Consider the following 127,751-nt stretch of genomic DNA (forward strand, 5'->3'; position numbering starts at 1 on the left):
CCTATTAGAAAAATAGGGTAGTTTAGCTTCATGCTGCTGACATCGTAATTGTTCTAAATATTTTCTCTAGGCCTAATGGAGGCTGTTTATACGCAGTTTATACGTGGCACTGTAAAAAAAGTATTGTTGGTTTAACTTAAAAAATGAAGTAACTGCCTTAATTTTAAGTTCATTGAAATGGAAAAATTGAGTTAATACATGAAGGAGATTGATTTAATCATCAGAAACTCGAAATATAATGTTATCTGAACCACATAAATAATTTAATTTGATTTGACAAAAGAAAAAATGTTGTGATTACAAATCATAATATATATATTTGTTATCACAACATTTTTTCTTTTGTCAAATCAACTTAAATAATTTATTTAGTTGAGAGTTTCTGATGATTAAATCAATCTCCTTCATTGTATCACTTTTTCCAGTTCAATCAACTTAAAATTTTAAGGCAACTAGGTTACTTTACTTACTTTAAGTTAAACCAATAATATTTTTTTACAGTGTTGTAATTAAGGCCACCATGGTGAAATTTTCCCAATTGATGTATTTATTAACAAACTGTTCATCTTTAAACGACATCTGACACCCTCTTCAGCAAACTGGAAACACTTTTTATGGTTAAAATGAACATGAGAAATACGACCCCAGTTAAGTTGGGGGGTTGTATAAAACGTAAATAAAACCAGACCTATAAATAAATAAAAATATACATGCATTAAAAATGTGTGCGCATTATGAAGCGCAAAATACAACAACGGAGACCTTCAATCAATTAGTACTTGGAATGGTTCTAGTTGAATTGGTTATTGGTTAAATTTGGTTCTATATATACAACTGCTCAGTATATTTGAAAGACATAGCCCAAGTCTACAGTTTTACATTTTAGTTATAAATTCGACGTAGTCGAATTTACAACTAAAATGCAAGACAATACATATTTTTTAGTTGCCATAAAGGCATACGATTCTGGATATATTATAGGCCTACCTATATTTGGGGTGAAATATACTGTAATCACCTGGATGTTGTAACACACTTAGATGAACAGCAGATGGCGCTCAAAGATCATTTTTGAACGAGACTCCAACTATCCAAATAGCACAAAGAATCATAAAATATTACGTTTAATCATAGGTTTTCTTTTATTTTCTTAATGTATTGGTAGCCTATTTTTTCCTCTTATTTCTTTATAATTAGTTTGAAATATTATTTAAAGTGAATTATTTAAAGTCTCCATATATTATCAAGCTTGGTTTCAAAAGGAAGAAAGAACCTTTCAGAGTTCCTAGCTTAACTAACCACTAATCCTGACTTAATCTAAGCCCTGTCTGTGAAAACACCAAGAAGACATGTTTTTTATTTTTATTTATTTATTTATTTTTTTTTTAGGAACCTAAACTGGTTCTTTTATGGCATCACTGCAAAAGCCTCCTTTTGAAACCTTTATTTTGAAGAGTGCGCGCGCCCGTGAGTCTAGTCTTTACATTCTGGTGTCTTTTGTTAATGTGATCTCATCCTTTTCAGTCCTCCTGTTATGTATTCTCCGGAGATATATGAAAGGCCAATGTCACTTTCTCTCTCATTCTGCCCTTTCGTCTCTCTCTTTTCTTACTAAAGTATTCAACGGAGACGGACAGGGGTTTTTGCAAGGTTACCGTGAGCGAGTTTAAATGGAGCTTGTGGTGAAAGTAATGGCACTCTCGCGCCCCGTGGACAATAAGCCGGCGGATGAAACGGGGCTTAAGGGCTCGTGTAATGCATGTTAATGTGACGGGCACCGTGAAATGCGCCGGGGATTATTTATCCAAAAACATTTGTATTCTTCTGTTGAAGAACGGCTGATCCCGGATAGCCGAGCACTAATCCGTCTCTCCGTTAATTAAAAAGAAGTCGAGAGCTGAGGAACTCCTGTTTTTTCAAATGTAATCATTTCTGCTGGAGCTTTACCATCTGCTGGAGGTTAAGTCTGACAGCAGATTGTATTTCTGCGGTTATTTAAACCTGGGTGGAGGATTTCACCTCCCTGCAGAGACGAGAGGGGTCAGAGGAGGCAGAAATGTCGTAAAACTTAAGAATAGACTTGATCATTTAACCTAAATAACAGGTTTACGTTTGGCATTCACCTGACCCAATCTAGCTGACCGTGATCAGCCATTCTGGAAATCTGACAAGGGTCCCAACCCCACTAAAACTTCAAATCAGGCTTGACCAGCTTGTTAAGAACATTAAACCACCTTAAAACTGGTTTAATTCCCCCTTCTGTTTTCCCCAAAGTACATCCCTCACCCCTCAATGTGCCTACAATGAACTATAAACTCAAATATTGTGTGTGTGTGTGCTAGGAGGGAGAGATGGACAGTGTGTCTGACAGAGAGTCGTGCGCGTTCTTAATTAGAACATTCCTCTGAGGATGCTCGTGGGGAGCGCGCATAATCGACTGGTGCATAAAATGGTTTCAGAGTCATGAGGATTATCCATGAAAATGAAAGATTAGATTTGGGTGAACATGTGTCACTCTTTCGGAAGACACGATTCGGATTTGCCTCATCAAAACAATAACTTCCACAATCCATAATCTTATAAGTCACCCGTCTGTTTTGTTGCGCAGGATCATACGCGAAAATATGTCAGTAATAATATAGCTTGCGCTTACAAGAATTTACAGGACTAGCCAACCCGATCTCACGACCAAGTCGTACGAATTCGACGAATGATTAAAAAGTGGCTAATTCGTAACAATTCATACGACCTCACTCGTACGAATTAATACGATTTTGCTAAATCGTACATATTTTACGAATTGGCCAAGTCGTATGAATTCGTACGAATGACCTACCCCTTACCCCGCCCCTAAACTTAACCATCACGTGGGTTTAGACAAATCGTACGAATTAGTACGAGTGAGGTCGTACGAATTAGTACGAATTAGCCACTTTTTAATCATGCGTCGAATTCGTACGAATTGGTCGTGAGATAGTGTTGGACTAGCGGGTCATGTATAGCCTCCCTAACCACGTTCTTGAAGGAATGGAAATTAAGGGGAGGGGAGGGTTTTTTTCTTTAACAATAATCTGTTAATTTATTAACAATGACTTTTTAATTGCGTTCGAAATCCACATGTCTCAAATTAAATTAATGAATGGATCTATATTTCATCTTATCACCCCACTGAACAAGGTCACTACTAGCGTAGGACTTCTAGAATTACAGACGGCTGATGATTTTTTCAGAAATGGAAAGTTGCAATGCCCTATAAAATGTATGTATTCGTAGATTACTGTCTCACTTATTTCATGGTGATTACGCGCACTCGGTAACTGTCGAGTTAAATGTGTCGGTACTGTGATTATGCTCCGTGCTCTCATGTCGCCGTCCGCCAATACGAATCCTCCTCAGCACCACACATACACACACACACCACCTCCTCTCTCGTCTCACACACTCCTCAAAGCGTCTAACACGCTGGAAAATCAAAGCGCTCGCCTCTCCTACTCACACACTGCCTGCGCTGCGCGCAAAGCGCACAAGCCAAGAGACTCCAAGTTTACTGCGCATTTCCTTTCTCTTTTACATCGACTTTTTACATTTTTATTTATTTTTATTCCACTTTAGAAAATAAAGTGCGTATTGTGTACAGAAAATGCTTTTTAAAACAGTTTGAGTCTTTCACAGCTGAACATGAATCCTCTCTGTGAACGCAGCTGAGATTATCTGATATTAGGAAGATGGACCGGAGGCTTCCGAGGAGGCGATGGACGTTGGCAGGGCAGGTTGTTTGTCTGTTCTTGTGTGCGTGCGCACTGGACCGGGTTTTGGCGCAGATTCGCTATTCAATTCCCGAGGAGTTGGAGCACGGGGCTTTCGTTGGAAATATAGCAGAGGACTTGGGTTTGGACGTGGCCAAATTATCCTCCCGGAGATTCCGGATTGTTTCTGGGGCAAGAAAACAATTTTTAGAGGTGAATTTGGAGAACGGGATTTTGTTTGTGAATGAGAAGATTGACCGAGAGGAGCTCTGTGAACAAAGTCCCGTTTGTTTCTTGCACTTGCAGGTGGTTATTGAGAACCCACTGGAACTGTACAGGGTAGAGGTGGAGATCTTGGACGTGAATGATAACGCTCCCAGTTTTCCGTGGAGCGAGTTTAATCTGGAGATCACGGAGTCTGCTGCGCATGGCTCCCGGTTCCCGCTGGAGAGCGCGCAGGATCTTGACGTGGGCTCAAACTCTCTCCGCTCGTACTTACTGAGCGCCAATCAACACTTTCTGCTGGACATTCAGACCCGTAACGATGGCAGCAAGTTCGCCGAACTCGTTCTGCAGTCCCCATTGGACCGGGAGCAGCAGAAGACGCACGAGATGGTGCTCACGGCCGTAGACGGTGGCTCCCCGTTGCGATCTGGCACGGCTCAGATCACGGTCACTGTGCTGGACGCGAATGACAACGTACCCGTGTTCGACCGCTCCGTATACCGGGTCAGCTTGGTGGAGAACGCACCGAGAGGGACGCTTGTGCTCAAACTGAACGCCACGGACCTGGACGAAGGCGCAAACGGCGAGATCACCTATTCGTTCAGCGGGCACGCGCCTCTGAAGGTGCGGGAGTTGTTTAGCGTGGACTCTCACTCGGGTGAGATTCGGGTGAAGGGGATCGTGGACTACGAGAGGGCCAGCGTGTACGAGCTCTACGTGCAGGCGAAAGACAAGGGTCCCTCCGCCGTGGCCGTGCACTGTAAAGTGCTGGTTGACATTCTGGACGTGAACGACAATGCGCCCGAGGTCATATTAACCTCGGTGTCAACACCTGTTCAGGAGGACGCGCCGCCGGGCACGGTGATAGCTGTGATCAGCGTAATGGACCGCGACTCCGGAGAGAACGGAGCCGTGGATTGCCAGATCCCCGGAAATGTGCCGTTCCAGCTGCACTCCTCTTTTAAAAACTATTACACACTTGTGACCAGCGAGTTTCTCGACAGAGAGTCTGTCTCGGAGTATAACATCACCCTCACGGCTCGCGATCTGGGCTCGCCGCCGCTGTCCACCAGAAAGACGATTCTGGTTCAAGTGTCTGACATCAACGACAACCCGCCGCGCTTCGTTCAGCCCTCATACACTGTGTATGTGACCGAAAATAACCCCCCGGGCGCTTCCATTTGCTCGGTGACCGCATTCGATCCGGACTCTAATCAGAACGCGTATTTGTCCTACTCCATCCTGGAGAGTCAAATTCAGGGCATGCCCGTGTCAACTTATGTCTCCATCAATTCCGATAACGGGAACATCTACGCGCTGCGCTCTTTCGATTACGAGCAGCTCCGCAACTTTCAGATCCGCGTGCAGGCGCAGGACGCCGGTTTCCCGCCGCTCAGCAGCAACGTGACCGTCAATGTTTTTGTTTTGGATCAGAACGACAACGCACCGGTCATCCTGTCACCACTACCGAGAAACGGCACCGTGGCCACTGAGATGGTGCCCAGATCGGTGGACGCGGGATACCTTGTGGCTAAAATCACGGCACTCGACGCGGACGCGGGGCAAAACTCTCGCCTGTCATATCAGGTGCTGCAGGCGACGGATCCCGGGCTGTTCAGCGTGGCTCTGTACACCGGGGAGATCAGGACGATCCGCCGCCTCGTAGACAAAGATGCCGTTAGGCAAAGACTCGTCATACTCGTCAAGGACAACGGGCAGCCGCCGCTCTCGGCCACCGTGACCATCATTCTCTCGGTGGTGGACAGCGTGCCGGAGTCGCTGTCAGATTTCGGTGACCTCTCGCTCAGCCCTCAGCCCCCGTCCAACCTCGCGCTCTATTTAATCGTGTCACTGAGCACCGTCTCGCTCATCTTCCTCGTGGCCATCATCGTTTTGGCGGCCGTGAAATGCTACAAGGACCACGACTCCCTCGGCGGCTACGCGCTGTCCTCGCTCGGTGCCGCGTGCTGCAGCTTCGAACCGGAGCCGCCCACCGAGGTGTTTAAAAAGTCCAATCTCAACCTGCAGATCTCCACCGGCGCCAAAGTGCCCACGAACTGCGTGGAGGTAAACAGCAATCCTGGAAATCTCTCTCAAGCGTACTGTTACAAAGTGTGTTTAACGCCCGAATCTGCAAAGAGCGACTTTATGTTTCTCAAGCCTTGCAGTCCCGGCACACCGAGGAATAACGCGGCGAGAGGAGCGGATAACCTGGCGCTGAGCTCACAGAGCCGCTGCTCGTCCGTGAACAACGGAGCGACTACACCGAACGAGGTAGAAAACTCTCTTTAACATCCACATGTTCATTGAGCTGTCAGCTGTTGAGTCACTTTCGTGAAGGGCATCATTTGTGCACAGAAGTGTAAATTATGTATTTGTGAACGAGATGAATTGGCTATCGATTATCTATGAGTACACAGAAGACAAACTGGAGGGCGCTAATTGTTTGATAATAAATATTTAATACCTCAATGACCTTGATTGACAGTGAACGAGCGTTTCTAGACAGCAGGATCTTCAAGTGAAATCGAGGACAATGCACGTCTTTCAGCACTCTCTCCAGTTCTTCCTTTGTTTGTGATCTCTCTCTCTCTCTCTCTCTCTCTCTCCCTCTCTCTAATATATATAGGATATATACATTTCTAAAAGAGAGAGGCCTATATACAAATCTTTTAAAAATGTTGTGTAACCACTTTTAGAAATGTACACAAAAAGAGCATCATTCTTTTTATTCTTTATTCGAATGCGCGCAGGCAGCTACTTGTTCTAAATCTTGTCTAGGCTATATGTCAAGGGCGCGCGCACACACACACACACACACACACACACACACACACACACACACACACACACACACACACACACACACACACACACACACACACACACACACACACACACACACACTACAAGCTAATTATCCAGTACACAATGGCACACGGACGCGGACTGGTTTCTTCCATAATGGGGCTGGGAAATGAAAGCATTAGGGAGCGAGCAGGAGCCGATGGAGACGTGTCGCGCCTGTAGATTCTGCCACTTTGCCCTCATAGAATGAGTACCAAAAAGTGTGTTCTGTTATCATCCACTAGGTGGAATCGTCAGGCTGTAAAACGTAAACGTGCTCACTTCAGTGATTATTCAATTGTCAGGGTGACCTGTTGGAGAGACAGGTGCCACCGACCTTGCCTTGGGTCAGAGAAGTTCATATTGTGAAGAACAAAACTCGTCCTTTGAGAGAATTGCACTGTACAATCTGTGGACTTAAGGTCTCAAATAGAATAGGCTATTCATGAAAGCATCTTTTATACCGTAATTACTTGGCAGGTCACTGGCCAACACATTTAGGACAAATTCTGCCCTTGAGGGTATACAAAGAAAAGCTCAAACAGATTGTGTTCACTCGGAGCTACTGTGCAGATCTTAAACAGGATTTCATCTGGGAATATATTAAAGCTGAAAAATCCTTATAAATTCACCAGAGCTGCAGCGGAAAATGCGAACGTTTCTAAAATAAAACAAGAAATTAAATTAAATCGAATTCGTCGGACAGTTAAATGCGTTTTCGAAATTAATTTCCTGCCCGCTGCGGTTTCCTTTGAAGATTAAAATCGTATGTCGGTGCTCTAATTATCTACGGAAGGTATTTTGAAGAACCGTTCTAATAATAAGCTTACATGCGCTCTCCTTATGAAAGTCTCTAAGCGAATTAATAGAGCGTGGAATCCATACTCTCTCTCTCTTTCTCTCTCTCTCCCTCTCCCTCTCTCTCTCTCTGTCTTTGACATGGAATAAATAACACCCCCATTCTCCTCCTCCTCTTCCTCTTCCTCCACCCCCGCCGCGTCTCTGAGGATGAAAGAAGACCGATACACTAGAGTCATTGCTCAAGGCACCACATTTCTGAAAGAAATGACGTGCAATTAACACTTTTGGCCACAAGGAGGCATTAAAAATCCCTTAAAAATAGCCTACGCTGAACAAAAAAAAAAATAGGTGTAGAATCTTTTTTTTTTTCATTCAGAAAGAAAGACTGAAATAGTATTTTCTTGTAAAACATCAATAATCTTTGTGTTATTTACATGGAACTATTGTGGTTCATCATAGTTTTATTGTGTAATAATTCATTATTCTATTTCTCACATATGATTGTTCTGTGTGTTGCAGCTGAAACAAGCAAACACTGACTGGGCCCTCACCAAAAATCAAACCTCCTCTCTGAAAAGGTAAAACACACGTTTACTTGTTTCTAAATGGGGATACACCATAGACTTACCCTAACTGTTCCTATAGCTCAAGCAAATTAGCATGATGAGCAATGTAAACAAGCAGCCAAACCCTCAAAAACCCTTTTTTTTTTCTTTTTGAAGACATAATTCAGGTTTTTTTTCATTCAGAGTTCAAGAAGACAAATATATAATTTATTTAATTTGTTTACTGTCTCATTTCATCTCTGGTTGGCCTGATTTCTCTTCATGTGTTTGCAGTTGTAACTCTGTGAACATGGATGGCACTCTGATGCGTAAAGCCATGCAGGCCGAACCAGAGAATTATGTGGGTCAGATGGCTGCCGGACAGTATTGGACCTGGGGAACCCGCTCCAAAGGTACAGCTATACCGTATACGTCACATTATTTAGTCATTTATGCATTTAGTAGTCAATATGAAACAGTTAGTGAGTCAAAACCACAGGATGTGATCCATGAATCAGATTCAAGCTCCAAATCTGTTTTATTTCTGTACATTATTGAGGAATATATTACTCGGGGCCTTTTTGATTTGTGTGTAAGCTCTGTGGTTAACTTTACTTTAAAACACTTGCATGTTTTGTTTTTTTTTTGAAACAGGAATGTAATGATCTGACATTAAAAATAGGATATTCAATGTGTAAATTTTGCTTTCATTAAAGCCAGTGAATTAGGTAAAACAGCACTTTGCATTGTGTCATTGGGCTCTGGTGCAGATGTTTAGGAATCTCTAGTTTTTAAATCTCTAATAAGGTCAGTAAAAACAGCAAGTTTGTAAAATATTATTACAATGTATAATAGCTAGTTTTTCATTATTTAAATCCATTTTAAATGTAAATTATTCCTGTGATGCGAAGCTTTTTAGCATCATTACTTCAGTCTTGAGTGTCACATGATTAGAAATCATTCCAATATGATGATTTGCTTCTTAATTATCAATTAGGTGCTCAATTATTAATTATTAATAGTTCTTATTATCAACGTTTTTTTGTCTGCTTAATGATTTTGTGGAATTTTAGTTGCTGAATAAAAGTGTTCATTTCTTACCCCCAAACTTTTGAATGGTTGTGTATCGCATTTTTCACAAAAATATCAAGCCATGTTTATAATAACAAATGTTTCTTGAGCAGCAAATCATCATATTATAATGCATTCTCATCCTAGCGAGTCATATAGTGACGCTTTTGACATTTCCCTTTATATTAGCGTTAATATAACACGCACAGAGCTTTGTTCGGTTCATTGGTAGATTTAGGTCTAGGGTTAGAGTTAGACCACTAGGAGGCGCCGTCTGGCTCACATATATCTGCGTCTCATATTGACGCTAAAGGCTGCCATGTGCTTTGATGTAGACGAAATTTCAAAAGCAAAAAGTATCATGTGACACTGAAGTAATGGCGCTGAAAGTTCAGCTTTGATCCCAGAAATAAATTACATTTGACAATATACTACGATAAAAAAACAGTTATTTTAAATTATAATAATATTTCACAATATTCCCGTTTTATTGTATTTTTTAATCAAATACACTCTAAAAAATGCTAGGTTGTTTTAACCCAATTTTGGGTAAAACATGGACATACCCAGCCATTGGGTTAAAAAATGTAATTTAAAAATGTAACCCAATGGCTGGGTTTGTCCATATTTTACCCAAAATTGGGTTAAATCAACCCAGCATTTTTTAGAGTGTATATGCAGCCTTGGTGAGCAGAAGAGACATCTTTCAAAAACAGTAATTACTCCAAACGTTTGACCGGCAATGTAAGTACTGTTTCTTTTTTAACCATCCAGAGTACCGGATGCATTCTCCAGCGGGTGGGGTTTCTCAGAGGGCATGGACGCCTCACTACACCCCCCCACACAACCCCCCCCATCACCAGCAGTCCGCGGCACAGACCCACACGCACCCGCACCCGCCGCCGGACTACCAGCACAACGTCTACATCCCCGGGACACCCTCCGGCTTCTGCACCCTGAGGCCCGTCTACCGCAGCGAGCTCGACCTCCACAACTCGTTCTCCACCTTCGGCAAGAAGCGTAGGTTCATCTCTCCCAGCAGCTATGACCCGTGTGACGACACAGGGGCGGATGTCATCAACAACGACTTATACAACGAATAAAACAAGACAAAAGGAGTGACTTATTATTACCAAAGCATAGCACTCATCATGTAGTCTCCGCCTCCGCCCCATCTGATGCACACTGCACATGCAATGCAAACCCCATCCATCGGGGGGTACAGGTTTGCATTATCCGACCTGGGAACAAAATTGTTTTTAAATGACACCAGGTGGATATTACGATCTCTGGATTTTCACATCTGGGATAGCCGGTATTCAGAAGTGGAACTGTATAGTTCACTTTGTTTTCTGTTTATGAAGCTTTTAAAAAAACTCTCTCTTGGTTTCTTCTGGTTTCCATTTGCAGAGATGTATAGTGCAACAGTGCTGCCCACTTTTTCAGTGGCGTGGGTTCCAGAAGTATTTTTCCCATATGAAATCGTAAAGAAAAAGAGTTTTGTTAAAGAGTTGGAAGCCATGACCCAAACCAACCAGCCACAAGGTGAATCACAACAACATTTAGGGCTGGGCAACGATTAATCGCGATTAATCGCATCCAAAATAAAAGTTTGTGTTTACGTAATATATGTGTGTATAGTGTCTATAATTATTTTGTATATGAAGAGTTCAGATGCAAAAGCCTCTAAATGCCGTTTGAAATTTTCTTCTAAAATGACCATTTTTATCAAGCTTGTATATTTAAGTTCAGTAATTTCACTTAAATGACATTGCCATTTAAGTGAAATTACTGAACTTAAATATACAAGCTTGATAAAAATGATCATTTTAGAAGAAAATTTCAAACGGCACTTAGAGGCTTTTGCATCTGAACTTTTCATATATAAATACACACACACGCATGTATATATTTAAGAAAAATGTGTTCTTAATATATCAAATATTTATATTTTGGATGGATTAATCGTGATCCAATCGCGATTAATCGTTGCCCAACCCTAATATATATATATATATATATATATATATAGTAGTTTGAGAGCATATGGAGATTGACTTTGTTTTGCAATTTGCTATATGCTTAATGGGATGAGGTAGTTTGCTTGTTGTGATTTTCTGATTGGTGGAGATTTATGGGTAATGTAGTTTTTCACCAGGACTTCTGCTGTTGATGTTATGATGGCTACACAAAAACATACCATTGATTTACAACCTAGTAGTTCACAGTAGGTCTGTCTTTAAAGGTTTATAAGTTATCATTAAAAATAAGTTCCCTCATAGTGAAAATGAAAGGTAATTTTTCCTTCCAGAACCCGACGGTTACACTCTATTTCAGATGAACTCACCCCTAAATGAAACAAAACAGAGGTCAAAACAGAGTTGCTGTTGATGTTGGCCAGTTTCTTCCTGTCTGAGTCAGACTGCTTGTCATGTGACAGGCAGGGAACCTAATATCTATGATATAACAGTGAGGCTATGTTGGTTCTCTGTACTCACACTCCCTATAAGGTGCACTTTTCACTCACATCGTGTGTGTTAGTTGTACATCATATTACTGGAAGAACAGTTCTGAGAACGTTCTCTGTTCGCTGGATAGGGCCTATGTCCTGTCATACGGGCCCATTTTACTCGACTACAGAGGCTCTGTTCCTCGGGATAGGATGGTGACAATAAACTGGAACTTGAATATGACTGTACACTCTTAGAAGAAATGGTTCTATTTAGAACCAGAAATGGTTCCATCCCCCGCTTCATATATGGAACTCCAAAATGGTTCTATATAGAACCATTTTTTTTTTTTTGGTAAAAGGTTCTTTGGCCATGTATGGAGCCCCAGTCTTCTATATAGAACCCAGAGGAACCCCTTTTTTAAGAGTGTATAGAACCTTTTAGGGGTTCCAAATACGTAGCGCTGATAGAACCTTTTAAGGTTCTATATAGAACCTTTTCTTCTAAGAGTGTACATCTCATAGATGGACGAGCAGCAGGCTCTTATGATCCCACTGAAGCTAAGAAACTTGCTTGTCCTGTAATATGAGGGACAGAATACAACTTAATTTTATTATTATTACTTTTACTTGCATCTGCTTGGTTAGCTCAGTCACACCAGGCCTAGAGGTCAATGGTCAATACCATTGAGAGGCCTGGCCTGATATTTAATGCAAGACTGAGTATCATTATTATTTTTATATTGTCCTATTGTTATTACTTTGACAATCATTTCAGCCAAAATGTGATTATTATACACCTTTTGCACACGATCAACACAGTGGTCATGATGTGGCTGAATTGTGGGCTGGGAGATTGATCAATTCAATGTGAATGACTGGATCTGCATTTAGACACATTACTGCTTCATACAAGAGAACAGTGTGTGAAACTCCATTCATTCCAAATATGTACATACAAATATGAGAATTAAATATTTTTTTTTCTGAAATAAATCTGCTGTGTTGTAATTCATATTTTATAAGAAATATGTAGTATGTTGGAAATTGAACACTACTAACTTAATACTGCACAATATATACTACTCATACAACAGTGAGGACCGTATGCAATATGTATCAATAAAAAGGTAAGTTGACCTTCACATGACCATACCACTTTGCATGGAAGTGGCATCCAGTTTCATATTAGAAATGTGTCTGTTTACATTTTTTTGTCAAGTTTTTACAGCCTGTTATAGATGATTAAGAGGACCTATTATGCAAAATGGATGTCAGATTGCACAGGCCCCGCCCACGACTGCTGACTGACTCTGCCCTGTTAGCATAGCCCCGCCCCTGAGTGAGCTGTTAAACAGCAGCATTCAAGTAAGAAATTATACTTTTTAAAGTTATTCAATCAAGAGTAGTGAGTGATTTTCTGTTTTTCTGTTGTTAGTGTTGTTAGTTTTTGGCAAAGTATCCTAGGCACGAGCTGTAATGGCTCCGCCCTCTTTTGGAAAGTGGGCAGCTCATTTGCATTTAAAGACACATGCACGGAAACTTTTCCAACATTGTTATAATACATGATCTGTGGGGTATTTTGAGCTGAAACTTCACAGACACATTTTGGGGACATCTGAGACTTATTTTACATCTTAAAAAGGGGCATTATGATTCCCTTTTAAAAACCACAAATTTGGGTAAAATATGGACAAACACAAATGTTGGGTTAAAAATGTAATTTCAAATTTTAACCCAACTTTAACTTACACTTTCAATTGTACATTTTTTAATTGCTTTTTTTAACCCAACATTTGGGTTTGTCCATATTTTACCCAAATTTGGGTTGAAACAACTCAGCATTGCTACAGATATTTTCAGTGTTCAGATTTATGTTCTAAACTTTAATGAGGAATATATTTATATTATATAGGTTTTTTGTTTCTCACACAAACCGCTTATTTCGTGTCTTAGGCCATCAATGTGTACTTACATTTACGAGTCATTAAATCATGTTTAATTTGCACTTCTCTGTGCATGCTCTTTGAGGTGGTGACCATAGATCTCCATTATATGACTGACAGACAAGAACAGTTTGACCTAAAAATATAAAAATTGAACTGTGGAAACAAAGACACCTACATCTTGGATGCCCTTGAGGTAAGCTAAACATATCAAACATTTATTTCAAAGTGAACATTACTTTGAAAATGTGCTTTAAAAAGTGTTAACATTAAAGCACTGTGTACACTGTGTGATTTTTACCCCCATCTAGTGATGAAAAGATATATGACCATCCAGTGAATATTAGTTTCTGTTCCTCTCAATTCCGATTTTGTTTAAAACTCCTACGGTGGCCAATGTAGTCCAAGATTAACATGGCTTCCAGTTCGGCCTCGTCCATGAGTGTTAACTCAAACGTGAACGCGAAAGGCGAAGCTTGAATTAACGGGTATGTCCCTCTTTGGCTAATGTACTTTCAAGATGGAGGAGCAACATGGCGACCGACATTAGAACCCCTTACCCGTATGTATTTTCAATGGCATATTATACACTCATGAGAATACTTTATTACTTGAACGAAGTAAATATACATTAGCACATATATTTTTGAAAGAACTAAGTATATTTTTAGCTAAGAATAAACTAAAATAGTTACACTGTGTAGCTTTAAAGAAGAAAATGTGCGATGTGTAGACCATGTGTTTATTTTGTTGGTCAAAACATGAAAGTAAAAAGAAAAACTGAAGTAACTTTCAGAAGGAACCCAGTTGTCAATTCTCGTCCAGATTTTATGGTTACAAACCGAACAGCTCTATTGTTTTAATTAATTCTTAACACTTGCATGAAAAGACATTTCTCAGCACAAAGAAGAAGGAATAAATGACCCAGGCCACTCTCATGCACCGAGTAAACACAGCAAATGCTAACATATTCTAATGAGCTTTCTTATATTCTCTTTTTCCTCCCACAGAGAATAGACTTGGTTCATTAGCCGAACAAACACAAAACTCTCTCGTCTAAATATCATTTTAATTAAAGACGGGGAAGCAGACGGGGGAATATGTCTTCCCCTGAAAATGCCACACCTGGACGCAATCTCTCCCGCGCCCTTTCCATTTTAATTTCCCGGGGAAATGAGTTCAGAATGTCAATAGATGAGTATCGCCCAGTTGAGAGGGGTAATTAGGTTTGCCGTGTGTCCTTTCAGATTACAAACGTTAATGAAGAAACGGTCTCTATGGCGCTAAAACACTTCTCTAAATCGAAGTTCATCTCTCGGAGGGCCCGTGAACCGGAGGTGAGGAGATGAGCAATTTAGACATGTCCCTCTCTAGACTGCAGATCACGAATTAGAGGAGCTCAGCTTTACAGAGTCAAATTCAAACAATGACATCCTTTTGAGAAGTAGGAAATATCTAGGGAGAGAAACTTGAAAACTTAGCTCATGAATATTAATTAGGTGCTATGTAATCTTTAGGTGGTATGTTCATAATTAGGTGGACAGTCACCCGGTAGTTCTTGCTGATTGGCTAAAACTCAGACTGACCTTGTTATTCTTATTAAATTTAAAGATGAAGTGTGTAACTTTCTTATATTTTGGAGCTGAAGCCGGGCATGCAATTAAATCTAGAATGTTTAAGGATCTATTTTAGTATAGTGCTGCTGAATAGTAAATTCAGTGACGGGTCATGTGTCTGCTTTGTTGTACAAACTGAACTATTAAGATAATATTTATTAAGTGTGTCTGCGATTCACCCTTCACCTTTGACCTCCAGCATATAGTGCATCCACAGTTTGACCACGTCCCTGTCTTAGACCGAATGTTTTAGCTCTAGCTGTTACTATGACAACTCTCTCCCTTTGTTACATCTTGTTTGGAAACCAGTATAGCAGAGCTGCTCTAGACATTATGACATCATAGCCACAGTTTAATGAACAGTGATGTGTTTTATCTCTTTAATGTTTTCTAGATTATTTACAATGACATTTACACTGATTGTTTACACTGACTGCCATTAGAGTCAACAGCTGTGTGTGTGTGTGTGTGTGTGTGTGTGTGTGTGTGTGTGTGTGGCCTGGTAAATCCTATGGTTACAAACTGTCCCCTCAAAGATGGAAATATCTAAAAATCATTGTCCTTGTGGGACTGTTTTTGGTCCTCATAAATCATATAAGTGATTTTTTGAAAATGTAATAATGCAGAAAGTTTTGTGTGATAGGAAGGTTTAGGGGTAGGGTTAGTGTAAGTGGAGAGAATATACAGTTTGTACAGTATAAAAAAATCATTATGTCTATAAAAAATGCACAAACAACATGAAAACACATGAGAGAGAGAGAGAGCTCATTATTGCCACATTTTCACCGATAGACTCTTGGAGTTTGAATTTTATTTAATGCTTTGACTCTAGACTTTTGGAGTTTGAATTTTATTTAATGCTACTTTAAACATTTAATTTTCAAGAAAGTTATCTAAACCGAGAATATAATTATGACATGACATGAATGTGCAGCTGACAAGTGGGAAATCAGTCTCACAAAACACCACTAGAGGTCGCCTGCATTACATGCCATTAAGCACAAGGAGCACAACATACAAGTATTATCAACTTTTGTGTCACATTATAATATTTATATCCATAAATGTACTCCATTAACAAAAAGAAAATCATAATGATTCATACCTAAGATTTTTTATTTTTGAATCCATGCCCCAATCATGTTTTCTCAAGTTCACTTTGAAATAAAGATTACATACTGATACTGTATACCTATTTCTAAATTAGCAATTTTGAGTATTAGCTCATTCACTTATTCTCTTTGACATAAAATACAATTAATTGTGATACATATTTTTATGTGTAAAACCATTGAATAAGTTTGTCTCTCAAATTGCAGTCCCACTTGCTGTTGAAAGTCTTCAGCATGCCATCAATCTCATGGCTTGCAAGAAGTGACATCATTTTCTTGGAGGGAAAGAAAAAAAGTAAGTGGCCATAAACTTTTCTCTCTTTATTTTTAGAAGACTTAAAAATGAATAACACTCTATACTCCATTGCAAATATTAGGCTATTCTTGAGTTTGGGGCCTGAGTTTGACCAGTGGATTTTCTCCCTCTGATAAGACTAATATAAAGAATAATTGAATTTATTCAATTTTTCTCAGCAAACCTGCTCAGGCCAAAATACACCATGACCAAGATGCAACATTGCAGAAATTACAGTTGCTTGAATATTTAATTGACATTTCAAATAATTCAAAGAATCATTTCAAATAATCAATTCAAATTATCATTTGTTTTGTCCCTTCCGGATTAAATATTTCATATTGTTGACAAACATCAAGACCCTAAAATGTATTTATGAATCTCAAAATTCAAGATATGGGGGTTAGAAAATGTATATATTTATATAATTTTATGTAATCAATATCAAGAGTGCCATTTCAGTTTTTCTCCTCCAAAAATCACCATGATTATTCTGCAACATTTTGTAGTTTTAATTAAATTGTTTTTTAAACTGTTGTAGTAACTTAATATCACATTTTAATCATGCTGATTTTTGGAGGTGAAAAACTGAAAAGACACTCTTCGTGTGATATTGATTAACTACATAAAATGATATATATACATTTTCTAACCCCCATATCTTGAATTTTGAGATTCATAAATACATTTTAGGGTCTTGATGTTTGTCAACAATATGAAATATTTAATCCGGAAGGGACAAAACAAATGATAATGAATGAACCCAAAAGGTTCCACATAACTTTCTTCCTGGTTTCATAGAACCCTTAAAAAGGCTTCTGTATAGAACCTTTTAGGGGTTCCAAACACGTAGCGCTGATAGAACCATTTAAGGTTCTGTATAGAACCTTTTCTTCTAAGAGTGTATTTTCGAGTAGGCCTAAAGTGGACTTTGAATTTCAAGTCACACTGACATTTTACTGCCATTTGATTTTATTATTATAATTATTATTTACTGCTTTAAGACAAAATAAGAAATGGACTATATGCACACAAAAACTAAAGTGACAAAGAAAAAACTATAAGTTTATAAAGATTAAAATCATTATATCTCTTTTTGAGATTTGAAAATGAGAGAGAGAGAGAATGTGTTATTTTTAAAACAGCCAAAGTTCACAGAAAGATAGGTAAGTCAAAAAAATGTTGTAAAGAAGTGATATGGACATGAGCAGCGGCTCTCTTTTGCCAAAGTGTATTATATTACAGTCTAAATTATTTGTTTACTGCAAGTGTGACTATCTCAGTCTTTGTCTATTTGTTTATTTGACAGGAATGATACAGAATAATATAATTTCATCAGATTTCAGGCAACACATGCTTGTTTACAGTGATGTTATATATATATTTTTAATCCAACAATACAATTTAATATTCACATGTAATGGATTTGATAGCTGACTGAAAAGCCAATTCATCTAACTTAGAATAGCTGGATAGCATCTTATGTAATAATGGTATTCGGTATCATTCTTGACAAATAAATACATATATAATACATATAATAGATATATAGGCCTTTAACAAGTAGCTCTGTAAAGCATCTTATATAAATGTATTCTGCAATGAAATACACACACACACACACACACACACACAGAGAGAGAGAGAGAGAGAGAGAGAGAGAGAGAGAGCGAGAGAGAGAAAATATTGTGATGGGTTAAATATAGACTTAGGCATAGATCATTTCCACTCATTAACGATATAAAACTATCAAAAGATGTCTCTTATGTATTACTTTCATCCAGTATATATACAGTTCCTATCTCTGTCTCCGCGTGTCGCTGTTGGTCAGCAAATCACACACACACTTCATTTAAAGGGATGTTGCCATATTCCAGAATCCTGGTACTGAGAAGAACAGCATCCTTTTCAGTGGGACCGTTTTTAAAAGATTACAGGGATAAAAAAGAAAGAAAAAAGCAGACTGAACACGAGAGGCATTTTAAGGAGCAGCACGACTAGTAACTCCATCTAACTGATCTTATCTGAGTGATGCAGTGTGTTTTGCTGGGATTGATGAAGCCTGCTGGACGATGGGTTCTGCTTCTTTTTGTACTTTGGGCGACATGGGAAACGGCTTTGTCTGTGACGCGCTATTCTATACCGGAGGAGATGGAGCGCGGGTCTGTCGTTGCAAATCTGGCTGCTGATTTGGGGCTGGATGTTAGTGAACTGGCACAGCGAGAGGTAAAACTTGACATTTTCCATAACAAAAAATATCTTGATGTTAATAAAAGGACTGGCGAGCTATTTATTGTTGAGAAAATGGACAGGGAAACTCTGTGTCCTACGAAAACAACGACGACTTGTTTTCTGAAATTAGACCTAATAATTGAAAGCCCATTGCGTATTTTCAATATTGAATTGGGCATCACAGACATTAACGATAACGCTCCTCATTTCCGAAGAGACAGGATTGAATTAGATGTCTCGGAGTCCGCGTCACCGGGAGAAAGATTCTCCTTGACCAATGCGTTTGACCCAGACGTTGGTGCCAATACAGTCAAGACCTATAAATTAAGTGAAAGTGAACATTTCACTGTTGATATACATTCTGGAAGCGATGGTACAAAATATGTCGATTTGGTCCTAAAGAAGGCTTTAGACAGAGAAGAGAAGGCTGTTCATAATCTGATTCTCACTGCAATTGATGGCGGAGTCCCTGCGCGCTCTGGCACGGCTAATATCATTGTGCGCGTGCAAGATACAAATGACAACGCCCCTCAGTTTGATCAGGCAGTTTACTCTCTGAATATGAGCGAAAATTCTCCAGCTGGCACTGTTGTTATTAAATTAAACGCTTCTGATGCTGACGAAGGCCCAAACGCTGACCTTACATACTCATTTACGCTTTATACATCTGAAAAAACGCAGGAGATGTTCTCGTTGAATCCAAATACTGGCGAAATAGCAGTTAAGAGCACAATTGATTATGAAGATATGAAAATATTTGAAATGTTCATTGAGGCTAAAGACAATGGGCCCGTTCCGCTCTCCGGTCAATGTAGAGTGACTGTGTACGTTAAAGATATGAACGATAACTACCCCGAGATAACAATAAAATCGCTTAAGAACACCGTGGACGAAAACATCCCAGTCGGCTCTGTTATTGCTCTGGTGGGTGTTAGTGACAGAGACACTGAAGATAACGGTAAGGTACATCTTACAATGAACAAGTCCTTACCGTTTATTTTAAACAAGTCCTCTGACTACCTGTACGAGTTATTGGTGTCAGAAACGTTAGATCGTGAAAAGGTCCCAGAATATGAGATCATGCTGGTTGTGACCGATGAAGGGAATCCTCCGTTATCTGATAATGAAACTATAACGGTGCATTTACTAGATGTCAACGATAACGCACCGCAATTCCCGCAGACATTCTACACGATCCCTGTTATGGAGAATAACGCGCCTGGAGCTTCACTGAGCTCTTTAACTGCTATAGACCCAGATCTCCATGAAAACCAGTATCTAGTTTATTTTATAATAGAGAAGGAAATAGTGAACACCTCCATGTCCATGCTGTTCTCCATTAACCCAGAGAACGGCAATCTTTACGCGCTAAAGACCTTTGACTATGAGATGGAGAAGGAGTTTCTTTTCCACATCGAGGCCAGAGACTCTGGTGTTCCTCCGCTCAGCAGTAACGTGACCGTTCACATTATTATCATGGATCAGAACGACAACACGCCGCTTATAGTGTCTCCATGGCGCGCGCACGGCTCGGAAGTGAAGGAAAAGATCCCGAGATCCACAGATAAAGGAACTCTGATAGCCAAAGTCATCGCCATAGACTCTGACTCAGTGCACAACTCTCGGATCACGTACCAGTTCCTCCAGAACACCGACGCCACGTTATTCAGCTTGGATCAGTACAACGGAGAGATCCGGACCATGAGAATGTTCAGTTACAGAGACTCGCGAGACCAGCGGCTGGTGGTGATCGCCAAAGACAACGGAGAGCCCGCGCTCTCTGCTACAGTCACCATCAAACTGTCCACGGTGGAGACCGCCCTCAAAACCTATACTGAGGTGCCTTTGGAGTATGACATCTTCTCAGATCTAAACCTGTATCTGGTGATCGGCCTGGGCTCTGTCTCGTTTCTTTTACTCATCACTATACTGGTGACCATCGTGCTGAAGTGTCAGAAAGCGAAGCCCAGCAAAGCGGCTCCTCCGTGCAGGAACAGTGTGATCAGCGAGAGGAACTCGACCATCGCGGACTCCACTCTGGTCTCCAACGATGCCTACTGGTACAGTTTATTTCTAGCAGAGACGAGGAAAGGAAAGCTGGTGGTCAGACAGCCTGCGCCAAAGGGAGCGAGATACATCGTGTCCAGTTTACCGAGGAGCACAGGAGTGACCGAGACCAGCGACTCAGCCGCGTCTACTCTACAGGTAAGACAATAAATATTAAAATATTGTAACTGAAAATATAACCATGCGTATGAATGCTATTTAATTCTAAATGACAAAACAAATATTGTATGACTGAACTATTTAATGTCCACCAACAATATTCCATATACATTATTGTAAAATAAATCAGCTGAGTTGGCTTTATATTAAACGTGCTGTTTTTACATCGAGCACAAAGTGTCGCTGTTGTCCTAGCAATAGACAAGATGGGAATGACTTTCTAGTCGCCATAATGTAACGTCACAGTCTACAGCTTTAGTGGGTGATCATCTCTCCTTCCTCTCTTTGTACGCCTCTTTGTTCCTCTGCGTCCTTCATTTACGATTTCGTTTACGTGGTTGGATTATACTGGACTTGTATATTGAATAAAAATGGCACCATGTATGGACACACAAAAATGGCAAAGGTACGTTTTGTTACTCCAGATCATCTTTTCCGTATTGAACTCGGGATTTGCTGTTACTCACTACTCTATTCCCGAGGAAATGGAGGTAGGATCTGTTGTTGCAAATTTAGCCGCCGATCTTCATTTGGATGTACAGAGTCTGACCAAACGCAAGATGCGCTTAGATGTGATAGCAAATAAAAAATATCTGGATATAAATAAAGAAACAGGGGAGCTGTTTATCGTCGAAAGAATAGACCGAGAATATCTCTGCCCATCCAAAACAAATTCTTGTTTTCTGAAGCTCGATGCGACAATCGAAAACCCAGTTAGAATGTTTAACATTGAATTGGAAATATTAGATATCAACGACAATGCACCCCACTTTCGACGAGATGTCATGGATTTAGACATTTCAGAATCGACACCAGCCGGAGAGCGTTTCTCCCTCAACAATGCAGTGGACGCCGACATTGGGTCTAATTCAATTAAGACTTACTATCTTAGTGAGAGCGAGCATTTTACTATAGAAATACAGTCTGGTCGAGATGGATCTAAACTTGCTGATTTGGTGCTGAAAAAGGCATTAGATCGCGAAGAGAAAGCAGTTCATAATCTGATCCTCACTGCTGTGGATGGAGGAGTCCCCGCGCGCTCCGGCACGGCTAACATTATTGTGCGCGTTCTGGACACTAATGACAACGCCCCTCAGTTCGATAAAGACAGTTATACTGTGCATTTAAGTGAAAATTTGCCAATAGAAAGTCTTGTTGTTAAGCTTAACGCAACAGATTTAGATGAAGGGCAAAATTCTGAAATAATATACACATTTAGTTTATATACATCTGAGAAAACACAAGATACGTTTAAATTGAATTCAGAAACGGGTGAAATTCGAGTTAAAGAGATTATTAATTATGAAGATTTCAAAATCTATGATATGGAGATAATAGCAACAGATAAAGCAGCTAATAGTCTCTCTGGGAAGTGTAAAGTAAAGATATTAATTACAGATATGAATGATAATCATCCTGAAATTTCTATAAAGTCATTCACAAGTCCAGTTAAAGAGGATGTACCTGTAAATACAGTAATTGCAGTTGTTAGTGTGAGTGATAAAGACTCTGGAGAAAATGGACAGGTAGATATTCATATTTCTGATGATTTACCTTTTGCGCTTAAAGAATCGTCTGATAATTATTATGAATTATTAATTTCAGAACCGTTAGACCGTGAAAAGGTTGCAGAATATGACATCACTATAACCGTCACTGACAGGGGCAACCCGCCGTTATCTGATAATGAAACTATAACTTTAGAGCTACTGGACGTTAATGACAATGTTCCTCAGTTCCCGCAGACATTCTACACGATCCCTGTTATGGAGAATAACGCGCCTGGAGCTTCACTGAGCTCTTTAACTGCTATAGACCCAGATCTCCATGAAAACCAGTATCTAGTTTATTTTATAATAGAGAAGGAAATAGTGAACACCTCCATGTCCATGCTGTTCTCCATTAACCCAGAGAACGGCAATCTTTACGCGCTAAAGACCTTTGACTATGAGATGGAGAAGGAGTTTCTTTTCCACATCGAGGCCAGAGACTCTGGTGTTCCTCCGCTCAGCAGTAACGTGACCGTTCACATTATTATCATGGACCAGAACGACAACACACCGCTTATAGTGTCTCCATGGCGCGCGCACGGCTCGGAAGTGAAGGAAAGGATCCCGAGATCCACAGATAAAGGAACTCTGATAGCCAAAGTCATCGCCATAGACTCTGACTCAGTGCACAACTCTCGGATCACGTACCAGTTCCTCCAGAACACCGACGCCACGTTATTCAGCTTGGATCAATACAACGGAGAGATCCGGACCATGAGAATGTTCAGTTACAGAGACTCGCGAGACCAGCGGCTGGTGGTGATCGCCAAAGACAACGGAGAGCCCGCGCTCTCTGCCACAGTCACCATCAAACTGTCCACGGTAGAGACCGCCCTCAAAACCTATACTGAGGTGCCTTTGGAGTATGACATCTTCTCAGATCTAAACCTGTATCTGGTGATCGGCCTGGGCTCTGTCTCGTTTCTTTTACTCATCACTATACTGGTGACCATCGTGCTGAAGTGTCAGAAAGCGAAGCCCAGCAAAGCGGCTCCTCCGTGCAGGAACAGTGTGATCAGCGAGAGGAACTCGACCATCGCGGACTCCACTCTGGTCTCCAACGATGCCTACTGGTACAGTTTATTTCTAGCAGAGACGAGGAAAGGAAAGCTGGTGGTCAGACAGCCTGCGCCAAAGGGAGCGAGATACATCGTGTCCAGTTTACCGAGGAGCACAGGAGTGACCGAGACCAGCGACTCAGCCGCTTCTACTCTACAGGTAAGACAATCTACTTGAATGATCAAAGAGAGATTTACATGACGTTTCACGCTCAATTTTCTCTCCGTTTTTTTTTTTAGAGAAGAGGTGGTGTGTTATCCCCTGTACAGTATTATTCTTAGGCTATTTTTCTCTTTCATATTTTAATTAATTTAATTTCTTCTCATTTATCTTTTTTTTTTTATTTTTTTTTTTTACAAAGTCTGTTTTGTATTTTTATGTGCTATTTTGAGGCTTATTATCACACATTTTCGCGGGAATCTAAAACAGAAACATCATAATAAAATAGAAATAACGCGTAAAATAAAAGAATACTTAATGTAAAAAAGCTGTTCTGTTCTTGTTGTGCATGTTCAACCCAAACTCACTGAGCGTCGCTGTTCTCTAAGAAAACGCTTTTGGTCATATTTTTCACAATCGCCATGACAGATTTCCCACACAAAGGAGCGCGCCATGACAAGAGCTTCGTAGCGTGTCCTGTTCGTTTCTCGATCATTTCATTATCACGAGGAATACAAATATTTCAAAAGCTGCAGAATGGAGGGATTGGTAAAGTCACAGTTGTGGAGGTATGTAACGGTCCTTCTGTTTTTCTCCGCTATTTTGGACACCGCGTCCTCTGTTACGCACTATTCTATCCCAGAAGAAATGGAGGAAGGCTCTGTTGTGGCTAATTTAGCCTCAGATTTGGATCTGGATGTGCAAACACTGAGCAAACGAAAAATGCGGCTTGACATTATATCAAACAAAAAATATCTCGATGTCAATAAAGAAACAGGAGAGCTCTACATTTTAGAAAAGATGGATAGAGAATATCTCTGTACATCAAAAACAGCAACAACATGTTTTATCAAAATGGAAGTGATACTCGAGAATCCTGTGCGCATATTTAACATTGAAATTGAAATTGTGGATATAAATGATAATGCCCCCCAGTTTCGCAGAGACACAATCCATCTGGATATTTCAGAATCTACAGGAGCCGGAGAGAGATTCTCGCTCAGTAATGCGGTGGATCCTGATATCGGCTCGAATTCGATAAAAACGTATTATTTGAGTGAGAGCGAACATTTTGACATTGAAATACAAACAGGGAGGGACGGGTCAAAATTTGCTGATTTGATCCTAAAAAAGCCTTTAGACAGAGAAGAACAAGCTTCACATAATCTGATCCTCACTGCTGTGGATGGAGGAGTCCCCGCGCGCTCCGGCACGGCTAGCATTATTGTGCGCGTTCTGGACACTAATGACAACGCCCCTCAGTTCGATAAAGACAGTTATACTATAAATCTAACAGAAAACTCGCCCACTGGAAGCCTTGTAGTGAAACTAAACGCCACAGATAAAGACGAGGGCTCAAATTCAGATTTACTTTACTCTTTTAGTTTGTATACTTCAGAGAAAACGCAGCAAACATTCAGTCTGAATCCTAACAATGGGGAAATCAGAGTGAAAGAAATGATTAATTATGAGGATTTCAGGATCTATGATATGGAAATTATAGCAACAGATAAAGCAGCTAATAGTCTCTCTGGAAAGTGTAAAGTAAAGATTTTAGTGACAGATATGAATGACAATCATCCTGAAATTTCTATAAAGTCATTTACAAGTCCAGTTAAAGAAGATGTACCTGTAAATACAGTAATTGCAGTTGTTAGTGTGAGTGATAAAGACTCTGGAGAAAATGGACAGGTAGATATTCATATTTCTGATGATTTACCTTTTGCGCTTAAAGAATCATCTGATAATTATTATGAATTATTAATTTCAGAACCGTTAGACCGTGAAAAGGTTGCAGAATATGACATCACTATAACCGTCACTGACAGGGGCAACCCGCCGTTATCTGATAATGAAACTATAACTTTAGAGCTACTGGACGTTAATGACAATGTTCCTCAGTTCCCGCAGACATTCTACACGATCCCTGTTATGGAGAATAACGCGCCTGGAGCTTCACTGAGCTCTTTAACTGCTATAGACCCAGATCTCCATGAAAACCAGTATCTAGTTTATTTTATAATAGAGAAGGAAATAGTGAACACCTCCATGTCCATGCTGTTCTCCATTAACCCAGAGAACGGCAATCTTTACGCGCTAAAGACCTTTGACTATGAGATGGAGAAGGAGTTTCTTTTCCACATCGAGGCCAGAGACTCTGGTGTTCCTCCGCTCAGCAGTAACGTGACCGTTCACATTATTATCATGGACCAGAACGACAACACGCCGCTTATAGTGTCTCCATGGCGCGCGCACGGCTCGGAAGTGAAGGAAAAGATCCCGAGATCCACAGATAAAGGAACTCTGATAGCCAAAGTCATCGCCATAGACTCTGACTCAGTGCACAACTCTCGGATCACGTACCAGTTCCTCCAGAACACCGACGCCACGTTATTCAGCTTGGATCAGTACAACGGAGAGATCCGGACCATGAGAATGTTCAGTTACAGAGACTCGCGAGACCAGCGGCTGGTGGTGATCGCCAAAGACAACGGAGAGCCCGCGCTCTCTGCTACAGTCACCATCAAACTGTCCACGGTGGAGACCGCCCTCAAAACCTATACTGAGGTGCCTTTGGAGTATGACATCTTCTCAGATCTAAACCTGTATCTGGTGATCGGCCTGGGCTCTGTCTCGTTTCTTTTACTCATCACTATACTGGTGACCATCGTGCTGAAGTGTCAGAAAGCGAAGCCCAGCAAAGCGGCTCCTCCGTGCAGGAACAGTGTGATCAGCGAGAGGAACTCGACCATCGCGGACTCCACTCTGGTCTCCAACGATGCCTACTGGTACAGTTTATTTCTAGCAGAGACGAGGAAAGGAAAGCTGGTGGTCAGACAGCCTGCGCCAAAGGGAGCGAGATACATCGTGTCCAGTTTACCGAGGAGCACAGGAGTGACCGAGACCAGCGACTCAGCCGCGTCTACTTTACAGGTAGGCCTATATATACATTTCCTCTGTATTTAGTTGTAATTTTTCGCGTTGTTACTGGCATGGTAAGAAGGTAAAAAGTTTTTTTTTTCAACTGTTTTTATTTATTTATTTATTTTAACATTTGCAATTACGATTTTATTTTATACAATGGACTCTGGATGTTTTGCATTTACAGACAACCGTCTAAATAGTTTTAGAGTTATTTAATATGCATTTTATGTTTAAAGTGCTTCTCTACAACGTAATATACATTTTTAAAGTCGATTATTCCTTCATAGATTCGAGTCGTTCCGGTTTGCATCAATGTGTACTTCGCTCCTTTGTGCGCAGAGAGTCGCTGTTCACCATTAAAACATATCTCTGGCTATGTAACATTTGTCGCCATGACAGTTTATTGTGCAGAGAACACTGCAGCGAATGCTCAGTATACAATCTGTCGTTCCATTTAAGGCTGGACATTTCATTCATCATTTTTGTCCATTTCACAGCGCTAAGGCTGTTTTAAAGAAAGGTTGCGTTTTGAACTGATATTTGGCATCTAAGATAATACTGCACCGAGCTCACAAACTATGGATTCTATTGCGAGAGCCCCGAGACGGATTTCAAGGTACGTTTGGGTGTTTATTCTTTTCTTCGCATTCTTTAAGACCGTGTCTACAGTAACTCACTATTCTATCCCCGAGGAGATGGAGGAAGGATCCGTTGTTGCAAATCTGGCAGCTGATCTTGGGCTGGATGTTAAAACGTTAAATAGGCGAAAGATGCGTTTGGACACGATTGTATCCAAAAAATATCTTGACATTAACAAAGAAACCGGAGAGCTCTATGTCGTACAGAAGATAGACAGAGAACATCTCTGCAATTCCAAATCAATCTGCTTTCTAAAGCTAGATGCTACGATAGAAAATCCAATTCGAATGTTTAACATCGAAATAGAAATAACGGATATCAATGATAATGCTCCATATTTTAGGAGAGACACAATGCACTTGGATATATCAGAGTCTACTTCAACTGGGGAGAGGTTTTCTTTGAACAATGCTTTCGATGCAGATATCGGAAGCAATTCCGTGAATTCATATTACTTAAGTGAGAGTGCTCATTTCAACATCGAAATACAGACAGGAAGGGATGGATCGAAATTTGCTGATTTAATTTTGAAGAAAGCTTTGGACCGTGAAGAGCAAACAGTTCATAATCTGATCCTCACTGCTGTGGATGGAGGAGTCCCCGCGCGCTCCGGCACGGCTAGCATTATTGTGCGCGTTCTGGACACTAATGACAACGCCCCTCAGTTCGATAAAGACAGTTATACTATAAATCTAACAGAAAACTCGCCCACTGGAAGCCTTGTAGTGAAATTAAACGCCACAGATAAAGATGAGGGCTCAAATTCAGATTTACTTTACTCTTTTAGTTTGTATACATCAGAGAAAACGCAGCAAACATTCAGTCTGAATCCTAACAATGGGGAAATCAGAGTGAAAGAAATGATAAATTATGAGGATTTCAGGATCTATGATATGGAAATTATAGCAACAGATAAAGCAGCTAATAGTCTCTCTGGAAAGTGTAAAGTAAAGATTTTAGTGACAGATATGAATGACAATCATCCTGAAATTTCTATAAAGTCATTCACAAGTCCAGTTAAAGAGGATGTACCTGTAAATACAGTAATTGCAGTTGTTAGTGTGAGTGATAAAGACTCTGGAGAAAATGGACAGGTAGATATTCATATTTCTGATGATTTACCTTTTGCGCTTAAAGAATCATCTGATAATTATTATGAATTATTAATTTCAGAACCGTTAGACCGTGAAAAGGTTGCAGAATATGACATCACTATAACCGTCACTGACAGGGGCAACCCGCCGTTATCTGATAATGAAACTATAACTTTAGAGCTACTGGACGTTAATGACAATGTTCCTCAGTTCCCGCAGACATTCTACACGATCCCTGTTATGGAGAATAACGCGCCTGGAGCTTCACTGAGCTCTTTAACTGCTATAGACCCAGATCTGCATGAAAACCAGTATCTAGTTTATTTTATAATAGAGAAGGAAATAGTGAACACCTCCATGTCCATGCTGTTCTCCATTAACCCAGAGAACGGCAATCTTTACGCGCTAAAGACCTTTGACTATGAGATGGAGAAGGAGTTTCTTTTCCACATCGAGGCCAGAGACTCTGGTGTTCCTCCGCTCAGCAGTAACGTGACCGTTCACATTATTATCATGGACCAGAACGACAACACGCCGCTTATAGTGTCTCCATGGCGCGCGCACGGCTCGGAAGTGAAGGAAAGGATCCCGAGATCCACAGATAAAGGAACTCTGATAGCCAAAGTCATCGCCATAGACTCTGACTCAGTGCACAACTCTCGGATCACGTACCAGTTCCTCCAGAACACCGACGCCACGTTATTCAGCTTGGATCAATACAACGGAGAGATCCGGACCATGAGGATGTTCAGTTACAGAGACTCGCGAGACCAGCGGCTGGTGGTGATCGCCAAAGACAACGGAGAGCCCGCGCTCTCTGCTACAGTCACCATCAAACTGTCCACGGTGGAGACCGCCCTCAAAACCTATACTGAGGTGCCTTTGGAGTATGACATCTTCTCAGATCTAAACCTGTATCTGGTGATCGGCCTGGGCTCTGTCTCGTTTCTTTTACTCATCACTATACTGGTGACCATCGTGCTGAAGTGTCAGAAAGCGAAGCCCAGCAAAGCGGCTCCTCCGTGCAGGAACAGTGTGATCAGCGAGAGGAACTCGACCATCGCGGACTCCACTCTGGTCTCCAACGATGCCTACTGGTACAGTTTATTTCTAGCAGAGACGAGGAAAGGAAAGCTGGTGGTCAGACAGCCTGCGCCAAAGGGAGCGAGATACATCGTATCCAGTTTACCGAGGAGCACAGGAGTGACCGAGACCAGCGACTCAGCCGCCTCTACTCTACAGGTATAATCACGTATTATTGCTTATTTTTTTTAAATACTTTATTCACATGCATTATTACTGATGAAGCGCAAATTCTAAGGTAAGAATATTTAAATAATTGAAGAGTTCAGATGCAAAAGCCTCTAAGTGCCATTTGAAATTTTCTTCTAGAATGATCATTTTTATCAAGCTTGTATATTTAAGTTCAGTAATTTCATTTAAATGGCAATGATAATTACCTATTAATTGTTATTTAAGTGAAATTACTGAACTTAAATATACAAGTTTTATAAAAATCATCATTAAAGAAGAAAATTTCAAATGGCATTTAGAGGCTTTTGCATCTGAACTCTTCAATTGTACTTTTATTTTTTAAACTATTTAAATAATAGATTATAAAAATATAGATATATTAATAGATTGTCTGTCAGTATTGGGTTATATTTTATTAACTTGTGCACATTGTCTGAGGCACCTCACTGTGTGTGCGCAAAGTGGCGCTGTGGTTTCACAAATTATATCTCACAAAGTATAGGCTATCATTGCGAGCGTAATTTCAACGTCACTATCACAGTTGGCCATTTTGCGACGAACCCTTGTTTTGTGCGTCTCTGGTTTTAGACTAAATATTGCGGTGTATATCGAGGAAACTTTTCGTCTTTTAATTATTTTTAACACTTCTTTCAGCATCTATTTTGTTTTGTAGTCAAATCCAATGCTTTGTTGCTAGATGAACTGTCCTTGCATCATAATCACTTGATCAGACAATGGATTCTGCTTTGAACGCCTGGTCATGGAGGAGGTATGTCTCGCTGGTTTTTCTTCTATCAGCGGTTTTTCATTTGGCTCTGGCTGTTACTCATTATTCTGTTCCAGAGGAGATGGAAGTAGGATCTGTCGTGGCAAATTTAGCCACTGATTTGGGGCTTGACCTGCAGACTTTGATTAAACGAAACGTCCGTTTAGATGTGATCGCTAATAAGAAATACCTCGCCATAAACAAAGAAAGAGGTGAACTGTACATACAAGAGAAGATTGATCGTGAATATCTGTGTCCTGCAAAAACGACTTGTTTTTTAAAAATGGAAGTTATTGTCGAGAACCCCGAGCGAATATTTTACATAGAGCTAGAAATCACTGACATAAATGATAATAACCCTAATTTTAGACGAGACACAATCAATTTAGACATCACTGAATCTACGCCAGCAGGTGAGCGATTTTCTGTCAGTAATGCGGTGGATTCTGATGTCGGATCCAACTCGGTTAAAACCTATTATCTAAGTAAAAATGAGCACTTTGACATTGAAATTCAGTCGGGGAGGGACGGTTCCAAATTTGCAGATTTAATTTTAAAAAAGGCTCTAGATCGTGAAACCCAAGCTGTCCATAATCTGGTACTGACCGCAGTGGATGGAGGAGTCCCTCCGCGTTCAGGCACGGCCAGTATCATCGTTCGGGTGTTGGATGCAAACGACAACGCCCCTAAATTTGATCAAGAGAGCTATATCATTAATTTAACTGAAAACGCACCCATAGGGAGCCTGGTCGTTAAATTAAACGCAACAGATCTAGATGAGGGTTCTAACGCCGAGCTTGTGTATTCATTTAGTCTGTATACATCTGAGAAGACACAGAAAGCATTCAGTTTAAATCCTGAGAGTGGTGAAATTCGAGTGAAAGAGATGGTTAATTATGAAGACTTTCGAATTTACGATATGGAAGTTATAGCATCAGATAAAGGAACTCATCCATTATCCGGCCAATGTAAATTATCTATTATAATCACAGATATGAATGATAATCATCCTGAAATTTCCATAAAGTCATTTACAAGTCCAGTTAAAGAGGATGTACCTGTAAATACAGTAATTGCAGTTGTTAGTGTGAGTGATAAAGACTCTGGAGAAAATGGACAGGTAGATATTCATATTTCTGATGATTTACCTTTTGCGCTTAAAGAATCGTCTGATAATTATTATGAATTATTAATTTCAGAACCGTTAGACCGTGAAAAGGTTGCAGAATATGACATCACTATAACCGTCACTGACAGGGGCAACCCGCCGTTATCTGATAATGAAACTATAACTTTAGAGCTACTGGACGTTAATGACAATGTTCCTCAGTTCCCGCAGACATTCTACACGATCCCTGTTATGGAGAATAACGCGCCTGGAGCTTCACTGAGCTCTTTAACTGCGATAGACCCAGATCTCCATGAAAACCAGTATCTAGTTTATTTTATAATAGAGAAGGAAATAGTGAACACCTCCATGTCCATGCTGTTCTCCATTAACCCAGAGAACGGCAATCTTTACGCGCTAAAGACCTTTGACTATGAGATGGAGAAGGAGTTTCTTTTCCACATCGAGGCCAGAGACTCTGGTGTTCCTCCGCTCAGCAGTAACGTGACCGTTCACATTATTATCATGGACCAGAACGACAACACGCCGCTTATAGTGTCCCCATGGCGCGCGCACGGCTCGGAAGTGAAGGAAAGGATCCCGAGATCCACAGATAAAGGAACTCTGATAGCCAAAGTCATCGCCATAGACTCTGACTCAGTGCACAACTCTCGGATCACGTACCAGTTCCTCCAGAACACCGACGCCACGTTATTCAGCTTGGATCAATACAACGGAGAGATCCGGACCATGAGAATGTTCAGTTACAGAGACTCGCGAGACCAGCGGCTGGTGGTGATCGCCAAAGACAACGGAGAGCCCGCGCTCTCTGCTACAGTCACCATCAAACTGTCCACGGTGGAGACCGCCCTCAAAACCTATACTGAGGTGCCTTTGGAGTATGACATCTTCTCAGATCTAAACCTGTATCTGGTGATCGGCCTGGGCTCTGTCTCGTTTCTTTTACTCATCACTATACTGGTGACCATCGTGCTGAAGTGTCAGAAAGCGAAGCCCAGCAAAGCGGCTCCTCCGTGCAGGAACAGTGTGATCAGCGAGAGGAACTCGACCATCGCGGACTCCACTCTGGTCTCCAACGATGCCTACTGGTACAGTTTATTTCTAGCAGAGACGAGGAAAGGAAAGCTGGTGGTCAGACAGCCTGCGCCAAAGGGAGCGAGATACATCGTGTCCAGTTTACCGAGGAGCACAGGAGTGACCGAGACCAGCGACTCAGCCGCGTCTACTCTACAGGTAAGAATAAAAAGTACCCCATCTTTCTTTCTTTTTTGCTTCTGTTTGGACTTTTAGACAAAATGTATAATTTCCATTCTTGGTTTATTTTATCTCATTTAAATGCCAATGAATAGTGTACTTTGACAGTGTTGTGACTTGATTTACAATAATATCTAGTGAAACCGTTTTTTTTTGCGTTTTTCAGAGTATTTAATTGTTGTATTTTAACTCTAAAATTGATCTTTAATTGTGCCACACAAACCAATGCGCACAGCGTCGCTGTTCTCCATCAAAACATCTCCTCTGCGTTTATCTTTCATTACTGCCAGTGCTGATGACGTATCTGCTTTGTTGGCAGAAAGCTGTGTATGCTCTCTTCTTCCATGAACCGCGAAACGCCTTTTCTGCTTTCTGATCATCAAAATGTTACATTCGTAACTGCATGCTATTTGTTTTAAATCTCATGATCACTGGATTATAACTCGAAGAAAAAAAATGGAATCTCGAATGAAAAGCAAAGCATTGAAAAGGTACGTGTTAGTCATCATTTTAATGTCTCTGCTTAATGCAGCATCTTCTGTTACTCATTATTCTATACCTGAAGAATGGGACGAGGGATCTATAGTGGCAAATTTGGCAACGGATCTGGGATTGGATGTTAAAACATTGAGCATACGCAAGATTCGTCTCGACACTGTAGCAAATAAAAAATATCTGGATATTAACAAAGAAACGGGAGAGCTGTTCATTGTGGAGAGAATCGATCGTGAACACATTTGCACAACCAAGTCTGGAACAACGTGTGTTCTTAAACTGGATGCCACAATCGAAAAACCTGTACGAATGTTTAACATTGAGCTAGAAATTGTTGATATTAACGACAATGCTCCTCATTTTAGAAGGGACACGATGCATTTGGACATTTCAGAATCAACGCCTGTGGGAGAACGATTCTCTTTAAACAATGCTGTGGATCCTGATATCGGCGTTAATTCAATTAAAACATACTTTCTCAGTGAAAGCGATCATTTTTCTATCGAGATTCAGACCGGACGGGATGGATCGAAGTTCACTGATTTGATTCTTAAAAAAGCTTTGGATAGAGAACAACAGGCAATCCATAATCTGATCCTCACTGCTGTGGATGGAGGAGTCCCCGCGCGCTCTGGCACGGCTAGCATTATTGTGCGCGTTCTGGACACTAATGACAACGCCCCTCAGTTCGATAAAGACAGTTATACTATAAATCTAACAGAAAACTCGCCCACTGGAAGCCTTGTAGTGAAATTAAACGCCACAGATAAAGACGAGGGCTCAAATTCAGATTTACTTTACTCTTTTAGTTTGTATACATCAGAGAAAACGCAGCAAACATTCAGTCTGAATCCTAACAATGGGGAAATCAGAGTGAAAGAAATGATTAATTATGAGGATTTCAGGATCTATGATATGGAAATTATAGCAACAGATAAAGCAGCTAATAGTCTCTCTGGAAAGTGTAAAGTAAAGATATTAATCACAGATATGAATGACAATCATCCTGAAATTTCCATAAAGTCATTCACAAGTCCAGTTAAAGAGGATGTACCTGTAAATACAGTAATCGCAGTTGTTAGTGTGAGTGATAAAGACTCTGGAGAAAATGGACAGGTAGATATTCATATTTCTGATGATTTACCTTTTGCGCTTAAAGAATCATCTGATAAGTATTATGAATTATTAATTTCAGAACCGTTAGACCGTGAAAAGGTTGCAGAATATGACATCACTATAACCGTCACTGACAGGGGCAACCCGCCGTTATCTGATAATGAAACTATAACTTTAGAGCTACTGGACGTTAATGACAATGTTCCTCAGTTCCCGCAGACATTCTACACGATCCCTGTTATGGAGAATAACGCGCCTGGAGCTTCACTGAGCTCTTTAACTGCTATAGACCCAGATCTCCATGAAAACCAGTATCTAGTTTATTTTATAATAGAGAAGGAAATAGTGAACACCTCCATGTCCATGCTGTTCTCCATTAACCCAGAGAACGGCAATCTTTACGCGCTAAAGACCTTTGACTATGAGATGGAGAAGGAGTTTCTTTTCCACATCGAGGCCAGAGACTCTGGTGTTCCTCCGCTCAGCAGTAACGTGACCGTTCACATTATTATCATGGATCAGAACGACAACACGCCGCTTATAGTGTCTCCATGGCGCGCGCACGGCTCGGAAGTGAAGGAAAAGATCCCGAGATCCACAGATAAAGGAACTCTGATAGCCAAAGTCATCGCCATAGACTCTGACTCAGTGCACAACTCTCGGATCACGTACCAGTTCCTCCAGAACACCGACGCCACGTTATTCAGCTTGGATCAATACAACGGAGAGATCCGGACCATGAGAATGTTCAGTTACAGAGACTCGCGAGACCAGCGGCTGGTGGTGATCGCCAAAGACAACGGAGAGCCCGCGCTCTCTGCTACAGTCACCATCAAACTGTCCACGGTGGAGACCGCCCTCAAAACCTATACTGAGGTGCCTTTGGAGTATGACATCTTCTCAGATCTAAACCTGTATCTGGTGATCGGCCTGGGCTCTGTCTCGTTTCTTTTACTCATCACTATACTGGTGACCATCGTGCTGAAGTGCCAGAAAGCGAAGCCCAGCAAAGCGGCTCCTCCGTGCAGGAACAGTGTGATCAGCGAGAGGAACTCGACCATCGCGGACTCCACTCTGGTCTCCAACGATGCCTACTGGTATAGTTTATTTCTAGCGGAGACGAGGAAAGGAAAGCTGGTGGTCAGACAGCCTGCGCCAAAGGGAGCGAGATACATCGTGTCCAGTTTACCGAGGAGCACAGGAGTGACCGAGACCAGCGACTCAGCCGCTTCTACTCTACAGGTAAGACAATCCACTTGTATAATCAAAGAGAGGATTACATAACGTTTCACGCTCAGTTTCCTCTCATATTTTTAGCGAAGATGTAGTGTATGAGCCCCTGTACAGTATTCTTCTGGTTTCTCAGGCTGCGGAAATTTTCCCCTTTTATATTTTAATTAATTTCTGCTCAATATTTTTGTCCTGCGAATTTTTTTATTTTGAGAATTATTTCACAGATTTTCTCGGGCATTTTTTATTTTTAAAACAGCAAAAAGCATCCTGAAGTAAAAACAATGCGTAAAACAGAATATATATATATATATATATATATATATATATATATATATATATATATATATATATATATATATATATATATATATATATATATATTTGCACACAAGGCTCTCTTCCTATTGTGTATGTTCAAGCCAAACTCACTGAGCGTCGCTGTTCTCTAAGAAAACGTTTTGGTCATATTTTTCACAATCGCCATGACAGATTTCCATAGGTGGAAATCGCACAAAGGAGCGCGCCATGACACGAGCTTCGTAGTGTGTCCTGTTCGTTTCCGATCATTTCATTATCACGAGGAATACAAATATTTCAAAAGCTGCAGAATGGAGGGATTAGTAAAGCCACAGTTGTGGAGGTATGTAACGGTCCTTCTGTTTTTCTCCGCTATTTTGGACACCGCGTCCTCTGTTACGCACTATTCTATCCCAGAAGAAATGGAGGAAGGCTCTGTTGTGGCTAATTTAGCCTCAGATTTGGATCTGGATGTGCAAACACTGAGCAAACGAAAAATGCGACTCGATATTAGGTCTAACAAAAAATATCTCGATGTCAACAAAGAAACAGGAGAGCTCTATATTTTAGAAAAGATGGATAGAGAATATCTCTGTATATCAAAAACAACATGTTTTATCAAAGTGGAAGTCACACTCGAGAATCCTGTGCGAATGTTTAACATTGAAATTGAAATTGTGGATATAAATGATAATGCCCCCCAGTTTTGGAGAGATACGATCCGTCTGGATATTTCAGAATCTACAAGAGCCGGAGAGAGATTCTCGCTCAGTAATGCGGTGGATCCTGATATCGGCTCGAATTCCATAAAAACGTATTATTTGAGTGAGAGCGAACATTTTGACATTGAAATACAAACAGGGAGGGACGGGTCAAAATTTGCTGATTTGATCCTAAAAAAGCCTTTAGACAGAGAAGAACAAGCTTCACATAATCTGATCCTCACTGCTGTGGATGGAGGAGTCCCCGCGCGCTCTGGCACGGCTAGCATTATTGTGCGCGTTCTGGACACTAATGACAACGCCCCTCAGTTCGATAAAGACAGTTATACTATAAATCTAACAGAAAACTCGCCCACTGGAAGCCTTGTAGTGAAATTAAACGCCACAGATAAAGACGAGGGCTCAAATTCAGATTTACTTTACTCTTTTAGTTTGTATACATCAGAGAAAACGCAGCAAACATTCAGTCTAAATCCTAACAATGGGGAAATCAGAGTGAAAGAAATGATTAATTATGAGGATTTCAGGATCTATGATATGGAAATTATAGCAACAGATAAAGCAGCTAATAGTCTCTCTGGGAAGTGTAAAGTAAAGATTTTAGTGACAGATATGAATGACAATCATCCTGAAATTTCTATAAAATCATTCACAAGTCCAGTTAAAGAAGATGTACCTGTAAATACAGTAATTGCAGTTGTTAGTGTGAGTGATAAAGACTCTGGAGAAAATGGACAGGTAGATATTCATATTTCTGATGATTTACCTTTTGCGCTTAAAGAATCGTCTGATAATTATTATGAATTATTAATTTCAGAACCGTTAGACCGCGAAAAGGTTGCAGAATATGACATCACTATAACCGTCACTGACAGGGGCAACCCGCCGTTATCTGATAATGAAACTATAACTTTAGAGCTACTGGACGTTAATGACAATGTTCCTCAGTTCCCGCAGACATTCTACACGATCCCTGTTATGGAGAATAACGCGCCTGGAGCTTCACTGAGCTCTTTAACTGCTATAGACCCAGATCTCCATGAAAACCAGTATCTAGTTTATTTTATAATAGAGAAGGAAATAGTGAACACCTCCATGTCCATGCTGTTCTCCATTAACCCAGAGAACGGCAATCTTTACGCGCTAAAGACCTTTGACTATGAGATGGAGAAGGAGTTTCTTTTCCACATCGAGGCCCGAGACTCTGGTGTTCCTCCGCTCAGCAGTAACGTGACCGTTCACATTATTATCATGGATCAGAACGACAACACGCCGCTTATAGTGTCTCCATGGCGCGCGCACGGCTCGGAAGTGAAGGAAAAGATCCCGAGATCCACAGATAAAGGAACTCTGATAGCCAAAGTCATCGCCATAGACTCTGACTCAGTGCACAACTCTCGGATCACGTACCAGTTCCTCCAGAACACCGACGCCACGTTATTCAGCTTGGATCAATACAACGGAGAGATCCGGACCATGAGGATGTTCAGTTACAGAGACTCGCGAGACCAGCGGCTGGTGGTGATCGCCAAAGACAACGGAGAGCCCGCGCTCTCTGCTACAGTCACCATCAAACTGTCCACGGTGGAGACCGCCCTCAAAACCTATACTGAGGTGCCTTTGGAGTATGACATCTTCTCAGATCTAAACCTGTATCTGGTGATCGGCCTGGGCTCTGTCTCGTTTCTTTTACTCATCACTATACTGGTGACCATCGTGCTGAAGTGTCAGAAAGCGAAGCCCAGCAAAGCGGCTCCTCCGTGCAGGAACAGTGTGATCAGCGAGAGGAACTCGACCATCGCGGACTCCACTCTGGTCTCCAACGATGCCTACTGGTACAGTTTATTTCTAGCAGAGACGAGGAAAGGAAAGCTGGTGGTCAGACAGCCTGCGCCAAAGGGAGCGAGATACATCGTGTCCAGTTTACCGAGGAGCACAGGAGTGACCGAGACCAGCGACTCAGCCGCGTCTACTCTACAGGTAAGCAATGAAACATACTGACAAATTCCAATTAAAATTATGGATTTTCCCCCCCGGTAAAGTAAGTTTGACTTTGCGCATGAGTATTTGCCTTTATTTTGCTTGTACTTGCCAATTCACACTCAGCAGGTAGATACAAAATATTTGGAATCACTTTTACGCACTGTAATGCAGTAATATATTGTTCAAAATACAGCTGCATTAATTCTCTAAAAGTTTCGTTGCAGTCACTGAGAAATATTTATTGCGATAAACATCTGCATTTTCGGCTCACTATTTTAAACGTAACCTGACTTGCATTTTACATTTGCTTTTGTTTTCATACGAAAAACTTTTTTATTTTTATTCTGATTTTTTTTTTATTCCAACCCTTTTTAAAATGTATATCCTTAATGAGTGTTATAGGATTTTCATACTCGTTTCTAATTTTATTCTTTACGTTGCACTCCTCGCTCCTGTGCGCATAGAGTCGCTGTCCACCAAGAAAATGCATTTCTGTTTGTACTGCCTTCGTCGCCATTGCTGATTCTGTAGGACAACATTGCAGTCTCTCTTTCAGGCAGGACTATTCATCCTCTGATATTTTATTCCAGTTGTCTTTTTCTTTTTACGTATTTATGCCTGGATTAATTTCGCTAATACCGAGTTTTTGAATCACTTTGGAACTCTCTCCTTGTGTGCATTTTCACGAGAATCAAAAACAATGGAACCGAAAGCACTGCTTTTGTTAAGGTACGTCTCGATCTTCGTATTCCTTTCGCCTGTTTTTCAGACAGCATCTGCTGTTACGCACTACACAATTCCCGAGGAAATGGACGAAGGGTCTGTGGTTGCAAATCTGGCGTCTGATTTAGGATTGGATTTGATAAGTCTTAGTACACGTAAAATGCGACTGGATGTCGTCGCTAGTAAAAAATATCTTGACGTTAACAAAGACACCGGGGAGCTGTACATTTTAGAAAGGATTGACAGAGAGAATCTGTGCCCATCGAAATCAGTCACAACATGCGTCCTTAAAGTGGATGCCACATTAGAGAATCCTATTCGAATGTTTAATATTGAACTTGAAATAATGGACATAAATGATAATGCGCCTCGTTTCCGACGAGACACGATGCATCTAGACATTTCAGAGGCAACACCAAAAGGGGAGAGGTTTTCCCTCACTAATGCAGTAGATCCTGATACAGGTTCAAATTCTGTAAAGACATACTATCTCAGTGAAAGCGACCATTTTGATATTGCCATTCAGATTGGACGTGACGGATCTAAGTTTGCCGACTTGATCCTAAAAAAGCCTTTAGACAGAGAAGAACAAGCTTCACATAATCTGATCCTCACTGCTGTGGATGGAGGAGTCCCCGCGCGCTCTGGCACGGCTAGCATTATTGTGCGCGTTCTGGACACTAATGACAACGCCCCTCAGTTCGATAAAGACAGTTATACTATAAATCTAACAGAAAACTCGCCCACTGGAAGCCTTGTAGTGAAATTAAACGCCACAGATAAAGACGAGGGCTCAAATTCAGATTTACTTTACTCTTTTAGTTTGTATACATCAGAGAAAACGCAGCAAACCTTCAGTCTGAATCCTAACAATGGTGAAATCAGAGTGAAAGAAATGATTAATTATGAGGATTTCAGGATCTATGATATGGAAATTATAGCAACAGATAAAGCAGCTAATAGTCTCTCTGGAAAGTGTAAAGTAAAGATTTTAGTGACAGATATGAATGATAATCATCCTGAAATTTCCATAAAGTCATTCACAAGTCCAGTTAAAGAAGATATACCTGTAAATACAGTAATTGCAGTTGTTAGTGTGAGTGATAAAGACTCTGGAGAAAATGGACAGGTAGATATTCATATTTCTGATAATTTACCTTTTGCGCTTAAAGAATCATCTGATAATTATTATGAATTATTAATTTCAGAACCGTTAGACCGTGAAAAGGTTGCAGAATATGACATCACTATAACCGTCACTGACAGGGGCAACCCGCCGTTATCTGATAATGAAACTATAACTTTAGAGCTACTGGACGTTAATGACAATGTTCCTCAGTTCCCGCAGACATTCTACACGATCCCTGTTATGGAGAATAACGCGCCTGGAGCTTCACTGAGCTCTTTAACTGCGATAGACCCAGATCTCCATGAAAACCAGTATCTAGTTTATTTTATAATAGAGAAGGAAATAGTGAACACCTCCATGTCCATGTTGTTCTCCATTAACCCAGAGAACGGCAATCTTTACGCGCTAAAGACCTTTGACTATGAGATGGAGAAGGAGTTTCTTTTCCACATCGAGGCCAGAGACTCTGGTGTTCCTCCGCTCAGCAGTAACGTGACCGTTCACATTATTATCATGGATCAGAACGACAACACGCCGCTTATAGTGTCTCCATGGCGCGCGCACGGCTCGGAAGTGAAGGAAAGGATCCCGAGATCCACAGATAAAGGAACTCTGATAGCCAAAGTCATCGCCATAGACTCTGACTCAGTGCACAACTCTCGGATCACGTACCAGTTCCTCCAGAACACCGACGCCACGTTATTCAGCTTGGATCAATACAACGGAGAGATCCGGACCATGAGAATGTTCAGTTACAGAGACTCGCGAGACCAGCGGCTGGTGGTGATCGCCAAAGACAACGGAGAGCCCGCGCTCTCTGCTACAGTCACCATCAAACTGTCCACGGTGGAGACCGCCCTCAAAACCTATACTGAGGTGCCTTTGGAGTATGACATCTTCTCAGATCTAAACCTGTATCTGGTGATCGGCCTGGGCTCTGTCTCGTTTCTTTTACTCATCACTATACTGGTGACCATCGTGCTGAAGTGTCAGAAAGCGAAGCCCAGCAAAGCGGCTCCTCCGTGCAGGAACAGTGTGATCAGCGAGAGGAACTCGACCATCGCGGACTCCACTCTGGTCTCCAACGATGCCTACTGGTACAGTTTATTTCTAGCAGAGACGAGGAAAGGAAAGCTGGTGGTCAGACAGCCTGCGCCAAAGGGAGCGAGATACATCGTGTCCAGTTTACCGAGGAGCACAGGAGTGACCGAGACCAGCGACTCAGCCGCGTCTACTCTACAGGTAACTTGAACTGCATTTAAAAATCATACTTGCATTTGAAGTTCAATATTTTTTTTTTAAATAACGTAGGGCTTTTATTTTATTCTATTCACATTATTTTATATTTTTTGTTTACATTTCTGCTCTCATCATGAACATTGGTTTAGTTACCAAAGCATTCTTGACGTTATATAATATTTTTGTCGTAATTCTTCAAAACATACTCGATGTGTCGCTGTGCCCCAACAAAACGGACGATTTTTCATTTATTTATTTATTTTGGAGACGCCATGACAGTTCCTGCTCAACGGCGAAGCGGAGAGTCTTTACAAAAAGCGTGCGGGGATGCAAGTTCTTCTCTTGGCTTTCTGCAACGAATGATTTTCCGCATAACGCTGGAGAAAACTAAATCAATATTTGAATACACCGAATATCTTCCATTTGCGATCATCATTGTTAAGGACAGCTGTGTTTTGTGCCCACAAAGACAACACGCTTCACAGCAGAATGAAGTACGCATCATTACTGCTGTTTTCGGCACTCGTTTACACCGCGTCTTCTGTCACCCATTATTCCGTTCCGGAGGAGATGGAGGTAGGCTCTGTGGTTGCTAATCTGGCTGCAGATTTAGGAATCGACGTGCAAACGTTGGGAAGGCGAAACATCAGGTTAGATATCCTTGCAAATAAAAAATATCTGGATGTGAACAAAGACACCGGAGACCTGTTTATTTTGGAGCGCATCGACAGGGAGTATCTTTGCATATCGAAAACAGTATGTTACTTAAAAATGGAAGTCATATTGGAAAACCCAGTTCGTATATTTAACATTGAATTGGAAATAATGGATATTAACGACAATGCGCCTTACTTTCGTAGGGATACGATTAATTTGGACGTCTCTGAATCTACAGCTTCTGGCGAGAGGTTTTCTCTAAGTAATGCGGTTGACCCTGATATAGGTTCAAATTCCATTAAAAGTTATCATTTGAGTGAGAGTGGAAACTTTGATATTGAAATACAGACAGGGAGGGATGGTTCAAAATTTGCTGATTTAATACTGAAGAAAGCGTTAGATCGCGAGGAGCAGGCAATACATAATCTGATCCTCACTGCTGTGGATGGAGGAGTCCCCGCGCGCTCCGGCACGGCTAGCATTATTGTGCGCGTTCTGGACACTAATGACAACGCCCCTCAGTTCGATAAAGACAGTTATACTATAAATCTAACAGAAAACTCGCCCACTGGAAGCCTTGTAGTGAAATTAAACGCCACAGATAAAGACGAGGGCTCAAATTCAGATTTACTTTACTCTTTTAGTTTGTATACATCAGAGAAAACGCAGCAAACATTCAGTCTGAATCCTAACAATGGGGAAATCAGAGTGAAAGAAATGATTAATTATGAGGATTTCAGGATCTATGATATGGAAATTATTGCAACAGATAAAGCAGCTAATAGTCTCTCTGGAAAGTGTAAAGTAAAGATTTTAGTGACAGATATGAATGACAATCATCCTGAAATTTCTATAAAGTCATTCACAAGTCCAGTTAAAGAGGATGTACCTGTAAATACAGTAATTGCAGTTGTTAGTGTGAGTGATAAAGACTCTGGAGAAAATGGACAGGTAGATATTCATATTTCTGATGATTTACCTTTTGCGCTTAAAGAATCGTCTGATAATTATTATGAATTATTAATTTCAGAACCGTTAGACCGTGAAAAGGTTGCAGAATATGACATCACTATAACCGTCACTGACAGGGGCAACCCGCCGTTATCTGATAATGAAACTATAACTTTAGAGCTACTGGACGTTAATGACAATGTTCCTCAGTTCCCGCAGACATTCTACACGATCCCTGTTATGGAGAATAACGCGCCTGGAGCTTCACTGAGCTCTTTAACTGCTATAGACCCAGATCTCCATGAAAACCAGTATCTAGTTTATTTTATAATAGAGAAGGAAATAGTGAACACCTCCATGTCCATGCTGTTCTCCATTAACCCAGAGAACGGCAATCTTTACGCGCTAAAGACCTTTGACTATGAGATGGAGAAGGAGTTTCTTTTCCACATCGAGGCCAGAGACTCTGGTGTTCCTCCGCTCAGCAGTAACGTGACCGTTCACATTATTATCATGGACCAGAACGACAACACGCCGCTTATAGTGTCTCCATGGCGCGCGCACGGCTCGGAAGTGAAGGAAAAGATCCCGAGATCCACAGATAAAGGAACTCTGATAGCCAAAGTCATCGCCATAGACTCTGACTCAGTGCACAACTCTCGGATCACGTACCAGTTCCTCCAGAACACCGACGCCACGTTATTCAGCTTGGATCAATACAACGGAGAGATCCGGACCATGAGAATGTTCAGTTACAGAGACTCGCGAGACCAGCGGCTGGTGGTGATCGCCAAAGACAACGGAGAGCCCGCGCTCTCTGCTACAGTCACCATCAAACTGTCCACGGTGGAGACCGCCCTCAAAACCTATACTGAGGTGCCTTTGGAGTATGACATCTTCTCAGATCTAAACCTGTATCTGGTGATCGGCCTGGGCTCTGTCTCGTTTCTTTTACTCATCACTATACTGGTGACCATCGTGCTGAAGTGTCAGAAAGCGAAGCCCAGCAAAGCGGCTCCTCCGTGCAGGAACAGTGTGATCAGCGAGAGGAACTCGACCATCGCGGACTCCACTCTGGTCTCCAACGATGCCTACTGGTACAGTTTATTTCTAGCAGAGACGAGGAAAGGAAAGCTGGTGGTCAGACAGCCTGCGCCAAAGGGAGCGAGATACATCGTGTCCAGTTTACCGAGGAGCACAGGAGTGACCGAGACCAGCGACTCAGCCGCTTCTACTCTACAGGTAGGCCTATATAATGTTAACACGTAAAAAGTCCTTCAAAGAAGCCAGACAACAGAGAATACAACTTGACCTTTCAACCGTTGGCCAAACACCTTTTAATGACTCAACACACTTTTTTCAGCTTTTTCCATTCACAAATTTTCCAGCTTCCCATCTTGTATGGGGTCAGTGAGACTTGGCATACATAAATTTCATAAATTTGCCCTCTGTGCATCACCTTCGAAACTTGAGTTTCAGTCGTTCTTAGCAGATATTCGCTTTACACTAGAGTTTTTGTACGTGTGTAATGTTTTCTTTCTGTCTTTGGTACATATCTAATACCTGTTCTTTTAATTTTAAGTCAGTTTTTTTTTAGTAATTAAAGTTCATCCTGACTTTTTAAAGTTAACAATCTATGCTTTTATCTGTTCAGAGTCAGACTGATAGCGATTTGTGAATTTCTGCTGTTTGTTCTGATTCCACAGCCCCATTTTTTGTCTCTTTTACCTGTTGTATATATTCCTAGCTTCCCTCTGGCTGAGCCAGCTGTGAAAGAGATTGTGTGTGTGTGTGTGTAACATGTAAAAACTTGTGCAAGCATGTAGCGTGACGTGTTGCTTCTCTATCAGAGCAGATTGACCTACTTTCTGTGCTGCTGTTTCACCTGCACTTCTGATGCTCACAAACCTTCATACTTTTATGCTTAAATCTCTTAATATTCTGATTTAATGTTGGACTCCAAAGATTTATGCGCTTATTTAGACAAAAAATGCTATCACATTTGCCTCAAAAAGTATTTGGACTTGCATCAAGCTTTGTTTACATGCACTCTAAACAATTCTGGGTTGTTTCAACCCAATGGACAAACCCAAATGTTTGGTTAAAAATGTTAGGACTGTCAAACATTCAAAATAAAAGTTTGTGTTTACATAATATATGTTGGTGCACTGTGTATAATTATTTTATTTATATAAATACACACACATGTTGCATATTTTTAAGAAATATTTTCATATACTTTATATACACTCACCGGCCACTTTATTAGGTACACCTGTCCAACTGCGCGTTAACACTTAATTTCTAAGCAGCCAATCACATGGCGGCTACTCAGTGCATTTAGGCATGTAGACATGGTCAAGACAATCTCCTGCAGTTCAAACCGAGCATCAGTATGGGGAAGAAAGGTGATTTGAGTGACTTTGAACGTGGCATGATTGTTGGTGCCAGAAGGGCTGGTCTGAGTATTTCAGAAACTGCTAATCTACTGGGATTTTCACGCACAACCATCTCTAGGGTTTACAGAGAATGGTCCGAAAAAGAAAAAACATCCAGTGAGCGGCAGTTCTGTGGGCGGAAATGCCTTGTTGATGCCAGAGGTCAGAGGAGAATGGCCAGACTGGTTCGAGCTGATAAAAGGGCAACAGTGACTCAAATAACCACCCGTTACAACCAAGGTGGGCAGAAGAGCATCTCTGAACGCACAGTACATCGAACTTTGAGGCAGATGGGCTACAGCAGCAGAAGACCACACCGGGTGCCACTACTTTCAGCTAAGAACAGGAAACTGAGGCTACAATTTGCACAAGCTCATCGAAATTGGACAATAGAAGATTGGAAAAACGTTGCCTGGTCTGATGAGTCTCGATTTCTGCTGCGACATTCGGATGGTAGGGTCAGAATTTGGCGTCTACAACATGAAAGCATGGATCCATCCTGCCTTGTATCAACGGTTCAGGCTGGTGGTGGTGGTGTCATGGTGTGGGGAATATTTTCTTGGCACTCTTTGGGCCCCTTGGTACCAATTGAGCATCGTTGCAACGCCACAGCCTACCTGAGTATTGTTGCTGACCATGTCCGTCCCTTTATGACCACAATGTACCCAACTTCTGATGGCTACTTTCAGCAGGATAATGCGCCATGTCATAAAGCTGGAATCATCTCAGACTGGTTTCTTGAACATGACAATGAGTTCGCTGTACTCAAATGACCTCCACAGTCACCAGATCTCAATCCAATAGAGCATCTTTGGGATGTGGTGGAACGGGAGATTCGCATCATGGATGTGCAGCCGACAAATCTGCGGCAACTGTGTGATGCCATCATGTCAATATGGACCAAACTCCCTGAGGAATGCTTCCAGCACCTTGTTGAATCTATGCCACGAAGAATTGAGGCAGTTCTGAAGGCAAAAGGGGGTCCAACCCGTTACTAGCATGGGGTACCTAATAAAGTGGCCGGTGAGTGTAGATTTATATATAATGTATATTATATGTAAAATAAATATTTTATATATAAACATTTTTTTTTTCTTAAATATACAAGCATGTGTGTGTATTTATATATTTGCAAAATAATTATACACATTGCACCCACATATATTATATAAACACAAACTTTTATTTTGGATGCGATTAATCGTTTGACAGCCCTAAAAAATGTAATTAAAAAAATAAGATTGAAGTTGAAATGACATTTTTAACCCAACATTTGGGTTTGTTCATATTTTACCCAGTTTTAACTGCAGCATTTTTTAGAGGGTGCGTGATAGTTGTTCATTAAGTTGTTCTCATTTGTTAGAGTATCACCTGAAGGACAGGTAAGTGATTGAAAGACAGAGTAAGAGTCTTTAACGTAACTTTAACTTTTCTGTTCTTTTTTTTCGTCTCTTAATCTGACTCATCTCTTATCCTTCTACTTCTTAGTGAATTGCATAATTTGTTTGCTCGAGTTGTTTTGCAACACATTCTTTTTGCATAATGTGTTATGCTTTTACATTATTCACAGGTTACCTGGAGTCCCTGATTATTCCAACAGCACTGACGGAGGAGAGGAAGTCTTTTCCTGATTTAACGCACTGAAACGAGCTTAGACTATAGGACTGATGTAGAAACAGATTTTTTTTGTTATCTACTCTGTTCAGTGAAATTCATCAAAAATGTTTCTGCCATAAGCTCAAATATTGAAATGTGTGTCTCTTTTTTTGTTTCCGCTTTAAAGTACTCAAAATGAACGAGGTCCCTTCTCCCGCTGGAGGTATGCAGCCCTGACTTCAACATTTTCTCGATTTCTGGAGCACCTGATCCCAGACCTTTACTGAAATATGTGTGACTGTGTTTCTCTTTGTGGTTGGTGTTTTTTGTCAGTGGAGTTTGCCTTGTCCTGTTGTAGGAGGAGCCAAGGAACCAATTCATACAACTGAATTCAAATCAGTTTTTTTTCTTGTTCACAATCACAGTTTAGATGCAGGTCAACATTAGCACTCAGTTTGGCATCTCACTTGGTCTTCTGAGCCTTTTCAGGCTGCTAGATTTAAACTTTGCAGTCTTTTTTATTGTGAAACTCAATATTTAGACTGAAATCCTTAAAGCTGGTGTTTTCTTTACTACAACTGATGTTATGCAGCCTCACAAACCCCTCCTTTTATAGACACCTTTGACCAGCAGAAGCGCTAATGATACTGACTCTGTGTGGTTTGATTGACAGTGGCTGAGGGTGCAAAAGTTGCTCAGATAAACACGTATTACTGAATCGGTTAAAGAAAGTTCACCCAGAAGTACAAACTGATCATTTACGTTTATTAATTATAAAAATTATTTCCTTTCTTTTGTGGAAGAATGTTTCCGCTGCTCTTTTCTCTACAATGAAAGTGACAGGGAATGGATGCTGTCAAGTCAAATAGCCTTTATATATAGCACTTTATACAGATTGTTTCAAAGCAGCTTCACTGTAATAACAGAATCAGGGATTCAAAAGTCACTAATTATGAGACAAATTTTGCTGCAATGCAGTTCTAAGAAGAAAATATTGCCAATATTCATTTTACTGATAGTATCTGATAGTGTCAATATAGTCAAATCCATGTTACTTAAAGGGATACTTCACCTTTTTTTGGAAATAGGCTCATTTTAAAACTTTAGAATTTGGGTTTTACCGTTTTCGAATCCATTTAGTTGATTTTTGGATATTTAGAAGAATATCAGTAACCAGACAATTTCTGGTCCCATTGACTTCCATAGTATATATATTTTTTCCTACAATGCAAGTCAGTGGGACTAGAAATGACTTTCTAGTCCCATTGACTTGCATTGTAGGAAAATATATATACTATGGAAGTCAATGGGACCAGAAATGGTCTGGTTACTGATCCCATTGACTTGCGAGAATACCTGAGAATATCAGTAACCAGACAATTTCTGGTCCCATTGACTTCCATAGTATATATATTTTCCTACAATGCAAGTCAATGGGACTAGAAACTGTCTGGTTACTGATATTCTTCTAAATAACAGAAAATTGTCTAAATGGATTCGAAAACGGTAAAACCAAACTGTTTAACTCTGGGGGAGTGGTAAAATGAGCCTATTTCCAAAAAAAAAAAAAGAGATTAAAGAGCATTTTATATTTCATGTCTTTCAATATCAGTCTTTAAGATTGTGGAGGGGAAGTTTATTTGACAGCATCTGTTCTTATCCGCTTTCATGGTCTGAAAAATTGCGTTTTGAGTTCCACAGACAAAAAAAAAAATGGGTTAGAACAAGTATGGCAGAATCACATTCATTTAAACAAGTATTAATCAAATATGGCTCTAGTGCATGATGTGGGTTTTAACAATAAATGTACTGACTGTTCATCTACTAAACATCATTATGAGCTCCTCAGCCTGTTTGTTGGATGGTTTGTCTACTTGTGTGTTTGAATGGTTGGAGAATTGACTGGTGGATTCCAAGTTCACATACTGGTTCTTTTCACAAATAAATCAGAGTGATGGGAAACAACCACCCAGTTTTCAGCTCGCTGCCCTTCCATCACCCCAACCACCCTCACCTGATATCTGAGCATGGTTCTCATTGATCAACCCCCCCCCACCCCCGTCACCTGTCAATCAAACCAAGGTTCCACCTTCTGCCTGAAGCCTTTTATTTGAGTGACAGGCCTTGGTTGCATGAGACGTGTTCAGATTCTGGCCTATCACGATGTGAGTAACATCTGAAGTCTTTTTCTTTCTTTTTGACAGGCATCCACCACCACCAGCAGCAGTTCCACCTGAGGGCCTCATTGCTGTGTGAAAAATCGTTCCATCAACCTGCATGTCTGTTCATCCATTACATCTACCTGCACCATCCAACAGAGATGAAACCAACCCTCTTCACATCAATGTTCTGAGAGCTTTGCCCTCGCTTTTCCCAACAAGCCCATGGACGATCTGACCAGAGGATTGACAAAGACGAGATACTCTTACAGGACTGGACTTGGACTGGGTCTGTGAACACACACACAAACACACAAACAGCACAGATCATGTCTTTGTCAAAGAAACTTTTCTGCAAAACTTGTATGCTTGTGTTTGCATGGTTAAAGCTCCATGTTAGATCTTCATTATATATATAGTGACTGGTGAACACATTGGAGAGAGAAATTATGAACAAAATATTCTCAGATGACCAGTGAATTGCACAAAAAAATCCCATTTGTAATCTGTAGCTTTGTATTTTTTTTTCTAGTAGAAATATCTAAACACCCTTGAAATAAGATTAAGATGCCTATAAGCAAGTGTTTATAAAAAAACCCTGAAAATTACAGTACAAAATATTTATATTGGACATACATTGTCTAAAGTGCTGTTAATCTCGTGTGAATACACGTTTAGATATTTTTACTGAAAAAAAGATTAATGGGATTTGTTTTGCAATGTGTGTGTGTGAACAAGCACAACGAGGATTCACGTGATGCAGACCTGTGGAGAGATGGCGTGCTAGAAAGCTTCTCTTTCCCTGTAACATATGTATAAAGCATTTATTATGTGTTTTCTCGGATCTCATTTAGACTTCTATCAGAATAATGCAAGTGTATTCAGAATAGGTCACAGCAAATTTGATTTGTTGTCCCTATTATTCTATTCTCTTCATTGTAGTGTTGCTGTTTGTGTCAGTATTTTGAGTTTCAGTTTATAAAGAATCGAGTTGAATCGAAGCACTGATCGGACCCAGAAAGTGAACACTTACCGTTGTTATGATCTCTCCTGAATATGATATTATTTTTTATGAGTGTAGTCACAATGATTGCTTCCTCTGTGGTGAAGGATCTATATGTGTGTGTATCTTCAATTCATTTAGTTTTATTATCATTTATGATCAATAACAAATGGTATAAACAATCAAATGACACATTAAATGAATGGCTGAAATACATAATTTGCCATTTATAACCATTATCAAATATGAATACCATTTATCATTGCAATTTGCAATCATTTTCCTTGCTCTTGCAATGCTTTTCTATTAGGTTTTAATCCTATAATAGAGGGGTTTCATGGAACATTTGTCTTCACGAATAACCGATAAGAGGGATTATTGCGATTTCTTGGTTTTATGGGATGTTGTTGTCAGGAAGAAGTTTGGTATAGAAAAACCTGTTTAATTTTAATTAATTCAATAAACCCTGTTGATTTCTGCTAATTCATGGCCTTCTCTGTCAACCTCTAAGGCTGATAGAAGTCTTGGGTACCAGACGAAATACTGGTTTTGCATACTAGACAAAAAGAGACTGGATCCAGTTGTCCTGGTGTGGGGATCTGATGTAATCTGGTGTCTGGTGACATTCATAAATGCACAAACGCAGACACAGCATAGTGATGTCATAGTGCAGAGGCATTTGAAGGACACACTCATTTCTAAAGTGATGAGGAGAGTCGTCTGATGCCCAAGATCTTACATCAGTTGTTTATCAGTGAGTTACTCCTTTTTTTCATGTATAAAACACACAATTTAATAGATGGAGACATGTTACATCAGCCTTTTTGAATCTTTCAAAAAAGGCCTCAAGCTGGTGGATGACTTGCTTGCTTATAAACAATGACAATGTTTACTTTGCTTATTTATAGGCTATATTATCTAACATTATGGAATGTGTTTGTTTAATACTCACGGAAATGCTTTGAAAAAAGAGTACATACATTGTAGAAGTTTCTTTTATTAATTTTGTAATTTTTTTATTTTATGTTTTAATAAAAACTTTCATATTGCTGCTTTTTATTGTTGATATTTTCTATTTGCTATCTATGGTGCAATATATAGACATACGTATTTTATTTCAGTGAACAATATGGTCTTTTTGTTGCCTTTCTGAAATGTCATGTACGATAATATCATGGTATAATCATAACCTTCGGAGGGTCTGGCAGCTTCTCCAGGCAGGTCAAGAGGTCAGGGTGTCTTGGGGTGTATTCAGTGACAGGCTTAATTAGATGTGCTAATTCTCAGACATGAGCGGTGCTGTAGAGTAACATCACGTTTGTATTAAAGAAAGGTGTTTTATGAAATATAAAAGTGTTTTTATGTAATTTCATGTCTGTCAGTGTGAGCATCTATAAGTAGGTCACTTATCTCTCACTACCCAGAAAAGTGACTACAATTCATTTACCCAATAGCCTCATTTTGTTATATAAAAATGGGCTGTCTGTATAAAGCACATGATAGCCCCTTCATCTCTTTTTCATCCTTATCAAAATGATCATTTTCTACAAGCATTTGTGCTCTAAAGCCAACCTGAAAGCTGAATGCATCTGTGATTTGCCTTGGAGAAACTCACAAGACCCTCTTTGCTCAAAAGTATCTGCTGATATATTGTACAAAAAACATGGGAAATGGTGTGTTATTTCTGTCATTCACATTGTAAATCCGAACCGTGATAGGACTTTGCATTTGTAATGTTTTTAGGTTTGAAATGACTTCTAAAACTAGCCAAATTCAGATGCACTGGAGAATAAAAATCAAAACACATTGTTTTTACAGTGCCATTATGATTGTCTTTTAAATGGGGAAGAGAAAGATAGACCATGTATGTGATTATGATCAATAAAATCAAAGTGACTTTTGTGAATTATTCATCTTAGTTTGCATGATTTTCAGTTGTTTGGGGACAGTAGGTGAGTGTGTTTGGGTGGGTGACTGGATAAAAATGAGGTCATCTCTGCAAATGATGTAATGCGTAAGGATAAAAAAAGCTTCATGTCATATCCGCTTTTTTATTTAGATGTAAAACACTAGAAAACCACATTCAGATTGTCATCACCCATTCTGATAAATATTTATATATATTTTTTCTTCTGCTAATTTCGTCAGAATTTAATGCTGTCCTCGCTGGCTTACTGTCTGGTTCTGGTTCTGTGATGTGGGTCAGAAGAACAAAGTTGGAAAATACATGCAACTGCTTTTTGCTTCTCTTTTCCTCCTGACCCAGATCTCTCTCCGCCTGCCTTACAGCACAGAGTGAGACTGCAGCATCCTTAAAAGCTGCTGCGGCGGACACACACACACACACACACACCATGCTTTCCTGAGACACTGCAGAAAAAAGGCCTCACTCAGAGAAATCAGGCTGTCTGCTGGTTGCTAGGCAACGGGAGCCTGTGTCTTAGCGACCGGATAAAAGGTGGGTTAATAGAAAAGAGGAATGTAAATAATTATTAAAAAAATAAATTGTTGTTACTAGCTTGTTAAATTACTGGTGAATTTATTTGGTGTTCCTCATGTCTTCCCAAACACCTCCCTTCACTCACGCTTTTCCCTCGAGACTGCAATGTTCAGCACCACAGACAGTGACCCGCCTATCCAAAGGCCCGTTGCCATGGTAACGGGATGGGAGGGGGTGCATGATGCTGCGTCCTGTAATTTGATGCACCGACAAGAAAGAGGCCAAATCTGGGGAGCTCGTGTATCTGTGCAGTCTATCTGAAATAAATAGCATTATACAACACGGTATAACACAGACATTTATAACAATATGATATGAAATACTAGTGCATGTAAATGTGATTGATATGTATGCTATATTTGATGTCCATTCGTCCATGAGAGACGACCTTGAGATGTGAAATCACTTCACTCTGCCCTCTGGTGTCATGTGTCTGGTACATGGTTTGGTTTTCACAGACCCTCATACGTAATCCGCTGTGGTGGGAGGGAGCGCAGAACAAAAGGGACGGGCGGGGCCGAGTTTGTCACGTGATCTGTGTAACTGAACCACAAGATGTCACTGCACACCATGCAGTCAGACTCTAAAACATAGGCGTGGTCAACATATTAATACTGGCTCATTTATTCTCTTAAAATGTATAAAACGTGTTTTAAATGCTGATTCCAATAAAAGAAAAATAACAAAAAAGTTTTTTTCCCCCAAAAATTTATTAGATGTTTATTTTTTAGATATATACTCAAGGGTTCATTGGGGTTCTGGTTCTTTACTCAACTCCAAAGAACCTTTTATGCTAAAAAAAAGGTTCTATGATGACAAGAAAGAACCCTTTTGGCACAAATAGGCTGTTATTCATTCATATATTACATTATTCTGCAACATTTTGTAGTTGTAATTAAATTATTGTTTATTAAACTGTTGCAGTAACTTAATATCACATTTTAATCATGCTGATTTTTGGAGGAGAAAAACTGAAATGGCACTCTTCGTGTGATATTGATTAACTACATTAAAATGATATAAATGTATCCCGGGTTAAAAATGCATAAAGTAACAGTGATGTTAGTTGTAGGTCTATCATCTAGTAATTAGAGCATATAAATAGTGTGATTTAAAAAGGCTGAAAACATTCAAAAAGAAAAGTTATAATAAAAATGTTAAAAGCAGTTTTAAAATTATGTTTATTGTTTTAGTCAAGAGATAGCCTAATGTATTTCTGAACCAGCATTTATGGGGTTAAGAGCAGGTGTGTGGAGTGAGTGAGCGCGAATTTGAAAAAAAGTAGGAAAGAGGAAGCACACGAGTGAGCGTGACACAGAGATTAGTAGCCTTGTGTAACTTGTTTCTTATGATTGTTTGCACAACAACCAGTGAGAAGAGTGAATAGCAGTAATATATGGAGAAAGCGGGATGAATTTCTACACGCAGAGACTGTTTACTTTTGTGCTACTGCTAGAGCTAACGTAAAGTTTGAAGTCCGTTCATTACAAGTGAAGGACATTTTCTAGTTGAAGTTCGAGTCCCTCCGTTGGACATTTCGAGGGGTTTATCTGCTGTGTTCTGTGACTGGGAAGATACTCAGACGGAGTTTGGAGCAACTGGGATTTCTCTCGTGAGTTTGCTGGAGACGTGGAAGAGAAAAGAGAAACCAACGGAGTTCGTGTGGAAATGCTGATCGGATGCTGAGCCCGTTCGAGTGATGATACTGGGGTAAAGACGGGACAGAAACATTAACTCGAGGTATGTTTCTTTTATTTTGTTTGCTCGCTGACGAGTGAAGCGGCCATTGAGCACCGCATCAGGCCTGCTACGGTATTTTAGTTCATAATCATTTTGGTTGCGTAGATTGCATTAAGGTGTGTGTGGGCCCACAAAATATATTGATTTAAGTGACTTTGATGTTGTATTTGAGTTTTGCTGAATTGATGCATTTGCAGGTTATTAGGGTTTAACTTGTGACTGTGCATTTATAAAATATAGTACTGACTATATTTCCGGGACATTTTGTGTTGAAGGTTTTAAAAAGGACAATCACATTTTATTTAGTTTCTTATTTTGTTTGGATATAATTGTTTCTTTGAGTAAATAATTGAGATATATTTTTATAAAACCTTGTGGTGTGTTATTTTAGTTCCTGCAAAGAGGTTATCTTTTTATTCTGAGAGAGACATAGGCTACTTTTGGTTAAAAATCTTTATTAAAAACTATAATTTAAAAAGGGTAAATTCATAGATGGGTTGAAATAGTTCAATTGAGTAGTTTAACAGAGAGATCCAAGATAACATCTAAAACTAACAGATTAACTGACTGGTTACAAAGGGTTCTTATTATTGAACCCTTAAAAAGAATTCTGTATAGAACCTTTTAGGGGTTCCAAATACGTAGCGCTGATAGAACCTTTTAAAGTTCTATAGAACCTTTTCTTCTAAGACTTAATATTAACAATAATCATAATAATAATCATTTGACCTTCTCCGAACATTTGATCTACTAGTAGCCTATAGCTGGTCCTATTTGTAATATTTTATGCGATATTCCAACACGTTAAATTCCCAACTTTGGATGGAAACAGCATCATTAGAAGCTGTATTGTAAAGGAGATGATGCAGTTCTGCAAAATCGCTCTGAGTGGCGCTGCAATACCATACACTGCTAACTACAGCATTTAACAACAGATTTCGTGGCTTGGCGTGTGTCAGACATCACTTTGGCTTTGAACAATGAACAACCACGACGATTTTAAATCGGTCCGTTATTTGTGCTTTGGAGCAGCATAAATGAGTTGAGCGCATCTGCTATTTTTAGAGGAAACTATGGCGAGTGAAAACACAAGAACGCGGATGAGCACGATTCTTTATGTGATGTGTTTGCTGTTTAATTCCGGAGGAAATGCTGCTCAGATAAACTACTCCCTCCAAGAAGAATCCAAAACTGGAGTCACTGTAGGGAACATTGCAAAAGACTTGGGGATTGATCCGAATTTTTTGGAGAACCGGAATTTACGCATTGTCGCGGGGACAAAGCAAGAGCTCTTTCGGGTAAATCATGAAGACGGCGCTTTGTTTGTGAACCAGAGGATAGACAGAGAAGAGCTGTGTGCTAAAACCAACCCGTGTCTCATTCATCTTAAAGCAGTGATAGAAAATCCACTCGAAATGCACCAGATATCAGTTGACATCATCGATGTCAATGATAACCTGCCTAGTTTTTTGGAGGAAAACTACACATTGGAAATACTTGAATCTGGAATGACAGGAGCACGATTTCAGTTAGAGACTGCTCACGATCCAGATATAGGCTCAAACGACTTGCAGGCATATAAACTGAGCCAAAATCATTATTTTCGTTTAGAAACGGAAGACATGGGAGACGAAGGTAAGATCCCAGTCCTCATTCTACAAAAACCTCTTGATAGAGAAAAAAGCGCAAGGCATAAGCTAATATTAACTGCGACGGACGGCGGAAAGCCGCAGAAATCAACCACTGTAAATATTACTATTGTTGTCTCAGATGTTAATGATAATACTCCCGTTTGTGATAAACAAAAATACACAGTGAAGGTGAAAGAAAACGCCCCTGAAGGAACATTTCTGCTCCGCGTAAATGCTTCGGATGCAGATGATGGCAGAAATGGGGAAATTGAATATTCTTTAAGGAACAAGTTCAGGAACGGAGCATCTGAGGTTTTTGATTTAGATAGTTTAACGGGGGAGTTAAAGATAAAAGGCGGGTTAAATTATGAGGAAAGGCAAGTTTATGAGCTAAAGATAGTGGCTGCGGATAAGGGGGCCGTGTCATTATCCACACTATGTAATGTGCTTGTCAATGTTGAGGATGTCAACGACAACAGGCCTGAGATTGACGTCACCTCCGTATCTAGCCACATACCCGAGGATGCTCCTCCTGGGACTGTCGTGGCTCTGATGGGAGTTACTGACCTGGACTCGGGTATGAATGGAAAGATTGTTTGCGCACTGCCCACAAATATTCCCTTTGATCTAAAGCCATCGCCTGATGGGAACTTTTATTCTTTGGTAACTAAAGAACACATTGACAAAGAATCTAAATCATCTTATGACATTACCATAACAGCAAAAGATTTAGGAACACCGTCGTTATCATCAACGAGATCGATTCACGTCGAGGTCACGGATGTTAACGACAACAGCCCCGCATTTACTCAAAGCCCATATACATTCTACGTGGTTGAAAACAACAAACCAGGAATTGCTGTTTTCTCTTTAAGTGCTGCTGATATAGACGAAGGTGAAAACGCACGTGTCTCCTATTCAATTGATCGAGTGAATTCAGATCAACGCATTATATCATTTCTGAGTATTAATGAGGCGAATGGTACCGTTTACTCATTGAAGAGCTTTGACTTTGAGTCTTTAAAAACTTTTCAACTCTTTGTTCTCGCCAAAGACTCTGGAAGTCCGTCTCTGAGCAGTAACGTGACAGTGAACGTGTTTATTCTGGATCAGAACGACAACGTTCCGGTGATCTTATATCCAGTCAGCGCTAACGGTTCTGCTGAGGGTGTGGAAGAGATTCCCCGGAATGTGAACGCTGGTCATTTGGTGACTAAAGTCAGAGCCTATGACGCAGATATAGGATACAACGGCTGGTTATTGTTTTCACTGCAGGAAGTGAGTGAGCACAGTCTCTTTAGTTTGGACCGCTATACAGGACAGATAAGAACCCTTCGCTCATTCACAGAAACAGACGAGGCCCAGCATAAACTGCTCATACTGGTCAAAGACAATGGGAACGTTTCACTCTCAGCAACAGCGACTGTGATTGTCAAAGTTGTGGAGCCCAAAGAGGCTTTTGCAGCTTCTGATGTTAAAAACGCAGTAAAAGACGAGGAGGAAAACGACGTGACATTTTATCTGATCATCACTTTGGGCTCGGTTTCAGTGCTTTTTGTCATCAGCATCATCGTGTTGATTGTGATGCAGTGCTCGAAATCTACAGACTATTCGTCCAAGTATTTACAGGACACAAATTACGACGGGACTCTGTGTCACAGCATCCAGTACAGATCTGGAGACAAACGGTACATGTTAGTTGGACCCAGAATGAGTATCGGCTCTACAATAGCGCCAGGCAGTAATAGGAATACTCTAGTGATACCAGATCGCAGGAGGAGGGATTCTGGAGAGGTAAGATACATATTTTACAATTATTCTTATTTTAAAGTTTGCACGTTTGTGTAGTTGTTTCAAAGAGAACTGTCCATGGTGCTGAAATCCAAAACCACACATTCTCATGAAAATTTTCAACCCAGTGATGCCATTTAATAAAAGTGCAAATAATCAGTGTTCCAAATAAACCACAACATCTCAACAGTGGTGGGATTTTTTTCATATATATAGCTAAACTACATTAATCTTACTATTTATTTAAAAAAATACTCCGTTTGGCTCTCACCATTAAAATACATGAAATACAGAAAAACACATTTTTAGCTGAAACCTAAAACACTTAGTGAGTCGGTCACACTTATTAATGGCTGTAGGTTGAAATTTGTATGTTAAAATATAGTCTATAAATTATAAATATCTATTGACTCGAGCAAAATGATTACGCTTCCATTTTTAGCGCATTCTAAATAAAATCAACAGGAACCGAAATCTTTTTTTTATATATTGCAGCACACCTCTACCATCTCCATTATGTTGTGATATAATCATTTCACGGTGTCACTATATCAGTGCATTTTGTGATCTGTGACATTAAAAGGAAAACAATCTTTATTATGTAGTTTGTAGGTTTGCTTACAATCGAGTGAAGCAGGCTTCTGCATTGTCAGTTCTATAATCTAATGTTTCCTAGAACTGAAATTCTCCATTACCCGCTATATTATCAGTTAGCCTCACGGTGTCGGTATTATACAAGGAAACCTTTTTAATGCAGTCCCTCCTCTTTAAGACATTGACGTCACACAATTGTTCCTCTCCACCAAAAGCGCAATTCTGTGTTGTTGAAAAACACCCGCTAGTCGGCGTGGATTGCGGTGATTTGTTTGAAGAAATTGCACATTTCTGAGACATCTTGGTGAATTTGCTAATTAGGAAATCAAGGGCAACATTGATTTGTTTCGTGATCTAAAGCAGTTGCTTCATGATGGAAACCGATGGACAAAAGCGCAGATGGGAGTGCTGGTGGATCTCTTTGTGTTTTTCTTTTCTATTGTGCTTCGGACAGCATGTTTCAGCTCAGATAAGGTACTCTATTCCAGAGGAAGTGAAAGAAGGAACTATCGTTGGAAATATTGCAAAGGATTTGGGGCTTGAAGTCAGTGCTTTGGCGGACAGGCGGTTCCGTATTGTATCTGGATCCAATGAGGATTTTTTTCAGGTAAATCAGAACGGCGTCTTGCATGTTCATAAAAAAATAGACCGAGAATCGCTGTGTGATAGTCATAATGCATGCATGATCAATCTGAAGATTGTCGTCGAAAATCCCCTTGAAATACATTACATTGGAGTAGAGGTGATTGATGTAAATGACAATCCGCCTACTTTTAGTGAACATGAGAAACGATTAGAGATTTTGGAATCGACTGCTCGAGGGACGCGTTTTCAGCTTAAGGCAGCGCGTGACCCGGATGCAGGGGGCAATTCTATTCGTACATACAAATTAACCCAAAATGAACACTTTGATCTTGAAGTTAGAGATCAGGGAGAAGATAAACTGCCATTTTTAGTTTTACAAAAAACTCTTGACCGCGAGATTAATGACGAATATAATTTAGTTTTAACAGCAATAGATGGTGGAAATCCACAAAAATCCGGAACTCTGAATATTACAATTAACGTTCTTGACCTAAATGACAATAGACCGTTTTTTAGCCAAGAAATGTATTCTACAACTCTAAAAGAAAATATACAAGTTGGAACGCTAGTCATTCAGGTTCAAGCAAGTGATGCAGATTATGGTTCAAACGGAGAGGTCACATACGCATTTGGCAGCGATCAGAACCCAAAGGTGTATGAGATATTTAGTTTGGATAAACTGACAGGTGACATTCGTGTGAAAGGAGATATAGATTTTGAGGATAAATCTATTTACAAACTTGAAGTTCAAGCGTCTGATAATGGCCAGCCCCCTATGAAGACAGACTGTAGAGTTGTCGTAAAAATTTTAGACACAAACGATAATACGCCTGAGATCGATGTAACGTCACTGTCAAAGATGGTGCCTGAAGATTCCAGGCCTGGTACTGTAATCTCACTCATTAGTGTTACTGACAGAGACACTGGTGTAAACGGAAAAGTTGTGTGCACTCTTTCAGAAAATGTTCCATTTGAATTAAAACCATCAGTTCAGGACAACATGTTTTCGTTAGTCACTAAAAGGAACCTGGACCGTGAAATCATGTCAAATTATGACATTACAATAACAGCGACGGACTTGGGTCAGCCTCCACTGTCCTCCTTTAAAACTCTGAGCGTGCAGGTGTCTGATGTTAATGATAACCCACCTGAATTTAGCAAAAATCCTATTGAATTATATATGATTGAAAACAACGCTGCAGGCGCGCCCATTCTCACGCTGAGTGCTTTTGACAAAGACCTAAATGAAAATTCTGTGATTTCATTTCAGATTATTAAAGGGAGTGACGTGACATCGTTTCTAAATATTAATTCTGAAACAGGCGCAATTTATGCACTTAAAAGTTTTGATTTTGAAACTACCAAAACGTTCCAGTTCCATGTTCTCGCTAAAGATTCTGGAAGTCCGTCTCTGAGCAGTAACGTGACAGTGAACGTGTTTATTCTGGATCAGAACGACAACGTTCCGGTGATCTTATATCCAGTCAGCGCTAACGGTTCTGCTGAGGGTGTGGAAGAGATTCCCCGGAATGTGAACGCTGGTCATTTGGTGACTAAAGTCAGAGCCTATGACGCAGATATAGGATACAACGGCTGGTTATTGTTTTCACTGCAGGAAGTGAGTGAGCACAGTCTCTTTAGTTTGGACCGCTATACAGGACAGATAAGAACCCTTCGCTCATTCACAGAAACAGACGAGGCCCAGCATAAACTGCTCATACTGGTCAAAGACAATGGGAATGTTTCACTCTCAGCAACAGCGACTGTGATTGTCAAAGTTGTGGAGCCCAAAGAGGCTTTTGCAGCTTCTGATGTTAAAAACGCAGTAAAAGACGAGGAGGAAAACGACGTGACATTTTATCTGATCATCACTTTGGGCTCGGTTTCAGTGCTTTTTGTCATCAGCATCATCGTGTTGATTGTGATGCAGTGCTCGAAATCTACAGACTATTCGTCCAAGTATTTACAGGACACAAATTACGACGGGACTCTGTGTCACAGCATCCAGTACAGATCTGGAGACAAACGGTACATGTTAGTTGGACCCAGAATGAGTATCGGCTCTACAATAGCGCCAGGCAGTAATAGGAATACTCTAGTGATACCAGATCGCAGGAGGAGAGATTCTGGAGAGGTAAGGCTGGCGGATTTATTATTTTTTGCACTTTTTGAATTTAATGTATTATTTGCATATTCCGTTCTTTGGCGTGTCCTTCTCTTCTTGACTTTTCAGGTTTTGTTTTGGCATGGCTGTTTTAAATGTTTATAATTTATTGGGCTTTTTTATGTCAAGGTAGATTTGTACCAGATTTTGTTTTACCTGCACCCCTGTTCCCCACGGTTTTCATTGTCATTCTCGAAATCTTCCTCAGTCATGGAAACTGCATCAGTGTTATCAAGCTAAGTTACTTTGGATACTCTTATATAACAGTTGTATTCTTGAAGCTTCATCATTACATTTTTGTGTTGATTTTACTACTCATGAAAAGTGAAAACTCATTTTAGCGTTTAAATTGCACCATAAACACAATGCGTGCTATAGAAAAACATTTAGTGTGATCGGGTTGCATCATCAGTTGTGACAATATTAAGAATATTGCAATTATTTTATTGGACTCTGTCACTGCAAAAGGTAAATATAAGTTTGACCCGGAATCAGTTCTACTATAATCCCTGGCAGTAATGGAAACACTGTGGATTTTTTAATATAATTTTTATTTTTTAGTAAAAAAAATGACGCTTAATATCTAAACTCGGTGAGATCTGCACTACTTGCAATCTCTCTGCAACATTCGTTTGTGATATATGGGGCGGATTGAATGCCTTTGAATTAGCTGCGCTTTATACATCGCAGACGCAGTTATATATATTAGGCCTTTATGATCATAATTTGAATAATTTGTACTTAGACAAAAAGATTTACACAACTCCACTGTGTACTTGAACTTGTACATGAACAATGAGTTCAGAATACGGACATGTATTGTGTAAAAACAAAGTTTTTATTGGTAAATCTTACTTGTCATAGCTGATTCGTGCGGAACTGTCTTTGGAATTAGCTGTGTAACGTTGTGAATTTTAAGGTTTTATTTCATATGTATGTATAAAGGCATATAGAAAGAGATTTATATAAAAATTAAATATACACTGTATATGTATTTAAAATGAGAGTATATTTATATTGTATTTTTTTAGAGGTCAGGCATATGTACAATATATTAACTTAATGAAATTATATCTGCAAAAATGTATCAAACATTTGCTCTCTGTCTTAATCCTTTAGTTTAAGTGCATGGGATATTTAAAATACTGACATGTTGCAGTGGACCCCATGGTGTCAGTATTACACAAGGAAACGTTGTTTGTGTCAGGGATTTGTTTTGCGTCACACACTAGGTTTTCACCCAGGCTAGAGCGCACTGACTACTCTTCTAGTCTGGACATATTTGTCGATACTCGAGCAAAAGATGTTCTCAAATTCCTCCTCGAAGCATTTAAATAGATTTATACCTTAACGTTAATTGTAAGGATAATACATTTACTCGGGACGTGTTCCTCAGGCGACGGTTTTCATCATGGATGCTGGAGAACAAAGGCGACGATGGGAGTACTGGTGGATTTCTCTGTGTTTCTATTTGCTATTATGTCTCGGACAGCAGGTTTCAGCTCAGATAAGATACACTGTTCCAGAGGAGGTCAAAGAGGGAGCGATTGTTGGTAATATTGCAAAGGATTTGAGTCTCGATGTCAGTGCTTTGATGGACAGACGGTTTCGTATTGTTTCTGGCTCAAATGACGCCCTTTTTCAGGTAAATCAGAACAATGGCATCTTGTATGTGGATAAGCAAATCGACAGAGAGGCGCTGTGTGATGGAACTGATGCTTGCTTGATAAGTCTAAAAACAGTTGTTGAAAATCCACTTGAAATTCATTATGTAGAAGTTGAAATTACCGATGTAAATGATCATGCACCAAATTTTGCTTATAAAGACGTGCTTTTAGAAATAGCAGAATCAACCCTACCAGGTGAGGATTTTCAATTGCAGGAAGCACAGGACCCTGATGCCGGCGTGAATTCTGTTCGTTTTTATAAACTGAGCCAAACCGACTTTTTTGAACTTGAGTTTCGCGAAAATGGGGGAGAGAAAAAAGTCCCTGTCTTGAAATTGCGTAAATTACTTGACAGGGAGCGTCAGGTAACGCACAGTCTTATACTGACCGCTGTTGACGGTGGGAATCCGCCACGATCAGGGAGCATCGCTATTAATGTCACGGTGCTGGATGACAATGACAACAGGCCAAAATTCAGTCAAGAACTTTATTCTGTCACATTGCAAGAAAACGCTCCTGTTGGTACTCTTGTCATTAAATTAAATGCCACTGATTTAGATGAAGGTCAGAATGGCGAAATTGTGTATTCATTTGCAAAGAATATCGAAAAACAGGTTTACGACACCTTTGATTTGGACAGCTCTGGCGGTATTATGGTGAAAGGCAATTTGGATTTTGAGAAAAATAATGTTTATAGGTTCGGTGTAATGGCGTCAGATAAAGGCCAACCACCGAAGACAAGCAACTGTAGAATTATCATTAAACTGATTGACGAAAATGACAATGGACCAGAGATAGAAGTTACCTCACTGTCTGATGTAGTTCCCGAAGATTCCAAACCAGGAACGGTCATTTCACTTGTTAGTATTACTGATAAAGATTCTGGCGTCAATGGCAAAGTTGTTTGTAGAATATCTGACAATGTTCCTTTTGAACTAAAGCCGTCATTCAAAGATAATATGTACTCTCTTGTGACGAATGCAAAGTTGGATAGAGAGCTCGTTTCTCGATATGATGTCACAATAACAGCCACAGACCTTGGTCAGCCTCCTTTGTCCTCTATCAAAACACTAAAAGTGCAGATATCAGATGTGAACGATAACGTTCCAGAATTTCCTCACAATCCTTTAGAACTGTATTTAATGGAAAATAACGCTCCAGGAGCATTCATATACTCTGTTAGCGCCTTCGATAAAGACATGAATGAAAATGCAGCAATTACCTATCAAATAATTAGAGAAGATGGAGCAAAAAGTCACATGTCGTCCTTCCTTAATGTGAATTCAGACAATGGACATATCCACGCGCTTAAAAGTTTCGACTTTGAAACTCTTAAAACGTTCCAGTTCCATGTTCTCGCCACAGACTCTGGAAGTCCGTCTCTGAGCAGTAACGTGACCGTGAACGTGTTTATTCTGGATCAGAACGACAACGTTCCGGTGATCTTATATCCAGTCAGCGCTAACGGTTCTGCTGAGGGTGTGGAAGAGATTCCCCGGAATGTGAACGCTGGTCATTTGGTGACTAAAGTCAGAGCCTATGACGCAGATATAGGATACAACGGCTGGTTATTGTTTTCACTGCAGGAAGTGAGTGAACACAGTCTCTTTAGTTTGGACCGCTATACAGGACAGATAAGAACCCTTCGCTCATTCACAGAAACAGACGAGGCCCAGCATAAACTGCTCATACTGGTCAAAGACAATGGGAACGTTTCACTCTCAGCAACAGCGACTGTGATTGTCAAAGTTGTGGAGCCCAAGGAGGCTTTTGCAGCTTCTGATATTAAAAACGCAGTAAAAGACGAGGAGGAAAACGACGTGACATTTTATCTTATCATCACTTTGGGCTCGGTTTCAGTGCTTTTTGTCATCAGCATCATCGTGTTGATTGTGATGCAGTGCTCGAAATCTACAGACTATTCGTCCAAGTATTTACAGGACACAAATTACGACGGGACTCTGTGTCACAGCATCCAGTACAGATCTGGAGACAAACGGTACATGTTAGTTGGACCCAGAATGAGTATCGGCTCTACAATAGCGCCAGGCAGTAATAGGAATACTCTAGTGATACCAGATCGCAGGCGGAGAGATTCTGGAGAGGTAAGGATATTCAGTTATTCATTATTATTACGCTCACCGTTTTGCCTTGCATATTTTTTTTATTATTCGTTATTATTGTAATTTCTGCAAAATCCTATGCGTTTACAGATTTGTTATGTCCTCACACAAAACTTGTTTAGTACTTTGACAACTTTGTCTGGTCATATTGTAACAGCTCGATAGGAGCTGTTCTCTGGGTTGGTGCTGAAATTAAATGCAATTCATTGAGAATTTTTCCAAGGGGTGAATTAAAATGTTTTTAAACATTTGCCACGTGCATATGGCGCTCGTTATCGTTTTATGCTCCGTTTTTACATGGATGTTTTATTTGTTTATAAAATATAGGGATACTGCATTTACATTTTCAAGAAATAGCGGGCACTTATTGCTCTTTCAGCATGACATAAATAGATGAAGGGTTTAGTTCCATGATATTCAAGATAATGTTCTCAAAAATGTTCCACGAGTTATTTCAATAGATCGATGGGTTGTGTGATGGAATTGTTGCTGATTTGATACGTATAAAGCTGTTGTTAAATCATCTAAAAAATTATTTAGCAAAAAACAGATTTTCCCTGCAAGTTTTTAGAAGGAAATGATGGCATGGCATGCAATCCGTTTGATTTCGTAAATTGAACTAAACTGATCTAATTTGAATTAGGTACATTTCCTTTTGATTATTAGTACATTTCCTATTGATTATTAGGTATTTATAATGGTTATCCTCGAAACAGAGACACGAGGATAATGGGCGTTTAATGCACAAATGCTGGAAAAAGGTGTTGCTGTTGTTTGTTTTTGTAATACAACATTTCCACAGACGAAATACACAAGTAAAGTCGCATGCAAGGTCGCTTCAGCTTTTAAAAAAATAGAACAACACGTTTTTATTTGCTATTTCTGGATTCTTATATAGTTTTTGCTAATATGCGCCATTCTTCACAAACCTCATGGTGTCATTGTTGTACAGGGAAAGCGTCTATTCGCCCTGCCCCCCATATTCTAGTTTGCATTTGCAGGTTGTTCAACGCAAAAAGAGGATGATATTTGTTTGAAGACGGACAAAGACAGAACTGCGTAATGCCTTTCCGTGCTTTACTTTTGCTTGTTCGGTTAATATGAATCTATAGGTTATTTATAGTGGCATTTACTTCTAGATTTTGCTATCGTTCAAAATGGATGCTGGAAGACAAAGGTGCAAAGGGGAGCACTGGTGGATGATTATCTGTTTTCTTCTGTGCTTTGGACAGCTGCTTTCAGCTCAAATAAGATACTCTATTCCAGAGGAGGTCAAAGAGGGATATGTTGTAGGAAATATCGCCAAGGATTTGGGACTTGATGCGAGCACTTTGATGGACAGACGGTTCCGTATCGTGTCTGGATCAGATGACGCGCTTTTCGTGGTAAATCAAAACAATGGTGTCTTATATGTTCAAAGGAAAATTGACAGAGAGGCACTGTGTGATAGTATTGGAGCATGCTTGATTAACCTTAAAATAGTGGTGGAAAATCCACTCGAGATCCATTATATCGCCGTTGAGATAAATGATGTTAATGATCACGCCCCTACATTCACAGAAAAAGAAAAGCTATTGGAAATTTCTGAAAACACACTTCAAGGAACGCGTTTTCAGCTGCAAGCTGCGAATGACCCTGATAGTGGAGTGAATTCTGTGCGCTTGTATAAATTGAGTCAAAACGAGCATTTTGATTTAGAAATAAGAGACAGGGCAGAAGATAAACTGCCTTTTCTGGTTTTACAAAAGCCCCTTGACCGTGAGCAAAATGCTAAACACAGTATAATATTAACAGCAATAGATGGCGGCAATCCGCCTAGATCAGGATCGCTAAACATAACAGTACTTGTTCTTGATGTGAATGACAACCGCCCTGTGTTTAGTCAAGATGTTTATTCTTCAACGCTGCATGAAAACGTGCAAAATGGAACTTTGGTAATGAAAATTCTCGCAAGTGATTCTGATTACGGTCCAAATGGTGACGTGACTTATACCTTTGGAGGGGCAAACAACCAGAATATTTTTAGCTTGGATAGATTAACTGGTGAAATTCGTGTTATAGGAGAGGTGGACTTTGAAAAGAATAATGTTTATAAGTTGGATATACAGGCATCTGACAATGGGCAACCGCCTTTGACCACTGACTGTCGAGTCATTTTAAAAATACTTGACATAAATGATAATAAGCCGACTATCGAAGTGACGTCATTATCGAAGATCGTGCCTGAAGATTCCAAGTCCGGTACTGTAATCTCACTCATTAGTGTTACTGACAGAGACACTGGTGTAAACGGAAAAGTTGTGTGCACTCTCTCAGAAAATGTTCCATTTGAAGTAAAACCATCAGTTCAGGACAACATGTACTCTTTAGTTACTAAAGGAGTCCTGGATCGAGAAACTGTATCACATTATGACATTACAATAACAGCGATGGACTTGGGTCAGCCTCCACTGTCCTCCTTTAAAACTCTGAGCGTGCAGGTGTCCGATGTTAATGATAACCCACCTGAATTTAGCAAAAATCCTATTGAATTATATATGATTGAAAACAATGCTGCAGGCGCGCCCATTCTCACGCTGAGTGCTTTTGACAAAGACCTCAATGAAAACTCTGTGATTTCATATCAGATTATTAAAGGGAATGGGACACAAAGTGACATGACATCGTTTTTAAATACGAATTCGGAGACAGGTGCAATTTATGCACTTAAAAGTTTCGATTTTGAAACAACCAAAAAGTTCCAGTTCCAAGTTCAAGCTAAAGACTCTGGAAGTCCGTCTCTGAGCAGTAACGTGACAGTGAACGTGTTTATTCTGGATCAGAACGACAACGTTCCGGTGATCTTATATCCAGTCAGCGCTAACGGTTCTGCTGAGGGTGTGGAAGAGATTCCCCGGAATGTGAACGCTGGTCATTTGGTGACTAAAGTCAGAGCCTATGACGCAGATATAGGATACAACGGCTGGTTATTGTTTTCACTGCAGGAAGTGAGTGAGCACAGTCTCTTTAGTTTGGACCGCTATACAGGACAGATAAGAACCCTTCGCTCATTCACAGAAACAGACGAGGCCCAGCATAAACTGCTCATACTGGTCAAAGACAATGGGAACGTTTCACTCTCAGCAACAGCGACTGTGATTGTCAAAGTTGTGGAGCCCAAAGAGGCTTTTGCAGCTTCTGATGTTAAAAACGCAGTAAAAGACGAGGAGGAAAACGACGTGACATTTTATCTGATCATCACTTTGGGCTCGGTTTCAGTGCTTTTTGTCATCAGCATCATCGTGTTGATTGTGATGCAGTGCTCGAAATCTACAGACTATTCGTCCAAGTATTTACAGGACACAAATTACGACGGGACTCTGTGTCACAGCATCCAGTACAGATCTGGAGACAAACGGTACATGTTAGTTGGACCCAGAATGAGTATCGGCTCTACAATAGCGCCAGGCAGTAATAGGAATACTCTAGTGATACCAGATCGCAGGAGGAGAGATTCTGGAGAGGTAAGGCTGGCGGATTTATTCCTTCTGCACAGTTTAATTTAGATTTATCAGTTATATATGAAACTTTTGTTGTCTCTTCATGTTTTCTTTTGGAATGGCTGAACATGTTCATTCATCAATTTTTGTTTTGTTTACGAAAAGGTGAATATGAGAGTCAAATATGACCACAGACGTATTTTCTCGTCTTATAAATTATCAAATGTTATTAACATCCTTTTTAGCCAGGTGTCACATATGGTCAACGAATTTATAAGGTTAAGTGTACTGTATATGAAGATTTTTAGAAATAGTAAATAAAACAGGTGATTGTTGTACATTTTTTTAAGACTGTTTCAGTCTTTCTACTTATAGTCAATTTAACAATCAAATACAAGGAATATTTTTTTTAAATAAATTTCTGAGTGAATATTCGGTAACACTTTACTTTAAGGTGTGTGCATAAGACCGACATGACACCTTCATAAACATGACAACCAAGAACATGAAGGGGGTTTTATACATTTGTTTGACAAGTTAGTGTCATTCGCTCAATAACATTTTTAAAATATGACATAGTTTGAGATGTCTTTGGTATGACACCTTGACATAAACCAATAATTCATAACCTGTCAGTGTCTTTGTCATGACAACTTGACATTGTTAAGACAACACAACCTGTCAAACATGACCGCAGATTAAATATCAAACTTAAGAAACCACCTAGCTTTATTGGATAACATTACATTAAACTGACAGATGATTGGTTTTGACATTGGCTGTCATGAAGCCATTTAACTTTTTAATGACAAATTCAGTTATTACCACTGTAGTCGAGGTAACGAAAAATATTAATGACACAGCAGTTATAATGCCAATGTCAGAATTGTAATGTTAATCCATAAAGCTAAGTGGTTTATTAAATTTGATAATTAAGCTGCTATCAATGTCATGTTTTACATATTTATGACAATTTATGTTGTCTTGATAATGTCATGGTTGTATTGGTTTGTCAAGTTGCCATAACAAAGACATCTTTGTTGCATATTTGCATTAAAAATGTAATAATTGAGCGGATTGCATAACACCTCCTTCATATTCATGACGTGGTATATCATGATTATGAAAGTTTCATCATGTCTTATGCACACCCCTTCAAATAATTTCTTACCGAATATTCTTTTCTTACACTAATTGTATTTTTCTTTGTATCTGTATTTTTATGAGGAAGGATTATAGCAATCATTTCTGTTTTGACGGCCATGCGGTGACCACTGATAAAATAACGAGTTTTTTTTTTTTTAAGATCTGTCCTTTTCATTTTCGTGATTGTAGTTTTTTTTTTTTTTTTTTTTCCAAAAACAAATCCACTCCACATGGTGTCAGTGTTACTCTAGGTTACTGTCTTGAAGCAAGCCCTTCCCCATCAGGCGTCAGCTGAGACACACAACCGTGTTTTGTGCAGAGAGAAGGGTCAGCATAACTGCGTTCATAGCAGTGGTAACTAATAATTTCATCGTATGCCGTTTTTGATAATGCACATGATATCAGAGATTTGTGTTTCGTGAGAAGGGCATTTTTTATCCGAAATTATTCAATTGTATCTTTCTTTGCGATGGATGTCGGAGGACAATGGAGCAGACGACCGAGCTTGTGGATTACTCTGTCTTTGCTGTCGTGCTTAGGGAACCTGGTTTGTGCACAGATAAAATACAATGTCCCGGAGGAAGTGAAAGAAGGATCTGTTGTGGGGAATATTGCTAAGGATTTAAACCTTGATATCAGTAATTTGTCGCACCGACGGTTTCGTATTGTTTCTGGACCTGATGACGCGCTTTTCCAGGTAAATCAGAACAATGGGGAACTGTATGTCAATAAGAGAATCGACAGAGAGAAGCTGTGTGATGGAAACACTGTTTGTTCGATAAGTTTGAAATGTGTTGTTGAAGATCCCTTAGAGGTGCATTACATAGAAGTTGAAATAACTGATGTAAACGATAATCCACCCATTTTCCCGAGATCTGAGCAGCAATTTGAAATAGCAGAGCATACGCTTTTGGGAACGCGTTTTCAAGTCCAAACTGCCAAAGATCCTGATCTGGGAACGAATACGGTTCGATATTATAAATTAAGTCAGAATGAGCTGTTTGATATTGACATTCGAGAAAGGCATGCAACAAAAATACCATTTTTAGTTTTGAAGAAAGCGCTGGACAGAGAAAGGCAAGGCAACCATAGACTCACATTAACAGCCATAGATGGTGGAAATCCACAGAAATCAGGGACTCTGAACATTTCTGTTATTGTTCTAGATAATAATGACAATCGTCCAGTCTTTAGCCGCGACTCATATTCTGCAACAATCCTGGAAAATGCACCTCTTGGCACTGTCGTAATTAAAATAAACGCAACTGATTTAGATGATGGAATAAATGGGGAAATCGAGTACTCTTTAGGCGACAATTTGGATGGAAAAATCCACGACCTGTTTAAGCTTGACAAAAACACGGGCGAATTACAAGTTAAAGGCAACATAGACTTTGAGGAAACTGATGTCTTTAAATTAGATGTACAGGCATCAGATAAAGGCCAGCCTCCACTTATAACTGAAGCAGAACTCAACATTAAAGTCACAGATGTTAATGATAACTCTCCTGAAATTGAGATAACATCACTTTCTAGTGTTATATCTGAAAATGCAAATCCTGGAACGGCCATAGCCTTAATCAGTGTTTCAGACAAGGACTCCGGTGTCAATGGCAGAGTCATTTGTACATTACCCGAAAATATGCCATTTGAGCTGAAATCATCATTTAAAGAGAATATGTATTCGTTAGTAACAAAAGGGCGTTTAGATAGAGAAGATACGTCAAGCTATGAGATCACTGTAACGGCCACTGACTTAGGACAACCACCATTGTCTTCTTTTAAAATATTAAATATACAGGTCTCTGATGTAAATGATAATTCCCCACAGTTTACCCAAAACAAAATTGAGCTTTATTTATCTGAAAACAATGCCCCTGGCGCTTCTATATTCTCTGTCACTGCTTTTGATAAAGACTTAAACGAAAATGCTGCAATAACATATAACCTAAATCAAGGCGATTTGACCCCTTTTCTAAATATTAATTCAGAAACGGGTATAATTTATGCGCTAAAAAGTTTTGATTTTGAAACTCTTAAAACGTTCCAGTTCCATGTTCGCGCCACAGACTCTGGAAGTCCGTCTCTGAGCAGTAACGTGACAGTGAACGTGTTTATTCTGGATCAGAACGACAACGTTCCGGTGATCTTATATCCAGTCAGCGCTAACGGTTCTGCTGAGGGTGTGGAAGAGATTCCCCGGAATGTGAACGCTGGTCATTTGGTGACTAAAGTCAGAGCCTATGACGCAGATATAGGATACAACGGCTGGTTATTGTTTTCACTGCAGGAAGTGAGTGAGCACAGTCTCTTTAGTTTGGACCGCTATACAGGACAGATAAGAACCCTTCGCTCATTCACAGAAACAGACGAGGCCCAGCATAAACTGCTCATACTGGTCAAAGACAATGGGAACGTTTCACTCTCAGCAACAGCGACTGTGATTGTCAAAGTTGTGGAGCCCAAAGAGGCTTTTGCAGCTTCTGATGTTAAAAACGCAGTAAAAGACGAGGAGGAAAACGACGTGACATTTTATCTGACCATCACTTTGGGCTCGGTTTCAGTGCTTTTTGTCATCAGCATCATCGTGTTGATTGTGATGCAGTGCTCGAAATCTACAGACTATTCGTCCAAGTATTTACAGGACACAAATTACGACGGGACTCTGTGTCACAGCATCCAGTACAGATCTGGAGACAAACGGTACATGTTAGTTGGACCCAGAATGAGTATCGGCTCTACAATAGCGCCAGGCAGTAATAGGAATACTCTAGTGATACCAGATCGCAGGAGGAGGGATTCTGGAGAGGTAAGGACAACCAGTTCATTAATTACAATCACAGAGTTGGTTTGATATTTGTATAATTGAAAATTGTATGCTTTTATACAGTTATGATGTAACAGCACAACATCTCGTTAGTAAAAGTACCTTGTTTGACAACTTTGATTTTCTGATCGTGTTGTAAATAACCGCAGATTTCAGGGAGCTGTTCGCCGCTTTGGTGCTGAAACTAGATGTAATTCCTTTAGAATAGACTTCATCGTCAAATTTGTAATTTCTGTGACATAAAAATGCTTAAACGTCTTTTGCATGTTATGAGAACATTTTAAAAAGCATCACTATAAGTCGTCAAACTACTGGACGGATGTAAACTTTCATTAAAAATGTACATTTAAACATAAAATAAGTACACTCTAAAAAATGCTGGGTTGTTTTAACCCAATTTTGGGTCAAATATGGACAAACCCGAAATGTTGGGTTAAAAATGTAATGTAAAAATTTAACCCAACGGCTGGGTTAGTCCATATTTGACCCAAAGTTGGATTAAAACAACCCAGCATTTTTTAGAGTGTATGTATAACTGTGAGTGGTATTTTGAACCACTTGGTGTCAAAGAAGAGGAGGAGGAGGAGAGATTCCGGAGTTTTGTAAAGTATTTTTGAAGATGTTAATAGGGGTTATAGCCTATTTTTATTATATATTATTGTATTATTACACTCTAAAAAATGCTGGGTTGTTTTAACCCAACTTTGGGTCAAATATGGACTAACCCAGCTGTTGGGTTAAATTTTTACATTACATTTTTAACCCAACATTTCGGGTTTGTCCATATTTGACCCAAAATTGGGTTAAAACAACCCAGCATTTTTTAGAGTGTATATTTATATTATTGTGAATAATGTATTGCAGTTTGCAGACGTTTTCACAAAATGCTCTTTAGTGTGTTTTCGTCAAACTCCATGTGTTGAGCATTATTTATTATTTATTTATTTTGGAGATGAGCTATATATATATATATATATATATATATACACTCTAAAAAATGCTGGGTTGTTTTAACCCAACTTTGGGTCAAATATGGACTAACCCAGCCGTTGGGTTAAATTTTTACATGACATTTTTAACCCAGCATTTTGGGTTTGTCCATATTTGACCCAAAATTGGGTTAAAACAACCCAGCATTTTTTAGAGTGTATATATATATATATATATATATATATATATATATATATATATATATATATATATACATACACTCTAAAAAATGCTGGGTTGTTTTAACCCAACTTTGGGTCAAATATGGACTAACCCAGCCGTTGGGTTAAATTTTTACATTACATTTTTAACCCAACATTTCGGGTTTGTCCATATTTGACCCAAAATTGGGTTAAAACGACCCAGCATTTTTTAGAGTGTATATATAATGAAAACGAGCTGACTTGACAGGTCTAATGCTCCACTCGGTGTCAGTGTTGCTCTAATTTTGGTTGTCCTGTTTTAAGTCCGGCCCATAATGATGACACGTACTACGCAGCCTACGTTGTAGTCCTTATCCATGGGGACGGTGCGATCTGGAAAGGCGCTTAGATGTGCTTTCTGTCCTTCGTGTTTAAGGTTTTCGTTTAAATATTTTTAATTACAAATCATATGATATACAGGCCTTCAGTAGTTCGAAATCGCCAAGGATAGCCTATATTTCTGGCTTTGTCTCTGCAATCGTTCGCCATGGAAGCCAGAGAACAAAGGCGCAGATGGGAGTATTGGTGGATTGCTTTGTTTTTCTCCTTGCTTCTCTGTTTTGGACAGCATGTTTCAGCGCAGATAAGATATTCAATCCCAGAGGAACTGAAAGAAGGATCCGTTGTTGGACATATTGCTAAGGATCTTGGCCTTGATGTCAGCAATTTAGCTAACAGGAGATTGCGTATCGTGTCTGGATCAAAGGATGCTCTTTTTCAGGTAAATCCAAATAATGGCGTCTTATATGTCCAGAAGATCATTGACAGAGAGGAGCTGTGTGATGGAAATGGCGTCTGCTTGATTAATTTAAAAATGGTAGTCGAAGATCCCCTGGAAATACATTACGTTGGAGTACAGATAATCGATGTAAATGATAACTCACCCACATTCACAGAAGAAGAGCAGCATTTTGAGATTGCGGAACACACACCCACGGGGACACGTTTCCAAATACAGGCAGCAAGAGATGCTGATACGACAGTAAATAATGTCCGGTCGTATAAATTAAGTCAGAATGAGCATTTCGAAGTTGAGACAAAGGATAGAGATGAGGAAAAAATACCGCTTTTAGTTTTAAAGAAAGCACTTGACCGGGAAAACGCAGCTGAGCATAGATTGATTCTAACTGCAATCGATGGTGGAAATCCACCACGGTCAGGAAATCTTAACATAATTGTTACTGTTCTTGATGTTAATGATAACCGTCCTGTGTTCAGTCAAGATTCATATTCTGTAACAGTGAAAGAAAATGCTGCAATCGGAACTGTGTTGATAAAACTTAACGCAACTGATTTGGATGAGGGTTCAAACGGTGTTGTGGAATACGCATTTGGAAGAAACTTGAAGCGCAAAGTGTACGATCTATTTAAACTGGATCGTGCAACAGGAGAAATTCAGATTAAAGGTGAACTTGACTTTGAGGAAACAGAGGTGTACAAATTAGACGTACAGGCATCAGATAAAGGCCAGCCTCCATGGATCGTTGAATCTGTCGTTAATATTAAAATAATAGACATAAATGATAACGCTCCTGAAATAGACTTAACCTCGCTTTCCAGTGTTGTTTCTGAGGATTCTAAACCTGGCACTGTGATTTCATTAATTAGCATCAGCGATAGGGACTCTGGTATAAATGGGAAGATTGTACCAAGTATTTCTGATAGTGTTCCTTTTGAGCTGAAACCATCTATTCAAGAGAATATTTATTCCCTTGTAACGAAGGGAAAACTGGATCGAGAACTCGTGTCCCATTATGACATAACAATAACAGTCACTGATTTAGGACAGCCGCCTTTATCCTCCTTTAAATCTATGAGCGTCCAGGTATCAGATGTTAATGATAACTGTCCTGAATTTTCTCAAAATCCGCTTGAATTATATTTAGTAGAAAATAACGCAGCTGGTGCCTCCATACTGTCTGTGAGCGCATCCGATAAAGATTTAAATGAAAACGCAATGATTACTTACTATATTATTAGAGGGGATGCTGCACAGAATGATATGGCCTCATTTTTGAATATTAACTCTGAAACGGGGGTAATTTACGCCTTAAACCGTTTTGACTTCGAAGTAATTAAAAAGTTCCATTTCCAAGTTGTTGCAAGGGATTCAGGAACTCCTCCACTTAGCAGTAACGTGACAGTGAACGTATTTATTCTGGATCAGAACGACAACGTTCCGGTGATCTTATATCCAGTCAGCGCTAACGGTTCTGCTGAGGGTGTGGAAGAGATTCCCCGGAATGTGAACGCTGGTCATTTGGTGACTAAAGTCAGAGCCTATGACGCAGATATAGGATACAACGGCTGGTTATTGTTTTCACTGCAGGAAGTGAGTGAGCACAGTCTCTTTAGTTTGGACCGCTATACAGGACAGATAAGAACCCTTCGCTCATTCACAGAAACAGACGAGGCCCAGCATAAACTGCTCATACTGGTCAAAGACAATGGGAACGTTTCACTCTCAGCAACAGCGACTGTGATTGTCAAAGTTGTGGAGCCCAAAGAGGCTTTTGCAGCTTCTGATGTTAAAAACGCAGTAAAAGACGAGGAGGAAAACGACGTGACATTTTATCTGATCATCACTTTGGGCTCGGTTTCAGTGCTTTTTGTCATCAGCATCATCGTGTTGATTGTGATGCAGTGCTCGAAATCTACAGACTATTCGTCCAAGTATTTGCAGGACACAAATTACGACGGGACTCTGTGTCACAGCATCCAGTACAGATCTGGAGACAAACGGTACATGTTAGTTGGACCCAGAATGAGTATCGGCTCTACAATAGCGCCAGGCAGTAATAGGAATACTCTAGTGATACCAGATCGCAGGAGGAGGGGTTCTGGAGAGGTAAGGCTGGCGATTAATTTTTTTTAATTGATTGTGATTTATTTAAAAAAACAGAAAACCCCATACATTTTCACCTACAATCTACACAATATGTCTAACTGATCTAACAATCTAACTGATGAGGTAATGGCAAGTTAAAAAGTTGTTTTGCAAAAAAAAGTATATGCTTTATATCTAAACATTTGCTATTCCAAGTAGTGAGAAAGTAGAGGGAGCTGTCCGCTGCGATGGTGCTGAAATTACTTGCGGTTCCCTTGTAATGACCTTTTATTTAATTAAAAGTGGCTTTTTTATTGTGCTTACACACACGTGTCTACATAATGTTCTTTTGGGTGTTGTTTCTGAGATTTATAAAATGATTCGACGTAGGTTTAGTGTTCCACTGAATGTAATTATTTTCATTTGTTTTGTACACACCTGATGTGCTCAACTAACTCTTTTTGAGGACTTGTCTTTCTGAAGACCGCTCGATGTCACTGTTGCTCTAGTATTAGAGGAGCATGTTAAGTCCTGCCCTTGATGATGACGTGAAACAGACTGTATTGTTCGTCACATTAGAAGGGAAACATTCGCGAGCTGATGAACGGCATAACGGTAATAAGCAGCTAACCGTAGCTATTCACAATGGATGTATTTTGTTTTGCACGATCTATTTAATATTATATTTTGACATCTAATCACCCAGCATATATTGATTATTGGAATAACGGTGCAGTTAACACTCGCCATGGAAGCCGGAGGACAAAGGCGCGGATGGGAGTACTGGTGGATTTCTCTGTGTTTCTCTTTGCTTGTGAGCCTCGGGCAGCAAGGTTCAGCGCAGATAAGATACACTGTTCCAGAAGAGGTGAAAGAGGAATCAGTCGTCGGAAATTGCGCTAAGGATTTGGGTCTTGATGTGAGTACATTAGTGGAAAGACGGTTCCGTATTGTGTCTGGATCGAATGACGCTCTTTTCCGGGTAAATCAGAACAATGGCGTCTTGTATGTGGATAAACACATTGACAGAGAGGAGGTGTGTGATGGAAATAGCGCATGCTTGATTAATTTGAAAATAGTTGTAGAAAACCCTCTCGAGGTCCATTATGTGGAAGTTGAAATAACAGATGTGAATGATCACGCTCCATCTTTCCACGATAAAGACTTATATCTAGAGGTTGCGGAAAACACTGTAACTGGAACACGATTTGAACTTCAAACTGCTCGAGATCTGGATGTGGGAGTTAATTCAGTTAGATTTTACCAGCTGACTAAAAATGGGCATTTTGATTTGGAAATCAAAGATAGTGTATACGGAGATAAAACCCCTTTCTTAGTATTGCAGAAACCATTAGACAGAGAAACCACTCAAATGCACAGGTTACTACTGACTGCAATAGATGGCGGAAGTCCACCAAAATCAGGTATTCTTAATATCACTGTCTCTGTTTTGGATGTAAATGATAACCGCCCCATATGCAGTAGCGATACATTAACAATAACATTGCGTGAAAATGCAATTATTGATTCTGTAGTGACAATTATAAATGCAAGTGATGCGGATAATGGTCCGAATGGTGAAGTCGAATATGCATACGGTAGAAATATGAAGCCAAAAATACGTGAGATATTTCAATTAGACCAGGCCACTGGCGAAATACGTGTTAAAGGCTTGATTGACTTTGAGGAAAATGAAATTTACAGTTTGATAATAAGGGCATCAGATAAGGGTCTTCCTCCTTTAAACAGCGATTGTCAGCTTATCATTAAAGTTGAAGATGTAAATGACAATAACCCAGAAATACAAGTAACATCTCTTTCAAATGTAATTTCGGAGGACGCAAAAATTGGAACAGTTATTTCTCTTATAAGTGTAAGCGATAAAGATTCTGGGATTAATGGAAAAGTTGTGTGTCGCCTGTCTGACAATGTGCCATTTGAGTTAAAAGCGTCTGTTCAGGATAACATGTATTCCCTTGTGACGAAAGAACGCTTAGATCGAGAGTTAGTGTCCGAATATGATATCAAAATTACAGCAACAGATTTAGGTAACCCTTCTCTGTCAGCTTATAAAACTATCTTTGTACAGGTGTCCGATGTAAATGATAACATCCCAGAGTTTTCTTCAAATCCTCTTGAGCTTTATTTAACTGAAAACAATCCCCCAGGCGCTTCTATATATTCTGTCAGTGCCTCAGACAAAGATGTTAATGAAAATGCTGCCATAACTTACCATATCGTAAGAGGTGGAGGGACACAGAACGACATGGCATCTGTCATGAATATTAATTCTGAGACTGGTGTAATTCACGCGCTAAAGAGCTTTGACTTTGAAATTATTAAAAAGTTCCAGTTCCATGTTCTCGCCACAGACTCTGGAAGTCCGTCTCTGAGCAGTAACGTGACCGTGAACGTGTTTATTCTGGATCAGAACGACAACGTTCCAGTGATCTTATATCCAGTCAGCGCTAACGGTTCTGCTGAGGGTGTGGAAGAGATTCCCCGGAATGTGAACGCTGGTCATTTGGTGACTAAAGTCAGAGCCTATGACGCAGATATAGGATACAACGGCTGGTTATTGTTTTCACTGCAGGAAGTGAGTGAGCACAGTCTCTTTAGTTTGGACCGCTATACAGGACAGATAAGAACCCTTCGCTCATTCACAGAAACAGACGAGGCCCAGCATAAACTGCTCATACTGGTCAAAGACAATGGGAACGTTTCACTCTCAGCAACAGCGACTGTGATTGTCAAAGTTGTGGAGCCCAAAGAGGCTTTTGCAGCTTCTGATGTTAAAAACGCAGTAAAAGACGAGGAGGAAAACGACGTGACATTTTATCTGATCATCACTTTGGGCTCGGTTTCAGTGCTTTTTGTCATCAGCATCATCGTGTTGATTGTGATGCAGTGCTCGAAATCTACAGACTATTCGTCCAAGTATTTGCAGGACACAAATTACGACGGGACTCTGTGTCACAGCATCCAGTACAGATCTGGAGACAAACGGTACATGTTAGTTGGACCCAGAATGAGTATCGGCTCTACAATAGCGCCAGGCAGTAATAGGAATACTCTAGTGATACCAGATCGCAGGAGGAGGGATTCTGGAGAGGTAAGGACAACCGATTAATTCTAATTACAGTCACCCTGTTTGTTTGATATATGTGTACATTATAATTGCAACATTTTATTATTTTATATAGTTGTGGTTATAGCGTTAGTTATCCTCCTTTGATTGACAGCTTTGATTTTCTGAGTGTATTGCGAGAGACTTGACCTTGCAGGGAGCTGTCCGCTATACTTTGGTGCTGATATTTGACGCAGTTCCTCCAGGATAAGTTTAATTGCCAAAGACGTAATTTCTGACACAAAACTCCTAAAAAAATGTCAATCATCAAAAATGACTGAAAAGATGTAAACATAAAATCATAATTTCTAAATTTCATGTTGTTAATTTTAGATTATATTTGTTTGTCAAGTACCTTTTTTTCTATATATTTTGCTTATTTACATTTAAATCATAAATATATTTATCTAGGGTATGTCTTGTATTTTTATCCATAATGCGTTCAGTCTCCTGTCTTACACTGTAATGAATTATTTTTCGAAGTCGTAAGTCCTAAGCACTTACATTTTTTTTTAATTAAAAATTGCAGGTTTGCTTAATTGTGTTGCAACTTCTTTGTAATAATTTGTTACATTTATTAGCACTTTCTGAGTGAAAATTGTTTCAAAGTAAATCCTACACCATTTTTTTTCTTTTTTGAGTAACATTCAATTTTATAATGGCATTTTCACAATAAGTGACTTCTGTAATAGGCTTGACAGGGAATGCAACACTTTCAGCATTATTCGCTTTAAGAAATGTATTTGAAATGAACAGTTGACCACTCGGTGTCAGTATTACTCTATGATGGAGAGATTATGCCCTGCCATATGGTGACATGCGCAGTGTTGTATTAGGAGCCAGTGTGAGGCGAAGAAAAATATAGGCTAGTGGTTATGGTGGATTGACGATACGACGCAGGACGTCATTTGAACTATTTACCTGAATTGTGACACTACACCGTTTATCTTGTTGTGAGTATCACGGACGATACATACCTAGCTGGTCCTGGGATACTTTCGCTGTAATCGCTCGCGATGGATAAGGACGGACAAAGGCGCAGATGTGGGCACTGGTGGATTGCTTTGTGTTTGATGCTGCATTTTAAGCAGCCTGTTTCAGCACAGATCAGATATTCTATTCCAGAGGAGGTGAACGAGGGATCACAAGTGGGAAATATCGCTAAGGATCTCGGTCTTGATGTCAGTTCGTTAGAGCACAGACGATTCCGTATTGTGGCTGGATCTAAGGATGTATTTTTCCAGGTAAATCAGAACAATGGCATCTTGCACGTTCATAAGAAAATCGACCGAGAGGAGATTTGTGATGGCAATGGCGCATGTTTGCTAAGCTTAAAGATTGCAGTTGAAAATCCACTCGAAGTTCACTATGTTGAGGTGGAAATAACAGATGTGAATGATCACTTCCCTTCTTTCCCAGAAAAAGACGTACACGTAGAAATTGCGGAAAACACAGTCAAAGGCACTCGCTTCGATCTTCCAACCGCGAGAGATTTGGATGTTGGCGTTTATTCCATTCGTTCTTATCGGCTCGGACAAAACGATCATTTTGACATAGAGATAAGAGACAGTGAATATGGGGATAAAAATCCTTTTCTGCTTTTACAGAAACCCTTAGATAGGGAGAATCAAGAGAAGCACGTCTTAACTCTGACTGCAATTGATGGTGGAAATCCACCAAAATCAGGCACTTTAAATATAACTGTCACGGTCCTTGATGTTAACGACAACCGCCCAGTATGCAACCGAGACACGTACACTATTACGTTAAATGAGAACGTCTCTCCCGGTTTTTCGGTAACATTTGTTAATGCAACTGACCCAGATGAGGGCTTTAATGGGGAAGTTGAGTATACTTATGGTAGAAATGTGCAGCGAAAAGTACATGATGTTTTTGATTTGGACAAGGTGACGGGTGAAATACGTGTCAAAGGGAAAATAGATTTTGAAGAGAACGAAATTTACAGTGTAAATATTAAAGCATCTGATAAGGGACGCCCTCCACTACATACTGACTGCAGAGTTATCATTAAGATTATAGATGTCAATGATAATGAACCTGAGATTGAAGTCACGTCGCTTTCTAATATTGTTTCTGAAGATGCAAAACCCGGGACAGTCATTTCTCTTATAAGCATAACGGACAAAGATTCGGGGATTAACGGGAAAGTTGTTTGTAGCTTGTCAAAGAATGTGCCATTTGAGTTGAAACCATATGTTCAGCAGAACATGTATTCTCTAGTGACAAAAGAGAGTTTGGACCGGGAGGTTGCGTCCCATTATGACATTACAGTAACAGCTACTGATTTAGGCAACCCGGCTCTTTCAGCGTCAAAACTTCTAAGCGTCGAGGTGTCTGATGTTAACGATAATAGACCGCAATTTCCCCACAGCCCTCTTGAGATTTACCTGTTTGAAAATAATGCACCTGGAAAGTCAATATTCTCTGTCAGTGCCAGTGACAAAGATAAAAATGAAAATGCCCGTATCACTTATAATATTATAAGAGGCGATCAGACACAAAGCGATATGACTTCATTCCTCAATATCAATTCTGAAACGGGCGTAATTAGCGCTCTGAAATGTTTTGACTTTGAAACGGTAAAAAAGTTCCAGTTCCATGTTCTCGCCACAGACTCTGGAAGTCCGTCTCTGAGCAGTAACGTGACAGTGAACGTGTTTATTCTGGATCAGAACGACAACGTTCCTGTGATCTTATATCCAGTCAGCGCTAACGGTTCTGCTGAGGGTGTGGAAGAGATTCCCCGGAATGTGAACGCTGGTCATTTGGTGACTAAAGTCAGAGCCTATGACGCAGATATAGGATACAACGGCTGGTTATTGTTTTCACTGCAGGAAGTGAGTGAGCACAGTCTCTTTAGTTTGGACCGCTATACAGGACAGATAAGAACCCTTCGCTCATTCACAGAAACAGACGAGGCCCAGCATAAACTGCTCATACTGGTCAAAGACAATGGGAACGTTTCACTCTCAGCAACAGCGACTGTGATTGTCAAAGTTGTGGAGCCCAAAGAGGCTTTTGCAGCTTCTGATGTTAAAAACGCAGTAAAAGACGAGGAGGAAAACGACGTGACATTTTATCTGATCATCACTTTGGGCTCGGTTTCAGTGCTTTTTGTCATCAGCATCATCGTGTTGATTGTGATGCAGTGCTCGAAATCTACAGACTATTCGTCCAAGTATTTACAGGACACAAATTACGACGGGACTCTGTGTCACAGCATCCAGTACAGATCTGGAGACAAACGGTACATGTTAGTTGGACCCAGAATGAGTATCGGCTCTACAATAGCGCCAGGCAGTAATAGGAATACTCTAGTGATACCAGATCGCAGGAGGAGAGATTCTGGAGAGGTAAGGACAACCAGTTCATTATAATTACGGTCACCGTATTGCTTTGATTATTTGTATTTTTTTATTATTCGTTATAACTAATTTCTTCAAAATGTTCTGCTTTTGTTGAGTTGTGATTTCATAGCGCAAAAACTTTAGTACTTTTTGACATCTTTGTCTGGTCGTATTGTAAGTAACCGCTCACAGGGAGCTGTCCGCCGCGCTGGTGCTGAAATGAGATGCAGTTCTTTGGGAATTTAAGGCGTTTTTTTGTGACATTAATTTTTTTTAAACTACTTGTTTTGGATGTCATGAAAACACAAAAACATCACTGTTAGTCGTCGAAAAATACTGACAGTTTGTAAACTTAAATCTACTTAATGTTGATTAATAGTTCTCACAGATTTACGTTTATTATTTCATTATTATTTACAACTGACAGTAATTTAAAAAAAATGTTTATAAGTATTATAAACCACTTGGTGTCGGTGTTGCACTATCATTTTTCCAGTGTCTTGAGTCCTGCCCCTGATGATGACGTGAATAGGGCTGCATTGTTTCTTTCACACACACACACACACTGAAGGCTCGTGATGAATCGACAATTCGCCACTGACGATCCTTAAAAAGGACTGATTTCATATTTTGTGATTTGCTCATGATGTGCTTGCCATAAACATCTACTGCGGCCTCTAATAATCGAGGACATTTACAGTTGCCTTTAGAGAAAGCGTTTATAAATCGCTCGCGATGGAAGCCGGAGGACAAAGGCGCAGATGGGAGTATTGCTGGATTGCTCTGTGTATTTCTTTTCTTCTTGACTCCGGACAGCAGGTTTCAGCTCAGATAAGATATTCAATTCCAGAAGAAGTGAAAGAAGGAACCACTGTGGGAAATATTGCTAAGGATTTAGGTCTTGAAGTAAGTAGCTTGGTGGACAGGCAGTTTCGAATCGTTTCTGGATCTAAAGATGAGCTTTTTCAGATAAATCAGGAAAATGGCATTTTGTACGTTATTAAGAAAATCGACAGAGAGTCTTTGTGTGCTGGCAGCGGTGTGTGTATGGTGAATTTAAAAACCGTCATTGAAAATCCTCTCGAGATGCATTATGTAGAAGTAGAAATTTTAGATGTGAACGATCACTCTCCTAGATTTACTGATAAAGAGCAGCGCCTCAGAATTTATGAAAATACGTTGCCTGGTGCTGATTATCAGTTACAAGCTGCTAGAGATCCCGATTCTGGAACGAATTCGGTCCGTTCATATAAATTAAGCCCTAATGATCATTTTGAAATTCGTCTTGGAGAAAATGATGAGGATAAAATGCCATTTTTAGTTCTGAAGAAGGCTGTTGATAGAGAAATTACAACGACATACAAGCTGCTTCTAACGGCAGTTGATGGAGGGAATCCTCCGAAATCTGGGTCTGTTAACATTACAATTATGATTCTAGATATAAATGATAATCGACCTGTATTTAGTCGTGAGACATATTCAGTCACACTAGAAGAGAACTCTGCTATTGGCACTGTGGTTATTCGAGTAAATGCTACTGATAGGGATGAGGGCCAGAATAGTAATATTGAATACACTTTTGCGACGTCAAACAGCAAAGTGCTTGATGTGTTTGAGCTCGATCAGGTCACAGGTGAAATACGTGTAAAGGGGGAAGTGGATTTTGAAGATACTGAAATATATAAACTCGATATTCAGGCATCAGATAAGGGGCATCCCCCCATGTCTTCAAAGTCTAGAATTGTCATTAAGATTATTGATGTGAATGACAACCGGCCAGAGATTGAGATTACGTCACATTCCAAGAACATCCCTGAAGATTCTAAACCTGGAACGGTCATTTCTCTGATCAGTGTGACGGATAAAGACGCCGGGATCAACGGTAAAGTGATTTGTCAGTTAAACAAAAATATTCCCTTTGAGCTAAAGCCTTCGTTCAAAGACAATATGTACTCTTTAGTAACAAGAGATCGGTTAGATAGAGAAACTAATTCACAGTATGAAATTACAATTACCGCTTCTGATTTAGGACAGCCGTCTTTGACTGCATCGACTACACTAAGCGTTCAGATTTCTGATGTGAATGATAATGCTCCAGTATTTTTAATAAATCCTCTAGATCTTTACTTAGTGGAAAATAATGCTGCCGGTTCCTCTATAATTTCAGTGAGCGCCTCTGATAGAGACAGTGCTGAAAATGCCGTGATATCGTATCACATAATTAGAGGTGATGGAACACAGAACGATTTGTCGACTTTCTTGAATATAAATTCTGAAACAGGTGTTGTTTATTCGTTAAAGAGCTTTGACTTTGAAACGTTAAAAACATCCCAGTTCCATGTTCTCGCCACAGACTCTGGAAGTCCGTCTCTGAGCAGTAACGTGACAGTGAACGTGTTTATTCTGGATCAGAACGACAACGTTCCGGTGATCTTATATCCAGTCAGCGCTAACGGTTCTGCTGAGGGTGTGGAAGAGATTCCCCGGAATGTGAACGCTGGTCATTTGGTGACTAAAGTCAGAGCCTATGACGCAGATATAGGATACAACGGCTGGTTATTGTTTTCACTGCAGGAAGTGAGTGAGCACAGTCTCTTTAGTTTGGACCGCTATACAGGACAGATAAGAACCCTTCGCTCATTCACAGAAACAGACGAGGCCCAGCATAAACTGCTCATACTGGTCAAAGACAATGGGAACGTTTCACTCTCAGCAACAGCGACTGTGATTGTCAAAGTTGTGGAGCCCAAAGAGGCTTTTGCAGCTTCTGATGTTAAAAACGCAGTAAAAGACGAGGAGGAAAACGACGTGACATTTTATCTGATCATCACTTTGGGCTCGGTTTCAGTGCTTTTTGTCATCAGCATCATCGTGTTGATTGTGATGCAGTGCTCGAAATCTACAGACTATTCGTCCAAGTATTTACAGGACACAAATTACGACGGGACTCTGTGTCACAGCATCCAGTACAGATCTGGAGACAAACGGTACATGTTAGTTGGACCCAGAATGAGTATCGGCTCTACAATAGCGCCAGGCAGTAATAGGAATACTCTAGTGATACCAGATCGCAGGAGGAGAGATTCTGGAGAGGTAAGGATATACAGTTCATTATAATTACGGTCACCCTTTGATTTTTTTATTATTTATTTATTATTATTCGTTATAACTTATTTCTTCAAAATGTTCTGTTTTTGCTGAGCTGTGATTTCATAGCGCAAAAAATGTGTTCAGTACTTTTTGACATGTTTGTCTGGTCGTATTGTAAGTAACCGCTCGCAGGGAGCTGTCCGCCGCGTTGGTGCTGAAATGAGATGCAGTTCTTTGGGAATTTGTTTAAGGCGTTTTTTGTGACATTAAAAATGTTTATACTACTTTTTTCGGATGTCATGAAACCCTCAAAACATCACTGTTAGGAAAAACTGAAAGTTTGTCAACTTAAATCTACTTAATGTTGTTTCTAATCAACTGTAGGCTATACTTCTCACAGGTTTTCGTTTATCATTTCATTATTATTTACAACTCACAATAATTTTTTTTTAATTATAAGTATTATAAACCACTTGGTGTCGGTGTTGCACTATCATTTGTCCAGTGTGTTGAGTCCTGCCCCTGATGATGACGTAAATAGGGCTGTATCGTTTCTTTCACACACAAACACACACACACACAAGGCTCGGGATGAATCGACAATTCGCTACTGACGATCCTTAAAAAGGACTGGTTTCATATTTTGTGATTTGCTCATGATGTGCTTGCCATAAACATCTACTACGGCCTCTAATAATCGAGGATATTTACAGTTGCCTTTAGAGAAAACGTTTATAAATCGCTCGCGATGGAAGCCGGAGGACAAAGGCGCAGATGGGAGTATTGCTGGATTGCTCTGTGTATTTCTTTTCTTCTTGACTCCGGACAGCAGGTTTCAGCTCAGATAAGATATTCAATTCCAGAAGAAGTGAAAGAAGGAACCACTGTGGGAAATATTGCTAAGGATTTGGGTCTTGAAGTAAGTAGCTTGGTGGACAGGCAGTTCCGAATCGTTTCTGGATCTAAAGATGAGCTTTTTCAGATAAATCAGGAAAATGGCATTTTGTACGTTATTAAGAAAATCGACAGAGAGTCTTTGTGTGCTGGCAGCGGTGTGTGTATGGTGAGTTTAAAAACCGTCATTGAAAATCCTCTCGAGATACATTATGTAGAAGTAGAAATATTAGATGTAAACGATCACTCTCCTCGTTTCCCTGAAAAGGAGCAACGTCTAATAATTTATGAAAATACGCTGCCTGGTGCTGATTATCAGTTACAAGCTGCTAGAGATTACGATTCTGGAGCTAATTCCGTCCGTTCCTATAAATTAAGCCCTAATGATCATTTTGAAATTCGAGTTAGAGAAAATGATGAGGATAAAATGCCATTTTTAGTTCTGAAGAAGGCTGTTGATAGAGAAATTACAACGACATACAAGCTGCTTCTAACAGCAGTTGATGGAGGGAATCCGCCGAAATCTGGGACTCTTAATATTAATATTACTGTTCTAGATATAAATGATAATCGACCTGTATTTAGTCGTGAGATATACTCATTAACACTAGAAGAGAACTCTGCTATTGGCACTGTGGTTCTTCGAGTAAATGCTACTGATAGGGATGAAGGCCAGAATAGTAATATTGAATACAGTTTTGCGACGTTAAACAGCAAAGTGCATGATGTGTTTGAGCTCGATCAGGTCACAGGTGAAATAACTGTAAAGGGGGAAGTGGATTTTGAAGATACAGAAGTTTATAAACTCGATATTCAGGCATCAGATAAGGGACATCCTCCCATGTCTGCAAAATGTAGAGTTGCTATTAAGATTATTGATATGAATGACAACCGGCCAGAGATTGAGATTACGTCACTTTCTAAGAACATCCCTGAAGATTCTAAACCTGGAACGGTGATTTCTCTGATCAGTGTGACGGATAAAGACGCCGGGATCAACGGTAAAGTGATTTGTCAGTTAAACAAAAATATTCCCTTTGAGTTAAAGCCTTCCTTCAAAGACAATATGTACTCTTTAGTAACAAAAGATCGGTTAGATAGAGAAAGTGAATCGCATTACGAAATTACAATTACCGCTTCTGATTTAGGACAGCCGTCTTTGACTGCATCGACTACACTAAGCGTTCAGATTTCTGATGTGAATGATAATGCTCCAGTATTTTTAATAAATCCTCTAGATCTTTACTTAGTGGAAAATAACGCTGCCGGTTCCTCTATAATTTCAGTGAGCGCCTCTGATAGAGACAGTGCTGAAAATGCCGTGATATCGTATCACATTATTAGAGGTGATGGAACACAGAATGATTTGTCGACTTTCTTGAACATAAATTCCGAAACAGGTGTTGTTTATTCGCTAAAGAGCTTTGACTTTGAAACGTTAAAAACATCCCAGTTCCATGTTCTCGCCACAGACTCTGGAAGTCCGTCTCTGAGCAGTAACGTGACAGTGAACGTGTTTATTCTGGATCAGAACGACAACGTTCCAGTGATCTTATATCCAGTCAGCGCTAACGGTTCTGCTGAGGGTGTGGAAGAGATTCCCCGGAATGTGAACGCTGGTCATTTGGTGACTAAAGTCAGAGCCTATGACGCAGATATAGGATACAACGGCTGGTTATTGTTTTCACTGCAGGAAGTGAGTGAGCACAGTCTCTTTAGTTTGGACCGCTATACAGGACAGATAAGAACCCTTCGCTCATTCACAGAAACAGACGAGGCCCAGCATAAACTGCTCATACTGGTCAAAGACAATGGGAACGTTTCACTCTCAGCAACAGCGACTGTGATTGTCAAAGTTGTGGAGCCCAAAGAGGCTTTTGCAGCTTCTGATGTTAAAAACGCAGTAAAAGACGAGGAGGAAAACGACGTGACATTTTATCTGATCATCACTTTGGGCTCTGTTTCAGTGCTTTTTGTCATCAGCATCATCGTGTTGATTGTGATGCAGTGCTCGAAATCGACAGACTATTCGTCCAAGTATTTACAGGACACAAATTACGACGGGACTCTGTGTCACAGCATCCAGTACAGATCTGGAGACAAACGGTACATGTTAGTTGGACCCAGAATGAGTATCGGCTCTACAATAGCGCCAGGCAGTAATAGGAATACTCTAGTGATACCAGATCGCAGGAGGAGAGATTCTGGAGAGGTAAGGACAACCAGTTCATTATAATTACGGTCACCGTATTGCTTTGATTATTTGTATTTTTTTATTATTCGTTATAACTAATTTCTTCAAAATGTTCTGCTTTTGTTGAGTTGTGATTTCATAGCGCAAAAACTTTAGTACTTTTTGACATCTTTGTCTGGTCGTATTGTAAGTAACCGCTCACAGGGAGCTGTCCGTCGCGCTGGTGCTGAAATGAGATGCAGTTCTTTGGGAATTTAAGGCGTTTTTTGTGACATTAATTTTTTTAAACTACTTGTTTTGGATGTCATGAAAACTCAAAAACATCACTGTTAGTCGTCGAAAAATACTGACAGTTTGTAAACTTATATCTACTTAATGTTGATTAATACTTCTCACAGATTTACGTTTATTATTTCATTATTATTTACACAACTGACAGTAATTTAAAAAAAAATGTTTTTAAGTATTATAAACCACTTGGTGTCGGTGTTGCACTATCATTTTTCCAGTGTCTTGAGTCCTGCCCCTGATGATGACGTGAATAGGGCTGCATTGTTTCTTTCACACACACACACTGAAGGCTCGTGATGAATCGACAATTCGCTACTGACGATCCTTAAAAAGGACTGGTTTCATATTTTGTGATTTTTCTCATGATGTGCTTGCCATAAACATCTACTACGGCCTCTAATAATCGAGGATATTTAAAGTTGCCTTTAGAGAAAACGTTTATAAATAGCTCGCGATGGAAGCCGGAGGACAAAGGCGCAGATGGGAGTATTGCTGGATTGCTCTGTGTATTTCTTTTCTTCTTGACTCCGGACAGCAGGTTTCAGCTCAGATAAGATATTCAATTCCAGAAGAAGGGAAAGAAGGAACCACTGTGGGAAATATTGCTAAGGATTTGGGTCTTGAAGTAAGTAGCTTGGTGGACAGGCAGTTCCGAATCGTTTCTGGATCTAAAGATGAGCTTTTTCAGATAAATCAGGAAAATGGCATTTTGTACGTTATTAAGAAAATCGACAGAGAGTCTTTGTGTGCTGGCAGCGGTGTGTGTATGGTGAATTTAAAAACCGTCATTGAAAATCCTCTCGAGATGCATTATGTCGAAGTTGAAATATTAGATGTAAACGATCACTCTCCTAGTTTCACTGAAAAGGAGCAGCGTCTAAAAATTTATGAAAATACGCTGCCTGGTGCAAATTATCAGTTACAAGCTGCTAGAGATCCCGATTCTGGAACTAATTCGGTCCGTTCATATAAATTAAGTCCTAATGATCATTTTGAATTTCGAGTTAGAGAAAGTGATGAGGATAAAGTGCCATTTTTAGTTCTGAAAAAGGCTGTTGATAAAGAAATTACAACGACATACAAGCTGATTCTAACAGCAGTTGATGGAGGGAATCCTCCGAAATCTGGAACTCTCACTATTAATATTACTGTTCTAGATATAAATGATAATCAGCCTGTATTTAGTCGCGAGACATATTCAGTGACACTAGAAGAGAACTCTGCTATTGGCACTGTGGTTCTTCGAGTAAATGCTACTGATAGGGATGAGGGCCAGAATAGTAATATCGAATACAGTTTTGCGACGTTAAACAGCAAAGTGCATGATGTGTTTGAGCTCGATCAGGTCACAGGTGAAATACGTGTAAAGGGGGAAGTGGATTTTGAAGATACAGAAGTTTATAAACTCGATATTCAGGCATCGGATAAGGGACATCCTCCCATGTCTGCAAACTGTAGAGTTGTAATTAAAATAATTGATGTGAATGACAACCGGCCAGAGATTGAGATTACGTCACATTCTAAGAACATCCCTGAAGATTCTAAACCTGGAACGGTCATTTCTCTGATCAGTGTGACCGATAAAGACGCCGGGATCAACGGTAAAGTGATTTGTCAGTTAAACAAAAATATTCCCTTTGAGCTAAAGCCTTCCTTCAAAGACAATATGTACTCTTTAGTAACTAAAGATCGGTTAGATAGAGAAACTAATTCACAGTATGAAATTACAATTACCGCCTCTGATTTAGGACAGCCCTCTTTGACTTCATCGACTACACTAAGCGTTCAGATTTCTGATGTGAATGATAATGCTCCAGTATTTTTAATAAATCCTCTAGATCTTTACTTAGTGGAAAATAATGCTGCCGGTTCCTCTATAATTTCAGTGAGCGCCTCTGATAGAGACAGTGCTGAAAATGCTGTGATATCGTATCACATAATTAGAGGTGACGGAACACAGAACGATTTGTCGACTTTCTTGAATATAAATTCTGAAACAGGTGTTGTTTATTCGTTAAAGAGCTTTGACTTTGAAACGTTAAAAACATCCCAGTTCCATGTTCGCGCCACAGACTCTGGAAGTCCGTCTCTGAGCAGTAACGTGACAGTGAACGTGTTTATTCTGGATCAGAACGACAACGTTCCGGTGATCTTATATCCAGTCAGCGCTAACGGTTCTGCTGAGGGTGTGGAAGAGATTCCCCGGAATGTGAACGCTGGTCATTTGGTGACTAAAGTCAGAGCCTATGACGCAGATATAGGATACAACGGCTGGTTATTGTTTTCACTGCAGGAAGTGAGTGAGCACAGTCTCTTTAGTTTGGACCGCTATACAGGACAGATAAGAACCCTTCGCTCATTCACAGAAACAGACGAGGCCCAGCATAAACTGCTCATACTGGTCAAAGACAATGGGAACGTTTCACTCTCTGCAACAGCGACTGTGATTGTCAAAGTTGTGGAGCCCAAAGAGGCTTTTGCAGCTTCTGATGTTAAAAACGCAGTAAAAGACGAGGAGGAAAACGACGTGACATTTTATCTGATCATCACTTTGGGCTCGGTTTCAGTGCTTTTTGTCATCAGCATCATCGTGTTGATTGTGATGCAGTGCTCGAAATCGACAGACTATTCGTCCAAGTATTTACAGGACACAAATTACGACGGGACTCTGTGTCACAGCATCCAGTACAGATCTGGAGACAAACGGTACATGTTAGTTGGACCCAGAATGAGTATCGGCTCTACAATAGCGCCAGGCAGTAATAGGAATACTCTAGTGATACCAGATCGCAGGAGGAGAGATTCTGGAGAGGTAAGGACAACCAGTTCATTATAATTACGGTCACCGTATTGCTTTAATTATTTGTATTTTTTTATTATTCGTTATAACTAATTTCTTCAAAATGTTCTGCTTTTGTTGAGTTGTGATTTCATAGCGCAAAAACTTTAGTACTTTTTGACATCTTTGTCTGGTCGTATTGTAAGTAACCGCTCGCAGGGAGCTGTCCGCCGCGCTGGTGCTGAAATGAGATGCAGTTCTTTGGGAATTTAAGGCGTTTTTTGTGACATTAATTTTTTTTAAACTACTTGTTTTGGATGTCATGAAAACTCAAAAACATCACTGTTAGTCGTCGAAAAATACTGACAGTTTGTAAACTTATATCTACTTAATGTTGATTAATACTTCTCACAGATTTACGTTTATTATTTCATTATTATTTACACAACTGACAGTAATTTAAAAAAAAATGTTTTTAAGTATTATAAACCACTTGGTGTCGGTGTTGCACTATCATTTTTCCAGTGTCTTGAGTCCTGCCCCTGATGATGACGTGAATAGGGCTGCATTGTTTCTTTCACACACACACACTGAAGGCTCGTGATGAATCGACAATTCGCTACGGACGATCCTTAAAAAGGACTGGTTTCATATTTTGTGATTTTTCTCATGATGTGCTTGCCATAAACATCTACTACGGCCTCTAATAATCGAGGATATTTAAAGTTGCCTTTAGAGAAAACGTTTATAAATAGCTCGCGATGGAAGCCGGAGGACAAAGGCGCCGATGGGAGTACTGCTGGATTGCTCTGTGTATTTCTTTTCTTCTTGACTCCGGACAGCAGGTTTCAGCTCAGATAAGATATTCAATTCCAGAAGAAGGGAAAGAAGGAACCACTGTGGGAAATATTGCTAAGGATTTGGGTCTTGAAGTAAGTAGCTTGGTGGACAGGCAGTTTCGAATCGTTTCTGGATCTAAAGATGAGCTTTTTCAGATAAATCAGGAAAATGGCATTTTGTACGTTATTAAGAAAATCGACAGAGAGTCTTTGTGTGCTGGCAGCGGTGTGTGTATGGTGAATTTAAAAACCGTCATTGAAAATCCTCTCGAGATACATTATGTCGAAGTTGAAATATTAGATGTAAACGATCACTCTCCTAGATTTCCTGATAAAGAGCAGCGCCTCAGAATTTCTGAAAATACGCTGCCTGGTGCTGATTATCAATTACAAGCTGCTAGAGATCCCGATTATGGGACTAATTCGGTACGTTCATATAAATTAAGTCCTAATGATCATTTTGAAATTCGAGTTAGAGAAAGTGATGAAGATAAAATGCCATTTTTAGTTCTAAAGAAGGCCGTTGATAGAGAGATTACAACGACATACAAGCTGATTCTAACAGCAGTTGATGGAGGGAATCCTCCGAAATCTGGGTCTGTTAACATTACAATTATTATTCTAGACATAAATGATAATCGTCCTGTATTTAGTCGTGAGACATATTCAGTGACACTAGAAGAGAACTCTGCTATTGGCACTGTGGTTATTCGAGTAAATGCTACTGATAGGGATGAGGGTCAAAACAGTGAAGTCGAATACAGTTTTACGACGTTAAAAAGCAAAGTGCATGATGTGTTTGAGCTCGATCAGGTCACAGGTGAAATACGTGTAAAGGGGGAAGTGGATTTTGAAGATACAGAAGTTTATAAACTCGATATTCAGGCATCAGATAAGGGGCATCCATCAATGTCTGCAAACTCTAGAGTTGTTATTAAAATAATTGATGTGAATGACAACCGGCCAGAGATTGAGATTACGTCTCTTTCTAAGAAAATTCCTGAAGATTCTAAACCTGGAACGGTCATTTCTCTGATCAGTGTGACTGATAAAGACGCCGGGATCAACGGTAAAGTGATTTGTCAGCTAAACAAAAATATTCCCTTTGAGCTAAAGCCTTCCTTCAAAGACAATATGTACTCTTTAGTAACAAAAGATCGGTTAGATAGAGAAAGTGAATCGCATTATGAAATAACAATTACCGCTTCTGATTTAGGACAGCCCTCTTTGACTGCATCGACTACACTAAGCGTTCAGATTTCTGATGTGAATGATAATGCTCCAGTATTTTTAATAAATCCTCTAGATCTTTACTTAGTGGAAAATAACGCTGCCGGTTCCTCTATAATTTCAGTGAGCGCCTCTGATAGAGACAGTGCTGAAAATGCCGTGATATCGTATCACATGATTAGAGGTGATGGAACACAGAACGATTTGTCGACTTTCTTGAATATAAATTCCGAAACAGGTGTTGTTTATTCACTAAAGAGCTTTGACTTTGAAACATTAAAAACATCCCAGTTCCATGTTCTCGCCACAGACTCTGGAAGTCCGTCTCTGAGCAGTAACGTGACCGTGAACATATTTATTCTGGATCAGAACGACAACGTTCCGGTGATCTTATATCCAGTCAGCGCTAACGGTTCTGCTGAGGGTGTGGAAGAGATTCCCCGGAATGTGAACGCTGGTCATTTGGTGACTAAAGTCAGAGCCTATGACGCAGATATAGGATACAACGGCTGGTTATTGTTTTCACTGCAGGAAGTGAGTGAGCACAGTCTCTTTAGTTTGGACCGCTATACAGGACAGATAAGAACCCTTCGCTCATTCACAGAAACAGACGAGGCCCAGCATAAACTGCTCATACTGGTCAAAGACAATGGGAACGTTTCACTCTCAGCAACAGCGACTGTGATTGTCAAAGTTGTGGAGCCCAAAGAGGCTTTTGCAGCTTCTGATGTTAAAAACGCAGTAAAAGACGAGGAGGAAAACGACGTGACATTTTATCTGATCATCACTTTGGGCTCGGTTTCAGTGCTTTTTGTCATCAGCATCATCGTGTTGATTGTGATGCAGTGCTCGAAATCTACAGACTATTCGTCCAAGTATTTACAGGACACAAATTACGACGGGACTCTGTGTCACAGCATCCAGTACAGATCTGGAGACAAACGGTACATGTTAGTTGGACCCAGAATGAGTATCGGCTCTACAATAGCGCCAGGCAGTAATAGGAATACTCTAGTGATACCAGATCGCAGGAGGAGAGATTCTGGAGAGGTAAGCGCCCTTCAACTTTTTGAAAAATGAGTTACTTTTGATGTGTTTTGGGGTTTTCGCTTGATATTATTCAGTTTTTCAGTGGAATTAAATAAGACTGGTTAATGAATTTGTTGTTAAATAAAAAAATAATAGTAATTTTGTATTCCAAGCCGATCATAAGCGCGCATGTGGTGCTGTCCATGGTGCTGAACGCCCTCTTGTTCTTTCAGGGTCGCTGACCATTTATTTCTAATTTTTAATGTTTAGTATATAGAAATTTCTATATTTAATATCTATTTCTCTAATAACACATTGGCAACACTCAAAATGTATCAATTGCTGCATTAGTTTTTACCAGACGGTGTCAGTGTTATACAGGGTGAAAAAGGTTTCGTCCTTCCCATCGGTACACCATGCGCAGGTCTGTTTTCTTCTGGGCAGAGGGTGAACACGAAACGGCCTCGACGGTCTTCCGTCGTAAAATAACCATAAAAACGTTGTGTTTGCGTTACATATAAGACGTATTACAAGAAATGGACGTTTACGCTCGTACGCTGAAGTGATACTTGATATTCTGCAAGCAAGATTGTTTGGTGAAATCGTTTAACATGGAATCCGGAGGACAAAGACGCAGATTGGAGTACTGGTGGATTTCTCTGTGTTTCTTTTTACTGCTGTGTTTCAAGCAGCAGATTTCAGCTCAAGTAAGATATTCTATTTCAGAGGAGGTAAAAGTGGGATCTATTGTGGGAAATATTGCTAAGGATTTGGGTCTCGAGATCAGCGCTTTAGAGGACAGACGGTTTCGTATTGTTTCTGGGTCTGATGAAACGCTTTTCCAAGTAAATCAGAACAATGGGATTTTGTATGTGCATAAACGGATCGACAGAGAAGATGTTTGTGACGGAAACACGGCTTGCATTGTGAACATTAAGACAGTTGTGGAAGATCCTTTAGAGGTTCATTATGTTGCAGTTGAGATTACGGACGTGAATGATCATTCGCCCAGTTTTCCAGAGAAAAAGCAGAGAGTCGAAATTGCAGAGAGCACCCAGCCGGGAGCGCGCTTCCAGTTACAAGCTGCGCGTGATCCAGATATTAGTGCAAATTCTGTGCGATCTTACAAACTGAGCCAAAATGAACATTTTGACTTAGAAATACGGGACAGGGGCGACGAAAAAAACCCATTCCTGCTTTTACGGAGACCTCTGGATAGAGAACACCAAGCTGAACATAATTTAACATTAACAGCTGTTGACGGGGGTAGTCCGCCCAAATCAGGAGTATTAAATATTACTGTCACGGTTCTCGATAACAACGACAATCGCCCTGTATTTAGCCAAGAGGTTTACACTGTTAACTTACAAGAAAATGTGCCAGCGGATACAGTTGTGATGAAAGTTAATGCTACTGATATTGACGAGGGGTTGAATGGAGAAGTGCGATATAGCCTAGGTGGCAATCTAAACAGTAAAGTTAATAACATTTTTGTGTTGGACAGTGTCTCAGGGGAAATTAGAGTTAAGGATAATATTGATTTTGAAAATGTTGAGGTGTACAGACTAGATGTCTTTGCGTCCGATAAGGGGACACCTCCAATGACCGTAGACTGTAGAGTTATAGTGAAAATCTTAGATGTGAACGATAACACCCCTGAAATAGAGATTACGTCACTCTCTAATATTATTCCGGAAGATTCAAAACCTGGAACTGTAATTTCGCTCATTAGTGTGTCAGATAAAGACTCTGGTGCAAACGGCAAAGTTGTATGCACTTTGTCTTCTAATGTGCCATTTGAGCTCAAACCGTCTGTTCAGCACAATATGTATTCCTTAGTATCCAAAACGTTTTTAGACAGAGAAGCCATGTCTTATTATGAGATCACAATAGTTGCGACAGATCTAGGTCAACCCCCTCTGACCTCATTTAAAACTTTAACCGTACAGGTGTCTGATGTAAATGACAACAGCCCGGAATTTATTCAAAATCCCATCGAACTATATTTAATGGAAAATAACGTTCCAGGTGCATCTGTCTTCTCAGTAACTGCGTTTGACAAAGATGTGAATGATAATGCTTTAATTTCATATCATCTAATTAGAGGTGACGGGACGGATATTGACTTTGCTTCATTCCTCAACATTAATTCAGAAACAGGCGTAATTCATGCCTTAAAATGTTTTGACTTTGAAACTGTTAAAAAGTTCCAGTTTAAAGTTGCTGCTACAGATTCTGGAAGTCCGTCTCTGAGCAGTAACGTGACAGTGAACGTGTTTATACTGGATCAGAACGACAACGTTCCGGTGATCTTGTATCCGGTCAGCGCTAACGGTTCTGCTGAGGGTGTGGAAGAGATTCCCCGGAATGTGAACGCTGGTCATTTGGTGACTAAAGTCAGAGCCTATGACGCAGATATAGGATACAACGGCTGGTTATTGTTTTCACTGCAGGAAGTGAGTGAGCACAGTCTCTTTAGTTTGGACCGCTATACAGGACAGATAAGAACCCTTCGCTCATTCACAGAAACAGACGAGGCCCAGCATAAACTGCTCATACTGGTCAAAGACAATGGGAACGTTTCACTCTCAGCAACAGCGACTGTGATTGTCAAAGTTGTGGAGCCCAAAGAGGCTTTTGCAGCTTCTGATGTTAAAAACGCAGTAAAAGACGAGGAGGAAAACGACGTGACATTTTATCTGATCATCACTTTGGGCTCGGTTTCAGTGCTTTTTGTCCTCAGCATCATCGTGTTGATTGTGATGCAGTGCTCGAAATCTACAGACTATTCGTCCAAGTATTTACAGGACACAAATTACGACGGGACTCTGTGTCACAGCATCCAGTACAGATCTGGAGACAAACGGTACATGTTAGTTGGACCCAGAATGAGTATCGGCTCTACAATAGCGCCAGGCAGTAATAGGAATACTCTAGTGATACCAGATCGCAGGAGGAGGGATTCTGGAGAGGTAAGGATGCCATAAAATATCTTGATATCGAATTATTTAAATTTACACAGAAATTCATTCTGTTTTGTAAATATTTACACATCGAATAGGCTATGTTTACTTCAAATATTGTATACTGACAACTGCAATGAGTCAATAAAAATGTGCAATGAATTGTTTTTACTCTGATAGCGCTCTGTATATGTGTTCAAGGATGTGCTATACATTTCAGTCCGCCCGGTGTCAGTGCTGCACTAATGTTGCATAGAAAACCGTTTTGCTTTTGATGACGTGAAGGGCATTGTTCCTCATTTGGAGAGGCTTGTGTGCGCGAGCGGTTTAGAAGAAAGGCGCACGGACATAATTGCGCTAGCGGTAAAGTATAGGGCCATATTTCGGGTTAGATATCCAGTTCTACATGACATATGAAATGCGCGTCATTAAATGTATAGTTTAGCCAACCCGATGTTCGCGATGGGAGACAGAAGACAGCGGCGCAAATGGGAGAGCTGGTGGATTGTTTTGTGCATATTTTTTCTGTTTTGCTTCGAACTGCAGGTTTCAGCTCAGATAAAATACTCTGTTCCAGAGGAGGTCAAAGAAGGATCCGTTGTTGGAAATGTTGCTAAGGATTTGGGTATTGATGTCAGTGCTTTGGCGGACAGGCGCTTTCGTATCGTTTCTGGATCTAAGGATGCTCCTTTTCAGGTAAATCTGAACAATGGCATGTTGTATGTTCAAAAGAGAATCGACAGAGAAGAGCTTTGTGTCGACAATGAAGTCTGCCAAGTGAATCTCAAAATTGCTATTGAAAATCCTCTCGAAATTCATTATGTGGGCGTTGAGGTTACGGATATCAACGATCATGCGCCTGTTTTCCCCGAGAAAGAACAGATTTTGAAGATCGCAGAAAATACTTTACCTGGTGCTGATTTTCAGTTGCTCGCAGCTCGTGACCCTGATTCTGGAGGAAATGCTCTGCGCACATACAAACTGAGTCATAACGAACATTTTGAATTGGAGATTAGAGATGGCGGTGAGGATAACAAGATCCCTATTCTTAAACTGCAGAGACCCCTTGATAGGGAGCGACAAAGTAAGCATCATTTAGTGTTGACCGCCCTCGACGGTGGAAATCCCGCGAGATCAAGCGTCATGAACATTACCTTAGTAGTGCTCGATAATAATGATAACAGACCGATGTTTAGTAAAGATGTGTACTCTGTGACAATTACTGAAAATCTTCCTTTAGGGAGTCTGATATTACAAGTGAATGCCACAGATGCAGATTTGGGCTTAAATGGTAACGTACAATATTATTTTGTGAGCAATTTAAAGAAAAAGGTGTATGACACATTTGAAATAGACAGGAATACGGGAGAAATTCGCGTTATTGGTGACGTTGATTACGAAGACACAGAAGTATACAGAGCTGACGTCACAGCTTCAGATAGTGCAGAGTCTCCCATGACGACAAACTGTAGAGTTATCATTAAAATTACAGACCTGAATGACAATAAACCAGAAATAGAGGTCACCTCGCTTTCCAATCTGATACCTGAGGACTCCAAACCAGGAACTGTTATTTCACTGATTAGTGTAACAGATAAAGACTCGGGTGCTAACGGAAAAATAGTATGCAGTCTTCCTGATGGCACTCCGTTTGAGCTAAAACCTTCTTTTCAAGAAAACATGTATTCGCTTGTGACGAAAAAGGCTTTAGATCGCGAGATTATTACTCATTATGATATTTTATTAACGGTCACTGATTTAGGGCAACCTCCTCTGTCCTCAGTGAAGACTTTAAGCATTGATGTTTCAGATGTGAATGATAATAAACCAGAGTTTCCTCAAAATCCTCTCGAGATCTTCTTATTAGAAAATAATTCACCAGGTGCGTCTATTTTTTCAGTTAGCGCACGTGACAAAGACATAAACGATAATGCTGTTATTTCATACCATATAGTTCGAGATGACAAAACAAAAGGAGATTTGGCTTCATTTCTGAATGTCAATTCTGAAACTGGAGCTATCTATGCGCTGAAAAGTTTTGATTTTGAAACGATGAAAACAGGACAGTTCCATGTTCTTGCTACAGACTCTGGAAGTCCGTCTCTGAGCAGTAACGTGACCGTGAACGTGTTTATTCTGGATCAGAACGACAACGTTCCGGTGATCTTATATCCAGTCAGCGCTAACGGTTCTGCTGAGGGTGTGGAAGAGATTCCCCGGAATGTGAACGCTGGTCATTTGGTGACTAAAGTCAGAGCCTATGACGCAGATATAGGATACAACGGCTGGTTATTGTTTTCACTGCAGGAAGTGAGTGAGCACAGTCTCTTTAGTTTGGACCGCTATACAGGACAGATAAGAACCCTTCGCTCATTCACAGAAACAGACGAGGCCCAGCATAAACTGCTCATACTGGTCAAAGACAATGGGAACGTTTCACTCTCAGCAACAGCGACTGTGATTGTCAAAGTTGTGGAGCCCAAAGAGGCTTTTGCAGCTTCTGATGTTAAAAACGCAGTAAAAGACGAGGAGGAAAACGACGTGACATTTTATCTGATCATCACTTTGGGCTCGGTTTCAGTGCTTTTTGTCATCAGCATCATCGTGTTGATTGTGATGCAGTGCTCGAAATCTACAGACTATTCGTCCAAGTATTTGCAGGACACAAATTACGACGGGACTCTGTGTCACAGCATCCAGTACAGATCTGGAGACAAACGGTACATGTTAGTTGGACCCAGAATGAGTATCGGCTCTACAATAGCGCCAGGCAGTAATAGGAATACTCTAGTGATACCAGATCGCAGGAGGAGAGATTCTGGAGAGGTAAGCGAATGGATATTTAGTTCATTATGATTATGGTCAAGGTATTGCTTTGATTATTTTTATTTTTGTTATTATTTTTATTATTCGTTATAACTTATTCCTTCAAAATCTTCTGCTTTTGCTGAGCTGTGATTTCATAGCGCAAAAAAATGTGTTCAGTACTTTTTGACATGTTTGTCTGGTCGTATTGTAAGTAACCGCTCGTTGGGAGCTGTCCGCCGCGCTGGTGCTGAAATGAGATGCAGTTCTTTGGGAATTGGTTTAAGGCTGGGTTTTTTTTTGGTGACATTAAAAATATTTTAAGTACTTGTTTCGGATGTCATGAAAACTCAAAAACATCACTGTTAGTCGTCAAAAAATACTGAAAGTTTGTAAACTTAAGTCTACTTAATGTTGTTTCTAATCTACTGTATACTTCTAACAGATTTTCGTTTACATAATTTCATTATTTACAACTGACAGTAAATATTTAGAAAATGTTTATAAGTATTATAAACCACTTGGTGTCGGTGTTGCACTATCATTTGTCCAGTGTCTTGAGTCTTGCCCCTGATGATGACGTGAATAGGGCTGCATTGTTTCTTTCACACACACACACACACACACACACACACACACACACACACACACACACACACACACACACACACACACTAAAGGCTCGTGATGAATCGACAATTCGCTACTGACGATCCTTAAAAAGGACTGGTTTCATATTTTGTGATTTGCTCATGATGTGCTTGCCATAAACATCTACTACGGCCTCTAAAAATCGAGGACATTTACAGTTGCCTTTAGAGAAAGCGTTTATAAATCGCTCGCGATGGAAGCCGGAGGACAAAGGCGCCGATGGGAGTACTGCTGGATTGCTCTGTGTATTTCTTTTCTTCTTGACTCCGGACAGCAGGTTTCAGCTCAGATAAGATATTCAATTCCAGAAGAAGTGAAAGAAGGAACCACTGTGGGAAATATTGCTAAGGATTTGGGTCTTGAAGTAAGTAGCTTGGTGGACAGGCAGTTCCGAATCGTTTCTGGATCTAAAGATGAGCTTTTTCAGATAAATCAGGAAAATGGCATTTTGTACGTTATTAAGAAAATCGACAGAGAGTCTTTGTGTGCTGGCAGCGGTGTGTGTATGGTGAATTTAAAAACCGTCATTGGAAATCCTCTCGAGATACATTATGTCGAAGTTGAAATATTAGATGTAAACGATCACTCTCCTCGTTTCCCTGAAAAGGAGCAGCGTCTAATAATTTATGAAAATACGCTGCCTGGTGCTGATTATCAATTACAAGCTGCTAGAGATCCCGATTATGGGACTAATTCCGTCCGTTCCTATAAATTAAGCCCTAATGATCATTTTGAAATTCGAGTTAGAGAAAATGATGAGGATAAAATGCCATTTTTAGTTCTGAAAAAGGCTGTTGATAGAGAAATTACAACGACATACAAGCTGCTTCTAACGGCAGTTGATGGAGGGAATCCTCCGAAATCTGGGACTCTTAATATTAATATTACTGTTCTAGATATAAATGATAATCAGCCTGTATTTAGTCGCGAGACATACTCAGTCACACTAGAAGAGAACTCTGATATTGGCACTGTGGTTCTTCGAGTAAATGCTACTGATAGGGATGAAGGCCAGAATAGTAATATTGAATACAGTTTTGCGACGTTAAACAGCAAAGTGCATGATGTGTTTGAGCTCGATCAGGTCACAGGTGAAATACGTGTAAAGGGGGAAGTGAATTTTGAAGATACAGAAGTTTATAAACTCGATATTCAGGCATCAGATAAGGGGCATCCCCCCATGTCTGCAAAATGTAGAGTTGTTATTAAGATTATTGATGTGAATGACAACCGGCCAGAGATTGAGATTACGTCACTTTCTAAGAACATCCCTGAAGATTCTAAACCTGGAACGGTCATTTCTCTGATCAGTGTGACCGATAAAGACGCCGGGATCAACGGTAAAGTGATTTGTCAGCTAAACAAAAATATTCCCTTTGAGCTAAAGCCTTCCTTCAAAGACAATATGTACTCTTTAGTAACAAAAGATCGGTTAGATAGAGAAAGTGAATCGTATTATGAAATTACAATTACCGCCTCTGATTTAGGACAGCCCTCTTTGACTTCATCGACTACACTAAGCGTTCAGATTTCTGATGTGAATGATAATGCTCCAGTATTTTTAATAAATCCTCTAGATCTTTACTTAGTGGAAAATAATGCTGCCGGTTCCTCTATAATTTCAGTGAGCGCCTCTGATAGAGACAGTGCTGAAAATGCCGTGATATCGTATCATATAATTAGAGGTGATGGAACACAGAACGATTTGTCGACTTTCCTGAATATAAATTCTGAAACAGGTGTTGTTTATTCGCTAAAGAGCTTTGACTTTGAAACGTTAAAAACGTTCCAGTTCCATGTTCGCGCCACAGACTCTGGAAGTCCGTCTCTGAGCAGTAACGTGACAGTGAACGTGTTTATTCTGGATCAGAACGACAACGTTCCGGTGATCTTATATCCAGTCAGCGCTAACGGTTCTGCTGAGGGTGTGGAAGAGATTCCCCGGAATGTGAACGCTGGTCATTTGGTGACTAAAGTCAGAGCCTATGACGCAGATATAGGATACAACGGCTGGTTATTGTTTTCACTGCAGGAAGTGAGTGAGCACAGTCTCTTTAGTTTGGACCGCTATACAGGACAGATAAGAACCCTTCGCTCATTCACAGAAACAGACGAGGCCCAGCATAAACTGCTCATACTGGTCAAAGACAATGGGAACGTTTCACTCTCAGCAACAGCGACTGTGATTGTCAAAGTTGTGGAGTCCAAAGAGGCTTTTGCAGCTTCTGATGTTAAAAACGCAGTAAAAGACGAGGGGGAAAACGACGTGACATTTTATCTGATCATCACTTTGGGCTCGGTTTCAGTGCTTTTTGTCATCAGCATCATCGTGTTGATTGTGATGCAGTGCTCGAAATCTACAGACTATTCGTCCAAGTATTTACAGGACACAAATTACGACGGGACTCTGTGTCACAGCATCCAGTACAGATCTGGAGACAAACGGTACATGTTAGTTGGACCCAGAATGAGTATCGGCTCTACAATAGCGCCAGGCAGTAATAGGAATACTCTAGTGATACCAGATCGCAGGAGGAGAGATTCTGGAGAGGTAAGCGTTTTGCAAATTATATTAAACAACTTTTTCAGGCTTACTGTTAACAAAATGTACATTTTGATTTCAGTATCTTGTTCACTATGTGACAGGGTTATATTCTGACTTATAAGATCACCATTTATTCATGGTTTCTTTTATTTATTGAGATTTAGAAGTTTGAGTATTCGCTGTCCATGGTGCTGAAACGTTTCACATTTGCAGTGCGAAAGTCCTTTGCAATTGTAGTTTGGTTGAAAATTACTCATTCTTTAGTTTACCATTTGAAATGCATGTATAATAGGGGTGGCGCGAAAAGAATATGTGCGTATTAAATCAATAGTTAAATCGAAGTTATTTGTCTTGGGCTGTACTTATGTGGTCTCCTTAAGGATTTGACAATTCATGTTTACCTGTTTGTACCATTTGGAGTCAGTGTTACATAAGGTTATGCATGAGAGATTTTGCCCTGCCCATTGATATGTGGTGCGCATGCTCTGTTCAGTTCGTTTACACTGCGATGGGAGCTAGCCTGTCTCACGAGAAGCTGGATATGAAAAAAATCCATCTGTTATTATCTAAAAGCGCCAATATTATAAAGAATACACGCTGTCACGAATGAGTAGACCACTATTGCAAAATATCTGAATTTTATTTATTTTTCAAAGGATTTTTTTTAACGATGGAATCGACAGGACAAAGACGGGAATGGGAATGCTGGTGGATTGCTTTGTGTTTCTCTTTGCTGCTGAGCTTCGGGATGCAGGTTTCAACACAAATACGATATTCTATACCAGAGGAGGCAATTGAGGGATTTGTTTTGGGAAACATCGCAAAGGATTTGGGTCTTGATGCGCATACCTTGGTGGACAGGCGTTTCCGTATCGTCTCTGGATCGAAAGATGCTCTTTTTGAGGTAAATCAAAACAATGGCGAATTATATGTTAATAAGAAAATTGATAGAGAGGAGCTGTGTGATGGAAATAGCGTGTGCTTGATCAATCTGAAAATCGCCGTTGAAAATCCACTGGAAATACATTATGTCGGAGTAGAAATCACAGACGTGAATGATCACAGTCCTCGTTTTCCCGAGAAAGAGCAGCATTTTGAAATGGCTGAAAACACTAATGAAGGTGCACGTTTCGAACTACAAACTGCAAGAGATCCTGACACTGGGAGCAATTCCATTCGGCTTTATAAACTAGCAAAAAATAATTACTTTGAGCTGGAAATGAGAGACGGCGACGAAGAGGAAAAAATTCCAATTTTAGTCTTACTTAAACCTTTAGACAGGGAGAAAAATTCAGAGCATAGACTTGTGCTGACTGCAGTGGATGGAGGCATCCCTCCGAAGTCAGGTGCTTTAAATATTACTGTTTCTGTTCTTGATATCAACGATAACCGCCCTGTATGTATTAAAGATATATATTCAAAAACTCTTCCAGAAAACACACATATAGGGACAGTAATAGCACGCGTAAACGCTACTGATTCTGACGAAGGTTTAAATGGGGAGGTTATTTACACTCTGGGAAAAACTAGTAAAAGGAAAGTACATGAAACATTTAGCCTTGATAGTGTAACTGGTGAAATTCAAATTAAAGAGCCAATTGATTTTGAGGAGAACGACATACACAGGTTGACCGTCCAGGTCACAGATAAAGGACAGCCGCCGATGACCACTGACTGCAGAGTCATTATAAAGATCACAGATGAGAATGATAATAAACCCGAGATAGACGTCACGTCCCTTTCTAACATAATTTCCGAGAATTCAAAACCCGGAACTGTAATCTCTCTTATTAGTGTATCCGATAAAGACTCTGGTGTTAATGGCAAGGTTGTTTGTAGTCTTTCTGACAATATTCCGTTCGAATTAAAACCATCTGTTCAGGAAAATTTGTATTCGTTAATTACTAAAGAATACTTGGACAGGGAACTTGTGGCAGATTATAAAATCACAATCAAAGCCAGTGATCTAGGTCAGCCGCCTCTTTCCTCTTTTAAAACCGTTTCTGTGCAGGTGGCTGATGTTAATGATAACAAACCAGAGTTTGACAAAAATCCCCTCGAACTTTATTTAGTGGAAAATAACACTCCCGGTGCATCAGTATTCTCTGTGAGCGCGTCAGATAAAGATCTAAATGAAAATGCTGCAATTTCATATCACATAGTTAGAGGAAATGGATCAGATAGTGATATGTCGTCGTTTCTCAGTATTAACCATGACACTGGCGTTATCCATGCGCTGAAGAGTTTTGACTTTGAAACTGTTAAAAAGTTCCAGTTCAAAGTTGCTGCCACAGACTCTGGAAGTCCGTCTCTGAGCAGTAACGTGACAGTGAACGTGTTTATTCTGGATCAGAACGACAACGTTCCGGTGATCTTATATCCAGTCAGCGCTAACGGTTCTGCTGAGGGTGTGGAAGAGATTCCCCGGAATGTGAACGCTGGTCATTTGGTGACTAAAGTCAGAGCCTATGACGCAGATATAGGATACAACGGCTGGTTATTGTTTTCACTGCAGGAAGTGAGTGAGCACAGTCTCTTTAGTTTGGACCGCTATACAGGACAGATAAGAACCCTTCGCTCATTCACAGAAACAGACGAGGCCCAGCATAAACTGCTCATACTGGTCAAAGACAATGGGAACGTTTCACTCTCAGCAACAGCGACTGTGATTGTCAAAGTTGTGGAGCCCAAAGAGGCTTTTGCAGCTTCTGATGTTAAAAACGCAGTAAAAGACGAAGAGGAAAACGACGTGACATTTTATCTGATCATCACTTTGGGCTCGGTTTCAGTGCTTTTTGTCATCAGCATCATCGTGTTGATTGTGATGCAGTGCTCGAAATCTACAGACTATTCGTCCAAGTATTTACAGGACACAAATTACGACGGGACTCTGTGTCACAGCATCCAGTACAGATCTGGAGACAAACGGTACATGTTAGTTGGACCCAGAATGAGTATCGGCTCTACAATAGCGCCAGGCAGTAATAGGAATACTCTAGTGATACCAGATCGCAGGAGGAGAGATTCTGGAGAGGTAAGCTAATTTAAAGAAATAATGGGCAACATGTCTAAGTCTGTAGTCACTGCTTTGGTAGTATATCTCATTTTCTAACTCTTTGTTACGTCAAAAATGCGCTAACGTTCTTTTAAGATTTGTGTAGGTTGAAATTTCTTTTGGGAGCATTTGATGGTACATCTAAAAGCGTAAATTTTCTTCTTGCATTTGTTTATTCGTTTTTGTTCATGTTTTGCAAATGTTATTGTCTTAAGCATTCATAATAGCATCTTTTTTTTTTTTTTTTTTGCAACGTAAGAGTTCACATTTACTTCTCCTTTTGTACCATGTGGTGTCAGTGTTACATTAGGAAATGAGGTAGAGATTTGACCCTGCCTTTATGTGGCGCGCATGGCTGTTCCGTTCAGTTAAACTGTGATAGCAGCTGACGCGTGTAGCGCGAGAAGCCGAGGGAAGGACATTTTCTAAAATTGCATCGATGTTATTTAAGAATGTTGCGTCTGGGAATATACAGTTTTAACTGAAAACAACCGTGACTTTTAAGCTGCTTTAAAGGAATCCTTAACGATGGATGAACAAAGGCGCCGATGGGAGTACTGGTGGATATCTCTGTGTTTCTCCTTTCTTCTCGGCTTTGGACAGCATGTTTCAGCTCAGATAAGATACACAATACCAGAAGAGGTGAAAGAGGGATCTGTTGTGGGAAATATAGCTAAGGACCTCGGACTTGACGTGAGTACTTTGGTGGACAGACGGTTCCGTATAGTTTCTGGTTCTAAAGACGCGTTTTTCCAAATAAATCAGAACAATGGCGAATTGTATATTCACAAAAGCGTAGACAGGGAGGCGCTATGTGACGGAAATGGTGCATGCGTAGTAAATCTAAAAACTGCAGTCGAAAATCCTTTAGAAATTCACTATGTTGCAGTAGAAATAACAGACATAAACGACAACCATCCTAGTTTTTCTGAGCAGAATCAGCATTTCGAGATTGCAGAACACACCCCTACAGGAACGAGCTTCCAGCTGCACGCAGCACGAGACCAGGATGCCGCACCGTATTCTGTTCGTTTGTATAAATTAAGTCAGGATGAAAATTTCGAGATTGAAATTAGAGACAGCGATGAGGACAAAATCCCCTTTTTAGTGTTGAGAAAACCACTCGATCGCGAAAATAAACCAGAACATGTGCTGATTTTGAAAGCCCTCGATGGTGGAAACCCTGCAAAATCAGGTACCCTTAACATCACCGTTACCGTATTGGATAATAATGATAATCGCCCAGTGTTTAGTCAAGACCCATACTCTGTCAGTTTACAAGAAAATTCCCCAATTGGAAGTACTGTAATTAAAATAAAGGCAACTGACAGGGACGAGGGCTCAAACAGTGAAATTGAGTATTCACTTGGCAAAACTTTAAAGCGCAAAGTTTATGACGTTTTTCAATTGGATCCCATTACAGGCGAAATAAAAGTTAAAGGCAATGTAGACTTTGAAGACACGGACGTTTATAAACTAGATGTTCAGGCTTCAGATAAAGGTCAGCCTCCTTTGTCTGCCCAAGGACGAGTTATTATAAAGATACAAGATATAAACGATAATAAGCCTGAAATTGAACTGACATCGTTATCTAATATTGTTGCCGAGGACTCCAAACCTGGCACAGTAATTGCTTTGATAAGTGTCTCAGATAAAGACTCGGGTGTCAATGGTAAAGTTGTGTGTAGTCTCTCAGATAATGTTCCTTTTGAGCTGAAACCCTCTTTCCAAGATAATATGTACTCGCTAGTGACAAAGGGGCGTTTGGATCGTGAACTTGAGTCGCACTATGACATCACAGTTACAGCAACAGATCTAGGTCAACCTCCTTTATCATCCATTAAAACATTAAGCATCCAAGTAGCAGATGTGAATGACAACAAACCTGAGTTTTCTAGTAATTTCCTTGAACTTTACATATTTGAAAATAATGCTCCTGGAGCCTCAATATTCTCAGTGAGCGCATCTGATAAAGATGTGAATGAAAATGCTTTGATTTCGTATCATATAAATAGAGGTGGAGGGACACAGAACGACATAACGTCATTCTTGAGTATAAATTCGGAAACGGGTGTTATTCACTCGCTTAAAAGTTTTGATTTCGAAACAATTAAAACGTTTCAGTTTTACGTTCTCGCTAAAGACTCTGGAAGTCCGTCTCTGAGCAGTAACGTGACAGTGAACGTGTTTATTCTGGATCAGAACGACAACGTTCCTGTGATCTTATATCCAGTCAGCGCTAACGGTTCTGCTGAGGGTTTGGAAGAGATTCCCCGGAATGTGAACGCTGGTCATTTGGTGACTAAAGTCAGAGCCTATGACGCAGATATAGGATACAACGGCTGGTTATTGTTTTCACTGCAGGAAGTGAGTGAACACAGTCTCTTTAGTTTGGACCGCTATACAGGACAGATAAGAACCCTTCGCTCATTCACAGAAACAGACGAGGCCCAGCATAAACTGCTCATACTGGTCAAAGACAATGGGAACGTTTCACTCTCAGCAACAGCGACTGTGATTGTCAAAGTTGTGGAGCCCAAAGAGGCTTTTGCAGCTTCTGATGTTAAAAACGCAGTAAAAGACGAGGAGGAAAACGACGTGACATTTTATCTGATCATCACTTTGGGCTCGGTTTCAGTGCTTTTTGTCATCAGCATCATCGTGTTGATTGTGATGCAGTGCTCGAAATCTACAGACTATTCGTCCAAGTATTTACAGGACACAAATTACGACGGGACTCTGTGTCACAGCATCCAGTACAGATCTGGAGACAAACGGTACATGTTAGTTGGACCCAGAATGAGTATCGGCTCTACAATAGCGCCAGGCAGTAATAGGAATACTCTAGTGATACCAGATCGCAGGAGGAGAGATTCTGGAGAGGTAAGCAAATGACTCTTACATCTGTGTATTAGCTGTAACAGTTTTAAGACACATCGGTTGCTGTCCACGGTGCTGAAGCGGCTCAGACTGTTGTTTCAAATGGAACATAGTGACTTCTTTCTCATATTCAGGTGTATTCATAATTTAGACTTAATTTATATGGTAATAGGAATGTTTTACATTGCCAAAGGAAAAAAATATATTTAGCATATTTATTTATTATGTAGCATATTAAAAATGCAAACATTTAACCGTTGAAGAAAGATATTTAATAGAAATAGTTAACACAGTCTCATCCCAAAAAGTCACATAACTGACGTTTTGGGACGTATTTTGACCATACGTCAATATCCGCATTTTTAGGGCCCCCTTAAACGTCGGTAGATGGCGATCCTGGGCCGTCATACAACTGACGCTTTACCTTTAACGTCAGTTAGGTGACGGGTTAGGTTTAGGGTTAGGTTTAGGTATGAGGTAGAGTTAGGATCCCATAACCTCATCTACCGACGTTTAAGGGGGCCCTAAAAAGGCGAATATTGACGTATGATCAAAAGACGTCCCAAAACGTCAGTTATATGACGTCTTGGGATGAGACCGGGTTGAAATAGTAGCAGATCCCTGCAGGAGATTTTGGACAGCGCGAGTTCTGTTTTAATTTTTCTGTGTGATCTAATGAAAGATATGGATACTGGTCTATGACAGGCTATTGTGTTTTTCTTTCTTTAAATTATTTTGTTTGTATTGTTTTCTGTGTTGCTGCTGTATCCGTAGACGCGTGATTCTAGTATTTATTATATTTTTACTTTAGCCAATTGCAATATAATGTGATGCATTGCAGCAGTGAGATCGCGAGGTGTCAGTGTAATCCTAGAGTACGGCTCATGGCGTCAAATACTGTTATTCCTCCCCTTCGCATTCAATGCTCGTGCATCCTGCTCGTCAGTTGTTCTTGCGTTTGCTTTTCAGCGATTCGGGTTTTTTTGGCAGTACGCGTAAACCTTTAGAGGGAAAAGCAATGCTTAATATTGCCAATCGAGTGTAGCAGAGGAATTGCCTAGATCCTTGTCTGTATTACCTTCAGAATGGAACAAAGAAGATTCGCGCAATGGCTGAAAGAGCACGCAATATTCACTCTAATGGCTGCGTTGCTTGTGTTTGGTGCGGTGGCACGAGCGCAGATTCAGTACTCCATCTCAGAGGAACAGAAGGACGGAGCTGCTGTGGGGAATATCGCGAAGGATTTGGGTATTGATCACAGAACCTTAAAAGAGCGAGGATTTCGCATCGTCTCGACCTCAGGCGAGTCCATGTTCAGTGTAAATCAGAATGACGGTGTCTTGTATGTGAACGGGAAGATGGATAGAGAGGAGATCTGCGAGAGAAGCACTCCTTGTTTAATTAATCTGAAAATTGCTCTCGAAAACCCACTTGAAATCCACTATGTAACTGTTGAGATTTTGGACGTAAACGACCACGCGCCGAGTTTTCCGGAAAGCGAGATGCATTTAGAGATCGGGGAATCTGCCCTGCCCGGGGCGCGCTTTCAGCTTGAGGCTGCGCGCGATTCTGATAGTGGCAGCAATTCTGTGCATCATTACAAACTCAGTCATAACGATAATTTCCGACTTGAAGTCAAAGATCGCGGAGAAGACGGTAAAATCCCTATCCTTATTTTACAAAAGCCTTTAGACCGTGAGGTTATTCGAAACATTATTTTGCAACTAATTGCTGTTGATGGGGGAAAGCCTGCCAAGTCTGGGGCAATGGAGATAAAGATTAATGTTATAGATATAAATGATAACGTGCCAGTTTTTACAAAAGATGTTTATTCAGTCATGCTGAGTGAAAATGCGCCTATAGGTACAACCGTGATACAGGTCAACGCCACAGATTTGGATGAGGGATCGAATGGTGAGATAATTTATTCATTTGGTAAAAGTGTTAATAGTAAAGTACGTAAGCTTTTTGATATTAACACCATCACTGGTGAGATAACTGTAGAAGGGCCCTTAGATTTTGAAGACAAAGACAGCTATGAGATTGATATACAAGCATCTGACAAAGGAACTGTTCCCCATGCAACAGATAAAAGTATTATGATTAAAATTATGGATATGAATGACAATAAACCTGAAATAGAGGTGACATCATTTTCAAATTCAATTCCAGAGGATTCTAGACCTGGTACTATAGTGGCTTTGATTAGTGTCACTGATTTAGATTCTGGACTCAATGGCAAAGTCTCTTGTTCATTAGAAGATGACATGCCTTTCAAACTAATGCCTTCTTCACAGCATAGTACATACTCATTAGTTTCTACATCACCATTAGACAGGGAAACTAAATTTCAGTATGACATCAAAATAGTTGCAAAGGATGCTGGCCAACCACCATTGTCTTCTGTTAAATCTATAACTGTCCAGATATCAGATGTAAATGACAATAGTCCAGAGTTCTCTGTTTCCCCTTATGCGTTTTATGTGATTGAGAATAATGCTCCCGGCAAATCTTTATTTTCTGTTTCTGCCTCTGACAAAGATACAAATGAAAACAGCGTGGTCAGCTATCAAATATGGAGAGATGGTGTAGAAAACGCATATACATCTTTCATTAACATTAACTCTGAAAATGGAGAGATTTATGCACTAAAGAGTTTTGATTTTGAAACTACCAAAACGTTCCAGTTCCATGTTCTCGCCACAGACTCTGGAAGTCCGTCTCTGAGCAGTAACGTGACAGTGAACGTGTTTATTCTGGACCAGAACGACAACGTTCCGGTGATGTTATATCCAGTCAGCGCTAACGGTTCTGCTGAGGGTGTGGAAGAGATTCCCCGGAATGTGAACGCTGGTCATTTGGTGACTAAAGTCAGAGCCTATGACGCAGATATAGGATACAACGGCTGGTTATTGTTTTCACTGCAGGAAGTGAGTGAGCACAGTCTCTTTAGTTTGGACCGCTATACAGGACAGATAAGAACCCTTCGCTCATTCACAGAAACAGACGAGGCCCAGCATAAACTGCTCATACTGGTCAAAGACAATGGGAACGTTTCACTCTCAGCAACAGCGACTGTGATTGTCAAAGTTGTGGAGCCCAAAGAGGCTTTTGCAGCTTCTGATGTTAAAAACGCAGTAAAAGACGAGGAGGAAAACGACGTGACATTTTATCTGATCATCACTTTGGGCTCGGTTTCAGTGCTTTTTGTCATCAGCATCATCGTGTTGATTGTGATGCAGTGCTCAAAATCTACAGACTATTCGTCCAAGTATTTACAGGACACAAATTACGACGGGACTCTGTGTCACAGCATCCAGTACAGATCTGGAGACAAACGGTACATGTTAGTTGGACCCAGAATGAGTATCGGCTCTACAATAGCGCCAGGCAGTAATAGGAATACTCTAGTGATACCAGATCGCAGGAGGAGAGATTCTGGAGAGGTAAGAAAATGACTCCTACATCTGTGTATTAGTTGTAGGAAACAGTTTTAAGACACACATCGGTTGCTGTCCACAGCACTGAAGCTGCTCAGGCTCTTGTTTCAAATGAAACATTCTTAGTGTCTTCTTTCCAACAGATATTTTTGCAATTAAAACCTTTTTATGGTAAAAATAATGTTTTATATTGCCAAATCATAATATTAAATATGTAAACATAACCGTTGAAGAAAGACAAAAATATGAGAAGAAAAATTACTGAACTAATAAAAAAATAAGTAGGAATAGAGCAGTTTGGGATGTTATGTTGTCCTTTTCATGTATGCTATATATCATATCTCTTCTCCAGTCACGGTCCTTTTCCACTGGTTGTCCTTTTGTTGTGGCAGAACTTAAATATCTTGCAGGATGTTTTAAGCTTATTCGAGTAGAGATGAAATTGATCCACCCTTCTGTATCTGACTTTGATGGGTTGTGAAGAAAGGAATAATGTCTATACAATATGTAGCCTACAATTTAAACATATTGCTAAAAAGTGGATTTATTTTCCCACTTCATTTTGTGTTCAGTGCAGTCTCATGTTTGCCAGGTCTGTCTGTATTCTATATTTGAAATTATGATGTTTTTATGCCTTAATTTGAATTTTGTGCTCTTAATACTTAACACATTTATGAAATGAATCCCGCAAGAGGGTCTGGTAGCTGTCCATGGTTCTGAATCGGTGATGTCGCTTGTTATCCGGTATAATAGACGTTGTCTCTTTTCTGTTTGTTGTATGCTATAGTCATGGTAAACGAGCTTTAAGAACTTCAACATGAATTATACAATTCTGAGAGTTTAATGAAAAGCAATGCAATGAAAAAGCGCGAGGTGTCAGTGTAAACCTATAGTACAACTCAAAACGTCAGAGTACCTCCCCGTTTTGTTTTTTCCCCGTCACAGATTTTGTACACGATCTCTTTTTCACCAGGCTAGAGGTGCGGCTTTCTCAGTGCTTTTATCCTTCTTTTTCTCCGTAATATCTTTCGGGGTCTAGAGCATTTCGGTCATCTGTCATGTGGCTAGTGGACTAATATTTGGACAGCCGTTGTGAAATTGCTGTGGAACGAATACAGTGCAAAAATGGGACAAAGGAGACGTGATCAGTGGCTTGAGCGGCATGTGAAAATCCTCTTCGTTGTTGCATCGCTTGTTTTTGGCAGAACGGTTTGGGCACAAATCCGCTACTCGATTTCTGAAGAGCAGAAGGACGGAGCTGCTGTGGGGAATATCGCGAAGGATTTGGGTATTGATCACAGGACACTAAAGGAGCGAGGATTTCGCATCGTCTCGACCTCAGGCGAGTCCATGTTCAGTGTAAATCAGAATGACGGTGTCTTGTATGTGAACGGTAAGATAGACAGAGAGGAGGTGTGCGAGAGGATCACCCCGTGTTTAATTAATCTAAAAATCGCTCTAGAAAACCCACTAGAAATTCATTATGTCGCTGTAGAGATATTGGATGTAAATGATCACAGTCCACAGTTTCCCGAGAATGAAAAGCGGCTGGAAATTTGGGAATCTGCTATGCCGGGCGCGCGATTCCAACTTCAGGCAGCGCGCGATCCAGACAGTGGCAGTAATTCAGTTCAGACTTATAAACTGAGCCACACCGAATATTTCCGTGTTGAAATTAAAGATCGTAATGAAGACGGGAAAGTTCCTGCGTTGATTTTACAAAAGCCGCTTGACCGAGAGTCTACAAAACGCATGAAACTGCAGTTAACCGCTTTAGATGGAGGCAGACCTCCAAAGTCTGGAATGATGGAGATAACGATAGATGTGTTGGATATAAACGATAATGCGCCCGTTTTCACAAAAGAAGCGTACACTGTAACACTAAATGAGAACACACCTTTAGGCACAACAATTTTTAGGGTGAACGCAACTGATTTGGATGAAGGTCAGAACGGAGAAATTGTTTATTCATTAGGGCATGACGTCAATGACAAATTGCGAAAACTTTTTAATGTTAATCATGTAACAGGAGAAATTGTTGTGACCGGTGTTTTGGATTTTGAAGTTAAAGATACATATGAGATTGATATTCAAGCATCAGACAAAGGAATTGTTCCTCTAACAACAGATAAAAGTATAACTATAAAAATTGCTGATGTAAATGACAATGCACCTCAGATAGAAGTGACGTCATTCTCGAGCGCCATTCCTGAAGACTCTAAAGCTGGCACAACGGTGGCTTTAATAAGCGTCTCTGATTTAGATTCTGGCATAAACGGGAGAGTCACCTGTTCATTACCTGAGGACATACCTTTCAAACTAATGCCGTCATCTCAAGAAAACACATTCTCTTTAGTGACAACATCATCTCTTGACAGAGAGACAATTTCTCGCTATGACATCACATTAGAAGCCAAAGACGCTGGTCAACCATCACTGTCTTCTGTTAAATCTATAACTGTCCAGATATCAGATGTAAATGACAATAGTCCAGAGTTCTCTGTTTCCCCTTATGCGTTTTATGTGGTTGAGAATAATGCTCCCTGCAAATCTTTATTTTCTGTTTCTGCCTCTGACAAAGATACAAATGAAAACAGCGTGATCAGCTATCAAATATGGAGAGATGGTGTAGAAAACGCATATACATCTTTCATTAACATTAACTCTGAAAATGGAGATATTTATGCACTAAAGAGTTTTGATTTTGAAACTACCAAAACCTTCCAGTTTCATGTTCTCGCCACAGACTCTGGAAGTCCGTCTCTGAGCAGTAACGTGACAGTGAACGTGTTTATTCTGGATCAGAACGACAACGTTCCTGTGATCTTATATCCAGTCAGCGCTAACGGTTCTGCTGAGGGTGTGGAAGAGATTCCCCGGAATGTGAACGCTGGTCATTTGGTGACTAAAGTCAGAGCCTATGACGCAGATATAGGATACAACGGCTGGTTATTGTTTTCACTGCAGGAAGTGAGTGAGCACAGTCTCTTTAGTTTGGACCGCTATACAGGACAGATAAGAACCCTTCGCTCATTCACAGAAACAGACGAGGCCCAGCATAAACTGCTCATACTGGTCAAAGACAATGGGAACGTTTCACTCTCAGCAACAGCGACTGTGATTGTCAAAGTTGTGGAGCCCAAAGAGGCTTTTGCAGCTTCTGATGTTAAAAACGCAGTAAAAGACGAGGAGGAAAACGACGTGACATTTTATCTGATCATCCCTTTGGGCTCGGTTTCAGTGCTTTTTGTCATCAGCATCATCGTGTTGATTGTGATGCAGTGCTCGAAATCTACAGACTATTCGTCCAAGTATTTACAGGACACAAATTACGACGGGACTCTGTGTCACAGCATCCAGTACAGATCTGGAGACAAACGGTACATGTTAGTTGGACCCAGAATGAGTATCGGCTCTACAATAGCGCCAGGCAGTAATAGGAATACTCTAGTGATACCAGATCGCAGGAGGAGAGATTCTGGAGAGGTAAGCGAATGACTCCTACATCTGTGTATTAGTTGTGGGAAACAGTTTTAAGACACACATCGGTTGCTGTCCACGGTACTGAAGCCGCTCAGGCTGTTTAAAATTTAACATTTTTAGTGTCTTCTTTCTCATATTCAGATTTATTTGTCTTTCAGACTTATTTTTTATGGTAAAACAATGTGTTACATTGCCAAATTATAGCAATATTAAATATGCACACATATAACTGTTGAAGAAAGACATAAAAATATGAGAAGATTTTTTATTTACTTATTTATTTATTTTAAACTGAATAGAGTAGTTTGTGATGCTATCTTGTCCTTTTTATGTAGTCACGGTCCTTTTCCACTGGTTGTCCTTTTGTTGAGGCAGAACTTAAATATCTTGCAGCATGTTTTAAGCTTATTCGACTAGCGATGGAATTGATCCTCCCTTCTGTATCTGACTTTGATGGGTTGTGAAGAAAGGAATAATGTCTATACAATATGTAGCCTACAATTTAAACATATTGCTAAAAAGTGGATTTATTTTCCCACTTCATTTTGTTTTCACTGCAGTCTTATGTTTGCCAGGTCTGTCTGTATTCTATATTTGAAATTATGATGTTTTTATGCCTTAATTTGAATTTTGTGCTCTTAATACTTAACACATTTATGAAATGAATCCCGCAAGAGGGTCTGGTAGCTGTCCATGGTGCTTAATCGGTGATGTCGCTTGTTATCCGGTATAATAGACGTTGTCTCTTTTCTGTTTGTGGTATGCTATAGTCATAGTAAACGAGCTTTAAGAACTTCAACATGAATTATACAATTCTGAGAGTTTTATGAAAAGCAATGCAATGAAAAAGCGCGAGGTGTCAGTGTAAACCTATAGTACAACTCAAAACGTCAGAGTACCTCCCCGTTTTGTTTTTTCCCCGTCACAGATTTTGTACACGATCTCTTTTTCACCAGGCTAGAGGTGCGGCTTTCTCAGTGCTTTTATCCTTCTTTTTCTCCGTAATATCTTTCGGGGTCTAGAGCATTTCGGTCATCTGTCATGTGGCTAGTGGACTAATATTTGGACAGCCGTTGTGAAATTGCTGTGGAACGAATACAGTGCAAAAATGGGACAAAGGAGACGTGATCAGTGGCTTGAGCGGCATGTGAAAATCCTCTTCGTTGTTGCATCGCTTGTTTTTGGCAGAACGGTTTGGGCACAAATCCGCTACTCGATTTCTGAAGAGCAGAAGGACGGAGCTGCTGTGGGGAATATCGCGAAGGATTTGGGTATTGATCACAGGACACTAAAGGAGCGAGGATTTCGCATCGTCTCGACCTCAGGCGAGTCCATGTTCAGTGTAAATCAGAATGACGGTGTCTTGTATGTGAACGGTAAGATAGACAGAGAGGAGGTGTGCGAGAGGATCACCCCGTGTTTAATTAATCTAAAAATCGCTCTAGAAAACCCACTAGAAATTCATTATGTCGCTGTAGAGATATTGGATGTAAATGATCACAGTCCACAGTTTCCCGAGAATGAAAAGCGGCTGGAAATTTGGGAATCTGCTATGCCGGGCGCGCGATTCCAACTTCAGGCAGCGCGCGATCCAGACAGTGGCAGTAATTCAGTTCAGACTTATAAACTGAGCCTCACCGAATATTTTCGTGTTGAAATTATAGATCGTGACGAAGACGGGAAAGTTCCTGCGTTGATTTTACAAAAGCCGCTTGACCGAGAGTCTACAAAACGCATACAGTTGCAGTTAACCGCTTTAGATGGAGGCAGACCTCCAAAGTCTGGAACGATGGAGATAACGATAGATGTGTTGGATATAAACGATAATGCACCCGTTTTCACAAAAAATACATACACTGTAAATCTGAATGAGAACGCACCTGTAGGCACAACCATTTTAAGGGTGAACGCAACTGATCCGGATGAAGGTCAGAACGGAGAAGTCGTTTATTCATTAGGACATAATGTCAATAACAAGTTGCGTAAACTTTTTGATGTAAATCCAATCACAGGAGAAGTTATATTGACTGGTCTTTTGGATTTTGAAGTTAAAGATAAATATCAGATTGACATTCAAGCAACAGACAAAGGAATTGTTCCTCAAACAACAGATAAAAGTATAACTATAAAAATTGCTGATGTAAATGACAATGCACCTCAGATAGAAGTGACGTCATTCTCGAGCGCCATTCCTGAAGACTCTAAAGCTGGCACAACAGTGGCTTTAATAAGCGTCTCTGATTTAGATTCTGGCATAAACGGGAGAGTCACCTGTTCATTACCTGAGGACATACCTTTCAAACTAATGCCGTCATCTCAAGAAAACACATTCTCTTTAGTGACAACATCATCTCTTGACAGAGAGACAATTTCTCGCTATGACATCACATTAGAAGCCAAAGACGCTGGTCAACCACCATTGTCTTCTGTTAAATCTATAACTGTCCAGATATCAGATGTAAATGACAATAGTCCAGAGTTCTCTGTTTCCCCTTATGCGTTTTATGTGATTGAGAATAATGCTCCCGGCAAATCTTTATTTTCTGTTTCTGCCTCTGACAAAGATACAAATGAAAACAGCGTGATCAGCTATCAAATATGGAGAGATGGTGTAGAAAACGCATATACATCTTTCATTAACATTAACTCTGAAAATGGAGAGATTTATGCTCTAAAGAGTTTTGATTTTGAAACTACCAAAACGTTCCAGTTCCATGTTCTCGCCACAGACTCTGGAAGTCCGTCTCTGAGCAGTAACGTGACAGTGAACGTGTTTATTCTGGATCAGAACGACAACGTTCCAGTGATCTTATATCCAGTCAGCGCTAACGGTTCTGCTGAGGGTGTGGAAGAGATTCCCCGGAATGTGAACGCTGGTCATTTGGTGACTAAAGTCAGAGCCTATGACGCAGATATAGGATACAACGGCTGGTTATTGTTTTCACTGCAGGAAGTGAGTGAGCACAGTCTCTTTAGTTTGGACCGCTATACAGGACAGATAAGAACCCTTCGCTCATTCACAGAAACAGACGAGGCCCAGCATAAACTGCTCATACTGGTCAAAGACAATGGGAACGTTTCACTCTCTGCAACAGCGACTGTGATTGTCAAAGTTGTGGAGCCCAAAGAGGCTTTTGCAGCTTCTGATGTTAAAAACGCAGTAAAAGACGAGGAGGAAAACGACGTGACATTTTATCTGATCATCACTTTGGGCTCGGTTTCAGTGCTTTTTGTCATCAGCATCATCGTGTTGATTGTGATGCAGTGCTCGAAATCTACAGACTATTCGTCCAAGTATTTACAGGACACAAATTACGACGGGACTCTGTGTCACAGCATCCAGTACAGATCTGGAGACAAACGGTACATGTTAGTTGGACCCAGAATGAGTATCGGCTCTACAATAGCGCCAGGCAGTAATAGGAATACTCTAGTGATACCAGATCGCAGGAGGAGAGATTCTGGAGAGGTAAGAAACGTTAAGGTTTCACAGGATGTATTCTTGCAGTTGTGTTAAGAATGTTCCCTTCCTTATGGGGGTGCAAGTTGTGTTCTTTTGGACAATAATACATCTAAGCGTCATCAGAATTACAAAGATTAAATCGCTGAGACAAATATAATTTCCCTTCATGTTGAATCTACTTAAATCATTTTTCTAACATTAACTGAAACTGGACGGTGTATTTCTGGGTCATATAGTATTCTTTGCATGGGACTGGATCAGTAAATGTCGAAATAAAGTGTTATTGAGTAAAAAAAAAAATCCTTGCTAATGCTTAATCTTCAGTGATGTTGGATATTTAGATGAGTTTCTGTTTTCATTTTTTTGTGGTTACCATTGTGATCACCATCTGGTTGCCATTTGATCAATCCACTTTTGAGAACCTTTTCAACTGGAAGCAAGTAATTCTGCAATATTTTCATGTACTCTAAAGCATTAAATAACTTTTCATTCATTTCTGACAGCCCAAAGACTGCTGTTTCCTGCATTTGCTTAAATTTAGCTAATTTCCTGACCAATAATTTGTGCTAAAGACACTTAAAAGCTAGTGTTTAGCCATTTTGTGATTCACGCTGTTTAGTCTTTTGTTATTTTTGCACTGGAGGATGTATAACTGAAGATTAACTAGATTGCTTCTAATTATCAGAGTCTTTACTGGTTGGCTTATAGTTTTACACATTGTTTTGACACTTGAAGTCTCAAGATTGCTGTTGAATGAGTTAATTTTTCATGTTTGATAATAAGGTTAAAGTTCATGCAATGACAACTGGTGCAGTCAGCTACTTTGTTTGCTATGAACTACTTTGTAATGCATTGATTGCTAATTTAAAAGATCTCAAGTTAACTTACAGAAATTGCCCTTGTGATTGTAGGTCTACATTAAAGTGGATTGTTTTTATTGGTATGAAATATAAAACTAGAACATTTTTGGCAGTAACTATTGCAATCACTTTCTACGCAGTGTGGACATAAATATGTTGTGTTAGATATGCATGAATTATTACAGTTTTTAGTCTCTTACATGTTTGTTTTTTTAAGTTAACCGTTTCGCCAGACAAATTGGACATACATATGTTGTGTTAGATATGCATGAATTATTTTTTTTAGTCTCTTACATGTTTTTTTTTTAAGTTAACAGTTTTGCCAGACAAATTGGACATAAATATGTTGTGTTAGGTTATATGCATGAATTATTATAGGTTTTTTTTAGTCTCTTAGCCTACATGTTTTTTTTAAAGTTAACAGTTCCGCCAGACAAATTGGACATAAATATGTTGTGTTAGGTTATATTAGATATGCATGAATTATTATATTTTTTTGTCTCTTTGCATATTTTTTAAAGTTAACCGTTTCGCACTTTCGCCACACCTTTTTTTCCGATTTAGCCTAACTTTCTATTGTTTTATTTCTCAGTCGCGTTCGTTTGCAGTGAAAAATAAATTCGCACGGTGTCAGTGCACACCAAAAATACAGAGCTGACGTGGCATCATCCATCGTGTGTGTTGGTCGTTTCATTCGCTCTCTCTAACAGTGCGTTATGATCGCGGTGGACATTGCCTTCACACCCGCCAAGCGCTTCCAGCTTGATATAGTAAGGATTTTCTAACATGGTCACCGCGTGCTTTCACCTTCAACGGAAATGACGTGCGACGGCCTCTTCTCTCCACTCGGCTACTGTTAGCTGGCTGCTGGAGAAAAGCTGCAACTCAAACCGTTCTGTAGTCTACTCGTCGGATTCTCGTTGGAAACTACAGTAACAACTTGTGAATTGTATATTTCTTGGAACATCGACGGTAAAACTAAATAAATTACTCACAGTGAATGTAATTTGGACAATGGCTGAGACATCAGGTGAATCTTTTGTATCGTTAAACCTAGATAATATGCTTGATGAAGGTGAAATGTTTTGGGATGAGGTTGTTAATGGCAACAAGCAGAAGGTACGACAAAGATCAGATAGTGAAGAATCCATAGAAACAGTAATTATGGCCAAAAAGACCAAAACAGATGGTAACGGGTCCTTGAGGCCTCAGGTTGATGTTTGGAAAGTTATTTTGGTGTTTGATCAAAAGGGAGGACCAGATTTACATCCAATACATATCACAAAAGCAATAGAGAAGGAAATAGGCAAGATTAATCATGCACGTTTCATGGGTAATGGGAGAATTCTGATCTTTGCAAATTCTAAGGAACAACAAAGTAAAATTCTTAAGAAAACTACACTGAACAAACTCAAGGTAACGTCACATATTCCGGGTGCAGCATCCAAGGTCAGAGGAGTAATATCTGGAATCCCAACTTCAGTCTCAATAGAGGAGATCATGGAAAGCTTAGAAGATTATGATGTGTGTGAAGCGAAGCGGTTGACAAAAGGTAAAGATAAAATAGAAAGCCTTTCTATTTTATTAGGCTTCAAGAAAGAACTACCTAGCAGGGTACAAATGGGATACATGTCATACTCAGTGAGAGAATATATCCCGCCACCATTGAGATGTTTTAATTGCCAACGGTATGGCCATGCTGCTAGCCAATGTCGAGGAAAAATAAGATGTGCGAAATGTGGAGGAGAACATAAGTATGGTGAATGTGAGCAAGATGCTGTATTAAAATGTTGTAATTGTGGTGGCAATCATAGTGCAGCTTATGGAGGTTGTGAGAAACACAAAGAGGCAAAAGAAGTCCAGAAATGCAAAATGATTCATAAAGTTTCATATGCTGAGGCGGTTAAAAAAATTGAAATGGAAAAGAAAGGTGCTAGCCTAATTGTTCCCCAGTATACAACAGAGAAAGCTCAGGAATCAAATGATAGCATCCCAACAAGCAGAGTAATCCACAGGAGCCAGCATAACGAGAGAGTCCAACAGGTCAGTAGGCCTAAAAGTAACACCCAACAATCAGAATATTGTGAATCCAAAAAGAAAATGTCCGAAGAAATAATGCTGGTCAAGAAAAATGACTTCCTTGCTTTCATTTGTGCAGTGATAAGTAAAGCAACTGGACCTCATTGGGGAAGTAATAAGGTAAAAGCAATTGTGGATATTGCAAATGACTTTTTAGGATTTAGCTCACAAGCTAGTAAAATTCAAGAGATGCTGAATTATAAACATGAGGGTCAAAATACTGATTAAAAGCCTTATGGTATTTTTCATTCTTCAGTGGAATGCCAGAAGTTTAATAACAAATGGTCAAGAATTTATACACAATCTAAAAGAAAAACCTGAGGTCATATGCATTCAAGAAACATGGTTAAAACCACACCTTGATTTTGTATTGAAAGGATATAATGGTATTAGATGTGATAGAGAACAAGGCAGAGGAGGAGGGTGTATGACATTTATTAAATTAGGAATACCGTACAGGTCTATTAATTCCAAGGATCATGAATGTGTGGTAACTGAAATATTTAATAAAGGTAGTGGTAAATTTAATATCATTAATTATTATAATCCATGTAAAGCATTAAATAGTGAGTTATTGAAAAGTATTGTTAAGAAAAGTCACAGAGAGATTTGGTGTGGGGACTTCAATGCTCACAACAGTTTATGGGGCAGTAAACAAACAAATTTGAATGGTGAGGCAGTAGAAGAAACGATGAATGATAGAATGCTAGTGTGTATAAATAATGGTTATGGTACTAGAATTAATGTTTATAAAAATCAAACTTCTTGTATAGATCTAACTCTAGTTGATAGGAAAATTGCCAGTAGATGTGAGTGGGAAATAGATCAAAACACAAGCATGGGTAGCGATCACTTCCCAATCACATGTACAGTTGATATTGAATTTATAATTGAACAGAGTTATGTGCCTCAAAGATGGAACTTTAAAAAAGCAGATTGGGAGAAATTTGTAGAAAGCTGTGGGAATGGGGAAAGTATATCAATTAATAATGATCAGACAGTTGATGAAATGAATAGTGTTGTCAGTTCTTTTATATTGGTTGCTGCCAGCCAAAGCGTTCCTATTTGTCAGAACCAAAAGAAACAAATCAATGTTCCATGGTGGAATGATAAGTGTTCTGAGGCTATCAAGGACAGGAATAGAGCTTTTAAAAACTTGCGTAGAACATTAACAATGGACAATCTTTTTAACTACCAAAGAAAGAAGGCAATAGCTAGGAGGGTTATTAAAGAGGCTAAGAGAGATTCATGGAGACAGTTTTGCTCAACAATTGGAAGAGATATCACATTAAATAAAGTATGGATGATGGTTAAGAAGATGATAGGCAAATTTAAGCCTCCTCAGGTTGCTGTCTTAATCAAAGATGGGATGCATGCAATCTCAGATTTGGAAAAAGCCAATATGCTTGCTAGAGCTTTTGCAGACATACATAAGGGTAGCCACCTAGAGGAGCGGTATAAGAGAAGGAAAGAAGAGGTAATGGAAAATCTTAAATACTAAAGAGACAAACATGTCCATTATGGATACTGAAATTAATATGTCAGAACTTAAAAGAGCATTGAGTAATACTGCATACTCTGCACCAGGGACGGACAACCTGTGTTACGCTATGTTTAGAAAACTACCTGTAAATATATTGGAGAAAGTTCTTAAGCTGTTTAACAAAGTGTGGAATGAAGGTAAATTACCAAGCAAGTGGAAATTAGCAAGAATTCTTCCATTTCCTAAACCAGGCAAAGACTCAAGTGACCCAGGAAACTACAGACCTATTGCACTCACTTCACATTTTGGAAAATTATTGGAAAAAATTATAGTTGGACGTTTAAATTATTTTCTAGAATACATAAATCCAATTAAAGGGTATCAAACTGGATTTAGGAGGGGTAAGTCAACAACTGATGCTTTGGTTAAAGTATGCAATGAAATTGAAAAGACTTTAGTAATGAAAGAAGTAATGGCGGCAGTTTTTCTGGATATTGAGAAAGCCTATGATACTATGTGGAGAGAAGGTTTATTGATTAAATTAGGAAAATTAGGAATTAATGGGAAAATGTATAATTATATACTTGACTTTCTCTCTCAACGTTCCATCAGGGTTAAAGTGGGTGATACAGTGTCTGATGAAATTATTGTTGAAAATGGAATCCCTCAGGGGAGTGTTATCAGTCCTATATTGTTCAACATAATGATTAATGACATATATGAAAAATTGGGAGATGGTAATGAAGGTCTACTATATGCAGATGATGCTGTTATTTGGAGAAGAGGACGTAACATTTCATATGTTAATGATAAAATTCAAAAGGACATTCAAGTACTTGAACAGTGGGGAATTGATTGGGGTTTTAAATTTTCTATCTCAAAGTCACAGGTGGTGTATTTTACTAGGAAAAAAGTCCCTGAAACTTATAAAATTATGCTTTCTAATCAGAAACTTGAAAGAAAGGAAAAATATAAGTACCTAGGAATATGGTTAGATGCCAAACTTACATGGAAATGCCACATTGAATATGTTGAAACAAAGTGTAAAAAGGTAATTAATCTTATGAGAATGGTCACTGGGCATAATTGGGGAGCTGACAGGCTGTCTCTGATGAACATATATAAAGCGTTGATAAGATCAACTATTGATTATGGCTGTATAATCTATAACTCAGCTTGTAAGACATCCCTCAAGAAAATTGAAAGAATGCAATTTAAGGCTTTGAGGATTGCCCTTGGTGCTTTTAAAAACAACTCCAACAAGTGCTTTATTAGTTGAATCTAAGGAAACTCCTCTTAATTTAAGGTATGAGAAATTATCACTAACTTATTGGGTAAGGTTAAAAGGTAGTTTTAACAACCCAGCTTTGTCAGTACTTAGTGATTGTTGGGAATATTATAAAAAGTTCAATGGCTGTGGGTTCGGTTGGAACATTGACAATTTAGTAAACCATTATGGATTAAAAGAGCTGAAGTATGGCCCAACACTAGCGTTAAGTTGTGTTCCTCCATGGCTGCTTCCTATTCCAGAGGTAAATATTAATTTATTAGCAGGAAAAGGTGACCATCTCACTAAGCAAAGTTTTACTGAAGCCTGCTTACGTTATTTAAATAATTCATATTTTGGATATTTGAAAATATTTACAGACGGCTCTAAAGAACCCAACGGTCATTGTGGTATTGGAATTTACATTCCAGAATTTGGAAAAAGATATGGATATAGAGTGAGTAACCATTTAACAGTATATTCAATTGAGATGACTGCAATAATTACTGCCCTTAGGTGGGTAGAAGAGATTAAACCTCTGAGATCTGTTATTTGTACTGACTCTATGGCAGTATTACAAAGTTTTATAACAGATAATGCAATACGTGAAGACTTGGTATTAGGAGTAAAGCATCTTCTTTTAAATCTCATAAGCCTTGGATTAGTAGTACAATTCTGTTGGATTCCAGGACATTATGGAATTGATGGCAATGAAATTGCTGATGAGTTAGCTAAAAAAGCTTTAGAATTAGACCAAGTACAAATTTACATTCCATTGGGTAAAGGAGATGCTAAAGCTTTCATTAAATCACAGATTGTACTAAGGTGGCAAGATGAATGGGAGTTAGAGAGTAATGCCAGATATTATCATAGGAACCAGAAATATGTTGGAGGAAAAAGAATCACCTCTTTGGGTCTTAATAGGCATGAAGAAGGTATGATAACCAGATTGAGGTTGGGCCACGCAGGCCTTAATTCCACCTTATCC

At 39.9% G+C, this 127,751-nt stretch overlaps 9 protein-coding genes and 16 pseudogenes across 17 annotated transcripts; all 25 read left to right on the forward strand.

Annotated features, from left to right (window-relative positions):
- The first annotated feature begins 3,357 nt into the window (after positions 1-3,357).
- LOC120473307 (protocadherin gamma-A6) lies at positions 3,358-10,948 on the forward strand. 2 transcript variants are annotated; one of them, XM_039663092.2, is made up of 5 exons: positions 3,358-6,038; positions 6,132-6,245; positions 8,139-8,197; positions 8,459-8,577; positions 10,010-10,948. In XM_039663092.2, exons 1-5 carry the CDS (start codon positions 3,726-3,728, stop codon positions 10,336-10,338), a joined length of 2,934 nt encoding a protein of 977 aa, XP_039519026.2. In that variant the 5' UTR covers positions 3,358-3,725; the 3' UTR covers positions 10,339-10,948. The 2 variants fall into 2 exon arrangements, with proteins under 2 accessions (XP_039519026.2, XP_039519025.2); XM_039663091.2 differs by having other exon boundaries at positions 3,359-6,245.
- A 7,574-nt stretch (positions 10,949-18,522) lies between these two features.
- Positions 18,523-21,117, forward strand: pcdh2a1 (protocadherin 2 alpha 1). The gene has a single exon (XM_039663098.2). The coding sequence runs from the start codon at positions 18,685-18,687 to the stop codon at positions 21,100-21,102; it is 2,418 nt and encodes an 805-aa protein (XP_039519032.2). The 5' UTR covers positions 18,523-18,684; the 3' UTR covers positions 21,103-21,117.
- Positions 21,118-21,363: 246 nt separating this feature from the next.
- On the forward strand, positions 21,364-23,912 carry LOC148977595 (protocadherin alpha-C2-like). Its single transcript, XM_089135077.1, has one exon. It carries the CDS (start codon positions 21,483-21,485, stop codon positions 23,895-23,897), a length of 2,415 nt encoding a protein of 804 aa, XP_088991203.1. The 5' UTR covers positions 21,364-21,482; the 3' UTR covers positions 23,898-23,912.
- A 310-nt stretch (positions 23,913-24,222) lies between these two features.
- Positions 24,223-52,592, forward strand: LOC120473310 (protocadherin alpha-C2). 8 transcript variants are annotated; one of them, XM_089135075.1, is made up of 3 exons: positions 24,223-26,813; positions 47,707-47,742; positions 49,724-52,592. In XM_089135075.1, the coding sequence occupies exons 1-2, from the start codon at positions 24,417-24,419 to the stop codon at positions 47,716-47,718; spliced, it is 2,409 nt and encodes an 802-aa protein (XP_088991201.1). In that variant the 5' UTR covers positions 24,223-24,416; the 3' UTR covers positions 47,719-47,742; positions 49,724-52,592. The 8 variants fall into 8 exon arrangements, with proteins under 8 accessions (XP_088991201.1, XP_088991198.1, XP_088991200.1 ...); XM_089135074.1 differs by lacking the exon at positions 24,223-26,813 and adding an exon at positions 27,228-29,779; XM_089135076.1 differs by lacking the exon at positions 24,223-26,813 and adding an exon at positions 39,183-41,880.
- Positions 30,321-32,982, forward strand: LOC120473308 (protocadherin alpha-C2-like). Its single transcript, XM_039663093.2, has one exon. It carries the CDS (start codon positions 30,526-30,528, stop codon positions 32,974-32,976), a length of 2,451 nt encoding a protein of 816 aa, XP_039519027.2. The 5' UTR covers positions 30,321-30,525; the 3' UTR covers positions 32,977-32,982.
- LOC120473312 (protocadherin alpha-C2) lies at positions 33,236-35,850 on the forward strand. The gene has a single exon (XM_039663099.2). The coding sequence runs from the start codon at positions 33,397-33,399 to the stop codon at positions 35,833-35,835; it is 2,439 nt and encodes an 812-aa protein (XP_039519033.2). The 5' UTR covers positions 33,236-33,396; the 3' UTR covers positions 35,836-35,850.
- LOC148977596 (protocadherin beta-16-like) lies at positions 36,231-38,985 on the forward strand. The gene has a single exon (XM_089135070.1). The coding sequence runs from the start codon at positions 36,267-36,269 to the stop codon at positions 38,802-38,804; it is 2,538 nt and encodes an 845-aa protein (XP_088991196.1). The 5' UTR covers positions 36,231-36,266; the 3' UTR covers positions 38,805-38,985.
- A 3,279-nt stretch (positions 52,593-55,871) lies between the features above and the next one.
- Positions 55,872-58,910, forward strand: LOC148977597 (protocadherin alpha-8-like). Its single transcript, XM_089135192.1, has 2 exons — positions 55,872-58,346; positions 58,899-58,910. The coding sequence occupies exons 1-2, from the start codon at positions 55,995-55,997 to the stop codon at positions 58,908-58,910; spliced, it is 2,364 nt and encodes a 787-aa protein (XP_088991318.1). The 5' UTR covers positions 55,872-55,994.
- Positions 58,911-59,157: 247 nt separating this feature from the next.
- Positions 59,158-62,935, forward strand: LOC120473257 (protocadherin alpha-7 pseudogene; annotated as a pseudogene).
- LOC120473256 (protocadherin alpha-8 pseudogene) lies at positions 62,933-66,539 on the forward strand (annotated as a pseudogene).
- Positions 66,476-69,021, forward strand: LOC120473255 (protocadherin alpha-8 pseudogene; annotated as a pseudogene).
- Positions 69,022-70,391: 1,370 nt separating this feature from the next.
- Positions 70,392-72,955, forward strand: LOC120473254 (protocadherin alpha-2 pseudogene; annotated as a pseudogene).
- A 1,481-nt stretch (positions 72,956-74,436) lies between these two features.
- LOC120473253 (protocadherin alpha-8 pseudogene) lies at positions 74,437-76,996 on the forward strand (annotated as a pseudogene).
- A 534-nt stretch (positions 76,997-77,530) lies between these two features.
- On the forward strand, positions 77,531-80,078 carry LOC120473292 (protocadherin gamma-A5 pseudogene; annotated as a pseudogene).
- Positions 80,079-80,909: 831 nt separating this feature from the next.
- On the forward strand, positions 80,910-83,505 carry LOC148977598 (protocadherin gamma-A5 pseudogene; annotated as a pseudogene).
- Positions 83,506-83,998: 493 nt separating this feature from the next.
- Positions 83,999-86,560, forward strand: LOC120473252 (protocadherin alpha-8 pseudogene; annotated as a pseudogene).
- Positions 86,561-87,099: 539 nt separating this feature from the next.
- On the forward strand, positions 87,100-89,663 carry LOC148977599 (protocadherin alpha-8 pseudogene; annotated as a pseudogene).
- Positions 89,664-90,351: 688 nt separating this feature from the next.
- LOC148977600 (protocadherin alpha-8 pseudogene) lies at positions 90,352-92,748 on the forward strand (annotated as a pseudogene).
- A 566-nt stretch (positions 92,749-93,314) lies between these two features.
- Positions 93,315-98,776, forward strand: LOC120473293 (protocadherin alpha-8 pseudogene; annotated as a pseudogene).
- A 290-nt stretch (positions 98,777-99,066) lies between these two features.
- LOC148977601 (protocadherin alpha-8 pseudogene) lies at positions 99,067-101,608 on the forward strand (annotated as a pseudogene).
- A 623-nt stretch (positions 101,609-102,231) lies between these two features.
- On the forward strand, positions 102,232-104,917 carry LOC148977602 (protocadherin alpha-8 pseudogene; annotated as a pseudogene).
- Positions 104,918-105,238: 321 nt separating this feature from the next.
- LOC120473298 (protocadherin alpha-8) lies at positions 105,239-110,718 on the forward strand. The gene is made up of 2 exons (XM_089135078.1): positions 105,239-106,099; positions 109,004-110,718. Exons 1-2 carry the CDS (start codon positions 105,424-105,426, stop codon positions 110,701-110,703), a joined length of 2,376 nt encoding a protein of 791 aa, XP_088991204.1. The 5' UTR covers positions 105,239-105,423; the 3' UTR covers positions 110,704-110,718.
- An 819-nt stretch (positions 110,719-111,537) lies between these two features.
- LOC120473297 (protocadherin alpha-3 pseudogene) lies at positions 111,538-114,146 on the forward strand (annotated as a pseudogene).
- Positions 114,147-115,030: 884 nt separating this feature from the next.
- LOC120473295 (protocadherin alpha-3 pseudogene) lies at positions 115,031-117,652 on the forward strand (annotated as a pseudogene).
- An 878-nt stretch (positions 117,653-118,530) lies between these two features.
- Positions 118,531-121,143, forward strand: LOC120473247 (protocadherin alpha-3 pseudogene; annotated as a pseudogene).
- Positions 121,144-127,751: the final 6,608 nt, after the last annotated feature.

Source organism: Pimephales promelas, chromosome 9 (genome assembly GCF_988280905.1).
Source record: "Pimephales promelas chromosome 9, fPimPro1.hap1.1, whole genome shotgun sequence".
Classification (NCBI taxonomy): Eukaryota; Metazoa; Chordata; class Actinopteri; order Cypriniformes; family Leuciscidae; genus Pimephales; species Pimephales promelas.

Excerpts from the sequence above, each read along its gene's own strand:
- LOC148977596 (XM_089135070.1), top strand. The coding sequence starts at position 36,267 with ATGACAGATTTCCATAGGTGGAAATCGCACAAAGGAGCGCGCCATGAC.
- LOC120473298 (XM_089135078.1), top strand. The coding sequence starts at position 105,424 with ATGGAATCGACAGGACAAAGACGGGAATGGGAATGCTGGTGGATTGCT. Across the intron at positions 106,100-109,003 it reads AGGCATCCCTCCGAAGTCAG|GTACCCTTAACATCACCGTT; the intron begins GTGCTTTAAATA and ends CTGCAAAATCAG.
- LOC120473310 (XM_089135072.1), top strand. The coding sequence starts at position 24,417 with ATGGAGGGATTGGTAAAGTCACAGTTGTGGAGGTATGTAACGGTCCTT. Across the intron at positions 26,814-49,723 it reads CAGCCGCGTCTACTTTACAG|GCATCCACCACCACCAGCAG; the intron begins GTAGGCCTATAT and ends TCTTTTTGACAG.
- LOC120473312 (XM_039663099.2), top strand. The coding sequence starts at position 33,397 with ATGGAATCTCGAATGAAAAGCAAAGCATTGAAAAGGTACGTGTTAGTC.
- LOC148977597 (XM_089135192.1), top strand. The coding sequence starts at position 55,995 with ATGGCGAGTGAAAACACAAGAACGCGGATGAGCACGATTCTTTATGTG.
- LOC120473308 (XM_039663093.2), top strand. The coding sequence starts at position 30,526 with ATGGATTCTGCTTTGAACGCCTGGTCATGGAGGAGGTATGTCTCGCTG.
- pcdh2a1 (XM_039663098.2), top strand. The coding sequence starts at position 18,685 with ATGCAGTGTGTTTTGCTGGGATTGATGAAGCCTGCTGGACGATGGGTT.
- LOC148977595 (XM_089135077.1), top strand. The coding sequence starts at position 21,483 with ATGGCACCATGTATGGACACACAAAAATGGCAAAGGTACGTTTTGTTA.
- LOC120473307 (XM_039663091.2), top strand. The coding sequence starts at position 3,726 with ATGGACCGGAGGCTTCCGAGGAGGCGATGGACGTTGGCAGGGCAGGTT. Across the intron at positions 6,246-8,138 it reads GAGCGACTACACCGAACGAG|CTGAAACAAGCAAACACTGA; the intron begins GTAGAAAACTCT and ends TGTGTGTTGCAG. Across the intron at positions 8,578-10,009 it reads CTGGGGAACCCGCTCCAAAG|AGTACCGGATGCATTCTCCA; the intron begins GTACAGCTATAC and ends TTAACCATCCAG.